The sequence below is a fragment of the Carassius gibelio genome, chromosome B13 (genome assembly GCF_023724105.1).
Source record: "Carassius gibelio isolate Cgi1373 ecotype wild population from Czech Republic chromosome B13, carGib1.2-hapl.c, whole genome shotgun sequence".
NCBI classification, from domain to species: Eukaryota; Metazoa; Chordata; class Actinopteri; order Cypriniformes; family Cyprinidae; genus Carassius; species Carassius gibelio.
Genome location: NC_068408.1, coordinates 10,129,601 through 10,251,496, shown reverse-complemented (window position 1 = coordinate 10,251,496; position 121,896 = coordinate 10,129,601). Strand labels below are relative to the sequence as shown.

General features: G+C 36.7%; 4 protein-coding genes, 1 long non-coding RNA gene and 1 pseudogene across 9 annotated transcripts in view; 4 read left to right on the top strand and 2 right to left on the bottom strand.

The window, feature by feature from the left end:
* The first annotated feature begins 450 nt into the window (after positions 1-450).
* On the top strand, positions 451-2,128 carry LOC127970669 (uncharacterized). The gene is made up of 2 exons (XR_008156657.1): positions 451-1,540; positions 2,038-2,128. It is a non-coding gene; the product is annotated as an uncharacterized LOC127970669 (long non-coding RNA).
* A 2,949-nt stretch (positions 2,129-5,077) lies between these two features.
* LOC127969717 (immunoglobulin superfamily member 10) lies at positions 5,078-23,562 on the bottom strand. 4 transcript variants are annotated; one of them, XM_052571777.1, is made up of 6 exons: positions 23,335-23,562; positions 19,978-20,325; positions 10,282-10,629; positions 9,497-9,772; positions 8,466-8,613; positions 5,078-6,825 (listed from the first exon to the last, which is right to left on the bottom strand). In XM_052571777.1, exons 1-5 carry the CDS (start codon positions 23,372-23,374, stop codon positions 8,489-8,491), a joined length of 1,137 nt encoding a protein of 378 aa, XP_052427737.1. In that variant the 5' UTR covers positions 23,375-23,562; the 3' UTR covers positions 5,078-6,825; positions 8,466-8,488. The 4 variants fall into 4 exon arrangements, with proteins under 4 accessions (XP_052427737.1, XP_052427738.1, XP_052427736.1 ...); XM_052571778.1 differs by having other exon boundaries at positions 5,078-6,712; XM_052571776.1 differs by having other exon boundaries at positions 5,078-8,613.
* Positions 23,563-26,163: 2,601 nt separating this feature from the next.
* Positions 26,164-65,857, top strand: brf1a (BRF1 RNA polymerase III transcription initiation factor subunit a). The gene is made up of 19 exons (XM_052572949.1): positions 26,164-26,416; positions 28,666-28,874; positions 29,905-29,985; positions 32,344-32,517; positions 34,755-34,786; positions 35,739-35,811; positions 41,798-41,947; positions 44,040-44,133; positions 44,339-44,465; positions 44,596-44,635; positions 44,759-44,851; positions 45,841-46,101; positions 52,482-52,543; positions 52,805-52,886; positions 52,997-53,052; positions 53,141-53,403; positions 59,419-59,470; positions 60,768-60,927; positions 64,106-65,857. The coding sequence occupies exons 2-19, from the start codon at positions 28,697-28,699 to the stop codon at positions 64,141-64,143; spliced, it is 2,016 nt and encodes a 671-aa protein (XP_052428909.1). The 5' UTR covers positions 26,164-26,416; positions 28,666-28,696; the 3' UTR covers positions 64,144-65,857.
* On the bottom strand, positions 36,345-40,549 carry btbd6a (BTB (POZ) domain containing 6a). Of its 2 annotated transcripts, XM_052572951.1 has the most exons (5): positions 40,325-40,549; positions 38,837-39,054; positions 38,435-38,525; positions 38,196-38,314; positions 36,345-37,855 (listed from the first exon to the last, which is right to left on the bottom strand). In XM_052572951.1, the coding sequence occupies exons 2-5, from the start codon at positions 39,046-39,048 to the stop codon at positions 36,823-36,825; spliced, it is 1,455 nt and encodes a 484-aa protein (XP_052428911.1). In that variant the 5' UTR covers positions 39,049-39,054; positions 40,325-40,549; the 3' UTR covers positions 36,345-36,822. The 2 variants fall into 2 exon arrangements, with proteins under 2 accessions (XP_052428911.1, XP_052428910.1); XM_052572950.1 differs by lacking the exon at positions 40,325-40,549 and having other exon boundaries at positions 38,837-39,609.
* A 4,373-nt stretch (positions 65,858-70,230) lies between the features above and the next one.
* On the top strand, positions 70,231-77,637 carry LOC127969863 (E3 ubiquitin/ISG15 ligase TRIM25-like; annotated as a pseudogene).
* A 13,037-nt stretch (positions 77,638-90,674) lies between these two features.
* The window catches only part of jag2a (jagged canonical Notch ligand 2a), a 56,333-nt gene continuing 25,111 nt past the window's right edge, over positions 90,675-121,896 (top strand). Inside the window, exons 1-26 of the mRNA XM_052573147.1 lie at positions 90,675-90,931; positions 91,444-91,764; positions 100,469-100,529; positions 105,892-106,146; positions 106,869-106,929; positions 107,981-108,111; positions 109,026-109,145; positions 109,302-109,415; positions 109,535-109,648; positions 111,540-111,653; positions 112,334-112,380; positions 113,156-113,329; positions 113,422-113,572; positions 114,490-114,654; positions 114,761-114,874; positions 115,465-115,578; positions 115,659-115,772; positions 115,854-115,970; positions 116,166-116,193; positions 116,437-116,522; positions 117,071-117,184; positions 117,716-117,831; positions 118,054-118,308; positions 118,428-118,559; positions 120,186-120,339; positions 120,796-121,896. The exon at positions 120,796-121,896 is cut by the window's right edge and continues 3,281 nt beyond it. Coding sequence (XP_052429107.1) covers positions 90,869-90,931; positions 91,444-91,764; positions 100,469-100,529; positions 105,892-106,146; positions 106,869-106,929; positions 107,981-108,111; positions 109,026-109,145; positions 109,302-109,415; positions 109,535-109,648; positions 111,540-111,653; positions 112,334-112,380; positions 113,156-113,329; positions 113,422-113,572; positions 114,490-114,654; positions 114,761-114,874; positions 115,465-115,578; positions 115,659-115,772; positions 115,854-115,970; positions 116,166-116,193; positions 116,437-116,522; positions 117,071-117,184; positions 117,716-117,831; positions 118,054-118,308; positions 118,428-118,559; positions 120,186-120,339; positions 120,796-121,262 — 3,702 coding nt within the window. The 5' untranslated portion in view covers positions 90,675-90,868 and the 3' untranslated portion in view covers positions 121,263-121,896. The remainder of the gene's footprint in view (positions 90,932-91,443; positions 91,765-100,468; positions 100,530-105,891; positions 106,147-106,868; positions 106,930-107,980; positions 108,112-109,025; positions 109,146-109,301; positions 109,416-109,534; positions 109,649-111,539; positions 111,654-112,333; positions 112,381-113,155; positions 113,330-113,421; positions 113,573-114,489; positions 114,655-114,760; positions 114,875-115,464; positions 115,579-115,658; positions 115,773-115,853; positions 115,971-116,165; positions 116,194-116,436; positions 116,523-117,070; positions 117,185-117,715; positions 117,832-118,053; positions 118,309-118,427; positions 118,560-120,185; positions 120,340-120,795) is intronic.

The following is a 121,896-nucleotide window of genomic DNA, read 5'->3' as shown; positions in this document are numbered from 1 at the left end:
GAGAGCGTTTGGAAGCTGTGACACAGATCCAGAGGCTGAAATTTAACAAGAGCAGCATCAGCAGAGGCGGTATGCTATGTGGTATGTACTGAAACTGTATATATTTGCTTAGCGGTTTTGGAAAATGACTAAGTTCCACTTTATGTCGTTTTTTTTTTTTTTTTTTTTTTTTTTTTTTTAAGCTGTACATGTGGAAAGTGCAGTTTGATGACAACATCGCATGTTGTTTACTTGATGTGCTTGTGCGCTGATAGCTAAGTTAACAACACAGAGATATTTGAAGCAGTTTTACTCACCGCATGTGGTTCCAACACACGATCGTGACCCTTTTCCGTTGGGACTGCATTATCCTTAAGAAATAAACGATGTGCAATCCGAAATGCAGGGAACAAACAAAAACACCTGCACAACTCCGTTGATGCTCTGTAAAAATAAACTCCATCCACTGGTCCCTTAACCTCTTGAACTCTGGCCACGCCCTAGGACCCACCGGTGGGTCCGCGGGGAGGTCATAATACTATTTTTTAAAAATCTATAAACTGTGAAGCACAAAACTAGTCATATATGGTATTTTTTGAAAGCGTAGAACCTCTGCTTTCTTGCAAGTCCCATGGTATTTGCATTAATTTTACATAAAAGAAAATAATAAGGTATAAATTCGTTCTTCCACAACCACCCCCCCTTGAGAAAATCAGATGAATAATGTTCATATTTCATATTTATAGCACACAAACTCACCAAACATGGACAAGTCACACATCAAATGAAAGCTCTCACTCTCAGGAATGTCACTGTGTACTTTATTTCACCGATCTTATACATTACAGTGACATAACAAATAATAATTTTCAAAAGAATCACGAAAACTGAAATTACTTATGTGAACAAGCAAACGTATGCGTCATATTTCTGCGCTGATAACTACATCTGTGCTCACATACTAGCCTAAAATCCTATATCAGCTTTTAGATTAGGTTGTTTTCTTCAAAATGAGAGCATTCTCGTGTGTCTGTGAGCATGCATGGCTAAACGGCACTATAATATGTCTCAGATGCGCAGATCAAAACATGCAATGCAGCGTAAAACATGACCAGTATTTGTATTGACTCTCTTTGATTCCTTTCGACTTGCAATGACGTCATCACGCAGTGCGTCCTATGTCATGAAAGCTGACAGCCTCCCCTCTCCATAGACACATCGATCAAGCTTCTAGACCATTCAGAGCCCGAGTTGTTCCTTTCCAAAGTTGAGGAGGTGGGACTAAAGAAAACGACGAAAACGGGCGCAGATGATTATTGATGAGTTGATCGGAAGTTTGTTTTGTGATTTTGGATAGCGTTTTAGCGAATTATTGCGTGCTTTTATTACTGTTAGAGTTATATGTCTCTGAAAAATGACTTCAAGAAAGTTTTTTGTTGGTGTGGAGGCGGCTTTGGAGGAGTTTGATCGGATGTCCGACACTGAAACTTGCAGCGAGGCTAGCTAGCTTTGACTCGGTCAGAGAAGCTGCTTACAAACTGGGAGAAGACCCTGATTTTGAGTAAGTATACGTTGTTTCTATCAAGCATTTGTAAGTTGCATGCTAATATTATTATTGCATTAATTTATTCATCGATTGCATTCATAAGTGTATTGCCTTGTGCAGTTTATGTCTTTCTTGTATACGCGAATTGCATTCATCGGTTGCCTTCGTTAGTTGCATGCTAATTTGTTTTTGCATGAATTTATTTATCAATATTATATATACGTGTACTGCCTTGTGCATTTTTATATCTTATGTATATGTGAATTGCATTCATGTGTTCGTTACATATTTGAATTACACACACGCAACGAACACATGAATGCAATTCACATATACATAAGATATGCAAGGGTTGTTCTCATTTATTTATACATACTCATGGATTTGTGTATGTGTAATCATTATTTTCCTCTTTCTGTTACTTGCATATCTGGATTATTTTTGTGTATGTCATTTTAGCATGTATTTTGGGATTGCAGTGTAAATTTATACATTTTTGTTTTGTTTTGCAGTTGTAGCATCCAGTGGTGAAGAATGGGAGCCAGCAAGTCAGGATACTTATTTTGTGTGTGTGTGTGTGTAAAATAAAATGCAAGAACAGAACTTTGCCTTATTTTGCTTATTCCATGACATGAGTTTTTTGAGGAAACTTGGAGACATAAGACATTCTGTCTCTTCAGGTAAAGCTACAGAGCTTGGAGACTCCAACACCTCCTTTTGGTTAAATCTAAATAACTTTTGCTTAGAAGATGTTATCAACAAAATTATTTTTTTATCTTTTTACTGTCACCTAGTGGAATCAAAAGAAACTTTCTGCAGGGTAATAGACCTAACAGGTCCTAAATAACAGACTCCTAAATAAAAACTTACTTTAAAAAATAATACAAATCTGACTTTGTTTCCGTGTTTATCACAATATAGTAAAAATACAAAAGACAAAATATGCAATATCTTGTGCTTGTGTTAAACTTCCGAGAGTTTTCTGTAAAATAAGACCATTTTTATAAATTTATTCCAAAGTATGTGGTTAGGGCTGTCTTTTAAGTTCAGCTATGCTGGATTCAGTAATCAAAAATGGTGACTGTACACTTGGAGAGTCTAACGCCTCCTTTCGATTAAAGCTAAATAACTTTTGCTTAGAAGATGTTATCAAAAAATTCTTTTTTCTCCTGTTTAATACCACCTTGTAGAATCAAAAGAGATTTTCTGAAGTGACATAGACCAAACAAGTCCTAAATTACAGACTCTTAAATAAAAACGTAATTAAAAAAATTATAAAAATCTGACTTTTTGTTAGTGTTTATCACAGTAATGTAAACATATAAAGTACAAAATATGCAATATTTTACCCATGTTTTAAAATTCAGAGAGTTATCTGTAAAATGAAACCATTTTTATAAATTTATTCCAAAGTATGTGGTTAGGGCTGTCTTTTAAGTTCAGGTATGCTTGCTGGTTTCAGTAATCAAAAATGGTGACTGTAAAAGTACACTTGGAGAGCCTAACGCCTCCTTTCTATTAAAGCTAAATAACTTTTGCTTAGAAGATGTTATCAAAAAAATTCTTTTTTCTCCTGTTTAATGCCACCTAGTGGAATCAAAAGAGATTGTCTGAAGCGACATAGACCAAACAAGTCCTAAATTACAGACTCTTAAATAAAAACTTAATAAAAAATAATAATAAAAATATGACTTTTTGTCAGTGTTTATCACAGTATTGTAAACATATAAAATACAAAATATGCAATATTTTACCCATGTTTTAAAATTCAGAGAGTTTTCTGTCAAATGAGACCATTTGTATCAATTTATTCCAAAGTATGCGAGTAGGGCTCCCTTTTAAATTCTGGTATGCCTAATTCTGTAAAAAATTCAAAATATGCTGCAGAGCTGAAGAGGTTAATGCTGTTTCTCTTTTGGTAATCTGTGCAGGGTTGTCTTGCCCTGGCAACCAAAAACACACTTCTTTTGTGACTTTTCGCGACGCTCTCGCTCTGTGCTCAGCCTCTCAGTGCTCTGCTATACGGGAGCGCGCGCTCCACTTAGGACCCATATAAGGAAATTCCGCTCCATCTAACGTCACACAGAGCCATACTCGAAAAAAACTTTCCGAAACTTTTGGAACAAAAATACTCCTTCAAACGTACAACTTAATTTTTTAAACTTTGTCCATGTTTAGCATGGGAATCCAACTCTTTAACAGTGTAAAAAACTCAGTATGCATGAAATAGCATTTCACCCCCCCTTTAAATACACACAAATATTATTTGCAGTTCATGATATGTTATGCTTAGGCCGTGTACTAGCTATCTTGATGAACAACAGTTCAGTTCATCAAAGCTGTTGCCTATGCTGTTATCACTGCAGTCCCTTCCTTGTTTATTGCCAGTGAATAAGCACCTAGAGAACAGATAATTGTATTGTGTGGTTGCTGTGTCAACACCGATGGCTCAAGGAAAAATCTCTTAATCAGTCAACAGTTAACATTTCTAGAATACTCTAAGTATGACGCTTATTTGTCAAAGGTGTTAAAACAGAGTGCAACGGTTGGTATGTAGGCAGTGATGTTTGGCTTGGATTTGTAATGAATGGATGGAATGGAATTGCACAGTAATTACTCATACAGTTAAGAATCATGTTTATTGCAGTAGTTAAAAGTAAAAAAAAAAAAATGGAATGGAATGGACTCTCAAGGCTCCTGGCCTACAGCGGATTCATAAATGAACACTGAATGCTCCCAGACTGGAGCGGGCTCTTGAGTGAACTCTAAAGGGTCCCGGAATGGAGTGAATTTACATTTGTAAGTAGCTTCGTATAAAAGTGTCTGCTAAATGACTAAAGGTAGGGTAAATGTAATTGACGGCGACTTCAACATGTTACCTGGTTATATACTGTATATATCTTCAAATATATGTAGGCTATTTGATTATCAGCAGATTTGTTTAGTCAAATCCCTGAGTTATACATTATTCAATACAAACACCTCATTCAGTAAAGAATTGTGGAGAATTTGAGAGGTTTTTAAATGGACTAAGCTATTGGTGCATCTTTGCTTCACACACACATATTCAAAGAGTGAGTTCAGTTACCTCAGACTGAACTCACTCTCTGAATGTGTGTTTTTCCGCCCCTTTATTCAAAGCCCAGGTTCATCATTCATATGAACTCAACTGTGACAGTTCCGTTTTCAGACAGAATGTTTTCTAAAACTTGAGGTGATCTGGCTGGGCCAACACAACCAGATCACCTCAGCTAATGCCTGGAGCTCTGCTACTAGACAGAAAGTGGGCTTTTGTTTTTTTACATAAAGAGCAGATGTAAGGCTGAGAAGCCAGTGGTCAATACACTAAAGAACCACCTCCGAAAACAGAACCTTCAGAGACTGGTCTTTCTCAGCTATTGTAAACCCCTTCTTTCACTATAAACTACATTCACAGAAGTATACACTATAGAATGGGGTGAGTGGTAATATTAAAACCTTTCAGAACAAATTACATCTCAGGGGTTTATGAATTAATTCCTATTCTGAAGAATTTGCTGCAGGCACAGTGGGTGCATGAGGTAATGTTTATTATCTTAAGAATAACAGTCCTTTGTATGTCACTGAGAAAAACATTCTTCACATCACCTCAGAAGAAAAGAATGAAAATAAAAATACATATATATATTAACTGGTTTATTTAGCATTATGCCACACTACCAATAACCTGTGACATTATATACCAAAAATATGTAATGTCATAGGTTAACAAACAAAATAAAATGGGAGGTTTTTTTTGTTTACTTGACTTTTAACCAAGACAAAGACCATCTTAAAAAGATGAAACTGAAGGACATAGTAATTTAACACATCATAGTCATTTAACATTTGATGAATAAACAACTATGTAAAATTATTGCTACAATACGTTATATTAATGCATAAGCTAACAGAAGGATGCCGGGTTGTGATTTGTTCTAAATGTAGTGTGTAATTTTCACCAGCTTCAGGTTACTCTGAATGACATTTGAAGCAAGTCATGCATCTAGCAGTATTCATAAACCTTGTTAGTACAGATTTGTTTTGTTACCACCATCATTCAAGTTACAATGTGTCAGTGATTTGACTGCAGAGTAAAAAAAATACAAAAATAAAAGAAAACAAAAACATACAACACATTTTTCCTAGGTCACTTAGTTTTTACAGACTGGACTGAATAAACAATTGATATTTGTGAAATGCATCACTACCACTGTGTGAACGAATTTGAGATTGAATGAATTTCATACATGTCTCTGCAGGGTCTTCAATGTTTTCCCTCCTCAAGAAACATGCTTCAAGCTTGACATCAATATAGTGTTAAATCAATTCCAGTTTAATAATAAATATGGCCCATACAGTGAAAGTCAGGGGTATCCAGTGTTGTTTTGAATGGCATTAACTTTCATTGTGTGGACAAAACAGTTGAAAACTTGAAATATTTTGTGTTTCAGAGAAGACGGTACGTCATGCAGGTTTGAAATGACATTGAAATGACATGTAGATGCATACCTGATGACAGAATATCAGTTTTTTAAGGTGAACTACCAGGATGTAAATGTGGTAATAATCTAATACCCTCATGAAATTCTATACCTGTTTGTCAGTTTTCCCTACAAATATTGTTTTCACTGAGCTGCATTGAAGAGAAAAATAAAGACCATAACCTTTTTACTTATAAATACAATTCATCAAAGCTGTCAATATGGCAGTCCCCTCCCTATATTGATTGCGAAACAAGAGAACAGAGAATTACGATAACACCTATTTCTAAAAAGGTTTACAGACAGAGTGCAATGCTTAAATTGTGTGAAATTATATTTGATCTGGATTTGTAATGTATGCATGCCTAAATTTCCCCACAGTCATATCACCCAGCAGCACAAGACTGGTTGCCCACTCAAGATAAGCAGAATTAAGCCTGGTCAGTCTCTGGATGGGAGACCTCCTGGGAAAACCAAAAAAAAAATGTTGCTGCTGGAAGAGGTATTATTGAGGCCATTAGGGGGTGCTCACCCATGGGTTCTAATGACCCAGTACCCAGATGATAGAAACATATTGTTGGCCCAGTTCCAGCCCACATCTGGCAGCTGTAGAATTATGATCTGGCCCACAGGTAGCATGGAATGAGGGCACTTGTGCAGACTGCTCCTGTTTGCCAAATCTGGGCTGAAAGCAAGCCACAGCAATTCCACGTCAGCCAAGATCAAAGAAATAAATCACATTGAGCCACAAAAACTGAATCCTCTCAGCATGTCTAAGCTTGTTAACAAGCAAAATCACTGAAGGAAAGAAGAGAATAGGAAAAAAAGAGATGAACAGACACACAACAACTGACTGCAGCCACTGCCTTAGATGAAAATCTCTCAGTATCACAGCAGAGGAAGGTTAAACAAATCCACAAACAGCATTACAAGCTTCACTTATTACTAACCAGACTGACTTTATTTCTGTTAGAGTTCTACAGAAGTTGCTGAGAATTAACAGGGGTTTAAATCTAATGTTTGTTAAATTCAAGTCACCATAATGGTGATTGGTGTTTCCATTAGTTGGGTTCTTAAGTCTTATATTCAATATTTTATTTTTATTTTTTGGCTGTTGTGATAGTGTGTTAGACACATTTGCAGTACATGATAGTTTGCTGTTGATGGTTTCACAATTATTGTGTAGTGGCCTGATTTACTGAAGTCAATACTAGCTTCTCTAATCGTGTTGCATTCAAACAATTTTATTTGTTTTTACAATTATTAAAAGCAAAAATAGGCCTCTAACACTAGCATGCTCTATTATTTTTCTATTCTATCTGTTTTCTTTTTATTTACTATATAATAAAACTTGCTATGTGTACTACATTAAGGTAACGGAGACTTTTTTTTTTTTTTTTTGATTTTGATTGTCCTCCTTTGTAAGTTGCTTTGCATAAAAGCGTCTGCAAAATGACCAAATGTACTGTATATGTAATGATTGTAAAGCACTTTGGGTGTACAGCAATACACAATAAAGCGCTTTAAATGCATCATTCATTCATGCATTTACCTGATTGTCTCCATAGTTCTATCACTGCTTAAGATATTTATTACAAACTTAAACATACGCAAATGTTCAGTGTATTACTTATGTCAAGGTATGTACAAGATATAATTTTATCTTGTAAAGTACAGGATTATGTTTTGTAATATTTAAAATCTGAAATATTTCACTGACAATTAAAAGTGTGAGGATAAAAAAACCATAGTGGTACTGTTAGATAGTCGTGGCCTAATGGTTAGAGAGTCGGACTCGCAATCCAAGGGTTGTGAGTTCGAGTCTTGGGCTTGCAGGAATTGTAGGTGAGGGGAGTGCATGTACAGTGCTCTCTCCACCCTCAATACCACGACTGAGGTGCCCTTGAGCAAGGCACTGAACCTCCAACTGCTCCCTGGGTGCTGCAGCATAAATGGCTGCCCACTGCTCTGGGTGTTCACGGTGTGTGTGTGTTCACTGCTGTGTGTGTGTGCACTTTGGATGGGTTAAAAGCAGAGAATGAATTCGGAGTATGGGTCACTATACTTGGATGTATGTCATGTCACTTTTACTTTATATTTAAAATAAATTCCATATAAAATATTATTATATTTTTTAAAACAATGTTATAAAACTGCGCAACTGTCAGTTAATAAATAAGCTGCAAAAAATGTAGAAATTACTGGGTGCACACACCCATATGACTCCTACTTTAACGGTCTCTGACATTCGTTGATGTGTAAATTATTTAAAAAATCCATTCATGCGTAAAATAAGTATATTTTGCAATTATTTTCAGTTAACGCAAGAAAAGTTTGATGAACTTATGCTCTATTTGCATTTTATGAATGCCAGTAATGTTTAGCACAAAAAGTCAAAACATGCACGCATGCAGATCTTTTGGGAACAGCTACATCACCATTCATTAATTCTCACGGTTCATCACAGGGTAGATCTCTGCTTGTTCTGCTTCTGCACTGCTAACCATATGATGCCAATAACCAGAAGAATGCAAACCATTGAGAGGACAGCAAGTACTATGACCATATGGTCTGTGGTGTCCTCATCTGAAACAGAAAAAGATTATTTGGTTTAATGTGTGTCAAATCAATAGTTAAATACAGGTACATATCTAAATCCACAGCATGTAAAAAAGCTACAGCGCTTGCACAAAATCATTAAAACTTATTATTACAGAAATGTCTTGAGCTTTCAAACTCTGTATACTATATACAAGATATATTTTATGTTTATCTCAAATATATTTTTGAATAAACGGAAAGCTTAATTATTAACTATTCATTAAACAAAGCTTAACTATTAACATCACTGATCCTGTTCACATACTGGTGGGGCTAGTTTGAATTTTTTTCGCCTCAAACTCCCACATCCTTTGTTGTGTATAAATGTATGACAGTGTCTTCACTATAATTCAGACAAAACCATCTAAAATTACAGTCAACAGTTGCTAGTAATTACATTCTGGTTTAAAAAAGGGTGTGGCAAAACGAACTAACAATATAACGAACAGTCTCAGTTTCAGTGTGCTGTAGGGAAGATGAAACTGCACCATAAAATAACACCCTAAACGTGTGTTACCAACACCCATGCCTCATTAATACTTAAATACTTAGATGAATATAATTTGCCTTTTGGAGTGTACAAATATGTGCTTCCACCTGTGTTACTCACATCAGCGTTTCATAACAGGAAAAAATCTATCAACTGAATCATTGTCTTATCTTTCAAGAATTATTTGCAGTTGGACAGGTCTAAAATCTTGCCTAAAGCAGACAAAGGAGTTCTTTGTTACTTTTTTTTTTTTAAATTATGGCAACAAATCACTTGCAACAAGTAATACATGCCTTAAATGCATATAGTATTGAATGACATGCCTCCAACTGCCAGTTTCTCACACACTGTTTGCACACAGTAAATAAAGGTATTTACCATAGCTGAGAACCACTGGTCTCTGCAGGTTCTGGTTCAGGAGGGGATTTTTAAGTGTAAATGAGATATTAATCACTGGCTTCTGGGCCTCACAGATGGTCTTTATGAAATAAAGTCCATCTTCTGTCTGTCCGTGGATCTCCAGGTTATAGCTGAGGTTCTGGTCATGTTCCCCCAGCCAGATCACCTCAGGTTTGGGAAAACCTTCTGTCTCAAACTGCACTTTCAAAGCAGAGGAGTTTACGTGGATGCTTAACCTGGGCTCAGAGTAAAGAGCTGAGAAAGACAAACATAATTAGATGTGCTGTGTTAAAATGTACATCTTAAATTAAAAATATATCTATGTAATGGGCATTTTAATTGATCAATAAAATAGGCCTAAAGTCTAAATGATTGATGTTTAAGCATAATTAGAACTTATATTCACAGGAAATCAAAATTTAAAATGTCTTTGAAATTAAAACGTTTTTCATGACCGTGAGAAAGCTGAAATATGATACATAGACTGCTAAATCACACATTTTGCAAATTTGTCAGAATACTTAATCCTCAAATAAAAATAAACTTACAGATAAAATGAAAAAGGAAGATAAATGACTTTTTGTTTACTATTACCTTTATCTGTGTCAAAATGCACTGTGTGTTTCTGATTCAACAAAAAGTACTGACTTGAACTAGCTACTGTTTCACACGTTTATTTTTTGTGACTGAAAATTAAGCTGGGAGCTCCTGGAAAGTGGGAAGTTTGTACAACATATTCTCTCCAGTGTTCATCATATGCTTACCTCCATAGGTCACTTCCATCAAGGCTCTTCCTGTTCCCTTTGTGTTGCTCACTGTGCACAGGTACCAACCTGCATCTTTTGGTCTAACTGCTGCAATCCTTAGAGAGCCATTTCCTTTATGAAGCTCTGAAACATACAATGAGGTCCGAGTGTGGTATTCTGGACTCTGTCTGTCCAATTGGTCCTGTTGATAATAGTAACTGTGGACAACCCGTGCATCTTCCTGTCTTTGCCAGGTAATAACCAAGTTGGAGAGGTCAGGATCAGGTGTGAACTCACAGCCCAGTACAGCTGAACGACCTCGGATTGCTACCAGATGTTTATTAGGGATAGTCACCTCAAACGAGGCTGGAAAGAGACAGTGAGAACGATTTAGAGTTGCTAGAAGAAACACCCCTGGACACATTTTTAAGGAATTGTATCATAAGAAATGGTATTTTCCTTCATAATTTGATGTATTATGAAAACATAAACATTGGACAGCAATGGTACAGCATAAATGTTCACAGTCTTAAGATTTTCTATGGTAAATATCCTGAGCTATGATGTAAAAAAAAGAAAAAAAGCTTAATCTGAAGCTTGCAAGAGTCCTAAAGATTAATCAAGGGATGGAACCCATTTAATAAAACACAGTATATAGAAATTCAGTCAATATTTGAGATATAGTGCAGTCTTTCTTCAGATTCTTTATCTACCCTGTAATTTTTAGGGCAGGGACTGAACACATAAGAGTAAGCCAAACCCAGTAGATATATAGATTTAAAAAAAAAAAAAGGATCAACCACGTTCATCTGTTTTATTTCCAATTTAGCTCTGACAAAATATTTTACTCCATCAGACCCAGGAGAGGAAAGACATAATTTAATCTATGAAACATTTTAAAATGCAATTCAGTTCACTTTTACCTCCCAAGACTAACAGTTTAAAAACAATCCCTTAGTCAAAGAAACTTTTACCATCCCTTCATCATTATGCCAGACCCAGACATTAAATCTTTAACTAAAATGTGAATAAAAAAAGTTAGAGCACCCTTGATTTCCAAGGTATGCATTGCCTATAAGTATGACACATTGAAACAGTTTTATATTATAATGCCTTTCGATTTATTTTCATTAAATGTAAGTCTTACCCACAAGAACATCCACGACGCACAAAAGGAGCCAAAGCATTGTCGCTCAGAGTTCAGACACATGGTTTAAATAATGAAGCAGTTCAGTGCAGCGTTGTTCATCACATGCCAGTTAGAAATAAAACGTAGCCTATTCATAATCCTCTCTAATCTTATTCTTTACGATTTACGTGATCTGTAATAAAGCCATGGTCAGAAGCTAAAGTAACGTGACACGTACAGTATCTGTGTACTCCGCAAGTGAACAAGAACTGTAGGCTACTCGTGTCTTGTGCGTCCCGCTTCCATTCCTTTCAAGTTAAGTAAGGCCACACCTACAAGATACGCTGCCCCACCTAGATCTTTTGAAGAGATTGCTTTAGAGTTGTCAGTCACTATTTATAAGGGCAAGGCTAAAACAGCAGTATTAACAGGAATTTAGTCTTTAGCTTACGTCTTAAGCATAATTAAGTTTAAAAACATTTTTATGCGAATGATGAAGAGACCGACAATTATAAGCCAAATTAGAGACTTCAGACTCTATTTCAGACCCAATTCAGAAATTAAATACATCTCTAAAACACAGAAAAGCAAACTTACACATTTACCTTGATTAACATGCATTCATTTATAGTAGATACTTTTGTTCATGTCTATACACACATATTAATTGAGATATAATTTTTGAAGAATTAATGAAGTATTAATTTATATAGTAGTCTATAAAATTTTTTATTTATTTGTTTTTTTTCTGCATGCGATGGTTACTTTTATAGCAAACGTTTACAGTGTGATCGGAGCGTTTCGGACCATCCATCTAGGGTCGCCACCCGTAACTTAAAATACGGAATCGTCCCGTATTTGAAAATAAAATAGCGCGTTCAATTTTGAATCAATAAAGGAAAGGGTTTGTCCCGTATTTTCGGAGTTGTCTTCAATGCAGCATCCAATGCAAATCATCCCACCGGCATTCTGTGAAGACTCGTCCTATTCTGCCCCTGATGGGGTAATACTCGCTGCCATCGTTGGATTGATTGGTTTGTTTCAGGTTCACGACCAAATCAGAATCAGAGGAGGGCGGGTCTTTTGGAAGAGAGACGATTTGAAAGACTGGCGGAGGCTGCTCAAGATACCCCTTCGCGTCCAACGCTGAAACAAAAGCGGATGCAAAAGTACCGACGAGAGTGGATGGAGTCAATTTAACGCCGTATATATACGCAAAAACTTTGTTTTCGTTTTGCAAACGAAAATAAAGTTTTCAAACAAAAATTAGTATCGAGGAGAATAAATTAGCTTTTTGCAAAAAAAAAAAAAAAGAATTGCAAAACATAAATAGGGCTTGGGCACCGCATTGCGTTCTGGGACTTGGCAGCCATGTTGATAGCCTCGCGAATGTAAACATACAGCAAGTTGAACGAGAAGAAGCAAAGTTGGGAGAAAGAAAAAAGATGTTAAAATCGCGAAAAGGTTGTGGGATTTATAGGGATACCCTAAATAGGGATGCCAGAGACCGGTATGTGGACTACATCGGCACTATTAATGGTTTGGATCCATATGAAATTCCCAACAAATAGTTGTGTACCGACGACCAGGGCCGGCGCTCCGCACAGGCACATCACGCACTGCGCATAGGGCACCAAGTGCTTGGGGGGGCACCAAAAAATGGGTCGTGAAAAAAATCATCACAATAGGCTACTAGTATAAATAACAAATAAAATATTTCTAAAAGCATGTTAATATACAAAAGCAATAAAAAAGTAATATAGGCCTAGACCAAATTAGTCGAGAAAAAGGTGAATCTCTGTGCCAGTCTCCCTCTGGTGCCCCCCCTTCCCCACCTCCCAGTGGTCTGTTCGATTATGGCTCAATCAATGTCAAATTTGGCAGACACCGACCTCAGACATGGCCTCGAAAAGGCACCAAGAGTCGGGGGCGGAAAAAAGAAAAAAGAAGAGACAGCGGGATGATGCTCGCGCGTCGCTTGCAGGTAAGACAATGTTTTAAATAAAAATGTTAGTTTTAAAAGAATGGCGTTAGGTAACAACGTTATTTTTTCAGTAACGCGGTAATCTAACTAATTACTTTTCCCGTCGTTACAACGCCGTTAACGTTACTGAACGTTAAATGCGGTGCGTTACTATGCATTGATTTAATAAACTATGCAATCCGAACACACCCCTGGCTCACACAGCGAGTGAGCAGGTGGGTTAATGACGAGATAAGCGGTTGTGATTGGGTAAGGCAGAGTCATGTGTTTCATGGTAGCCAATCAGAGCCAGTGTTTTTACACACATGCCGGTACCCGCGGCTGCGCCAGCGGCGACAAACACACACAGACACACACACACACACACACACGCAACAGCTACACAGAGATTCGCAGCAGAGATAGCGAGTCAGGAGCAATCCGATGAAAAGTTGCCATTTTCAAGGTGAAGATATAAGCACTACTTCAAATTCATTGTGGTCAAAGGCAAGAATGTGCATGTAATGTGTACATGCAATGTGTGACACGCATCAACAAAGCTAGTGGCCAAAAACACCCTTACAAAGATAATACTTGAAGTGCAGGATAAAACTCTTGCTGTCTGTTGACGTTCAATAAATATTGAAAATTATGTACCTGTCTGTCTGTTCTACTCATTTCAACGGACTTGTGAAAACTGCCAAAAAAAAAAAAAAGGACAAATTCTCTGACATGTAGCAACTTTTTTTTTTTTTTTTTTTTTTTTTTTTTTTACAGTAACGCAAATAGTTACTTTCCCTGGTAACGAGTTACTTTTATTATAGAGTAATTCAGTTACTAACTCAAGTTACTTTTTGGAACAAGTAGTAACTATAACTAATTACTTTTTTAAAGTAACGTTCCCAACACTGCTGATAGCTGATTTTGCAGCTAGGAAATGTAGGCGTGTGCCTCTGTAGGGCCTCTGACAACTGATGGTAGTGAAAATGTTTAATATAATTCTATATAGAATAGCAGAATGGTGCTTAGGGCACCCAAATGGCTAGCGCCGGCCCTGCACATGGACTTTTAACTGTGTTTCAAAAGTGTAGTTAGTAGCTGTCAACCCTCCCGTTTTTTTCGGGGTTCTCACGTATTTGAGCTCTTTTCCAGCTGTCTTCCCATTTTAGTATTTTCCTGTAAAATATCCCGTTAGCCCCTCCATCAGACCTGTCAAGTCTCTGTGCTGTTATCCTGTTGCTACTCCTTGCCATTCCAGCGAAAAGATGTTTTCAAAGCATCGTTTTTCTTACTTGAAAGCAACCTTAGCGTGATGTTGGGCTTTTTAAGATTTGACGCCAATCTGTAAGCAGTCATGTCAGACCTAGTTTCACAAATCGCTTAACGTTAGTTAATGCAGCAGTCTTGTAGTACGAATTTTTTTATGTCAGCAGAGGGAGAGCAACAGAAAGATGAATGTTGAAATCTCCCATATTTTGGATGAGTAGCCCGGGAAATTTCCCTTATTTTCAATGTTGACTTAAGCTATAGAAATGAATATTCAGATGTTATGGTCTCTGTGGTCGCGCCTCCAAGTAGGAAAGCGGTGGAAAGTTAATCCATTCTCATTTTATTTTCCCCATGGCGATTATATGTTGCGCTGTTACACACCACAATACAGCAACGGTTTACCATGGTTGAAATAGATTTTTAATTAATCAAATTAAGACACACGGATGAGAGGGGGTACGTCTAAACACTGCGCAGTAGTCCGAGTAGCAGTAAAAGAGGCCATCAACACGGCGGCCATGCCAAGTAATATTTTCCATGGTCATATCTATTAATTTATTTGCAACCCTGCTTTTATTTTGCGTGTCAGTCTAGTTTGAGCTTGCGATACCATTTTTCCTTTGCGCTTGACTTTTCTGCACGTGTCTCTTTGTGGCACTGTTTTGACGTGGGGGCGGAGTCAAGGGACGGGGGGCGTGTACAACATGCCTCCCTGGAAGTGACATAATCAGCCTGAGCCACATCTCACCGATCCAGGCATAGACAGTAAAAGAAATGGACACATTAAAATGTGTATTGTTTCATTTGGGTAACTGCAAGTGTTTGTTTAAAATCTCTTAACTTGAGGGAGGACGCCAGCGCACAGAAGCGTTCTTTGTTTACATTAGTTCAGAGGAAAACAAAGCCCTGAAGAGTTTTTTAAATAATAGCCTACAAAAGCCCGACATGCCAATAAAGCTTTGATTATGCTATGTGACAGGAATTTATACTGGAAGTGCATTTTAGAGGATGAATTTAACAGTAACTATATAAATATCCTAACCCTATAATAATAAATAATAGAATTATAAATGAATAATTCGCTAGTTTCATTTGTAAATGAAAACACTCATTTATCACAGAATGTTAATTAGGTAAACAATACATGAATTGAAAGGGGAAAATAAGCATAACAATAAATATAAAAATATAGCCCTAATTAATATAATATTATTATCAATTATATATGGTTATATGGTTAGCCTATATGAATGAATTAATATATGAATGATGCATTTATATAGTGCTTTATTGTGTATTGTTGTCCACCCAAAGTGCTATAGAAATCATGTGGGGGTCTCTCCTCAACCACCAGCAGTTTGGAGCATCCACTTGGATATATTATATATACCGTATTTTCCGGACTATTAAGTCACACTTTTTTTCATAGTTTGGCTGGTCCTGCAACTTATAGTCAGGTGCGACTTATTTATCAAAAATTTATTTGACATGAACCAAGAGAAAACATTACCGTCTACAGCCGCGAGAGGGCACTCTATGCTGCTCAGTGCTCCTGTAGTCTACACTGAAGACATAGAGCGCCCTCTCGTGGCTGTAGACGGTAATGTTTTCTCTTGGTTCTTTTAGTTTTTTTACTCGTCATGACATATATTTGGACAGATACGACTTATACTTAGGTGCGACTTATAGTCAGAAAAATACGGTAATGATAAAAATAATAATAACCTTATATGAACATATATTACATAAAAAGAGATAATCAACGGACTGTGGGATGGTTAAAAAAATATTTTATGAATGTCTGATAATCTCAGGTTGCTCTCTTCACCCTGGTTTGTTTATTCATTAATCTCGTGGCCATGACATTATCACGTTTCCAAGAATGAATAGGCTTATATAAAATTAATATTTTTATCTTACAATGACAGTCATTTATTAATTTATGTCAGTAGTTATGTAAATGAAAAACGAATTTGCGATCGATATGAAACTTGAGTCTAGGCCTCTTTAATGATGTAAGTTATAGTTTATGAAGTGAATTGCATTATTTTATATTAAAACTAGCAGTAACTCTGAACTAATGTGAGCAAATAATGCTTCTGTGCGCTGGCGTCCTCCCACAAGTTAAGAGATTTTAAACAAACACTTGCAGTTAAGCAAATGAAACAATACACATTTTAATGCTATAAAATTGTGCACATCGAGAGAAATAAACAGCAGATGTTCATGGTAACAACTTCTTTAACTTAAGCCAATGCTGCTAGACATATACATTTGTTAATAAAATAAATCAAATGAAAACATGAATGTTTTAATGCTACTGAATAAAAAGAAACGATCCAGTCGAAAGTCTGCTCATCAACAGAGAAAAATGAAGTATATTAGAAGCACGGCACTTCCTGGAGGTCGAGCGTACTGCGCAGACTCAAACTGACCTTGATGACGTAGATGTCACGTGAGCAACCTGTAAGTCTTCTAATCGCTGTGCCAAGAGAATTCTGAATCACCCACCGAATCTTCCAGAGAAGGCGAGCGTGAACAGGGGCAAATTTTGGTAAGTATTTTGATTATTTATCTCCCTTGACTATATGCCTCCAAGTCCCCCCGATAGCCTCATAGACAGTAAAAGATTGCCTGTGAGCTTCTCCTCCTGTCCATACTGTAATTTCTCCACTGTGCGACGGAGAGTCACTGGTCACTCTTTTACAAAACTTTATTTTTTTTTTGCGTATATATACGGCGTTAAATTGACTCCATAGGGAGGAATCAAATACTTGGCTGGAATGTGTCAGCGGAAATGAGTATCAAGCCAATTGCACAATTTGTCGGTGAGTGTTTTCTGTTGCGCACGGTGGCTTGTCAGATGTGCGACAGCATGTCTCTGGAGAACAAAATTCCCGCAACACTAGAGATCAAAACACTGTCTCACAGTTCTCCATATCGCAATCATCTCCTGAGGCAGATAGTGTAATGACCGTTTTTTAATCACCTTAATAATTTTCCGATTGATTACATTAGATTTCATAGGCTGCCTATTTGAAATAATGTTAAAAATGTTAATGAATCATGTTATGGTATGATTTATTGGTAACACTTTACAATAAGGTTCATTTATAAGTAATACATTTGTTAAAGTATTTATTAATCTTTTTTAATGTTAGTTAATAGAAATAAATCTGTAAATTGTTTATTTATATTAGTTCACAGTGCATTAACTAATATTAACAAGATTTTAATAAGGTACTATTAAATGTGGAAATTAACATGAACAAAGATGAAAAATTGCTGTATAAGTGCAGTTCATTATTAGTTAATGTTAAATAATGTAGTTAACTAATGAACCCTATGTTACTGATTTGTTTATTATGGTTAAGGTGTACAGTCAGACAAAGCATTATTTTAATAAGAGATAAGAGAGATTTATTTAATAATAAAAATATAGTGCCTATGTGAAGCAAATAAATAACTAATTTAAATTGCATTCTTCAATAGGCTATTGAAAGTTCGCTGGAACCTGACTCGACTCTGGAAAGTTTGCTGGAACCTGACTCGACCCTGGAGAGTTCGCTGGAACCTGACTCGACCCTGGAGAGTTCACTGGAACCTGACTCGACTCTGAAGAGTTCACTGGAACCTGACTCGACTCTGAAGAGTTCACTGGAACCTGACTCGACTCTGAAGAGTTCACTGGAACCTGACTCGACTCTGAAGAGTTCACTGGAACCTGACTCGACTCTGAAGAGTTCACTGGAACCTGACTCGACTCTGAAGAGTTCACTGGAACCTGACTCGACTCTGAAGAGTTCACTGGAACCTGACTCGACTCAGGAAGGTCAACAGGAACTAGCCCTGACTCTGGAGGGTCAACGGTAACTAACCCTGACTCTGGAAGGTCGACGGTGACTAACCCTGACTCTGGAGGGTCCACGAACACCTGACTCGACTCTGGAGGGTCAACCAGAAACTGACTCAACTCTGGAAAGTCAACGGGCACCTGACTTGACTCGGGAAGGTCAACAGGAATCTGACTTGATTCAGGAGGATCAACAGGAACTAGTCCTGATTCCTGGACATCAGCGGCCCGCTCGGGAACGTCCTCAGGGATGGAGTTAAAATAGTCCTTAAGGGCCACATCATTGTAGACCATGCCCTCTGCCAGGGACCAAAACACCAGTGCCATGGCACCCACTTCATTGCCCTCTTGGTGGAAATAGGTCAACTTTAAATATGTATTCCTCCGCTCCACCATGCTGGTTGGGGACACGAAAAGACACGAAAAGACATACCGCTGGATCTTGGCGATGGAGTCCTTCTGTGACTATGTGTGTTTAGGGAAAACACAAGGAGAGGGTAAGATCCAATAGCAAGGATAAGTTTAATTAACGAAAAGGGTAAGTACAAAATAAACAGTCCAGGAAGACAAACAAAACAAACAAAAGAGGGAACCGGATGAAACGGAATGGAACTCGGAGGAACGAGAAGGTAAGGGGAAGCCTCGGGAAACAAGAACATAGTACACAGACGGTAAGGACTCCATACAAACAACAGAGAAGGACAGCTTTATATAAGGAGACTAATGACAAAGGATTGTCAGCACCTGTGCGATTTAATTGGAGTGCAATTACTGTGAAAACAGGACCAGACTAAAGGAATTAAAGTGCCTATGGTGAAGTGCCTAAGGAGAAGTGAGCTCACTAGGGAACACCCAGGAAAACAGAGACTGACAGCGTGACAGTGTCCCCCCAGACGTCCCTTATTTTTCTGTATTGAAGGTGGCAACCCTACATCCATCACAAAAGGGAAAGCTAGGGTTTCCAAGCTATTGAACTTTTGTGTTTTCTAAAATAAATTATTGCTTTATTTATTAACATGACGATGTTGTGTTAACGACATGTTATTTGTGTATTTACTTTAATTTTTTACAATTAGGACAACAGCGTCCCCTAAATAAATGAAAAACCTTACAACGGCTATAGGACCGAGGACAAGGAGGCTGTTGCCGAATGCAGGCATAACTGAAAGACTTTTTACATGCTCTTTGGATCAGACAGGTGAAGCCTGCACTTAGTTATCTTGGTTATCTTACAGATGTTCAAATTACTAAATTTTATCTAAATATATATTTAACCAGCGGGCATTTGCACCGATCAGGGGTGTGTTTCCAAAAAGTATAGTTGCTAACCTGTTAGGTTGTTTGGTTGGCAATGGGAAATTGTATTGCAACCAACAAAGTTGCTAACTTAATTAGCAACTATGGTTTTGGGAAATGCTCCCCAGTGTGGTTATTCAACAGATTTTGTGAGTGACAGTCAGTCCATGACTATCACAAATTGTTCGTCTCCAGTGTGCATACCTTCATAGGTCACTTCCATCAAGTCTTTTCCTGTTCCCTTTGTGTTGCTCACTATGCACATGTATTGGCCTGCATCTTTTGGTCTAACTGCTGCAATCCTTAGAGAGCCATTTCCTTTATGAAGCTCTGAAACATACAATGAGGTCCGAGTGTGGTATTCTGGACTCTGTCGGTCCAATTGGTCCTGTTGATAATAGTAACTGTGGACAACCCGTGCATCTTCCAGTCGTTGCCAGGTAACAACGAGACTGGAGAGGTCAGGATCCGGTGTGAACTCACAGCCCAGTACAGCTGGACGACCTTGAATTGCCAGCAGATGTTTATTAGGGATAGTCACCTCAAACGAGGCTGGAAAGAGACAGTGAGAACGATTTGAGTTGCTTGAAGAAACACCCCTGGGCAATCCAAAAATGTTCACTCCTAAGGTGTCATCATATCATAAGAAATGTTTTTTTTTTCATACTGTACTTTGGTACCATTAAAACACCAACATTGGACATTAGTGGTACCACAAAAATCTGCACAATCACAAGCCCTTCAGTACCAAACAATCCTGTGCTAATGTTAAAGAAAGAACTAAAATAAAACACTTTTAAGAGCCCAAAAAGTAACTGTTCACTGGTTACACATCTATAATATTATGAAATAGTATTTCATCTTTAAATATTGCTTGAAAAAATATTTAAGAATTCTATGTCATAATAATTTTGAATAATGGCATCTCTCAGCAGTGTTGTTTCAACAATGATTTACCAACCACTGGCATGAATTTGAGGTGCTTTCTTGATAATGTTGTATAAAATCCTAATTTAATTTTATAGTATGACTGTAAGTTGTAAAGGAAAAAAGCTGAATTAAAGTTTAAGAGACCTTCTAAAGTTAAATATTTGCCACTGTATAACACCAAGGTTGTATCGAATCAGAAGTGTTTATTTATAATTCTTTGTGGTTTCTTTCCATTAAATATTCTGATTAGTCCTTAACTAAAAAATTATATTATTATGTTAAAACTATGAAAACAAAAAGAAAACGTGAAATATCACAATATTCATTGAATAAATCTGATTTCTGACTTTTTTACATTTCTTTAATTATGTTTAAAATAAAAAATATCCAACGGTTGTAGTGTATTTTGCATTTTCACTGTTTGAGTTAGTGTTTCCTGCTTGATTTCCAGGGCATTCAAGTATGGCACAATGCAAGTGTTGTACAGGTGCATCTCAATAAATGAGAATGTCGTGGAAAAGTTCATTTATTTCAGTAATTCAACTCAAATTGTGAAACTCATATATTCAATTGAATGCTCAAAGACTGAAGTTTAAGTCACTTGTTCTTTTAATTGTGATGATTTTGGTTCATATAACAAAAACCCACCAATTCACGATCTCAACAAATTAGAATATGGTGACATGCCATCAGCTAATTAACTCAAAACACTTGCAAAGGTTTCCTCCTGAGCCTTCAAAATGGTCTCTCAGTTTGGTTCACTAGGCTACACAATCATGTAGAAGTCTGCTGATCTGACTGTTGTCCAGAAGACAATCATTGATACTCTTTACAAGGAGGGTAAGCCATGAACATTCAGAAGAAGAAATGGACTGTTGCCCAGTGGTTCAAAGTCCTATTTTCAGAGGAGAGCAATTATTGTATTTTATTTATGAAATCAAAACTTGGATGTAGGGTTGAGATTCTCATGGCTCAAGTTGCTTGAAGCCCAGTGTTAAGTTTCCACAGTCTATGATGATTTGTGGTGCAATGTCATCTGCTGGTGTTGGTCCATTTGTGTTTTTTGAAAACCAAAGTCACTCCACAAGTTTACCAAGAAATTTTGGAACACTTCATGCTTCCTTCTGCTGACCAGCTTTTTCAAGATGCTGATTTCATTTTCCAGCAGGCTTTGGCACCTGTCAACGCTGTCAAAAGCACCAAAAGTTGGTTAAATGACCATGGTGTTGGTGTGCTTGACTGACCAGCAAACTCCCCAGACCTGAACCCCAGAGAGAATCAGAGAGAAGCAGAGAGATTCGCCCTCGCGCATTATATTAATGTACTTTTGCGCTACAATAATGTGTTCTCGACATTTGACAGGGAAATAATGCCATAAAATAACGCCATATTTTGGAAACAGGAGATGAGCCCCTGGCCCAATGCACCACCTGTCTTGAGAAACCCATTTTTAAAGACTTAACGTTGCTTTTAGTCATTATTTGTTTTGGGTAAAACACATATTCTGAATGCCTTCGGCAGAATTCAAATGAGCCATTTTAATCTAGATTAATTTAGATGAATTCCAAGATTACTGTGAGATTAATTTAGATTAGTGCCCTTGAAGAGTTTGCTAGATGGTGCGACGACAGTCTCCTTGACTTAAATGTGTCAAAGACAAAAGAATTGATATTAGATTTTAGGAAGGTTAGTGAGGAACCAAAACTGAGTGTAATACACAATGAGGGTGTTCAAGTGGTTCAAACATACAAGTATTTGGGCACAGTATTTGACTCAATTTAATTTCAGAGAGAACGCTGATAGCATTATTAAGCGAGCAAACCAAGGAATATGCCTACTAAGGAAGCTGAACTCCTTTGGGGTTTGTAAAAGAATTGTATGTACATTCTATCAGACATTTCATTGAGAGTCTATTAACTATTTCTTTCTTGGGTTGGTTTAATGGTTTAGCTGTTAAAAACAAAAAGAATTTGAGCGACATTGTTAAAGTATGCTCAAAAATTTCTGGTACCCAATTAAATGATCTCTGTTCTCTCTGGAAAAAAAGAGTGGTCACAAAAGCAGATAGAATACTGTGCCAACCAGATAATTTGCTCAGGTATGGATTTGTGCTCATGCAGTCAGGTCAGCGGTATTATGTGCCAATACGGAAAACGAATCGTTATGCAAACTCATTCCTTCCCTCTGCTACAAGATTCTTGAATGAGAACTCATAACTAGGATTCCTTTGCTTTGTTCTGTCACTGGCAGGAGAATCTGTGTGTTATGCTGTATGTGCGTTAGGGTACGATCGTTTGTATACACTTTTTAACTGTATAACCCTTATATTATTGTGTGCTAATAATTCTAATTTAACCCTTATTGGATGGGTTGGCTGTAGAACTGAATTGCCCCTTTGGGGATTAATAAAGATATCTGAATCCGATTTTAAAAAATGAATCTTTGCCCACCACTTATAAAGCCTTAAACTTCTTCAGTCAACGCTTCATTGCATTTATTCAGTTCACGAGTTTCACAATTTGAGATGAATTACTGAAATAAATGATTTTTTTCCACGACATTCTAATTTATTGAGATGCACCTGTATATTATAACGCCATTCAATGTATTTTCATTAAATGTAAGTCTTACCCACAAGAACATCCACGATGCACAAAAGGAGCCAAAGCATTGTCGCTTGGAGTTCAGACACATGGTTTAAATAACGAAGCAGTTCAGTGCAGCGTTGACCATCACATGCCAGTCAGAAATAAAATGTATACATTAATCTTGATTTATCTTATTCTTCATGAATTACGTGATTTGAAAAAAAAAAGCCATGCTCAGAAGTGGCTTCTGTGTGCTCCGTAAGTAAACACGGACTGTTTATTTGTACCCGTACCGCTTCATTCCTTTCAAGTTAGAACAACTCCCTTAAAGAAACGTTGCCCCACCTGATCAAAAGTACAAAGAGCTCAATAAGTAGATGAATGCTTGAGAGTCGTCATGTACAACGGCGAGCTTAAACGGAAATTCTGATAAGAATGAAATCTTAAGCTTTTGTAGAAATAAAATGTTATGCAAATAATGAAGAGACGTATAGCTACTTGACTGACAATTATTGCTCAGAGACTTCAGACTCCAACAATTCAGAATGTAGAATAAAGACATCTGTAAAACACAATCATGGAAATCTGTCTTTTGCACTGATTGACATGTAGGCAATTCATTTTGTAGACAATTTTGTCAAATTACAAATAACGTTAAAAGTAATAAAATCGTACATATGCTATACATTTCACTCAGCAAGTGGACAAAGACCCACTTTTATATCTTAGTACACTATATATATATATTTTAGTGATGAGACAGTTCATCGTCTAAAGATCTCTATGTCAATGCAAACACACAAGCAATTCAATTCATAAAAGACAACGATTCAGCTATGTCTATTACAACCATAGACAGTAAAATAAGATTACAACTGTTTGACATCTCGAGTGTCAGTGGCGCGTGAGAAGCACGTTTTGTCGATGAATCATTCAGGCTGCTGCTGATCCAGAAAGAGCAACACAAAAAGTATTTTCAACCACACATCATTATTTCTGTGTTACAGACATTTAATTAACATAAGTATTGGGATAAAAGTTTATAGTTTGGGTATAAACACTTATTTTAGTAGCGTTAAAAACGAAAGTATCTTAACCCTGTACCTGTATGTATTGCAACGCTCTTCCTCCAGGAGGTGGCGACAACTGCTCGTTTAAAAAAGTATTTGTCATTGAATCATTTGTTCAGGAAATTCCAATAGTGAAACAAGTCTTTAATGAATTGAGATACTTACTCCTTCATTTTTTTTTCTTCAAATTAATATGTTTTTTTAAAAGACTTAAGCAATGAACAACAAAAAGCACAAGTTGATTTCAAAATGCTCCTAGATTTTTTGCATTTTGTGTTTTTCAGCTGAATAACTATTTTCCCATGTAACTATGTCATCATTGAGGATTAAAAAAGTAGATTAAAAATCTTGTCTCGTCCCCATGAACCCAGTCTCATGTCTCTTCTTGTGGGATAAGTGTCTTGTCACACCCTTAATATATATAATTATAAGTCTATACACAAACAATTGCAATTAAAATTATTCAGCACCCTTGACCTGCAATACATTTTGCTGCAGATACATAATTTTATGAAAACAATTGAACACTTTCAGAGAAAGTTTATCAATACACATCTGAGTAATTATAAGAATATAAAGTTTGGCTCTAAACGTTCATGTTCAAAATTATTCAACTCCCAAAAGTCAAAATCCTTGACTTCTGCATCTCTGTACTGCAATCTTGGCCCATTCCTCACCTGAAAAGCTTTCAGATCACTGATAATCTTTGACTTTCACATTGCCACTGTTGTCTTCAAATTCAACATCATATTTTCAATGAGAACTAAATTTGGAGACTTAACAGACCATTCAAGATGATTCTATGACCGATCCCTGAACCAAGCAGAAGTAGATTTGGATGTGTACTTTGAGATGACTGTCTAGCAGGAAAGTCCATTGATCATCATCTGCAGTGTTTGCACCAAAGGCATCACAATTCTTGCCAAAATGGCCTGTTACTTCAAATAATTCACAATGTCCTTAATTCCTCAGTTGCTGTGATCAAACATTTTATGATATTATGCTTTTTTTTTCAACACCATCAAATGTTTTTTTTTCTTTTTTTTTTGTACAATACATTTTAAACTAAGGAACAAGGCTACCCACCTTCTCTACCTGTCTCTAGGTATTTAGCCATTATTTTTTAGACTTTCCAAAGTAATAAAACAATTTCTTCACTTAAGCTGAGAGCTCTGTTATCTTGTCATATTTGCTAGTAAACTTTAGCACATGGGTGAGCTAATTGTACTTTTCCACCTCACAAAATAAGAAACTAACAACAGTAATGTTAAATAGAGGTTGAATAATTATGATAAAGCTGTATTATTAAATAATCTTATAACTCAAAAATATATACATTATATAATGACATTATCACTTTTAATATTGCAGTAAAGTGTTATAGACATATATATTTATTGTTATGAGCAAAGTTTGTATTTGTGAAGTACTGCAGTCCCTGGGGGTTGAATAATTTTGATTACAACTTCATATATCCATCCGATTCCATAGCCATAGTCTTAAATAATACATTTTAGTGTTGTACCATGCACATGATGGATATTTTGCTGACGTATATCGAACACAAAGTTGCTAGCTACGTTTACATGTTACGTCAGTGACCAGTGCGTTTCCGCCCCTGTCATCACACAGGGGAAACTGGTAATAAATTACTACTCTATTGTAACTTTTTGCGTCGTATTCATTTATATTAACATATTTCTGCGTTACAGCTAGTTTTAAAAAGGACGGCAGCGTTTATAATATTGTGTTATTATCTCTTACTGTATATTATAATGCAGGCGAGGAATTGTTCCCCCCCCCCCTCCGCACTCACATTGGTATGAGCCGTTTAGCACGCTGACTGGAAACATGTGGCTGTGTTTTTAACCGGCTTGTCATGTAGAGAACTATATCAAGGCTTTTGATGAATAAACCAGTGATATAGTATGCAAAACGACTGAGAAGCAATAAAACACAGTTGTTGCATCGACAGACGGGAACGGAAAGGCCTTTTACGGGCTTTCTGGATCAGACAGGCGAAGCCTGCGCTCGGTTATCTTCTAACTGTTCGAGGTAACGTTACTACTTCTCTTTAATCTCAATGATTAAACTAGTCGACATCTGCACATATCGGTACAGTTTTTCAACAATTTTTGGGGAATTCAGATTTGCCTGTCAAGTAGACGATTGCCACGTTGCTGATTGCATGACATTGATTATATGAGCTTATCTTACTTTGACTCTCAAGGATGGTGTTCATATTTTAGAGGATCTTATATCTCTGATTTTTGTCCCGGGCGTTAAAATCGGTACCAAGTGTCTCAGAATGCAACGTGGGCCAAATAGGGATCAATAGAGGTGCAGTTCGCTTTGTGTCCTCACAGCGGCGTTGCTTTTAACATTAGGAGATTTTCTTAGACCAGTGATTTCAACTGGGAGCCCACAACACTGATTATTATATTAACATGTGACCCTGGACCACAAAATCAGTGATAATGGTCTTTAAAAAAAAGCATGATAAACAAGCTTTCCACTGATTTATAGGTTGTTAGGATAGGATAATTTATGGCTAAGATACATCTATTTGAAAATGTAATCTGAAAAATTCAGAAAAAAAGAAATCTGAGAAAATTGCCTTTAAAATGATCAAAATTAAGTTCTTAGCATTGCATTTTACTAATCAAAAATTACGTTTTTGTATATTCATGGTAGGAAAATTACAAAATATATTCATGGAGCATGATCTTTACCTAATGTCCTAATAATTTTTGGCATAAAAGAAAAATCGATAATTTTGATCCACACAATCTATTTTTGGCTATTGCTACAAATATACCTGTGTGACTTAAGACTGGTTTTGTGGTCCAGGGTCACACATGTGTTTTCACATTTTTGATACCAAGGACCCCTAGATAGGGCAGTCACTTTCTTAAAAATATGAGACCAAATAGGGTTCAGAATGTGACCAGTCCAAAACAGGAGCCTAGTGGAACTGTTCTCAAGCCGGCAGGAGCATTTTCTGGTTGAAAAATTAACATCTGATTGTTCCTCTTTAGATAACTTTTCATTTGGGAAGGAAGGAAGCCATTCTGCAGTATTCTCTTACACTCCAAAGCATTAATTGATTTTTCACAGTGAAGCAGCTCACCAGTACCAGCAGCTACATACATAATGACGCATCTTGCTCCGTGCTTCACTGTGGTAGAGCTGGATTGATTTTTGTATTTCTCACCAGATCTTCAAAGTCACCGCTCTGGTTCTTATCCCTTTTTATCATGATTCATCACTCAACACAACTTCACTCAGAATCAAACTTCCCATATTCTGCCAAAAATTTAATTCTGTATTTGATGTTTTTCTGAGACACCATTTGCATAATTCTTGCTAATATGTGGTTAAGACCAGCAAAACGAAGTATAGCTGTTTTGGGCTTGGCCCCTTTTTTCCCAGGACTGTGTGTGTGAAGCATATTTAACTTGTAGTAAATTGGCAACATGCCTTTTATTCTACACATTAATAAAGTGAGATGTTCAGACATTTAAAACAATGGTAACTCTTTACAATAAGTTTGGATTTATTATCTTTAGTTAATGCAGTATGATGATATGTACTAACTATAGGCAAAATATTTGTACAGAGTTTATTAACTATTGTTATTTTTAAGAGAACAGTTTTTCATTGTTTGTTCATGGTAGTTCACAGTGCATTTACTAATGTTAACAAAAAAATTATATTAGTAAAAGTAGAAAATGCTGCACAGGTATTGTTCATTGATTGTTCATGTTAACTACTGTAGTCAACTAATATTAAAAAAATAAATCTTATTGTGAAATGTTAATAAAATTATAATAAAAAGGGATTTGGTGTTTATTTTTGTTTAAAGCTATGACTGTCAAACTGAATAAGATAACTGTTATTAAAGGAGTAGTTCACCCAAAAATGAAACATTGCTGGAAATTTACTCACCCTCAGGCTATCCAAGAAATTGATTTGTTTTGAGAAATTTTGAACAGATCTGGAACAATTTTGCATTGCATCACTTGCTCACCAATGGATCTTCTGCATTGAATGGGTGCCATAAGAATGAAAATCCAAACAGCTGATAAACGCATCACAATACACATGATTCTAGTCCATCACGTAAAGCTGCATGTTTGTGATAAACAAATTACATTATTAAGCACTTAGGATGAATCAAATAGGAGTCCTTTATTTATAATAGTGCTTTCTCAGTTTGCCATTGAATCTGTTCACCTTAGATGTACTAACTCTACCTATGATTCATTCTGTGTTCTCTCATGTGTTTTTAAATGCATGTAAAGATAATACCCAGTGTGCTGATTGGTGGTGACCATGAGGAAGTGTAAGAACTGTGGGGGGACGGACATTGATGTGGACCAGGCCCGGGGTGATGCCGTGTGCATGGGCTGCGGCTCGGTGCTGGAAGACAACATCATCGTTTCAGAGGTAACCTTCGTGGAGAACAGTGGAGGAGGATCGTCCGCCGTTGGACAGTTTGTTGCTGGTGACTGTGAGTGATGAATCATCTACTCCAAACAAGGCCAATTTTGCAGTGAATTTAATTTGTTTTAATATATAAATGAAGAAATAATCAATGTGAGAAACTGAATTTGTGTTCTATGTACATAGAATAAGGGGCAGACCAAACAAAAGTTACAGTATATGGTTACGTCTTATATTATTTGTCTGTCTGTTTGTCTCAGTTTGTTTAACACAATGAATTACATATGAAAGTGTTAGAGTTATTGTCTGAAATGTCCAAATGGAGGCCTCAATTAGCAAGGGTTGCTGTTATGAACCTTGACTGGAAACTTTTCCCTTAAGTTGTAAATTATCTTGTGTATTATCTGTAACATTATCTCAGTTGACATTTAGCATGAGAGAGATTTTATGCTATTACAATCTGCTTATACTTTTTTGAAACGTTCAAGAAATTTCTAGTCTTGGACAAAATTTCTACATTTGAATTAATCTTTTCTGAATTTAATAACCATCCTAGATTTCTGATAATTCTGTACATTGCATATTTGTTTAATTTACCTGGTGTGGTAAATCAAATGGGGGGGGGGGGGGGATTTATAATAAAATTAATATCATTGAAAAATACCAACAGATATTTCCTCTCAAAACAAAAATGTAAATGGGATAAGGTTTTTGTTTTGTACAGCAGTACCGTCTTCAAACAGCAGGTGGCTGTCAAGTTTTTAATAAATAATGTCCTGCAATGAAGACATGTATTTGGCTAATATTAGATTTAAACATGGGTGTTGTTTTTACTTTTCTTGTAAGATTATTCATTAGAAGTATTGGGTAAGCTGAAGAGTACTAGACAAGGCAGGTTTATCTGCACAATGGTAATACAAAGTGTATTTAATAACATTAAAATATTAAAAACAAAGAAAACTTTTAATTTAAAAATACATTATGACAAATTAAAAAGGAAGCAACAAGTATACAGCTTCGTTATGTGTGACATTCCTATCTAACTATTCTCATAATATTAGTATTACTAATATATTGTATTTTTTGCTTTGTTGTAGCATCTGGAAATGTGCCATCATTGGGAGGAAACTTCCAAACTGGGGTTGGGAGGGAGTCCCGAGCTGCCACTCTGCAGAATGGTGAGCGTTCATGAACATCAGTGCCATCCATCTAGCCCCTATTTACCCTTTGTGATGGTCAGAAAGTACAGACACTACTATTCAAAAGTTTGGAAAGGTTTTTTATTAGTTTCCCATGCAGACAAAGCATAATTTATTTCATTAGATATACAATAATAACAATTAAAAATATTTGTGATGACAAAGCCAAATATTCACTTGCCAGTTTTCCAGTCTTCAGTGTCAAATGATCCCTCAGAAATCATTTCAATATGCTGATTTGGTGCTCAGAAAACAAGACGACTTCTTATCAATGTTAAAAACAACTGCTTGAAGTTTTTGTGCAAGATGTGAATTTTTTTTAAAGTATTCTTTAGTTAATAGAAAGTTCAGCTGTAGTGTTTATTTAAAATATAAATAATTTGTTAAACAATATAAATGTCTTTTTTCCTAAAAAATTATAGGGATCCCAAATTTCTCAATAGTTCTAACTTTTTTGATTTAGTGACATGCTTAAGGTATCTCTATACCCTTTACATGACTTTCATTCATTTCTCGTAGAGTTTTTTAATCTAAATATTTGAATCGCTTTCTCTCGATTCCTTCATACTGAGCTATAGATGTTAATTTATTCTTTGCCTTTTATCAGTATTATTGTAAAGTCTATGTTGTCCTAATTAATTAAAAGTATAAACTTTTTTTTTTTTGTAATATGCAATTCCTAAGTTTGCCAAATCATTTCGAAACCGATTTCCTGTGAATATGAGACATTACTATAGCCCCTTTCACACTGCCATTCCGGCAAATACAGGGGTAAAGTGTTCCTGTAATTGTTCCCTGGTCGCTAGATTTGGCACTTACACACTGCCAGTGATGACCCGGTATATGTGCGTGCTTTCATACACAACCCCAGAAGATCCCGTAACGACACGTGACATCAGCGCGTGACGTGTAATGTACGAGTCGACAACGCTTGGAACGTTATACTTTAACTGAAGCAAGCAAACGATCTCTGCGTCAGCGCGGAAAGTGAGGAACTAACTGATCTCTGCTTCATTACAGTTTGCACATATGTTTTCGTCGCGAATGTTGATCTTCCTTCAAAACAGCCGGTAAAAGAGTCGCGCGATAACGCGCGTCATCACTTCGATACCGAATTAGATCTGGCTTTTGTTCACACAGCGCTCGTTCCGGATCGATTACCGCAATGTTACTATGTCCCCGAACCGGGTTCGATTCGGTAATCAATTCCGGGACGTGGTTGCTTTCACACAGAAGGCGACCAGGCAATGTTACGGGAATATTGCGGGTCCGACGTGCAGTGTGAAAGGGGCTTATGTGTCACTGACAGTTTACAACTTGTACAGTAATGTTTTTTTTTTTTAATGTTCCATTCCATTAAACAACACCATTGAGCAAGATGGTTAAGCATATGCGTTCTTTGTTTTTAAGAAAGGGGGATTCTTTGTAAACTAGGCTTGTGTAATGTGGTTTCAAGTTAAGTGTGTGAGGTTCATTTCAGCCAGATGGTAATGGTTGTTTTTCATAGAAGCTTATTAAGTCTGAGAAGTCAGAAGGTGTGGTGCATTTATGTGCTTTTGTGAAGTAACCGATGAATCAGTTGGTCAGACAACCGTATGGTCTGTGTGTGTCCTGGGAGGCAATTGCAGAGGCCACTTTATTTGTGTGTGTGTGTGGGAATGTACACGTGGGATTAATGGCCTCATGTCTGCATCCAGATTTATACTATCTGTGTGTGGTGAGAGAACAAAAGATGCTCTGTGAGATCTTGAGTCTGTATAAACAGACCTGCTTTCAGATTGAAGATGTTCTCCTCCCACTCTAAAAGACTCGTATCTGTTCTCAAACAGCACATCCACAGCAGGTGCTCATACAGAATCAGAATTAACCTATCTTTTGCAGTAATTTTGTTGAAGCAAGCATAATTGCTGTAAGTATTTAGATTATGGTTAAACTATTAGTTTTTGGTGTTAACTTTAAAAATAGTAGAGGCACCTTATTTTTTTTATACCTTTATATTAAAAATGTCATAACTGGGCCTTTCGGTTCAAACGATAGACCTCTCTGGTGATGTATGGAGTAATTTAATCTTCAGTAATTTATTTTGCATAAAGCAAAGCACTACAAGCAAAACTGTGTCCCCCGTCTGGTTAAATAATTAATTCAGAAGTGCTTCAGTTGTTCTTGTTTGTTAAGATTTAAACACAACATGAACTGGTAACCCAAAGATTCTTGTTCAGTCCCCATAAAGGCTTTTGCTATTGTTTGTTTCATCTATTAACTTCTAAAGTAACTAAACCTGCTGTAAGTATGCTGTCAAAAACCCTGACTGTGATCTTTTGCTTGTGTTTTATTCAGCTAAGCGACAGATAAACCATCTTGGGCATCAGCTTCAAATGAATCAGCACTGTCTGGACACTGCCTTCAACTTTTACAAGATGGCCCTCTGCAAGCATCTGACCAGAGGACGCAGATCATCCCATGTCATCGCCGCCTGTCTCTACCTCGTCTGCCGAACTGAGGGAACACCTCGTATCCTTTTGGCCGTGAGGTGATGGAAGCTTTTAGAGAGAAGGGAAATTGTCTGCCATTGAGGGTGAATGGTGGTATATATGATTAAATATTCAAATAATGTGATTCATCAGATTTTCACAGCTCCTACTTTACATAATTTTGATGTATATATCTGCAAATGTATATAAGCAGAGACTGCAGAAGAATAGAATAAGAAGAAATAAAGTGACTCAGATTGCGTATCACAGAAAGAAAGTGAAGCAGGTTGGAAGAAGGGAGGTTGAGCAAGAGGGGCCCACCGTGGGAGCTAATAGTCAATAGTGTTAGTCAGTCATCTTGATTTGTTCTCCTCACGTACGTCTGTCTGCATTCCACACCGCACACAAACTCTCACAGCGTCTGATGCTTAGTCATATAGCCTTGGTTCCCCTGTATCTGAACACTCATGATTATTTTTGCAATATTCATCCTACACTCTCACTCTGACTCACTAAGTCTGAGTTTGACACAGGTTGTTATCTTTAGTGTGTTGTGTATAAAATAATCAGCTTCCTGTTTATCCTACACTGCATCAAGTCCTCATCTGGTGTCCGAGATGGGATCTCGCTTGTATTAGAGTTGGCTTTTTCAGGTTGTTTATGTGTGTTCAAAGTGAGGCAGGAAATAAGCCAGGGTGTGTCTCTCCGGAGACTGCATTAGGACTGCATTTTACACACACACACACACACACACACACACACTAAACCTTGACTGGAACAGCCTGCTTTAGTTTATTATAGTTTGTTTGAGTTAGTTTTAATAATCTTGTAGGAATCGGAGACAAAGCCTGGCAGTACCGTAAGTGCATATCCTCCAGCAATTTGTGGTGCAAGTTCAAATCAGAATCATTTCCGGTCAATAGAAATAAGCCAATAGATCTAACTAAAAACTTTATGGATTAATTTTACTTTTAATGTGAAGTGGGAATAAATATGTTGTCTTTCTTTTGGTAACCTACTCAAAATGTTCAGTCCACCGGCATGAGGTGCAAATTGTGCAATCAATAATGTTGACATGTTTACGGATGGATGGATGCACCAATTGCACCATTTTAAACTCTACATGTCAAAACATGAGGTGATTTTATTACGCTTTCATATGCCTTCTGCAGTCTAAAAGTGGCACTTACATGTGTGCGCATTTGTTTTTCAGGGATGATGCTGCTCACTTTCACTTGTCCAAAAATGCTTAAAAGAGGCAACAGAAGCTGACAGTGTGTATATTTTTGTCTCTCTGAGATTACGTAACGTACGTGTTCAGTCAGACGTCTGGTAGGGTTACATAAGAACTCATGAGAGAGCTTTCGCTTTCTACCCAGGAGGATGAGATGGGGGGGGGGGTGATTGTGTTTGAGAGCGAGAGAGAGAGTATTGTTGGTCTTAATCTCCATTGGAAAGGGTAAATTTAGTCAAACAACTAGAATTATTTTCCAAATGTCAGCCTTCAAAATGGTTTCTTGCTCTAAGAAGGTCTGCTTTAAAACACCAATCCGACTGAGTTTCTTTTTTTATTATTGTAGCTGTTTTCCCATTTTATCCTTAACTAATGTTTTTTATACTTGACTTATTTTTATATGATTTTGTATTATTCTACAGTATCTGTAATTTTATGTTGACACCTAAACACTCAATTCTGTAAAATGTTATCTGTAAAGTGATTCGAGAAAACAGTTGGTTTAAGCTAATTTTGCTTGGTGTGAGATTTCTCCCTGGAAGTGTCAAATCCTAAAAAAAAAATGATCATGAATTTGACAGGGCCATCCATAATCCCGCAATTTAGGATTATCTCTTATTGCTGCCATGGTGACTGAAAATCCCACAAAGACTTTTTTTAATGGGATGTTTTTTAATACACTTTGTCTTGATTGGACAGGTGTGGTGGTCTCCATGGACACAGACTACTCGGTTGCTGGGAGACGGGGAATTCCAGGGTTCACGGGGTGGTGGTTCAGTGGAGCTTAACTCCGTGAGGGAAAATGTCAAGCAAAGAGACCAAATCTGACCAAAATTCCTCTGTTTGTTTCCTGCCTATATATAACCTTCTCTTATGTTATTCTTGCACAAAACCTAAAGTATAAGACTAAATAATAAAGGTCAAGTTTTAGGTGAAAATACATGCATTTGAAAACTATACATCTTGAATGCACTGTAAGGGCCTTTCTATAAAACTGTCTCTCAAACTCCATTCTGTATAATATCTTTAATGCACTTTCTCAGACATGCTGCTGGACTTGAGTGACCTCCTGCAAGTAAGTACTGCATTTATATTTTTAGATATATATATATATATATATATATAAGTACTAATAAACAGCCAATATGCCATAGGCATGATAATAAACAAGTAGTAATTACAGCTTTTTAAAATGTATTAAAAAAGTATTAAAAAATAACAATGCAAAGTAGATGCATTTTCACTTGCAATCCTAGATGTTTGAACCCAGTTAGTCTGCGAAAGCCATTTTCCTCCAGCTGGTGTGTCCGTTTTTATATTTTTACCCTCCCAGCTGTCCTATTAAACCCCCTCCCTGTCCCACAAGCTAACACGCAGATCCTGTCCACTGCGGTATTTGTGTCATTAGGGAATTTTACCAGAGAAAGGACCCATAAATTCCTTTGCTCTCCCCAAGACAGAGGAGCTCTTTTGAGGCATAAGGCTGTCGCCGCCCCTCTCAGGTCAGGAGTGTGTGAGGGCCATCCTACTTTTCAGTGGTCATGACCTCTGACATCAACCAAAAAAGATTCCTCTTTAATGTCAGGGGGCCCAGATGGAAGAAATAGGGTGTCTGTGTTTGAGCATGTGCGTCATTCTTCATAGATAGCTTTTTTTTTCCCAATAATTATTAAGGTGGTCCATGAAGATAAGTACTGAGTTATATGTTGTTTAAAGCATATTTAATGAAATATTTTTGTTATTGTAGTTCATCTTTTAAGGATAAGACACAGATATAGTTTGTGAGAAAGTGAAGACTCTGTGATGATGCTGGTACGGATCCAAACCCCACAGCTATGAACTTTGCAACCTTCAGCATCTGTTAAAATACACTCTGTTATGTCCCGTTATCTTATATCTCTGACTGTCAATGTTTGTTAAATTTTCCCATGGTCTCTTTCTGTGTTTGTAGTCAATTTGTAGTCAAAATTTTTTCTGTCCACAAATTTGTGTCCATTTCTGACTCTTTCTTTATCTTTTGCCCCTAGGTGAATGTGTATGTTTTGGGAAAAACTTTCCTTGTTTTAGCCAGAGAGCTGTGTATCAACGCACCAGCTATTGGTAAGCATCACATAAGTGACATTGTAGTTTCCCCATGATGCTTTGCTGCTCATCCAAATTGTACTGTGTAGTGCTGCTATTAATGCCCAGAGGCTGCTGTGCAACTGTAAGCTTGCATTGTAAATATTTGAACCTAAATTGAACACTTGATTGTCCAGTTGCTTTGCTCAATCAACAATACAAAGCAAAATTCTGACATAATTTTTGCCCTCATGTAATTTAAAACTAATTTGCCTTTCTTTTGTTTCTGGATTTAAAAAAAACAATTGTTTAATTTGATTTTTATTAATACAATGAAAGTCAGTGGGTTTCAATGTTGTTTTGAACACTTTGCTTTCATTATATGGGCAAAACAGCTGAAACAGTCTTCAAAATATTTCATTTGTGTTTTAAGAACTGAGTCAGTCAATAAACTTTGGAAGGACATAAGGATGATTAAATGATGACAAGAATTTTCATTTGAAAAGTTTTGAAAGGTCTTATTTTCCCCAGAGTGAAATCGTATGTGCCGTATGACTGTGCATTAGACAAAGGAAAACAAAATACTGTTTAATTAATAAAAACAACCATTTTATGATTTTGCAGGCTCTTGAAACCCTTTTTAGGTTATTCAGCATCAAGCTGTCAACAAATAACCATTAAATAACAAGACCGGAAAAGTTGCCTGGTTTCAAGTGCAAACTGCTCACGTTTCACTCTACACAGACAGATTATGAATAATTAGAAATAAAATGTGCTTAAATTAAAGTACATGTTTTAAAACAGTATGTTTAAAGAAATAAATAAGTTTGGGCAGCATTCCATTATATGCCAGATGTAAAAAAAATCAAATCAGAGGGGATAGTCTCCTCTTCTAGAAGTGTCTTGCAGCAATGTTGTGAGGAAAGGCATTTTTCGAGAGGAAAAATCTCCCTGCTGTCTCTTCATTAATGGATCAGTCCAAGTTGTTATGAATCTGTTTTTGTCACTTAATTTATTTTCCGATAGTCGGTGCAAAACCGATAAGTGGTTTCATGCATAAAACATCAGCTCTGGAATCTGTCCCCCCTGCACCCCTGTCCCGTTAGTGCTGTCAGAGGAACACTGAAACTGAAAGGTGACTTTCCCACACTGCACTTCTGTCATTCCTTCCTGTCCAAAATAACTCAGCTCGCTCCCATCTAGAACAGCGCTAACTGTGTAGAATGCGTCCTGCTCTACTTGTACTGGGTGCTCGAACCACACGGGGAATGTTGAGTTGGAACCGTCAGACACAAATTTTGTCAAGTTTTGTGCAAGAAGCACTCCCTGTCTCTTTAGTTCAATTCTGACGCTGTATTCCGCCTTCCCTCCACTGGAGCCATAAAGACCAAGTCCGGCGATAAACACACGCTTGTCCACAGCGAACTGGATACTGTCGCAGCGTCCGCGATACCGCCACTGGTTGCTTCGGTACGCAGACGATTGGAAACGGTGACATCGTTGCGGCGTCAGCCCCTTTCTGGGCTCAACCGGGAATCCCAGTGCAGGTTTCGTAGCAGCGGTGTACCAGAGAAAGATACTGTGCGTTTCCTCAAGGGTTAAAATGTTCGACTGCGCAGCTCCATCTGCAAATTCCTGCAGTGTCATTGAAGGCAGACGCACAAGGTGCAAAGCCTTCCCCAGCATGGAGCGCTGGTTCTGTGAAGTGGGGCTAAGGCCTTGTCTCCGACATTCTGCGTCGGCCCATTCCAGAATGGCCTGGAAAACCACCGCCTCCTTCACGTTCAGAGTTTCCCTTTGTAAAATGTGTTCTAGTGTGGGCAAGTCAATCTCAGTGAAACCTTCCGAGCACAGCGCAAGCTCTGCCTGGGCGTCGATCACTTCCCAACACCTCTGAGTGAGCTCCGGCTCCTCAAACAGCCGACTTTGAGATAGCAACACGCACGCATTTCGCGCCTCTAGGCTTGTCTCGAGGAAGCCCACACATGCGCGAGCCAGAGCAGACACCAGGTATTTTTTGGCAGCATAAAGCGTAGCCAGTACTGTGTCGGCCGCCAGCTCTATCTCATCACTGTACATGTATCTGATAAAGTGAAGAGGGAGATAGAGAGGTTAAGGTCAATTGCAAGTTCCCCATAGTAAAAGAATAAAATGCTAAATAAAAAGCTGATCTGTTTGACATTCTCTTTTTTTTATTGCATCACTACTGCTTTAAATAGTGACTTCCAACTTTCTCAGGGAAAAAAGTACATAATTCTCATTCGCAATCCAATAAACGATCTCTAATAGCTCTGAAATAAGAGGGTGACTCCTAAATCAAGACATCACTGTCGGGGCCTCTGTGAACCCATCTGTGCGGCTTGGCATGAAAGCCGAGTCACCCTGTTATTAATGCCCGGATGTGATTAGTGAGTGAGTCTTACTTGAGCAGAATGAGAAAAGCAGCGGGTTCCACATCTGGAATATGGATATCAGAGTCCCCTTCTGCGAGATCCCCGTAAAACATGGCACAGAAAACAGAGCTCCCCACTGCCAGCACATACTGAGAGAGGGGGAAGAGACAATCCGTCAGTGTTTCATCTAGTTTCAAAGCGTTTCCTTTTTCTGACACCTATTTCAGATCCACTGATGTGTTTGATTCAGGAGAGGTGTGTGGGCTCACCTTGTGTGCCGGGACCCTTTCTGATTCACCAGGGGGACCAACAATGAAATGAACGTCTGCCATGTGTTCATTATTGAACATTAGTGCATTTCTGCGTAAAGTAAAAATTAATTAATTTAGTCTTGGTATTGCAATGAATAAATACAATAATAAAAATATATGTAATATAATATTATTTAAGAAATGTTCAGATGTTAAGTATCTTTTAATGTTAATTATGATTTAAAAAATTTTGTACTGTAGTGACAATTATATCCGAATAAGTTATTTTAAGTGTGTGTGTGTGTGTGTGTGTGTGTGTGTGTGTGTGTGTGTGTGTGTGTGTGTGAAATAAATACATAATGTTTAACATATTTAATATATAATTTTCATCATTATATATCACTTGATTTAATGCCTTGCCTTTCGCGTAAAGTCGGGTGCGTGGAATGCCAGCTGGGAATCTCCACGTTGTTATTGTTGATGTTTTGCTCTGTGGTCGGTGTGGTGGCGATGGACGCGGTGGACTGCTCAACCGGCTCCACGCTCCTCTTCTTCTCTGGCAGACTGAGCATCACAGTCCCGTTCTTCTGCACTGTGGCGTGATCGTTGACGGGGTACAGTTCCGCTGCCATCCTTTTCTTCAGGGAAAGAGTTAAGATGTTATAGCACAGAGACAGCCTGCCGGGGTGCTTGCTTGCTCGTTTCAACTTCTTTAACGTTTCAGGGAGCAAAAGTAAAAAAGTAACACATTTCATGATCCGGCCATGATGGGACAGCTTGCATTCCGGCGCAGCGGGCATCAGAACCAAAAAAAAGTTTGCCAAAATATGTGTAGAAAAAATAATGATCCGCTACGACCGTGGTCTGTGGTATTCCTAAATATTGTGTGGCGTTGTTTCCGTGTAAAAATAAAAACTGCTCCACTATCGGTCAAATAAATATTCGGATTTCAGCAAATATTTCATAGATATGCCATCCTTTTTTCCTCACATCCTCTCCAACCCCACACCGAAAACGCCAAAACGAATCGTTTTAAAACCCACTCTAAAACCTCTCAACAAATATTGACAAAAACAGGGTCTCTGTAGTCTTATAACGACCAAGCAGATCTTTCCTCTGCTTTGGCCAACACACCGAATGATTTTGAAGTTTGAGTTTATTTTGAGGTCTCTCTCGGGCTCTCTCTCTCTCGTCTGACGTCAAGAGTGGAGGGTTGTCTCTCTCGGAGCTCTTTATCCCTCTTGTACATTCTGTGTTGCCATGTCTGCTTTTTATAAGAGCTAATTACATTTTATTATGTACTGTTTATTATTATTATTATTCACATTATGTATTTGTGAGTGTATACCTAGAATTTACTTAACCAATGCATACTATTTTATCTATAAAGGATTTATATCCGAAAATATCCATTACCCTAAATCAGATTGCCTGTTTTTCACGCGGGATCTGGCAACATTGCGACAATAGAACCATTATGAATCTCTCTGTGGATTATGCAGTGATGAGGGTTTTTATTTCCTCATATACATATATATACGTGCATGTTATAAATCTTAATAATACCAACGTCTCCTGGCATGATCCGAATCAAATAAATGATCTTTGTGGGGGAATGTTTGTTCAGTAAATGCCAAGTTCGTCCGTACACGTCGTTTGTTTCGTATATGTTTCTACTAAACTAAAGGCGTAACTATTATTTATATGCAATATCAGGCAAATGTTTTATTAAAATTGATTTAAAGCAATGAGGTGGAAATGTTTCGCGTGTAACAACGATCTCTAATTCCAATCCGCGCGCTGAAAATTGTTACAAAGCATCTTGCGTTCTGAATATGTACCGTTTACCTCACACGTCAACGGTTCTGTAAGTGCAAACAATACGAGAAATATCGTGCGTGTTCTTACCTCAGATTCTCTATTTTATGCACTAGTTTGTTGTCATCACACAGCTGAGGCAGTGCGCTCGATTCAAAGCGATGTCAAAAGTTTTATTGCTCCGGTTCACGGTCGGTCGTTTGGAGTCTGAAACCGGACGAGGGCTGGACTTGTGGAAAATACTGTAGTGCGCACGACTGCTCTCCGTTTTCCCAGTAAAGTCGTGAGGCAGCTTCTCTCTCTCTCCCCCGGTCTCTTCTTTTTCTGACAGCACAGACGGCTCTAAGCGGCTTATAGTGAACATATGTAGTGGGGATTAGATCAGTGTTTCCTAACCTTTCTTGAGTTGTGTACCCCCACAGTCTCATCAGTTAGGCTCAAGCTTAGTCAAAATTAAACCAAAAATGTATTGATTTTGTTGTGCTGAATATACTGGAACATTATTAATCTAGCTGCTTTTACACTATAAGAAAAAGAAAAAAGCTTTACTGACACAAATGAGATGATGTTGCACATGCACAAACAAAAAAAATACACATTAGATTAAGTGTTTTTTTTTTCACATTGGTTTTGAGCCACCTTTTATATCAGATACATGTCTGATGTCTGGACATATGACCTACATCTAAAAATGTATATCCAATTTCCAATGGCATAGGAGGACACATTTTCTTAACATGCATTTAGATTGATAATGATAATAAAGTTTGATTGATTGACTGAGGAATTTGATGGGAAGACTCTAGGAAAAAAAAAAAAGAATGAGTTGAGTAAAATCTCTCTCTCTCTCTCTCCAGTCTAATTACCAATAAAATATGAGATTATATTTATTTATATATTAATAAAAGACAATTTTACAGCCCTAATAATTATGATGTCATCGTTTATTTGTTATATAATGTTATATATATTGTTTTTAACAACTCAAAATCACCCCCATGAAGCCCGTTTCAGTACCCACTGGGCTACACATATCTCTGATTGGGAATCATTGGATAAGATGGAAGATAATGCTTTGTAGAGCAGAAAACTTCTCAGTTTTTCACACAGTGCCATCACCTTTTGAAAATATTTTTTGGAAACTGTCAAAAAATGTTGCTCCCTCTGTAATGTTTCTTTTACCATTAAAATGTTTATAGTTCGAGAGTCCAGCAGTTTGCTAAAACCTTAATAATGGAGTTTATCTGTATGTAGTATTTAATGAGAATTGTAAGCATAACGTTAATATTTGTTGCGTTGTCATAACTACTTGCATTTTGACTGAACACTCATCAGTGGTCATGAGCCAGTGTTAGCATTTTAAACTTGTAGACAAGGGTGTGATATCATGCCCAATAAAGCATATCTTCCACTAATCCTCTCATAGACTCATTAGCAGCTTTAAACTTTAGATTTGACACTGATAGGCTGAACGTTTTTGAACTGAAAATGCAACCGTGTGTTTAAAAAGGTCTAAATCTACTCTGTCTAGCTTTGTAGTTCTAAGAGTTTTGTTTCTTACAGATCCATGTCTATATATCCCGCGCTTTGCACAAATGCTGGAATTCGGAGAGAAGAGCCATGAGGTTTCAATGACGGCACTGCGTCTCCTGCAGAGGATGAAGAGAGACTGGATGCACACGGGACGAAGACCTTCAGGCCTCTGTGGAGCAGGTAACCATGGCAACCCTCCCCTAACGGTGCAACCTCTTTAATGATGTGAGCTAGTGAAGGGTTGCTTTGTTAGATGCGCAAAAGCACATACACCATCGCTGAAACATCCACAGTTGGAATGCATGCTCCAGAAACCAGAATGTAAAGTTTAGGGGTGCTCCGATCACGATCAGCCGATCGATATGCGCATCTCGTCAGTAAAGCTGGTTTTCTAATCAGCGGTTAATTCCATCAGGTGCGCGATTTCACACAGAGCAGCTGTTACTACACAGAGCCGTTGTTAACTGAGAAGATGCGCCAATAAACGGTGAAAATTAACGTGATTTGCGCATCTTCTCTATTAACAACGGCTCTGTGTAGTAACAGGTGCTCTATGTGAAATCACGCACCTGATGGAATTAACCGCTGATTAGAAAACCGGCTTTACTGACGAGATGCGCATAACGATCGGCCGATCGTGATCGGAGCACCCCTAGTAAAGTTTTGTGTCTGTTGTAGGAAACATTTTAAGATGCAGTATATCTGTCATAATATGTAATTAAATCAGCTCGTGCATTTGAAGTGGTTTGAGAATCATCAATCTTGATGAAAGAAAATGATTCCTGAAAGTGTTAGTTTTCTCGCACTCACTGAGGCCTTTCTTGGTACTGTGAATTACCTCAGAAATCCAGTGCAGCTAATTTCTAATGCATTTTAATCAATATCGGTTTTACTTTCTCTTACTTTGAGTCTTGTCTAAACTTGACAGTCTGTTAAGACTGAGTTCCTGTAATTAAGTTTTTAGAATAACTGACGACTCCTGACTCTCAGCGTGAGTTTCTCTGCCCCCCCCCCCTCCAACACAACCACTGCATAACTTGAATAATTAATCTCCCATTAATCTTTTAGAAGTAGTGCTGAGAAAAGAGGAAGCATGAGCCTAAAGAGTTTGTTTAGCAGTGAGAGATCAGAGACTTGAGAATGAAAGGCAGGCCAACAGAGAGAATGAAAGAATGTGATGCAGGGAGAGCTGCTGAGCTTGATGAAGGCCTCGAGCTTATTGAATAGTCCTCATGTAGTAGCTGGAACCCAGATTGGGTTTGATATCCTGCAGAGTTAACAGCAGAGGAGGAAACGGCTGTTTCTTTATCACACCACATGAACTTGAGCACAGGATCGCACTGGGCTAGACGTAGCTGATAACCCTGAACATGTAGAGGAGAGCAGGGTAAAATGTGTCACCACATTAATCATATATATTATAAATAAGTTTTTTTTTTTTTCATTTTTATATAAAAAATATTGTGAAAAAAGTCTTCACCAAAGCTGAATTTATTTGATCCAAAATACAGTTAAAAGTGTAATATCCTGAAATATTGTTACTATTTCAAATTGTTTCAATTTAAAATGTTAATTTATTCTTGTGATGGAAAAGCTGGATTTTCAGCAAGCCATTACTTCAGTATCACATAATGCTATATATATATTTATTTTCTCATTTATGTCCAAATTTGTATTTAAATTTAAATAGTGTTTTTGCTTCTCCACTTTTTTTGGAGAGGTTAACCTTGCGTTATTGTTTTTAATCTCATCTCTCCTTTCAGGACAATCTAAATCAGAAGTTGCACACCTTACCCTTTTTTCCATTAAAATGATGTGAGTTTAAGCTGTTGTTGGCAGTCTAATAAAAAACAAAAAGTCAACCTCAAAGACAACCTCAATGTCATAGTTCTAATTAGTTAATCTTTGAGAAATCATTAAGTTCTAAAAATCTTCAGTATCTTTTACGTGCTTGCATGCTTTGTGGTGTTGGACATTGTTCAGATTGTCAGGTAACTCAGAAGTGCATCTGGCTCTTCATGTTTCTTTAATGAATCAGAGTGAAACGGGCATCAGGGGTTCTGCGGTATTGCAGGTACATTTAATGTCTGTTTGTTCTGCCTGAGGTGAGTCAGTAGGGGGGCAGGTACAGCGAATGCACTTTTCTGAAGCCCTATCAATGTTTCATATTTGACTCTGCGTCCGCTCCCCTTTCCTTTTCTCTCATCCTCTCTTTTTCTCTTACCACTGGCTGTATGTTGTCCCTACAGTTGTGTATTTGTGTTCCCTGTAGCGCTCTTGGTTGCTGCCCGTATGCACGAGTTCCGTCGCACAACTAAGGAAGTGATCAGTGTGGTGAAAGTCTGTGAAGCCACACTTAGGAAAAGGTGTGTTTTGTCTTAAAATAATAATCGCAGTATGAATACAATCTGTGCTCAGTTAATACTTTTATTGAAATCTGTAGCAATATCATTTATATTATTGTATATTATTGGTGCCATTTCTGTATTTTGGTGTTGCACACTGTTTGAATTTAGGGTCCATTCTGCTGTTCAATTGTGTGTCTTGACCCCCAGTGTGTTTAATTGACAGGTTGAATGAATTTGAGGAGACGCCAACCAGTGAGCTGACAATTGAAGAGTTCATGCGGGTGGATCTGGAGCAGGAGTGCGACCCGCCCTCTTACACAGCTGGACTCAAGAAGCAAAAGCTAAAACAGGTTATACATCACATGACACTTAAAGTTAGAGATTTTAACATTTAGAGGAGCCATTCTTGCAAGATGTGCGATATTGAATCTGTTAAATGTATCCATCTATTTTTTCTTCTCCTCCCGAATCCTTCCACAGATTGAGCAAGAGCTTGCAAAGAAAGTTGATGATATTGAAGGTACTTAGAAACATTTCAACATGAGTTTATGCTTTAACTAACATCATGGGTCTTTGAACAAACCTAATACGTTGTGTTGTTGATGTGTTGCTCTGTGTGTACATGTTTGTATGTGCTCTGCAGGTGAAATCTGTGGATATCAGGATGAGATTGAAGTTGAGCTGGAGAGCTGTAGGCCCAAAGCCAGGGGGATTTATGCATCCCGTTCCAAAGATGGTACAGTGTACACACACAATCCCACAGAAAACTACACTAATATTCCAAAGTTTGTGCTTTATTAAGACTTTTTAATGTTCAAGTGTCTTTTGCTCACCAAAGCTACATTTATGTGATAAAAAATACAGTAAAAAGTTAAACAGTAAATATTATTACAATTATAACAAAGCTGGAAAAAAATAAAGCAAAATTTTCAAGTTCTCAAATGGTTGCACATATTAAGAAAAAATAAAAGCAAAATAATTCCTTTTGTAAAGAGTGTTTGAATGGCTGTTGTGTGGAGAGTTTTAAATCAAGATTGTTTGAGCATGTATTTTGCCAATTACTAACTGCAGGCACACAGTCCTTCTTTGAGGATATTCCAGATTTCTTATTAGAATATTGGTAAGAAATGGGTAATCAATGTGTGTATGAATACCGAAAAAGTGAGAACCAAATTTATTGGTGAATGACCATACCCCAACCCCCCCCCCCCCCCCCCCCCAAAAAAAAAAGATTATCTTGTTGTCAGAATCGTTTGGCGAGAACTGCCGTTTTCTTCAGGAAATGGTGTGTTACTTCCCTTGTGCAGAAATTCTGTTTATGTTGCTGTCCAATTAGCCTCCTTGTTCAGCAGATCAGAGATCCAATGCTTCCCCATGTGTGTTATCTTTCTCTCTTTAATGTAGTGATTACAGGAGGGAACTAATTAAGGCTGCGAGTGTGGGAGTGTTTGTATGCATGTTTAAGTGTCTTTGTTCATGCATGTGTGTTCACTTTATGGTAGTGTGTGTGCAATGTGTTACTGTGGTCAACTGTGTGTCCCCTTCTCAGCTGAACCATAGTGAAGTTCAGTATCAAAGGGTGAATGCATCTAGCTTTGTTTTAACTAGCTAAATAATTTAAATACAAAAATAAATTCACTGTGTTTACATGTAGTTTTTTATTATACTCTTTTATTTTATTTCAATGATTCATTTGTGATGTATGCATATTTTCTTTTATTCCAGATGATGCGATTTCCTTGGCATCATCCAGCATCCTTGCTGGTGATGAGGAAGAAGAGGATGAAGAGCTGAGGGCAGCAGCATCTCACCTGTGCAGTACTATATGTGGAGAGGATGGAGATGGCAATAAGCAGGATGGAGATGGAGAGAAAGTTTCTCCAAATAAACGACCCTCTTTAGCATTACTGCTTGGAGCGCTTCCCACTGCGGCCAGTTTGGGCCTGCCAGAGTCCATCACCAAAATGAGAGAGGAAAAGGAGAATGGTAGGAGTGTGCTTGTATTTTCAAACTGCATAAATGCTTAAACCACTTTAATTCCACTGTCCCTTTTAATTATCACAATTTTTTGCTATCAAAACAATGAAAAGGTACAAGCAGAGGAGAAGTAGTGGCACTGGAATGATACCTTAGTGAAACATTAACATTAATAACTTTAATTTAATCCACTTTCTTTCCATATTCATTCCAAATTTGCTCCTCAAACATTTAAACTTTTTTTTTTTTCTGTTTTGTATTGAGTTTAAGCAAAGGAATGGAAATTGTCTGACTCCTTTTCTAAACACTCACATGAATCCACTTTCATTTAATCCGCTTTCATTTCACATTCATAGTTCATAGAGTGTAAGTGGAGCGACTTCTATTCTAAACTCACATTTATCCACTTTGATTCCAAATTCAACCTTCATTCCCACATTTGTGCTGTTATACCATAATAGATGATGTGGATTGTAACTGGAGTAACTCCTTTTCTAGATATTCACATTAATTTGTTTTAATTCACTTTCATTCTAGATTCACACTTCATTCACACATTTGTAATGTTATGCCATAAATAGAGGAAGAGGAGTGGAACTGGAGTTACTTCTCTTAAGCATTCCCATTAATCCATTTTTTGTTCTAGATTCACCCTTCATTCACACAATTGTGCTGTTATGATGACAAATACAGTATATGACATGAAGTGTAACTGGAGTGACTCCTTTTGTAGACATTGACATTTAATCCATTTTTAGTTCACTTTCATTCTAGATTCACCCTTCATTCATACATTTGTGATATCCCATAAATAGAGGAAGAGGTGTGAAACTAGAGTGGCTAATTCTTCTAAACTTTTGATCTATACCACATCTACACAATACACATCTAGCAAGAGTTATCGAGCCTCTGCATAACAGAACTCAAGGGTGATTTATTTTTCTGAAATGATTGCGTTATCTTTTGTGGTTGTTGCGTTTACACTATGTGAGAGCATTTGAGAGAGAGAATAAGACTTTGTTGATCACAAGCAGAGAAGCTGCAGCTGGTAAACTCCTGGGGATAGTGTGCTGGCAGGTTGTCAGATTGTGTGATTGGCTGCGCGAGCAGGTTGTCATGTTTTCGATTGGTTGTGGTGATTGTGGATGATTTGTATGGGGCGGAGGAAGGGGAAGCCCCCCTCCACTCTTTGAAGCACTAATTGAACACAGCACATTGTCATTAACACACTGTCTTTCATCCACCCACTACGGGTGGCTGTGTGCGAGTTTGTTTGCCCGTGAGACCCACTCGAACAGTGCGTGTGTATATTTTGGTTTGGTTTTTGAGTGGGGTTCAGGAAAAATCATGACTCAGAGAAGAGGTATTTTTAGTGCTTTTGTTTTGCCCAGCTTCTATGTAAACTCCAGTGAATGCCTTGTAAATTGGCAGCAATATGTCATTTATTTCCCTCAATTTGCTTATTTCATCTTCGTGATTTTATATGGACACTGACAATATGGCTCTCTGTGTGTGTGCACTTCTGTCTTGGTTCTGTCTGCTTCAGCTTTTTCTGTCTATTCTCTGTTTATTTTTAGGTAGGCTCATTGTTCCATTCCAGACAATAAGAGGCTTGTTAGAGTGTTCTAGTTCTTTTGTGTGAGAATGAGAAGTGAGAAGGATGTTCTTATTTAAAAATGCAACAATGTTTGTGTGATGAGCCAGTATACAGTACGTTGCGTCAGAGAGAGATAGAAAAGTTCAATATCACCATTATTGGCACCATTAGTCTTGTACTTCATAATATTCCTTAAAGGGATAGTTCACTCAAAATGGAAATTGTTGTCATTCACTAACTCTCATGTCATTCCAAACTTGTTTGATTTTTTTTCTTTTCCACAAGAAAACACAAAATATGGTATTTTTTGTGTTGAATACCAAAAACTTTTTGTGACCATTGATTTCCATTGTGTGGACAAAAAACACTGAGACATTTGTCAAGATATTTTATTCACAAAAAAAAGAAGGCACACAGGTTTGCATTGAAATGTGGTTAATAAATGATTACAGAATTGCCATTTTTGAGTGAACTATGTTTGTCAGTATAAACATACGGTTTTTGCCATGCCAGTAAAGGATACTCAAGTGGTATACTGCCGTTTGAAGGTCTCCATCCTCTCCTCATCCTGTCTTTCTTTTTTTGTACCTATTCTTTTTGACTTTTCCTGTTTTCCTAAGGTCAGTTCTCTTCTGTGAGGATGTCAGAAGGGTTTCCCTTTGTGTGTGTGTGGAGAGAAAAATCCGGTGCTGCTGTGTAATGCAGTGTAATTCTCTGAGGGGGCGGAGGACCTTTGATCTTAACAATGCCGCAGTGATTGTTAGTCTCCAGATGGTCACTCACTGTCCTCTCCGGCCCCCTTGCTGACCACACAGTAGGAGATGCCAGAATATCCAGTTTTACTGTGCTTCTGTGCTTGTTTTTCCTTTTTGTTAATTGACCAGTCAGTCCATTAAGTTTATTTTTGTCTAATTTCTAGTCCCTTTCCATAGTACAGTTTGCCTGTAACATAAAAAAGTAGATAGATCCTGCCCTCCTCTTCCCATCTGTCAGAGTCTCCCTGGATCGTCAGAGTAGGAGGAGAGAAAAGACTTGTTCATTTACACTAGGAAAGAGGGATAAAGTGGGAGGGGAGGGAGAGGTGCTTTTCAAAGGAGAATGAAAGACAAAGTGTGTGAGTGACATTTATTCTTCTTGTTCGCTTTGAACACAACCTCAGGACAGCTGTTAGGGGTTTGTAAAGGACAGATGGGCCAAAAGTGATGGTAATTTACATTCATAAGGCCTTTATAATGCACACAGATGTGCCTTTCTTAGTCTTTATAATGATGTCCATAAACAAAATGTTCAGAATAATGTCACAGGTCACATGCTTTTGAGGTGCTGTGTCCAGTTGTAGGTCTTATGGTTAATACTAGGTCTTGGTGATATAGCTAAAAAAAAGGGTCTTTTTCACCCTTTTGAAAAATTTTATATTTATGTAGTTAACATGTATCATTAAATTAATCTCCAAGCCATAGTCTCAACTTTCAGCTTTTATGCTTTTAAAGCTATGACACACATATGATTTATAATGTTTACATTCCTTTATTTTTCCTGCCATTTGATTTATCTTTGTGTTAATTATTGTCACTCATGTATTGCTTTGTTTTCTCCTAATTAAATGCACTGTGAAGCACTGACAGTGATCTGATGTCATCCGACAGGGACGCTGCTATCTGTATGAAATATGACATCATAAACGTGTGACTGACTGACAGACGTGTGGAGAGGGAAAAAAACAAATGACTGTGGGAGGCCCGATCCATGTGATAGACACGTTCACTGTTCCGTTAACATGCACTGACAGAAAAATCTGTGTGCGGACCCCCGTGAGGCTGTTTTCCTGTCTAGATTTAACACCTGAAGAGCAACCGAACATGTGGGAATGGGAAATCTCATGAATAAAGTCTGTTCAAATTTTTTTTCTCTCTGCTGTTAGATTTCCATTTTATTGTATAAAAATATGCCCAACCCTCCCCCTTTTTTGCACTGTGGATGTACAGTAGAGTGTGAAAAAGCACATGCATATATTTTCTCTTGACATTTTCTCTCTAATGTTCTCTCTTTCTAGCCTTTGGGCGATATAGACAGTTGTAGCAGGTGTGTGAGTGGGCGAGGGGTTTCCCTGGGGAAGTCACAGGGGTAAGAAGGGTCAGTTTTTAATGGGCCTGTCTGCCCTCTTCGCCTCTAGAAGAAACCCCCCTTCCTCTCTCATTCCATATCTCTGCATCTCCATTGTGCGTCTTTTCCTTTCCCTGGGCTTCAGCACTTGTTCTTCTGACCCGGCAGTCAGTTTGAGTGACGTTATCAGATGATTACGTCTGGTGAGCTTCTGCTTGTGCTGAAGAGAGTTACAATTGTCCAGGGAGAGAAAGAAAGGATGTGTCCGTCTAGTGATATCTAGAAATATCAGTACGTCTTTAGTCAGACACCGTGCTTGACGCTGAACAGGTGTTGGTGTCAGTGAAACCTCTGGAGATGAAGGGGGGCCTTTGAACTCTTTCTGAAGGCACGAGGAAACGCTAATGTCTAGGTGGATAACATCATTCAGAAATTTAGCCTCAGGATGGAGACGTTTTTAGATTTGAACAGGGGAATAGATGAAGAAGGAGAATGATTAGTGTTTGGTGGAGTCTGTCATTTGTTGTTTCTCTTCTCTGTAATTTTGTTGAACTTGGCTCCTTTTTTCTCCTTCTCATGTTTTTTTTTTTATTGCCTCTGTGATTTTCAGGTGAGGTTAACGTGACGGTTCACTCAGAAATTAATTTTTTTATTGTTTACTTATCCAAGACTTTATTTCTTCTGTGCAACACAAAATTATTCATTTTGAAGATTATATTCAGACTTTGTGTTTGTCTCAGACTATCTAACTTGAAAAAGCTCCTTAAAAGCAACCAATGCAACGATTCATTCACAAATTGGACTGATCCAGTTGTAGAATTAATGCTGACTACTGTCATAATGAAATTGAATTGAACAATTTTGTTTTTATTGAATTTTACAGTGTTTATTCAAATAAATAGAGTACATTATTTTTTAGCTTTTATAAACTTCATGTGCTTTTAGCTCATGACCCAATCCATCAACCCAGTCACTTTTGACTGACAAAAACAAGACTCACCCTGCTTTTTTTTCTCGTTAGAGAAGCCATTTCACTCAGAAATGCATTACAATAACAAAGAAAAGTCGATCGCAATTTTGGTTTCATGCTGGCTTAAAATCCAGCATCATATTACTATTAATATCATTGTTACTTGAAGACTTGAAATATAGTGCACAAGTTATAAAGACTATATTTATGGTGCTTGTGCATCCTTTTTGAAGTTTGAATCCTTAAGTCTTCATTAATTGTTATTGCAAGCAAAAGACACTAAAGAAAACCAGTACTGTTTTTGGATTAACATGAAGGTGAGTAAATGAGGACAGAAGTGAAATGTTTGGGTGGACTATCTGTTTAAATTGCAGTACTCATTACCAAGTCGATATTGAACAAGAAGTAACACTAACAGTTTTCTACAGGTATATTATGCAGTGTAAGTTCCTGTCTGACTGACTGACAAGCAGCTGCTGTCAAACACTCATGCATATGCATATGTCTTCAGGTAGTGCGGCTGCGCATGTGGACACTTTAAATGCTATTTTTGGTCAAAATGCTTTTCCTTGCAAGCTACACGCAGTTGGTTATGTCCTAAGTAAAAGAAAACAGACGGGACAAAAAACAACATTTGAACACAAAGTTAGTCCTAATGGGAGAGAGAGAGACTGTACTGCTGGTTTTATCACAGTTTGGCCCTCTTTATTAATCTTCTCTTTTCTTGAATCCAGCTGCACCTGGTAGTTTCTCTCTGGTGTGGTTTTATTTCGCCTGTTGTAACTAATCTCTGCTATTCACGCTCTCACCACATCACACACATGTGACTCATGGCACAGTGTGTTTTGATGTGCGGTATTGGAGGACTCTGTGTGTGTTGGTTTAAATGTGTCTTGTCTGTACTTGTTCAGATGTGAGCGGTAAGAGGAGGTCAGGTTTCTTGACTAACGGGATCTGCTGGCATTGAGGCCCCCCGTTCAGAAGCGAGAAAACCAGAATATCCCTCTTTTTCTGTGCTTTTCCCCCTAACCCTTTTCCCAATACAACAAATGAGAGAGAGAGAGAGAGAGAGGGATGCTCTATAAAGCAAACTTCTGAAGCGTTGCCAGCAATCTCAAGGCAGAAAGAAAAGAGTAAAGATGGGGGAAGGGAGGAACTGGACCTGGAAAAGAGAAAAAAAGACGGAAGGCAGAGGCAGAATAACCCTGGAAGTTGCTACTGTAGAGCCACTGTTATAATGATGCCAGCAGCCCAGTGGACTATCCAGTAAGAATTGCTACAGGGCAGTAACCACATAAAAACACACATGTATTCAAGTTTATTTTTCCACGTGGTTTTGCTGAGGGACATTTTGTGTGAAGGTTTTAAGGTTGGACTGCAGTGGGATTTTCTGTATATATCCACTAACCTAATTGAACAACTGGCTCAGAGAACTGTTTTCTGAATGGCAGCAAAAATATAAAAGCTATAATGCATAATCATCATGCATTTCTCCTTAGTAATGTGAAACATTGAATAGACTATTTATGTGGAGAAAACACAAGACAAGACTCTCTTTGTTTTTTTCTTTTGCCAAAGCAGTATGAATGTGATTCACAACACAAATATTTTATTTTTATTTATTTTATTTTATTTTGTAGTTTTTTTTTTTTTTTTTTTTTTTATGTCTGCAAATAAAATCTTAAATATTTAGGAACAGTCTTTGATTTTCTCAATCAGATGTGGAGGAAGAAAATGGTGAGCTAGATCTGAGCGGTATCGACGAGGATGAGATCGATCGGGTGAGTTTTGACCTCACTATGGTAACGACATGGTAATTTGTTACGTAAGTTACATGAGCTCATGTTTGAAGTCTTGCCATTGAGAAAATCAGCATCATTGTGGTGCTATAAAGCTGAAATATGAGATAGGATTTCACATCCAAAACTGAATAATGGGATTGCATTAGAATAGAGTTGAATTGGATATGTTGTGATTTACTGTCTCTTTAGCTCATCCACCATGTAAAGGATTATATATTGTTTCTCTTTTTTTCCTCTTAGTATATCCTAAATGAGAAGGAAGTTAAGGTAAAGACTGAACTGTGGATGCTCCAAAATGCAGACTACCTCAAAGAACAGAAAGGTGGAAGAGACTGAAATTTCCAATTTGTTAATTTTAACCTTGACAGATTCGTTTACATTTATTTTGGAACACTTTTGTTAAAAAAAAACAACTATATTGTTTTTCTTCAGAAAAGGAGGAGAGAATAGCAAAGGAAAAGGAGGAGGGTACATATAAAGAGCGGAAGGTAAAAAGGCACTATATAAATTTAGGTGCAGTTTTCAGGGTCTCGAATGTTTATGTGTTTATCTTCTTATTTTTATGTTGTCTCAAAGCCTAGAAAAAAGACACAGAGGCGTGAGCCCATAAGTGCCAGCACTGCAGACGAAGCCATTGAAAAGATGTTGGAGCAGAAACGCATCTCCACTAAAATAAACTACGATGTTCTTAAAGACTTGAACAAATCCAGCCCAAAAAGTCCCACTCGCCAGACTGATGAAGCTTCAGCTGAAGCCAAAAGAACCCCCACGGCACGCCAACGGAAACCCCAACTGACTTCACCCAATATTGGCAAAATGATCAGCAGCTTTGGCAAGAGGTATGGTATGGAACTGTAGGAGAACTGTTTTCTTGTCTCAGTTTATTTCTGTTTCTTCTTTTGGAATATTTTTATTTTTTGCCCACACACCTTACACATTCTGTTTTAAAAAAGTCCTTTATACTACATAACTCACTATCTGTCCTAGAAAATTCCCCCCGTCATAGTCTATAACCCCACATCCTATCCAAGAATGATGCAAAAAATCTTTCATGTAAAAAGTTTTTATTCTAAGCAGCCCCAACTGCAGTGAGTGACTAGACATTATTTTTGGTTTCCATTACTTTTTTGTGTTAACCTGGGCTTGCCCCCACCCCCACAGAGAAATCTTTATTTTCCAAAAATACAGTCCAGTATATTCTGATTGGCTGTTATAGTGTTGCATTTTGCATCATTGAGACCGACAGAAAACTTGGAATGGGGAGATTATTTGTTAACAATGTTCTCTCATCTACCAATCCTGTGTCTGTGAGTTTTGATGTGGACAGTCTAAAAACTGATCATCCCTATTGATACGACCTGATTTTTATAAGTTTGCCTATACCCCTTTTGTCAACTCTTTTCTATAACGAACTCAGCTCTTTTTCTTCTTTATGCAAACTATAGTTCTATGTATACACAATAGCAGGGTACAATACTGTAAACGCACTTATATCTTTATATCATTTCAAATTAAAACATTTAGTTTTTTCGCCATTTTGCAATGTTTGAGCAATGTGCATCTGCTAGACAGAGTCTGCATTTCATAAATCATTGAAATAGTTGGGTTAAAGAAAAAATTTAGCTTTATTTCAGCTTAGTAACAGCAAGCAGTCTAATAAAATTAGCCTATTATGCTATAATGCTTTCTGCTTTGATCTTTTGCATGCTGCATTAGTCAAGCATGTCATGCAGATCACATGTTTTTGTGGTTATACTGGTGAATCTGTCCTGTTGATGCTGGTTTCTGTCACTAATATAGCAACTTATGACCACAAATAATATTATGGTATTACCATGGTTTTTGGTGCAAAAAAGATATATTCATAATGTTGCTCTCCATTTTTTTCAGACCTTTGCTGCTGTGATGGTAATACCGTGGTATTTTTGAAGTACCATGTAAAAACTGTGTTTGAACCGTTTAATGTTTCAGGACCTCAGTACATATCTAAGTACCTTTGCATTGTCATCTGATGAAGCAAGACTTTTCATAATAGTATAATCTGCTCGATAAGAGAAAAAATCTTCATCAAAACTGTAAATCCCAATATATGTGAATTTTTAATGCAGAGTTGTTTTCTTGGGAAAGCTAACTAGGATCTAACTCATTGAAAATGGAAAGATTGTAAGTCCCTAGAGCTTTGTGGATGAGGCTGCAAGAGTGAAAGGTTCTTATGTTCGTTTCTCGCTCCTTTTTTTTTTTTTTTTTTTTTTTTTACATCCTTTACCCTTTTCTGCCCTCGAGTACAGGGCAGGTCTGTTTAGAATAGCCCAGTCTGGGCTAAATTAACTGTGGGTGTGTGTGTGAGAGAGAGAAAGTCCCATGCATATGGTCAGTCAGAATAGCCCCGTTCTGCTCTATATTTAGTCTCTTAATGCTGGTATGGACCACATTAAAGTTTAGAGCACATATTTAAAGTGAGGCCCCACTGCGACCCACTCCCTGGTACCCTCCTTTTTGGAGAAAATGTGTGCGTTGTACTACTGCGTACTCATTTCCATTCATGCTGTTAGTCTTTGGCTGAGTGCTCTTCTAGGTTGTCATTAGTCATGGATATATTCTCTCTTTAAGGAGAGGCTCTTGGTGGCCCTACACAGAAAATGTGCTCCACCTTCAGTTTGTCTCTGACACAGTGAGGCCAATATCATGGAACAATGAGCAGCTCTCTCTTTGAGTGGCCAGTTTTATCTGTGTAGTGTTTTTATCGTTGAATGAATTCTTGAAGTGAACAGGATAGATCTGTTGAATGATTCATTCTGAAAGTAGCTTTTATGTTTTTTTTTTTTTTCTGAATGAAAACGTGAGCAACCTGAACATCCTTTTAAAAGCCATTACACTGTTACCATGCCAGTCTCACGCTCTCTTTCTCAGTTTTTCTCACTCATAACAGCCTACAGTCTTTACTGAATGGAGTCTACCTAAACTTGAGTGTCTGTATTATTTATTGACTTTCTGTTTACTGCTCAAAGATGACCTTTCCTTCCCATTTCATTTTTTATTCATTCATTTATAGACTCATTCTGCAGGTGAGCAATATAGCTTAAAAAAAAAGTGATCTTGGTTTTATGTATTGAACAATATTTAACACATAAAAGATATACTGAATATATTCTTCTGAAAGATATAATAGATATTTAATGTATAAAGAATGTAGTTAATGTTTTTCTGAAAAACATCTGGAAGGTGTGTGTGTGTGTGTGTGTTTAATTTTATGCAGCAATGTTACAATACATAAATAGTAAAAAATAAAAAATTTACACGTGTTTTTATAATCATTTAATAAATGAAACATCACACAGAGGCTTTCTTGAACATTTTTGACAATCTAATAATTGGATTAGAGTTCACTGAAATGGACAGTTTAATTTACAAACCTCTGATTAGGAAACATAATGGCTTAACCACATTTTAATCATATTTTTGTAGTGCCAGTGAAGTCAATGAAAATACACTGACTATTCAGTATATTTCACAACACTCAGTTTTTTTTCAAGCTCTCTTAAGAGGTTTGCAAGTGCTATTTCAGCTGAACTTGAACTTATCACAGAAACTCAAATTAGTGTAGTTCACTGTGTGCGTGTGTGCGTATAATGTTCTGCTGACAGTAAAGCCATTGTATTCCGTTCAGTCCACCCTCTGTGACACACTGAGGTATTGTCTAGTGTTATACACGGACACACACAGACATGCAGCCTCCCTTTTCTGCCTCTCTGCTGTTTTTTAGAACATATTCCCGACAATCCCGCAATTACCTGAACATCTACCCATCTGCTGGTCTGTTTGTCCCTCCGTGTGTCTGAACCTTAAATTTAATAAGTCTCTCACTTTCTCTCACTCTGTCGTCCAGAAATAGCCTGTATAATTGCCCCCTGCTGTTTTAACCCGCTCTCCTCCCACCTTTTCTGGTCATTTTCTTGTCCTCTCAAATACCCACAGCTCAGCATTTATATGGCACCATGGAGATTACAAAAAGTGTTCGTGTTTGTGTGAGACTGTTCATTTTTTGGGGGGCTGAAATGTAAAGCTTTTCATTAGAGTTGGAGGTAAGGCTTTGTGAGAACTTGAGATGGATTATGCTCATTTTTGCAGTCTCCTGCTCCTTTGTTCTTCCAACACTTCCTCTGTATCCATACACGAGACCATCTCATGTTAGACATTCACACCTGGAGTGCCAGAAATCGCCATCTCACACCATCACACATCTGGTAATTAAACAGTCTCCCCTCTCGTTGTCTCAGACAGCTGTTACAGACTCTCTTCCCATTTTTTCCCTTTCTTTCTCTTGCCTCCGTCAAACTTCCTATGAGAATCGTTCTGCTGTCGGCTCAAAGTTTCTTTCTTAATCAGCTTACTTGCAGAAAACCTGCATCTCTAGAGAGGGAGAGAGATGGAGAGGTGAGCTGTCTGCGAGATCAAAGAAAGTTGGGTTTTTCTCAAGGCTGAATTGACCCAAATACGAGAGGAAGTTTTCGTCATCCTTGAGGAAAAGAGAAACCCTTATCTTTGCCTGGAACCAAAGCAGCCGTCTGAGATGAAGACACCTACTTCTTAGGCAGTGTTGGCTCATGCTTTCATGCACTCAGTGGTAATAGTGTCAGCATGGTGTCATACACCTTCAGCTCAATAAAATAAATGCCCCTGTTGACACCAGCCATTTAGTCAGAAGGTCAGAGTAAATGCTGAACAGTTTATAATGTTCTGTGAGGAAGCAACGGAGTCATCACAACCACAAACCAGAGACTGTGGAATGAGGTCATGCGCACATCATTACTAATGATGAGAGGAAAAAATAGATATGAAGCAGTATTACAATCTCACAGTGTTATTGGAACTATTGAAGGAACATACTCTTAAGGTTATATTAGCGCCAATGTTTTTCAGTAGAAAATTGAGTAGCGGTATATATATCACAGTTTTGAGTCGCTGTCACAAAGAAGCACAATATTATTGTATTGTGACCCAGATACCAATATACCGCATTAGCAGGTCCCCGATTCCCACCCCTAATCATTATTGTTGTGCTCTGTGTTTGAATAATTGACCCACTCAGTGGTGTGAACCGTTTATCAGCCCCTGACGCACATATGAATCTGTGTGTGTGTGTGTGTGTGTGTGTGTGTTTGTGTGTGGAACAGATTGTTTCTCAGGAATAGAATGTTGTCGCTGTGTTTTGGCTCTAACTGCTTGTTTTCATGCCAAATACCGCACCGCTCCCCATCCCAGAATGCACTGTAGCATCAATAGGACACTCTCATGCTGGGCTGTGAAGGACTGTCAGCCATGCATGCCTTCCTGAGAATCTGAAGGAATCTATCCATCCATCATTCTATCATTCTGTTTATCATTGTGTTTAACATTCTATCACTCTATCCTTCTGACTATGGATCTATTGTTTTATCTTTCTATCAATCTTTCTATCTTTTCATTGTTCTATCGTTTTATCCTTCTTTCTTTCATTCTATCATTCTGCCCATCTTTCTTTCCGTTATCCATATTTTTTAAAACCTTGTTTTTTTCTAACCTTCTTTCTATCATTCTATCATCTTTCCATTATACAGTTCACCATCTTTCTGTCATTCTATCCTTCTTTCTTTCCTTATTTTTTCCTTTCCTGTTGTTCAATCCATTTTTGATCATCTTCTTTCTATCCATCTTTCAACACTTCTTTTCCTGTATCTTTCTTTCTTTAATTCATTGTCATTTCTATCATTCTATTCATCTTTCTATCCACCTTTCTGTCCTTCTATCATCTTTCATTTGTTTCATTTGTTCCATTGCATTCATTTGTTTCAATCCATTTGTATCCTCCTTTCTATCATTCTGTCCTTTCTGTTGTTCTATCCAGTTTTCTGTCCTCCTTTTTGTTTCCCTTCCTATTGTTCAATCCATTTTTATCCTTCTTTCTCTCCTTTTTGTCATCTTTCTGTCTGTTTGTGAGAGAGATGTTTGAGTTGAGTTCATTATGTGTGCTTTAGTAGATTTGAGACGGCTTGTGGTTATATAATGAGAACTGCTCCCACAAGAGCTGAATCTCTTCTGCATATTCAATGTTTTATCATGAGAATCATATGATTCTGATTAGCATTTGCAGGTTTAGTGCATCATATCCATACCTCATTAACATATCTTGCATTCGTTGGAATAATGAGTAAACTCATTATTCGACCTGTGCCACTGCACTTTGACTTGCAAATACTAAGATTGTAACTGTGTCTCTGGATTGTTCTGTGCTTGTCCTGCCCCCTCTTTCTCTGTCTGTCTCTCGATCTCCCCCTCCTGTTGTCACTCGAGCTGCCATGTTTATTCCACTGGGAGTTTTACAGTGAGAGATTTGAGGTAGACTGCAATTCAAGACGGGACTTGTCCATGTCTGCCACCACCTATGAAAATGTGCTAGATTCACAAATCCTGTTGTTCTTCATACATTTTGGTTTTGAAATACACCGTGAATACATTTTAATTAAATATACAGAGTGACATTTCATTGTGAAGCGTGGCATGTTAAGAGTCTCTCTGGGTCTGTATGCTTTTCTGGGTTCATAGAATTTAAATTACGTACATTTAGGGAATTAATTTAAATAATGTGTCAAGATTTGCATTATAATAAGTCAGTGATTTAAGCAGTGTAGTGAATTGAAAAGAGTAGAGCTGAGATAACTTGAGTCTATAGGACTGAATAGTACGTAATTTTTGACCTTTTGTATCTGTGTATAAAATTTTGATTAAGAAAAAAAAATCCCTGAGCAGCTTGTTCTCTTAATGATCTTTTCTATATGTCTTTTCCCTGTCTCTCTTTCTGTCTTGCTGTCTCCAAGGTTACAGCCCCTAGTGTGTGCGCAGCCCTCTAAGAAGCTGGCCCTCGATCAGGTGAGTAAATTTAAATCACCGTCCTTCCTACTAACACATCCTTGGCAGGTCTCTGAATATATTAAACCACTTTTCCTTAACCCTCAAATGGCCCTCTGGCCCAGAGCTTCACTTAGTTTTTCTCTGGCGCAGGAAAACTGCATTAAGTTGACCTAGAAACAGGTTTTTTCTTTTCATGTCTAAATTAAGAGAATTATTTTGATCCACCGAGCTGCTTCTAGATCAGCAGTCTAACTCAAAGGTGGCATATCTTAAGCTAATGTTCTGCCTTGGACTGCAGGGGAAAGTGGGCCGCTGACATCTTGACTCTGAGGAGGTCTTGATGACACACAGTCTTTTCTTTTCGCTGTCGTTCTGGGCCGTAAAGCTGAAGCTCTTGAGTTGCCGTCACTCCCTCCGGCTGTATCTTCCATGATGCATCATTTTTCTGTATGTCAGAGTCCTTGATCTTTTCTCCTCTCTCTTGTTTTTCTCTGTTATTAAGTCAGTCTGTCTGTCTTATCTTGGTCTCTGGTTTTTCCATCTACTACTTATAAACATCTGTGTATGTGAGAATACATAATCAATGCTTTTTTTGAACCGATGGCAAAAAAAAAAAACTACCTCCAGGGGTCAATACTTGGGTAACTAGACAACTTCTTGCCATCACTTGGAAATTAAAAGAAGCTTTGTGATTGATTGGTATTCCCTTGGTACCCAAGTAAACCATTTATAAGTTCATTAACAAGTTAACTATTGCTAAATCTTAAGCTAACTTGTGATGAGAAGTGTTAGCAGACAGTCAGAGTTAGCAAAGGGCGTTTTGAGAGTTATTTGATTTTGAAGTCACCTAATCCAAGTTGTGTTGACCCTATTGACTTTATTAATAAACAGCTTTTATCGTATTGTGTGCAATTCATTGATGCTCGATATCCAAAAAGGTAAACGTATTCGTTAAAGTTCAGTCACTTAAATATCTTGCTCTTAAGGCATCTTTAATTTATGAAGATGTGTACCTTATACAGTACAGATTGTTTCAAAGCAACTTCATGGTAATAAAGAGCCTCAGTAAGAAATTACTCTGTAATTGCTCTTCCTCTGAAAAGAAATTCCTTTTTGACTGACTTCTTTAATTCTTATTTTTCAAACCCTCCCCAGCTAACCACTTTGTCTTTTCACTATCCAGTCAGTCAGCTCCACACAGCGTTTTTACCGCTCACTGAATATCCTGTTTTAACTGGAAACACGTTGGATGATGGACACGATGAGCAGTGAATGCCATCTCATGTTGACTTTGTCTTTCCTTCTCTGCCTTCAGAAAGGGTTTGGCGCCCCAGTGGCCATTCCTGCTGCCCCGTCCCAGAATGCTGTAGTTGTGGAGAGCGGACCGGTGGCGTACGAAGAGCCTGCAGAAGAAGAAGAGGAGGATGAGGAGGAAGAACACTGTGTCAGTGCCATGCAGTTAATGGGCGGCACTGGTAAGGATACATTTTTAACATTTAATTTAGGTGTATTCATTTTAGTATTATTTTTTTTTTTTTTTACATATTTATAGTTTTTAAATAATATTTTTCTTAATTGCCAATTAAAATTTTTAAATGTAAAATATTTCAGTTTTAATTTAAATGTTATCATTAAAAATTTTGTGCCGTCATTTTTGTTGTTTTTACTTAAAATGCGTAGTTTCTTTCGGTTAGTTATCAACGCGGCGTCTCAATTTTTTTTTGTATTTTTTGGGGCTGAAACTGATTTTAACAAACACTTATTGTCTGATACTGATATTTGTCACTCTCTCTCTTATTTGAAAGTTTGCCATCAAAATAGATAGTATTTTGATCATGTTATAAATCAACAAAGTTCAAAAACACCTGCATTAAATTATACTAGCAGTTTTACTGCTGCTTCATCAAATAATTTCTAATGAACATGAATTAGATCCATGTAACATTTAGCAGGCCTACAGAAATATAACAGAACAAAGTTACATATTCAATAAACGGTGCTTTTTAGCCTTTTAGGTTTAACCGTTTTCAGGTACAGAAATAAACAAATATAAAATAACACTTCACTGTATAAATTAAATACATATTCTTTATTGTAACAGACTTTATTATGATTAATCTTCTAATTTGTTTTTGTATACATTCGATTATTTTTTTGTACATTTAAATATGTATGAGATCTTCTTTACTCAGGCGGGACTCTTATTTTGATGGGCTTTCTAGTCTACGGAGCTATATGGGCAATGAAAGTTCTTCATATTTAAAGTTTGTCCGTTTATTAGGCACCCCCCGAAAAGGCATGAAATCGGTTTATATTTGTTTACTGTTAGTAGTAATAAGTGTTTTGTGTAATTCACTGTATGTTGAGGATAATGCAACTGAGAGAGAGATTAATGTGCACTTCTCATGCTGTGCTTTGTTTACCTAACAAAGGTAATAAAACCTCAGTTTTGCTATACTTACGTCAGTTAAAAAAATTGTTCAGTCAAGAATAGTGTGCTATCTTTTGCTTTTTGTTATTAGATTATTTAGATTATTTGCAAACAGCAGCGCTAGGATTATGCAACAGACATTATACAGCTCAGTGCCATAAACCATTGGTTTCTTATATTGCCCACTTTCCTTATATAGCCGATATGCAGATGGTTGTAAATTGAGGAAAAATCTGCCGATACATCGGTGCATCCCTACTTGTTTTCATTTAAGTTATCTAATATTTATATTTTATTTCAGCTTTATTCTAATTAACAAAAATAGTTTTAATTAAAAACAACAACATTGCTTTAGAGGCTTTCATCCTTTTCTGAACCAATAGTCTTTCAATATAAAAAAGCTAGATGCTCTGTATAACACTTTGTATTAATGTTGTTTTTCATTAAGAACATTAACTTTACTATCCCACATTCTTAACAGATCATTAGCTAATTTTTATTCAAAAACGTTACATTTTGAATATTTACTAACATTTTTATATATAATCCTCTCAGATTCCTGGTTGAAAACATTTGTTTCTTTTTACAAAAACATCTTTATTTTATGCTCTTTGTCTGAGTTTCTATAGTTCAGAAAAGAGTGTTAAAGGGTTAGTTCGCCCAAAAATGAAAATTATGTCATTAATAACTCACCCTTATGCTGTTCCAAACATGTAAGACCTCCTTTTATCTTCGGAACACAGTTTAAGATATTTTAGATTTAGTCCGAGAGCTCTGTGCCTCCATTTAAGCTGTGTGTACGGTATACTGTCCATGTCCAGAAAGGTTAGAAAAACATCATCAAAGTAGTCCATGTGACATCAGAGGGTCCATTGGAATTTTTTGAAGCATCGAAAACACATTTTGGTCCAAAAATAGCAAAAACGACGACTTTATTCAGCATTGTCTTCTCTTCCGTGTCTGTTGTGAGAGTTCAAATCAAAACAGTCTGGATATCCGGTTCGCGAACGAATCATTCAGTTCACCAAATCGAACTGAATCGTTTTAAACGGTTCGCATCTCTAATGCGCATTAATCCACAAATGACTTGTTAACTTTTTTTTAAATGTGGCTGACACTCCCTCTGAGTTCAAACAAACCAATATCCCGGAGTAATGCATGCACTCAAACAGTACACCGACTGAACTGCTGTGAAGATGAACACCGAGCCGAGCCAGATAACGAACAATAGACTGACTTGTTCACGAGTGAAGAACCGGTTGCATCGGTGTTCGGATCAGCAGTAGTTCTTTCGGACAGTTCGATTCAATAAACCGGTCGAAGAAAACGGTTCACCGGTTCTTTTGCGCTCGATGTAATGGTGTCATTGGCGATAATTTCCCTTGATTCAACCCTTCGGTTTTACCCGCGCTCATAACATTAGCACAGAATCAGCTCAGAATCAATCACCAAAAGAATCAGTTCAGTTCAGACGCTCTGTGTGTCGGTCTGCTTCACGCTGAATCACACGTGCGCAGTATCATCAGCTCCTCGGTTCACGAATCGGACGCGTCTGACAGAAACGGTTCTTGACTCGTGAACGAGTCAATGTTTTGTTCGTTATCTGGCTCGGCTCGGTGTTCATCTTCAGCTCTCTCTTCACAGCAGTTCAGTCAATGTACTGTTTGAGTACATGAACTCCGGGATATTGGTTTGTTTGAACTTAAGAGGGAGTGTCAGCCACATTAAAAAAAGTTAACAGCTTAATTCATTTGTGGATTAATGCGCATTAGAGACGCGAACCGTTTAAAACAATTCAGTTCGATTTGGTGAACTGAATGATTCGTTCGTGAACCGGATATCCAGACTGCTTTGATTTGAACTCTCTCGCACACAGACACGGAAGAGAAGACAATGCTGAATAAAGTCGTCGTTTTTGCTATTTTTGGTCCAAAATGTATTTCCAACGGACCCTCTGATGTCACATGGACTACTTTGATGATGTTTTTCTTACCTTTCTGGACATGGACAGTATACCGTACACACAGCTTCAATGGAGGCACTGAGAGCTCTCGGACTAAATCTAAAATATCTTAAACTGTGTTCCGAAGATAAAAGGAGGTCTTACATGTTTGGAACAGCATAAGGGTGAGTTATTAATGACATAATTTTCATTTTTGGGCGAACTAACCCTTTAAGATTTGTTCCAACCTTTCTGCATTCCTCTTCTTTCCTGTCTACAGATTATGGCTGTGAAGTGGATGATGATGATGGCTTCTGAATCCAGAGTGGCTTTGGGAGCACCAGTGGAGAGGACTCTTAACTCTTAACCTGCTGCTTATACTGACCCCAAAACACGCATACAACCTCCATCTCATTACCTCTAGTGTCCGTGCATGTTTGCAAGATGAGAAAAAAAGTGAACTTTACACACTACAGAGGATGGAATACTACAGCTAAACAAGATCAAAGATCCCACATTCTTGCTTTTTCATAGGTGTGTGTTCTGAGCTCGTATGCACAAAGTAACTTAAACACCATTTAAAATCACAGCACACAAACAAGAAAATGAGTAAATGGATGTGTGTGTGGTGATTGAGAGTGATGATTCTCTCTCTGGAGTGTGTAAGCCTGCTAGCTAACTGCATTACTGTGTGTTTTAGGCTAATGATGACATATGATCTTGCGCATCTAAAGCGATTAGCCCACACGAGGCTCAGGACTCTGTGCGGACAAATGTGTGCATGTACACGTGCCTTTAAATATTGCAGTATACAGCCCTAAAAATTGTGTTATGATTTTCAGAGCCAAAGTGTTATTCTTTAAACCAAATGCAGCTTTATGTGTTCAGTATTCAGTTAGAATAGATTAGAAGTGTAAAATATGATTAGTAACAGTGTTAAATTTTGTTTTGCTGCTTGGCTGGCTTTATAGTGCCTTTTTTATTATTATTATTATTATTATTATTATTATTATAAAATTATCTACTGGTCTGGTGGATTTTCCAGTTGGGCTATTTTTTTTTTCTTCTTTTTTTTTTCTCAGTATAATGTTTAAATGGTAAAGTACTCTAATTAGAATATAATTATTTTTACATTTGATGGTTGCTGTTTTCCTTGTTTAATATGGAGACGTGGATATCAAACCAAATGAAAATACTTGAAAAATTTGCTCCAGATAAATGCTGTAAAAGTGTCATTGGCTTGATCATATTATTACTGTTAAATATTTTTAACATTTACAAAAATGCTTTATATAGTTTTTTTTTTTTTTAAGAAAAATGTTTACAGTGTTTGATTGTTTTGAAATAGATTGATCGTTTAATATTGGTCTGTTAATGAGGAAGAAAACAGTGTTATAATTGTACTACTTCTTAATTCTCAGTATGGTTAGTGCTCTTTGAGAACATTTCACTTAATTTATAGTTTGTTCTCTCCCAGACCAAAAGATATGAGTGAACTATTTTTTTTTTCCTTATTTAAAGTATTTAAAAGGGTCTCTTCTATCAGTCATGCCACGACACACACAACAGATATTACTGATGCAAAACCAAATCATTCCAAATCTGATCAATAAAAGTACAGGTTACAGGGTAACCATCTATAAATGTAAAAAATATAAAGTATAAAAATACTGACTTTAGCTGGGATTGTTTAGATCAAGCTGAACCGCAACCTTGATCTGTTCTGATTAAAACATAAACCAAACCTCTGTATTGGCATCGACACTTGAAAAATACTTGATGTCTTGGTGAATTCTTGCATGTATAATACAAATCTTTAGTATGCAATTCATCAGGATTTTAAAAACTGGAAAAATGTATAGTTTTATTTTGGTCTTAAAATTTAATCGTCTTGTTTTTATACCATTAGAGCTAGTTTCATTAGAGTCGATTGATTTGGTCTTGAAACAGTAATAGTGACAATAAAACACTCAAATTGTTTTCTGTAAACCTAAACAGTATTATGGGCAAAGAAATAAAGAATAATAATGCATGACATCTTCTGTCTTTATTTTTCAGTGTGATCACTGTATATTTATATTTTGTCTGTCGGTTAATATCTGTCTGCTGTCTGAGTCCCTCGACACTATGACCTAAGACAGGCTATCTTCACTGCCTGTGGGCAAAGCTTTCTGGGAAATAAGGCAATGAGAGGGTTGAGCATCTGTTTTTAGGTTCATGAGCTCAAGGCTGTTATGTTTTGGTTGGCATAGAAACATGAGCAGTAGTAATTGTATGATCCCACTGGATGAAACCCTAGACGTGACCTCACTCTCATCTCTGCAGGGCAAGGGCTGCTGGGAGTTGAAGTTCTTAAGGTCATGTGTATTTACTGGATGTGATGGCTGATATTTGCTAGCCTTCAAGGCAAGTAAAAGCTCTCAGAGGAAGGGGACTCTAAAAACAGCAACTACAAAACTTTATATATTTATTTATATATTCTCTTTTGTTTTACATGATGGATACAGAGAATACACAGTTTGTCTGTGTATTTAAATATTTAGCGTGTTATACTAATTGTATATGATGGTTTGCATCCTTTGGGAGGAAATCTGTAGGAAGCTTTGATCAATAACCCCACAGACCCTGAGTGAAATGAACACGGTCCACTCACCTCTTCACACCTATGTCTTTCTCGTCAGCTCTTTTTCACTGCTCTGGAACCTATTACTCTGATCTTTCACTGTCGCACGTGAGAAAACTGCGCAGATCTGCGATAGGGTCTGATACTGCGTTAATCTACTGAAGCATTTGGGAGAAACAGGATTTCCCGAGATCGTGAGAAAGGTGAGAATATGATCTGAGAGAGGGAATATTGACTGCTTTCGCTAATGGGATTATTTTTGCCAGGCTGTTTAGAAATGCACCTATAATGGTGAATATCCATATTCAACATTATAGGCTACTCAGGTGGGATGACTATCAGTTTAAAATTAGGAAACAGAGCAAACCAAACTGTAAGTCACCTGTTCCGCAAAATTCTCGTTCTGAATATTGTTAAAAGAATTATGTATTTAGTATGTGTGTGTTTATTCATTTATTTCTTCGGGAATGTGGAAGGAGTTTGGAATTAGAGTACAAAACAATTTATACACAAACGATCGCGCAAGAGGGCGCTGTTGTGCCGCGTGTATTTCCACAGTTTTTAATGATCTGAACTTTTCTTTTAGGCGCAATATCTGCCCACCTCTACAGTTGATTTCCTGGTGTATTTTTAATCTTTGTACGGGCAGATTTTATAATTAACTTATGTATCTGTGTTGTTGTTTATGTAAAATACAGAAATGTTTTAATTATACTGGGTTACCAATCAAGGGTTAGGGTTAGGGTTAAACTTAACTCATAATCTTAACAGAAACGGTAATGTTTGTTCATTTTGGAGGCATTTCTATGGAGCCAAAAGAGTCTCAATAAAGATAAATGCACACACTACAGTCACATATGCACACATAGGATTCATACATGCACACACATAATTCATAAATACACACACAGGATACACAAATGCGCACAAAATTCACAAATGCGCACACAGAATTTAAAAAGCACAGAAGATTCACAAATGCTTACAAAATTCAAAAATGCACACAAAATTCAGAAATGCACACACAATTCAGAAATGCAAACAACATTTACAAATGCACTCAAGATTCACAAATGCACAGGACAAGATTCAGAAATGTATTTCTGATGCACACACACATATATCTTGATTTACAAACTGCTTGCGGTCTGTGAACTTCCCTGCATTTGTGTGTGAATTTTGAGACTCCTCTGACTTGGCGCGACACACAAATGCCTTTTTTTAAACAGGGAATGATCTGCAACCAATCAGATGTCTCCCTTCTTTTAGCCAATCACAAGAACGCACTCCACGTGGGGGATTGTTCACTTATAAGCCAATCAGCGAACGACTCACTTTCCTCAGCGAACAACTCACTTTCCTCAATCAGCGAACGACTCACATTCCTCAGCGAACGATTCACTTTCCTCACGCAGCGAACGACTCGCTTTCCTTAGCGAACGACTCACTTACCTCACGCAGCCGGCGACTCACTTTGCGCAGCAGGAGACTCACTTTCCGCAGCCGGAGAGTCACTTTCCTCTCGCAGCGAACGACTCACTTTCCTCACGAGTCACTCAGCGAACGACTCACTTTCCTCAGGAGTCACGCAGCGAGCGACTCACTTTCATCAGCGAACGATTCACTTTCCTCATCCAGCGAAGTTGAGCGAACGATTCCCTTTCCTCACGCAGCGGTGACTCACTTTGCGCAGCCAGAGAGTCACTTTCCTCTCTCAGCGGACCACTGACTCTCTCTTCATGTAGGGACCGAATATTATAATTAAAGTGACTTCTATATTGCATCCAAAAGAATATTTAGACATATTTAAAATATTCAAAAAGGTGTAAAAATTTTTGTTTTACTTTCATTAAAATATTTCAATAAAATGAAATAATTGCCTATTACAAATTTATGAATCCATGGTTAACTTTTTTTCTGCAGTCACAGTCTGGGCTATATGTATTGAGACATTTTTAAATTTATATTTTGTAAAAAATAATAAAAAATAAACCTGAATTGTAATCTAAACATCTGTATTTCCATACAATGTCATAAATAAGTAGGCTATAATATGTGGCACCACAGGCATATCGCGCTGTGTGAACGCGTTCATGTGATTGGCTTATAAGTAAACAACCACGTGGAGTGTGTTCTTGTGATTGGCTAAAAGAAGGGAGACATCTGATTGGTTGCAGATCATTCCCTGTTTAAAAAAAAGGCATTTGTGTGTGGAGCCAAGTCAGAGGAGTCTCAAAATTCACACACAAATGCAGTGAAGTTCACAGACCGCAAGCAGTTTGTAAATCAAGATATATGTGTGTGTGCATCAGAAATACATTTCTGAATCTTGTCCTGTGCATTTGTGAATCTTGAGTACATTTGTAAATGTTGTTTGCATTTCTGAATTGTGTGTTTATTTCTGAATTTTGTGTGCATTTCTGAATTTCGTATGCATTTGTGAATCTTCTGTGCTTTTTAAATTTTGTGTGTGCATTTGTAAATTTTGTGCACATTTGTGTATCCTGTGTGTGTATTTATGAATCATGTGTGTGCATGTATGAATCCTGTATGTGCATATGTGAATGTAGTGTGTGCATTTATCTTTATTGAGACTCTTTTGGCTCCATACATTTCTGCCCCTGGGACTTTGAATATGTTAAATAAAAAATAAAATATAAATCTTAAATATAAGTATAATATTATAAAATAATATTGGGACTTTGAACATGTTAAGAATATAATATTAGTTTATTATACCAAAGTTCTAAGCGGCCACACGTTATAATTTTTTTCCTTCTTGTTTTCTCATTAAAACGACTTTATTTTCTCATTAGCTCGACATAACGAAAGTCGTTTTCTCGTTATCTCGACATAACGAAAGTTTGTTTTCTCGTTCAAGTTTGACAGGTATCTGAAGGACAACCATGCAGGTGCTCTTACTGTAGCCTATATCCAGGGGCGTATCTAGAGCATTTTCACTGGGGGGGCCATGCTGGGGCACCAGGGGGGCAGGGTTTCGTATTTTTTGAAGCACCCCCGGGGGCCGCCATTGGCTAGCGGACCCCCACCTGCTGTTAGCATTCCATTGACTCCCATTCATTTTGGCGTCACTTTGACAGCGAATAACTTTACATCTGAGGCATTTAAAGACTCCATTTGTCCATTAATTATTTCTAAAGAAACACGAAAATGTATAAAAGGCTCCATTACCTTATTTCTTACGTTATGGTCCTATAGAAGCAGTTTTTGTAAAAAAAAAAAAAAATAGGCTAACGATTGCGTCATAACCAGCGACTCTCTGTCGCACAGTAGAGAAATTACCGTATGGACAGGAGGAGAAGCTCGCAGTTAATCTTTTAACCTTTTCACGCTCGCCTTCTCTGCAAGATTCGGTGGGCGATTCAGATTTCTCTTGGCACAGCGATTAGAAGACTGCTAAATTCTACAGTATATTACGTAAATCCTATTGATTTTATTATTAATTATTTAGTATTATTTTATTAACTTAAAGTTACTTGTAAACAAATGTAGTAATAAAGCACATTTTTTATTAATTTAGTTAATTTGTCATCCCTGTTTATATCCATTAAGTTCAATTTGAGAGCCAGTTTTTAGTGTTTTCATAAAACTAACAAGTTTATTAAATAAAAGCAATTTTAATTATGATCAGTTTTAAAAACCCAGAAGCAGTAACAATGTCAATTCTGTTCTTTTAATAAGTAGTTTGGCCATTACAATATACAGTAGTTTTATTCACCGGCCCCCCCAGAAATTCGATTGGCCACCCCAGTTGCCCCCCCCCCCCCCCATAAGATGTCTTGTGATTGGTGCATTTTGCTGATCAGTTTATAGACTCTACTGAAAAATCCTCTAGACACTTTATGGAGAGTACATGCATTGCATGCATTGTGATACTCTTCATAATAGCGGAGATTGGGATGAGGAGAAGAAGATTGTTGAATAAATAGTTTTCTTTTCTTTGTGTACAAAAAGTATTCTTGTATCATCATAAAATTACGGTTGTACCACTGATGTCACATGGACTATTTTAATGATGTCCTTACCTTTCTGGTCCTGAGAACATTTTACTCTCTTAGGAGGGTCAGAAAGCTCTCGGATTCATCTAATTATCATAATTTGTGTTCCGAAGATGAACGAGAGATTTAAAACGATTGCTTGCTATGATGTATTGGGTTAACTTACAGGATAGAGATAAGAATCATTGTACACAGAGTTTTAAATGATTTTTGAAAATATAAAAATGGAGAAAATAATTTTGAATGGAAATATACAGTATACAGAGGGTCAAGGATTGTCTGGAGAATAAAGTAATCTGTCCTAACATGACATTAAATTATGTATCAGCATGGAATATTCCTAAACCTATTGTTGAAATTAGATTTTTGAAGGCAGGAAAAGCAGAAGATGGATAAAGTAAAAGTTATGACCTTTTTTTATGATAATTTTTCATTATTTTATACAGATTGTTACAGATGGATCTAAAGATCTATTCAAAAAAAAAAAGTAGGCATAGGAGTATACGTTCTAAGATTTTAGACAAAAATAAGTTTAAGAGTAAGTGACAAATTGTCAGTTTACTCTACAGAATGAGCTGCAATGTTTTGAACAGCAATGGTTTGCAATTGCAGTAATTTGAACAGATTAAGTCAAATGGGATTGTAATTTGCTCAGATTCCTTTACAAAATGGCACATATCGGGATAGTATGAAACGACAAGTTAGCAAAAGAAGCATTAAAGAAAAACATGGTGGATATTAAGGTACCGGGAACAAGTAAGATAAAATCAGTGATTAACAGGAAAATAATAAGATTGTGGCAACAAGTTGTGAAAATAGTAGCACTATTATAATATTGGAAAACGAATTGGAAAAAGAGCAGTTTTATGAAGGCACAGAAAGGAAGAGGTATTGATTTCTAGATTAAGGATGGGGCACAGGACTAAATTTAACACTTGTTTTAATAGAGAAGCATGGAAATGTGTATTGAATGTGATGTTTTAGAAACAGTAGAACATGTGCTTTTTAAATGTACTGTAGTAAAATATGATGATCAGTGTATAATAAGTCTTTTTAGCAATATAAAGAATAGGTCAGTGAGTGTCTTGGACATTTTGGTAAAGGGTTTGAGTGATAATCAGATATATATGGCGGTTTTAACATTTTTAGAACGTCTAGACAACAGGATTTAGGACTAGTGTATGATGATCATGGATCATGATGCTTTTGCCCATCTCAGAGGTTGAGGAGCAAAAGCTGGAGAAGCTGAACATACAGCACCAGCTGAAGCATGCACTCTGATCCTCTGAGTGGGTGGGGCATTTAAAATGTATTAAATTGCATTTAAATTAAAGGTGCTGTATGAAAGTTTTTGACTCTACTAGCATAAAAATACCATAATATGTTTGCAGATATTTAAGTAAGATGCTAAGTTAACATACTTATTTATCTGAAAAACGTTTTTCTTTTGAAAACGTGTGTTCTGGGCCAGAATGTCTGTAGTTGTTTTGGTTTGTGAAACCCGCGTACTGCCAGTTTACCCGTAATTTGAAACATGGGTTGCCAGTTGGTGGAAAACACTGCGTATTTCATTTCATTCATCGTCAAGTGTGCCCATTACTGTTTATGTGTCAATTTGGCAATCTGTACCAAGTCTGAAGAGGTGGGACCGGGTTCAACCACTTGGTGTAATTAATTAATTTTAAAAAAGCAACACGATTCATCACCCATGGGAGTAAGTTATAGGCTAATACTCAGGAGCGAACGGCCACTGACGAAGGAGATGAACGAAGGTCGCGTGGGTTTGGAACAGCATAAGGGTGAGTAATTAATGACAGAATTTTCATTTTTGAGTGAACTGTCCCATTAAGGCTTTGTTATTCATGCACGAATCCATAGCTCTTGATTGGTTCATGATTAGCTCATGTCTTCAATAATCATGAGCTCACGTTTCATTAATTAATTACATAGACAGTAAACGAAATGGACACAGCGCCCCCATTGGAACGCAACTGAGACAATTTAAGCCCATTTTTAGCGTTTTTTAGCACTTCCGTTTCTGATGCACAGACTCAAATGAAGCTTGACGACGTCAGCAACCTGTCTGACAGATGTAAATCTTCTAGTAGCTGTGTGTGCAAACTGCCATCGTTAATCTTGCAGAGACGGCGAGCTTAAGCGGGGAGTTCTTTGGCATGAGTGAGCAGGAGTAAGTATTCTGATTAATTATTTTGTATAGTATTTTAAAATGTAACGCCAGTGCGCCATATTAAGTTAGTTGCCTGCGAGCTTCTCCTCCTGTCTGTACGGTAATGCGACAGAGAGCCGAGAGGTTATGACGCAATCGTTAGCCTATTTTTTACAAAAACTTTCTACGGGGCCATAATGTAACATAGAAGGTAATGGAGCCCTTTAAAAATTGTCGTGTATCTTTAGAATTAAATAATGGACAAACGGAGTTTTTAAATGCCTCAGATGTAAAGTTATTCGCTGTCAAAGTGACGCGAAAATGAATGGGGGTCAATGGGAATGCTAACGCAAGTGAAGTTCTGCTAAAAGATGGCAGCACGCAGCCGATTTCAACTTCCGGTCGACTTCCTTGCCGCCTGATTAATTATTGGGAAATCTTGTTTAGCAACTTTCCTATGTATGACGCATTCATTTCAAAATACGAAGGAAATGTTTTGGCGCTCTTGTTGCCTCTCGTCGACTCACTTCTCAAGTATTGTGAGTAACTGTTACAGAGATTCACGTGCACATAGACATGTTTAATGAGAGTAGATCGTTGTGAAACCGAAGTTTGACCTGAAGTTTATTAACGTTACTAACGTTAGTTAAATATTAAACAAGATTTTTATAGGTCGTGTAAACATGAGATGTGCCCTCGCTGCCATGTCGTTTCGTTAGGGAAATTGTAGAAAGAGAAACGCGGTGTGTTTGATAAAAAAAAAAAAAAAAAAAAAAGAGGCAATTAAACAAATAATTTCATCACATGTACTAGATTATGTTAATCATTTGTTTAATCAAGTGTAGTTGGAAGCAAAACGCTGCATTTCTGAAATAGTTTAATATAGTATTTTGTTACATTTCTTGAATTTAAGAATGCACTAATTCACTTTACATTAAAACGTTTTAGTCCTAAAGAAAGGAATAGTACTTTTGAAAAAGATTTATGCCAGTGCCAGTTTATGCCAACATTCACTCATTGCAACATGACTGAGCTCACTTTTATGGGGAGATAACCAAGATACAGTGACGATACGGAGTAATCCATAAATGACAATGATATATTTAAGTATTTTTGTAAGTTGCTAAGTGAGATTTGTCTTTTCAGTACATCACTTACAGTTTTTCCTACTGTTTTCACAGCAGCAAAATGGCAGAATCTTCTGGTGATCAGAATCTCTTTGACTGTCCGATCTGTCTTCATCTTCTGAAGAATCCAGTAACTACAACTTGTGGTCACAGTTTCTGTACAATCTGTCTTAATGAATTCTGGGATCGAAATGATCAGAAGGGCATTTACAGCTGTCCTCAGTGCAGGCAGACATTCAGCCCAAGACCAGCTCTCAACAGAAACACTGTGCTGGCTGAAGCTGTAGAGAAAATGAATAGAGAAGCACCAGAAGCAGGAACAGCCTCTCCTGTCCTGAGTTTTGCTGTGTCTGGAGACGTGGAGTGTGACATCTGCACAGAGACCAAACTAAAAGCCATCAAGTCTTGTCTGGCATGTTTGGCTTCTTACTGTGAATCTCACATTCAAACTCATTATACATCTCCTGCTTTAAAATGGCACAAACTGGTCAATGCCTCACCACATCTACTGGACCAGATCTGCTCCCACCATCATAAGCTGTTAGAGCTGTACTGTTGCAAAGATCAGCAGCTGATATGTATGCAGTGCGCTTTGATCAACCACCAGAACCATAGCATGACTTCACCTGCAGCAGAAAGACAAAAAATACAGGTAAAGTGACTGATTCGTCTGTGTGATACTTTGTATCAGTAAATAAACTGATGCAAAATTTGTCAGTCAAATACATTAAACAGAAAACTTGTCTTTGACATAGATTAAAAAATCTTTCTGAACCGTTATTGCAAACAATATTAGACTAATTATCATAATCGTATTATAATATTGCCAAAAAAAGCACATTAGCCCAAAATACCTTTAATTAAAATTCAAAAAAATTAAGGTTGTTTTCACAGCCAGTGTGTCACACACTCTGCTGTTCACTTGGGAACAGGGAAAAGCTTTGTGCATCGTTTCCATAACAGTGCATAGATACATCCGTAGATGTGCTGGGACACAATCATCAGTGATGTTTACTGTGATCATTGGGTGTTTCAGGTCTTTCAATATCAGACAGGCAACCCAGCTGGGGTTTATCAGGGCCCAACTTGTGTCCCAGCATATTATGGAAGTGATATTGAACTATTGCAAATTCAATCATTTGAAAAAAAATCAGGATGGCCTACAAAAGGAAATGTGTAAGCGAGAGATGAAGGTCCAAGAATTAAGACAAGCTGTGGACTCCCATAAGGTAAGCTGATTGTAACTTGTAGGTAATCATTTTACCACTGTGCAATTTCATTAGTTCCTCAGATTGATGTGCATATGCAGTTGATCTGGACTGTAGACAGCTGTATGATTGTGCTTTTTAGAATAGTACTGTATAGTTATATTATAGTACAATAATGTACAATTATTACTAAGTTTAAGTGAATTATACTCCATTATAGTTTTCTAATTAATGTGTCCTTAAACTGATTTGAGAAAAGTAAAAATTTTCATCTAACAGTGCTCTGCAGAGGCAGCAGTGGAGCACAATGAGAAGATGTTTACGGAGCTGATCAGGTAAATGGAGAAAATACGAGCTGATATAACAAAGATGATCAGGATTCAGGAGAAAGCAGAAGTAAGCAGAGTTGAGGAGCTCATACTTGCACTGGAGAAGGAGATCAGTGACCTGAGAAACAGACATGATGAACTGGGGCAGCTTTCACTGATAGAGGATGACATCTATGTCATTCAGGTAACTGATTATCTATTTAAGTTTGTTCTGACTCTTTGGTTTGTTTGCTGGGTCTGAAATCGACTTTCATCCTACCCCACCTTCTCTGCCCCATAAACTCTCTTCACATTGTGTATTTGATTTTGAACCAATACACATCTATGTGAGCACCATTGTGAGTAGCTGGTTACATATGCATGACAGTAATGCTTTGGGAGTGGGAGTGTTTAGTATCAGAGGCATTGAAGTGTTACTATTCAAGTTTTAATTGAAAAATAAATATATACACTATACTCCTATTTACATTCAGTGAACATTGATGGGTTCTAATTCTTGGTTTGCACTTTATTCAAACAGGATGTATGCCTGACAGTTGCTCATTAAAAAAGAAAAAGTTTGTACCGTAATCGTTGTTGTGGTTAAATGATTTTGTTATTTGGCAGACAGAGTGGTAATGTTTTGAATCCTGTAGGGAAATGAATCTTATTAATCTACAGCCTTGGTCTAAGACATCATTAAAATCTATGAACAGCTGTAGTTACAACCCTGTGCTAACAAACTATATTAATGGGTCATTCAAGGGCTTGGCAATCAATCACGATGAGAAGATGCCAGATTTAGAGATTCAGTCACCGTTTAGTTCATTTGCAATCTAACGGATGAAATCTAATCTATATATATTTTTTTTTTCCCCAGAATTTCTCCTCTCTTTCCCACTACCAGTATTCAGACTTGTGCAACACTTCTGTCAGCCAACGACTGACATTTGAGGAAATAGAAAAAGTCATCAGTGAGCTAAAAAGCCAAATGGATGATCTCTGTGAACAAGACATTGTGAGGATATCAGAGAAAGGTGAGAGATCTCGAAGATGTTCGTTTGTGTATTGTTTTTTTTTTTGTTGTTTTTTTTACCTTTTTATTATTTTTTTCTTGGCTTTGACCATAAACTTTGAAGCCAAAATTGTAAATCATCATTTAAAATTTATACCAAAAGGTATACAATATGCAGGCAGATTGTAAAAAATCATGTTTATCTTTTCAGTTTCCACTGTCCATGTAATGGTGAATAAAAAGAACATCAAAAATTGTAAGTCAACATTCTTTTTCTTTTTTTTTTCTTTTCTCACATGACAAACAAAAACACTATACTTGTGTGTGTATATATACAAGAATATATATACGTAATGTTTTGTTTTTGTTTAGATTTGCCATCTCAACCCAAGACCAGAGAGGAGTTCCTTGTATGTAAGTTGCTTTGCAATTGTGGATAAATGTGTGCAGAATGCATATGCACAATTATAAGTGGATTCCAATCCTGGAGAGGCTTTTGTTAAACCATAATTACAAAAAAAAACACTCAAATCCAATTAATTGACAGATTAATCCGAGATCTGCATGAGGGGAAAACAAATGTGTGTAATACAGTTTTCTTTTTATCAACAGATTCCGTTGATCTGAATCTGAGACCTCCAGCCTCCTCTTCGCTCTCTGTGAAGCACAACAAATCTGTGCTAAAGTGTAATAATGATTGCTTGGGTTATGAGAAATATTATCAGGTTTTGTGTAAAGAGAAACTATCTGGCCGCTGTTATTTTGAAGTTAAGTGGGAAGGAGCATGTTGCTCTATTGCATTCTCATATGACATCAGTCCTACAAGTTTTGTCTTTGGATCTAACAAAAGATCTTGGAAATGTGACTTTCCACTATCTAATCTTCGTGTGCAGCACAATAGCCAGCAGGCTGACATTCCCTTGGTCTCCAAAATTGGAGTGTTTCTTGATCAAGCGGCAGGAACTGTGTCTTTTTACAATGTCTCTGATGAAATGACTCTCCTGCACAGAATGAAGACCACATTCACTGCCCCCCTCTACCCAGGGTTTTCTTTTCATAATTAAAAAAATGACTCGTCAGTGACAATTTGTGATCTTTTAAAGCTAAACAAGTAAGTCTAATTTGCGCTGACGGTGACAATTAGTGAATGGACACATATTTCTGCTGCTAATTGTCAAATTATGTGTTCTCATACAGTATTGGTAAATTCTTTAATTATGGAGTTAATTTTAGGAAATTGGAAAGATTGATTTTTTTTTTTTTTGTAACTTTTGTTTTGTACTCTACCCAGTTTTTAGATCTGTATTACAAAATAACAATTAAAGATATTTAACCATTCTCAAAACTTTCTAACTTGATTTTGCAGAGCACATTGGAATATATTCATTTTGCAGATGGCTTTATCTCGGGTGACATGCAAATCAGGAATATTATGAGAACCAGCAAGTGATTATAAGAGGACAGTAAGATTTGAAGCCTTAAGTTACAGAGAATAATGTTAAATGGCAGTGGCAGGTGCTGTTTGACCTTTTTAACCTCTACTTGCATTATGCATGTGGGGTTTTCTATTTCAAAAGACCAAGGCCAAAACTTGTGTGTGTGTGTCGGTCAAAGTTTAAGAATGCCTGGATTACTGAGGCATCCAGATACAAAGGGAAAAGCTCGATAAAGACATTTAAACCTGCTTTCTTCTAAACAGCACATCTCTCCCACCCCCCACACGCACAGACACTGGTTGTGGTCTGCTTCATTTAGAGTATGTAATAAGTGTGGCAGAGGTCAGCAGGGGTCATACTAAACCTCCTTTATGCAGTCAGCTTTCTTATTTTAGCTCTAAAATGCTAAATGTGGACATTGAGACATTTATGTATCACAGGTGCAGGTCATATAATTAGAATATCATCAAAAAGTTTATTTCACTAATTCCATTCAAAAAGTGAAACTTGTATATTGTATTCATTCATTACCCACAGACAGATATATTTCAAATGTTTATTTCTTCTAATTTTGATGATTATAACTGACAACTAAGGAAAATCCCAAATTCAGTATTGCAGAAAATTAGAATATTGTAAAATGTTTCAATTTTGAAGCCACCTGCCACACTCTAATCAGCTAATTAACTCAAAAGACCTGCAAATCCTTTAAAGGGTCTCTCAGTCTAGTTCTGTAGGCTACACAATCATGGGGAAGACTGCTGACTTGACAGTTGTCCAAAAGACGACCATTGACACCCTGCACAAGGAGGGCAAGACACAAAAGGTCTTTGCAAAAGAGACTGGCTGTTCACAGAGCTCTGTGTCCAAGCGCATTAATAGGTGGTGAAGGGGAAGGAAAAGATGTGATAGAAAAAAGTGTACAAGCAATAGGGATAACCACACCCTGGAGAGGATTGTGAAACCAAACCCATTCAAAAATGTGGGGAAGATTCACAAAGAGTGGACTGGAGCTGGAGTCAGTGCTTCAAGAACCACTACACACAGACATCTTGCTAGCCACTCTTGAACAACAGACAACATCAGAAGCATCTCAAGACAAAAAGCACTGGACTGCTGCTGAGTGGTCCACAGTTATGTTTTCTGATGAAAGTAAATTTTGCATTTCCTTTGGATATCAGGGTCCCAGAGTCTGGAGGAAGAGGAGAGGCACACAATCCACGTTGCTTGAGGTCCAGTGTAAAGTTTCCACAGTCAGTGATGGTTTGCGGTGCCATGTCATCTGCTGGTGTTGGTCCACTGTGTTTTCTGAGGTCCAAGGTTAAAGCAGCCGTATACCATGAAGTTTTAGAGCACTTCATGCTTCCTGCTGCTGACCAACTTTATGGAGATGCAGATTTCATTTTCCAGCAGGACTTCGCACCTGCACTCAGTACCAAAACTACCAGTACCTGCTTTAAGGACCACGGTATCCCTGTTCTTAATTGGCCAGCAAACTCGCCTGACCTTAACCCCATAGAAAATCGATGGGGTATTATGAAGAGGAAGATGCGATATGCCAGACCCAACAATGCAGAAGAGCTGAAGGCCACTATCAGAGCAACCTGGGCTCTCATAACACCTGAGCAGTGCCACAGACTGATCGACTCCATGCCATGCCGCATCGCTGCAGAAAATTGAGGCAAAAGGGGCCCCAACTACGTATTGAGTGCTATACATGCTCATACTTTTCATGTTCATACTTTTCAGTTGGCCAAGATTTCTAAAAATCCTTTCTTTGTATTGGTCTTAAGTAATATTCTAATTATCTGAGATACTGAATTTGGGATTTTACTTAGTTGTCAATTATAATCATCAAAATTAAAATAATAAAGCATTTGAAATATATCAGTTTGTGTGTAATGAATGAATATAATGTACAAGTTTCACTTTTTGAATGGAATTAGTGAAATAAATCAACTTTTTGATGATATTCTAATTATATGACCAGCACCTGTATAAACAATAATCATGGCTTTCTGTAAAGCTTCTTTGAAACAATGTGTGTTATGAAAAGTACTATGCAAATACAATTTAATTGACAAACTGTAAAACACATTGACATAAAGTGAATTGTTGCGGCACTACTTTTTTACAACAGCAAGAACTATAAACAAAACCTATATATTTTTTAAGGATTATACATGTAATATTATACTATAAAAGAAAAATCCCAAGTATACATACGTGGCAAATTGAGACGAAAAGTAAACCTGTGTGTTAGTGTACAGCTACACCTGCTGGTCAAATGAGAGATTAGATTCCCTCTATGTGGCTCACTCTCTTCTTTGTCTCACACACTGTTTTGAACGAGATCACCAGTTAAGGCTTTTGTGAGATTCTCTCCATTTCTCAAAAGAGCCTGGGGTTGTACAAATATGCATAAATTATAATCTTTTCATATTCAAATAAGGCCCGGTGGTCATTAAACCCATGAAGGGTTAATGATGAGAGAAAACTCATTAAGGCCAGGCCAATTAAACTGCACAAGAGTCCCTGCAGAAGAGCTCTGTGTAAAGGAGGGCAATTAAAGACTAATTAGGAAGAATGTTCTTAATTAATTCCAAAAGGGCACAAGATTGTGAGACCTCCCATATGATTGTGACTGTTATAAAATAATAATAATACTGTGTATCTATGTAGAACACATGTATAGTACATCTTCATTTCCTTTGCCCAGTTCTCAGAAAATGGGTCACCATCAAAGAGTAACTGGAAAATAGACACATCATGAAATATTTCTGCTCAGAGGCCATTAGAATTAACCACCAGGGATTTTTACTTTATAGCAGCTGTCCTGACATGCTGTACAGACTGATATACTGCATGATTTTAATAAGATGATTATAGGATGAGATATCAAGCGTGATCTCACAGCTCCCAGTTTGATAAATTAATTTGAAAACAGATCTGACTGAGACACTTCTTCATTACATGAATTAGAAGATCTTCCATAACTAGCTACTGTTTTACCCTGTTTGAAATTTACGATTTGAAATCAGTATATTCCCAGATAAACTGCTTTTGACTAACAAAATGTAAGAATGACTTAATATCCTGCTGACAATGAACTACTAAAGGCATCTAAGCACCACATAAGAATGTATTCTGTGTTTACAAGTTTGGTTGAAATATGTAAAAATCTAAAACGTGAGAAGTTTACATTAGAGATAAAATCTCGATTTTTCAACAATGATGCTACTTATACCCTTTAAAAAAAAAGTATTAAACGCATCTGTTTTTACTTAAAAAAATAATAATAATTCAACAAACTAATGATATGCCCTCTCAAGTGGTTATGAAGGGTATTACTGAGATACATAGTTTGAGCACATCAGAACTTGTATATAAAATAAGAGCGAAATCTGGGACGTGAATTATTTCAGTGTAATTCATTTCGTTTTTACTTTGCATCTTTTGTGGTCATGAAAGCTCTAAATTAGGATTATCTATAAAATGCTAAAATCGCAATGTTGTGGATTTACATTTATTTAACATTATCTTTGTGGTAGATATATAAAATATGCCATTATTTTTGAGTTTGACATATATAATTTTTGTTATCTCAGTGACACAGTTCAATGTGACATATTTGTGCTGGAATCATGAAATTATTTATCGTAAAGACAGTAATTTACATCGTAACACTGCATGATTATGTGGGCAGGTAATAATTGGCTTTTGCGTAAAAGACTGACCGTAATACTGCATTTTGAAGCCAGACAATTTAAAATCCTACTTAAAAGACACTTCTATGTTCACACACACTATTAAGTTAATCCATATACAGACGTGCAGACACACACATTCTGAAGTCAAAACAGCTGCTCTATTATTGCAGGACCCACCTTCACAGATCTCTCTAAGCACAGAGAGACGCTGCGTCTGTAATGGTGAGGTTTTAATGAATGATACTGTACTTCAGTGGATGTATGGTGAGTGTGTGGGTCTTTGATGCAGTGTTGGAGACATTATGTCTAGCAGTGTTTAAAGCAGTAATGCTTAGGTGAAGGTTGAATCAGTGTGATCCACCTGTCCTGTGTGGGCTTGTCATCTATAAGCCTAAAAGAAAAGCAAATGATCCCCTGCAAAGCCATGGACAATAATAAAAAAAAACATATTGGTTTATATCAGTAGTTAGTTTCCGCAGCGTTGTTCTGATAGATGGGCAACTGGAGTAAAACAATACTAAATGCAAAAATAAAATGACAGTAAGCATAATGCTTGTTTACAATGACAAAATAATTGTATCATCTTAAAAAAAAAACAGAAAACACTATTTCATATTGATGTTTACTTCAAATGATGTGCTTTGAATCAAATTACAGTATAATTTAGTTTATATATATATATATATATATATATATATATATATATATATATATATATATATATATATATATATATATATAAATGCATTTTATAAGACGATTCTTCTATTCGATGATGTTAAACGGGTTTTTTGGCCAACACTTTAAATGATTGTAAATTAAATATTATTGGAGTAGATTTTGTTTTACAAAACAAACAAACAAACAAATAATTTTCCATGTTCAATTCAGTATACTATTTTTTGTGTGTGTTTTTTATTATTATTTGTGAAATTTACTAGCAATTTCTCATTAAAAATAGGTAAATCGTACAAATTAAATAATAATAATAATACAAATAGAAAAAAATTTGAACAGAAAAAAACACTTTTTAAAAAAAGTGTGAATACAGCAAGGAACATCATATTATATCTTCTGGATGAATGGTGAATTATATCAAAACATCAATATGTTTTCCAGTATACACTAAATGAAAGTGTATGGACTACTTACACCACACCCATTTGTGCATACTGAACATTTTTATTCAAAACCATCATCCTGAAACCATCATTTTGCTGCTATAACAGCTTCCTCACTTCTGGGAAGGCTTTTCGCTGCATGTCAGAACGCAGCTGTGGGTTTGCTACAATTCAAACACAAGCGCATCCGTGAGATTAGGTGGTGATGTTGGGTGATGAGTCCTGGTTCACACTATTCACAGGGATTCAGGTCAAAGCTTTAAAAGGTTCTTCCATGCCAGATTCTTTAAATAAAGTCTTTATGGATCATGCTTGGAGCACTGAAGATATTAACCCTCCATGATGAGTTCGCAAGGTAACAGGATATCTCTACCATGACATCAGAGCGTTCTTTTGACATGATGCCACTAAGCTGCCACATTATCAGTTCATATGAGAATCTGAAAATGATCAATCACAGACCGGCATGTTTATCTTCCGAGAGACAAGATGCTCACAGGAGCTTCTGAAACACAAACCACCGTGAATCTGAGCTGCGCCAAAGATCTGAGGCATCAAAGACAAACAGATCAGGCTCTGTCAACAAAGTTGACTCCATTTAGAACCGATTCCAGAACTTGGAGTTGTGATGTCACAAAGAGCTCTCGGAGAACTCTGGAGTGTTCTGTGCTTACAGTAAACAAAGATAAGAGCCATTCTCCTCTCCTCTTGTTTGACTAGAGTTTTTCTCTCTTCTGTTCTTCTTTGATTGATAAGATCTGCCCAGGCATTACTTTTGGCATTAGATGTGAGTGTGCACTTTGTAGTCTTCTTGACATGTAGGGACCAGGCTTTCCTCTTTTTTGACGCTCTCGCTCTTCTTTTCCAGGGAAATTAATACTAGGATCATGCAGATGAAAGGATTATTGCCCCACATATAAAGATATGCCCTCCAACATCATGTCAAGGTTCAGGAATTTGTATCATTCATGCAAAACTTGGAATGTGATTTGGCATGGGATTGTACAGGCTGAGATTTACCATGGAAGAGGGAGAGTGATATGACCTTGACTCTGTGTGTGTTTTCCTGTGCTGCTAAACTAAGCTGTGAAGTGTTTGGAACAGAATGGAATGTCTGTGGAATTCCCCTCGATTCGTGTAGTAGGCCTACCTTTGACAGATTTGCTACAGTGAGTTTTTTCTCTCATTCTCTTCTATCGCAGGAAATGTTACCTCATACAAAAAAAATACCTCAATGTGTGAAACACAATTGCACAGGATCTTTCCCTGCCCGAGAACATTTCTAAAAGTTCTCTTGTTCCTGTTCGAAAAAACATGAGAACCCGAGAGGAGTGTGCTAGAAGTCATTAAAGAAAATCTTAACATGTCTTAACAAGAGAGAAAAACATGTTCAAGCATCAGGTAATAAGTGAAAGTAGATGCCTTTGAATAGCACGGTATGGCTAAAGAGGGACTTCATTCAGTATAAGGTTTTCTGGAAAAAAATCGTTTTTATTAAGATTAGTTAAGCTATTTAATATGAGTAAGACCAAAATCATTGAAATTGGAACCAACAGCAACATTTAAAATATGATATTGCAACTCAGTCTCCTGTCATTTCGTAATACTTGTCAGCTTACTGGTATTACTGGAGTTCATTCAGTCTCATTCATAGCTACTTTTTTGTACAACCTGACAATTAGGTTTAGGAGTGGACCATCGTGCTCCTACACTTTTTCAAAAAATCTTGTTTTCCTTAGGGACCGCATTGTACACATGCACATGTAATCATAAATTAGATTAATTTGGATGTACTTTGTCTATTTTCAAAAGAAACCAAAGCAGAATTGGCGTCAAGAGCAGCATGTTTATTTTATGCTATAGCATAAAGAATGAGTCAGCATTTTAAACTAATCATTTGAGTGAATAATTTAATCACTCAATCAACAGCCACTTTGTTCTTTACTAAATAAATCTAGCTGCATCTAAAATCAAAAGCAGTAGGTAATTAATCCGGGTATCGACTGCTGTTTTTTTTCAAACACCATGAATTCAGAGTATGTTCTTTTTTTTCGCATGGGCTAATATATAGTATGGAAGTAGGCATATCTGAACACAGCATCTGTGTTTTCTCCTAAATTCCTTGATTGAATAATTTAATATCTTGTTTCATAATTGAATTAATCAGTATTTTGAACGAATGCATTAAATAATTGATTCAAGGATTTAATTAATGTGTTCTTAGCATTTAAATTCAGATATAAGTTATATTATTTTAACACGTTGATAATAATTTATTAATTTAAATATAATTCATTCTTCCGACCCTCTTGGAAGTTTGATGAGTCCCCTAGTGGATGAAATCTTCACCACTAATGCACAGACCTTCTGTTTTGTATTTGCAAACACAGACTGGCAGAGCGATAAAAACAGTGAAAAGTCCTGGTCAAATTGAAGGAATGCTTATATATATATATATATATATATATATATATATATATATATATATATATATATATATATATATATATATATATATATATATATATATATATATAAAACAAACACACATTAGAGAATATTCTCATGTGTAGAAGGTCACAGTCACACACAAGGGGTCCTTAGGGATTTCTCTGAGAAACACATAATCCATGCTAAACCAGCCCTGCCTGTCTCCTTCTATTCAGCACTGTATATAAGCAACACAATGTCTCATTGTGCGTGCGTGTCTGTGTGTGTGTGTGTGCACTCCTCCCTCTATTACAGCACACTAATGCAATGAATGATTGGCACAGCTGACTGCGCTGATAACAGCTCCATCCTCTACATACCCACCCTCTGCTAGGCACGCACATACCCGCCTGAGGTTAACCCTCATGGGCTGCAGACCTATACTCTTCCATGGCATCTTTTCCCAGAAGACTGGATCAAAACCACAGCTGGGCTTCAAAAACTGGCCTATGTGCCATGGTGGGGTCACATAGCTATCTAATTACCAGTGGTTAACAGTCTCAGGGTGGATATGTAAAAAAAAAAAAAACTACTGTGGTCCTGGACTACCTGTTTGTTCCAACAAATATGCTGTGTTTTTTTTTTTTGTGCAATGGTGCCAGTAGTCGCAGAAATAACCATCAAAATAAAATGAGGCTAATATGCTTGCAAGCTATATCAAAGATTAGTGGATTGTTTGAAATCCGGTAAAGATATACATTATTGATACTTCCATAATGATCCTTAAGCTCTTTTTTAAAAAGATATTTTGACTTTCTTTCTTCAGTTGAATACAAAATGTGGAACAAAGTTCCATACAAGTGGTTGGGGACAAGGGGCTGTCAAGCTCCAAAAGGGATTTTTAAAAAGTACTGTACCAAAAAAGTTCTATAAAGCCTGTACGTGATATTTCCATTCATTTTATTTAGTTTTGTATTGTTTAAACCGCTCTTCATGCTGTTTTCTTTTCTCTGTTGTTTTGTTACTGACATTGATAAGCTGCACTGTGTGCCCACTGCCAATTAAAGTTGTGCTTATTTTAACTTTATAATCTGTTATAAGTGAGTTCATCTGAAAAAGCTGCACAGTGGAACCCAAAAATGCTGTATTTGTGAACCAGCCATGTATGGTTTTGAAAGACATGACAAATATTTTCTGTGAGTGTGTACATGTAGGATAAAGTGAGAGTAACAGGGATCTACAAAGTTGCAGTCACCCTTTTTAGGAACTAAAATCAATTTTCAGATATCAGTCAGAAAAGGGCAAGCTGAGGTGAGCTATAAACTGGTTCTTCTGAAGATGACATATTCAAGTCAACTCCTTGACATGTCGCACCCTTTCAGTGACCCTAAAAGAGGTGTAGAGTGCACACACTGAGGGAATCTGCATTAGCTGTAATTGAAGTCTGACTTGAAGTCAGAGGTTAAGCACTCTCACACTCCATCACTGACATTTATAAACCTGGGACAGAATTTCACACCTTCCAATGACACACCTGCTCGTTGCACTTCAGTTCCTCTTTGCTTCTTCAAGTAGAAGGAGAGAGAATAAGATGAAGGCAGAGTGAATGCATTTACCGTGGCCATAGATATGGGCACCCAAATAGTTCACCCAAAAATGAAAATTTTATGTTTATCTGCTTACCCCCAGGGCATTAACTCAAACTGTTGCAGTATGTCGGTCATATAATGTAAGTGGAAGGGAATACAAAATACACACACAAACAAAACCAAATTAAAACATGTGGCTTGAGACGATACATTGACGTGCAAAGACACTAAACGATCGTTCTGTGCAAGAAACTGAAAAGTATTTATATTGGGTTTTTATTACCTCTGATTCATGCAATATCTAAACTGTCCTGAGTGCATTTGCGTCTTCATCTTCAGTCAGCATGTGACGCGTCTTCTTCTTTTTTTCCTTCACAGACTTATAAGTGCATTACTGATACCTATCTCTCAGATGGTTAAATGACACTCTATTTACAATCTCAGTTAGGATTGTCAATGGTCAATGTCAAGGAGTGTTAATTTGGTTTTGTTTGTGTATGTTTTTTGACTCTCAAAGCCACGATTCCCATACACTTACATTATATGACTGACAGACTAAAACGGTTTGAGTTAAAAAATCTTTATTTGTTTACTACTGAAGAAAAAAAGTCATCTATGTACATCTTTGCTGCACTGGGGGTAAGAAGATAATAAATACATTTTCATTTTTTGGTGAACTATTCTTTAAGATATACTTGAAACATCCTAAATCCTAAAAAGTTATGTAAATTATGTACATTGTATCACCTTTGAATCAAATTACTTCTCTCTCTCTCTCTCTTTATATTTATTTATTTATTTAAGTCTCGAAAACACTATTGTGGAGTTTTTATTTTGCTGTTTGAGCAAATGGGAATGCAAAAAATATTTTTGTGGTACTGTCCCATTCACTGCTCTCGATGTTTACAATGATGGCTTCCACTATCTAGAAACCCGGATATATTCTACACACTGCAAGGGGTGCCCAAACTTTCGATCCCCACTGTATATATTTATATATATATATATATATATATATATATATATATATATATATATATATATATATATATATACATATATATATATATACAGTGGGGATCGAAAGTTTGGGCACCCCTTGCAGAATCTGTGAAAATATGAGTCATTTTCAAAAAATAAGAGAGATCATACTAAATGCATGTTATTTTTTATTTAGTACTGTCCTGAGTAAGATATTGTACATAAAAGATATTAACATTTAGTCCACAAGACAAAAAAATTGCTGAAATTATTAAAATAACCCCACTCAAAAGTTTGGGAACCCTTGGTTCTTAATACTGTGTGCTGTTACCTGGTGATCCTTGAATGTCTTTCTGTTTTGTGATGGTTGTGCATGAGTCCCTTGTTTGTTCTGAACAGTTAAACTGAGCAGCGTTCTTCAGAAAAATCTTTAAGGTCCTGCAGATTCTTCAGTTTTCCAGCATCTTTGCATATTTGAACCCTTTCCAGCAGTGACTTTATGATTTTGAGATACATCTTTTCAGACTGAGGACATTTGAGGGACTCGAACACAACTATTTAAAAAGATTCAAACATTCACTGATGCTCCAGAAGGAAACAAGATGCATTAAGAGCTGGGGGGTGAAAACTTTAGGAATTTGAAGATCAAGGTAAATTGTACTTAATTTGTGTACCGGGAAACATACAAGTATCTTCTGTTGCTTACGAAGGGCAGAACTAAATGGAAAAAAATTATATTTCAACAAAATAAGAAAAATTTGGCCATCTTCATCGTGTTCAAAAGTTTTCACCCCCCAGCTCTTAATGCATCTTGTTTCCTTCTGGAGCATCAGTGAATGTTTGAATCTTTTTAAATAGTTGTCCCTCAAATGTCCTCAGTCTGAAAAGATGCATCTCAAAATCATAAAGTCACTGCTGGAAAGGGTTCAATTATGCAAAGATGCTGGAAAACTGAAGAATCTGCAGGACTTTAAAGATATTTCTGAAGAACGCTGCTCAGTTTAACTGTTCAGAACAAACAAGGGACTCATGCACAACCATCACAAAACAGAAAGACAGCTGTGGATCATCAGGTAACAGAACACAGTACAAAGAACCATGGGTTCCCAAACTTTTGAGTGGGGTTATTTTAATAATTTCGGCATTTATTTTGTCTTGTGGACTAAATGTTAATATCTTTTATGTACAATATCTTACTCAGGACAGTACTAAATAAAATATAACATGCATTTAGTATGATCTCTCTTATTTTTTGAAAATTACTCGCATTTTCACAGAACCTGCAAAGGGTGCCCAAACTTTCGATCCCCACTGTATATATATATATATATATATATATATATATATATATATATATATATATATATATATATATATATACATTTTAGGAATGATATAAGGCCATTTACTTACTAAAAAAGTATAAACTGTCAATTCGATTGCAGAAGACATAGTAAAGTGTGTACAATGGGTTTCTCAGCATTTTATCATGTAAATTCAAGAAATTTTAAATAAGATACTAAGCTTTTTAGGGTCACTGCATGTATAAATGTTATTTCATATGTGAGTTCATCTCTTATGTCAACAGACATAATCTGAAAGTTATTCTGTTATTCTGAAAGCTGTAATCTTTTATCTTATCCTTCAACCACACAAATCAATCAACAACACTGTATCAAAACTACAGTTGTATTTTTGACTGCAGGCCAAACCTCAGCTATTACAGTGGTACAATGGCAACAATGGCAACAGTTAGTCATACCCTTAGACCCAAGTAATGTGTGCTTCTGTGGTGTAGATATTATTCCATGAGCAAAATATTTCCAAGTTTCCAACCCCCTCTCTAATCTGTACATGTTGTATGATCTGAACAGACTGCAGGTGCCTTTCTTTCTATCACAGCCTCAGTGTGTCACATCCTCAGAGTTCAGCGAGCATTGTTAACATCTAATTCATCTGCATGCAGCTCTCAGGCTGACTTCCTCTCTTTATTCTGGCAATGTACAGGCACTAGAGGAACGCAGGATGGAGTCTAACGACTAGATTAGGACTATATCGTCACCCATTTCCTAATGAGAGCGAGAGTAGAGACAGACGAAGAAAGACATTAACAAAAAGCAGGACGTGACACAGCTGGTTTAGTCTATTATTAACAACTCTTTTAGTTCTACCTCTACTAAAGAGCAAAAGTTCAGGTCTGGTATCATAGCTGAGGGGTGGGAAACCTCTGACCACAGGAAAAAAAAAGTTTTTAAAACCTTCCCACGCTGTCTTACCAGGCACAATAATGACTTCAAATAATAAAGAGACGTGAGAGTGATATGGACAAGTGCTTAATGTAAACATACAAACAGACATGTTTGGTTTTTTATTATATTCATGAGAACATCTTAAAAACATGATTAGTATGTTTTATGACGATTTCAAATTGTGATGATCAATTCAAAAGTCTTTGCCAGTTGTTGTTTAGCATGTAACCTATTTGTCAGGGAATTTTCAAAAACAAAAATAAATGTTTGGATTATGATGAAGTAAAAACGTCAACAACTGAAAAAAAAACAGACAACAAAAAAAATAAAAAAATAAATAAAAGCATAAAACAGCCAGGACTAGACGACTAGTCTTTTTATTTAAGTCTTCAGGAGGAAACCTAATGTAGTAGTCTACCTTTCATCAAATACGCCAGGTATCGATCACTAGAGGGCGCTCTGTATCTGTTACCCACAATCATTCACCCCTTGCTTTGACATGAGTGTAGATTTTGATTGTGAAAGAGTTGCAAACAGGGCAAAATGCTTAATTAATAAATAAAAAACTTGTGTAATAATCGTTCTACTTAACTACTTCTACCAGTAATAATAAAACCATTAAATTGTCAAATTTTTTAGAATCGAACCTTTTTTCTTTTGTGAAATATTCCTATTATTAAATAATAACAGTTATTGTTTTCGTTTTAATATTTTTCCTACACACTACTAAGTCAATAAGCCTGTAAGATCTATAATTTATAGGAAGACCCGCCCACTGACTATGCGATTGGCTGACGCAGAAGTTCTGTTACAACTGATGGCTGGCCAATGGTTTATTGAACTGTCAATCAAGCCCGTTCAGACGCAGTAGCTAGTAGTTGACTGATATAGTGAGAGCAGCGCGCTGGAGGAGCGAGTGGATGTATGTGTGTGACTTTCATCTCATCTTCTGGACGTCTTGCGGAGAAAGGAATCACTTTGAATGGCTGGATTTTTGTGGATAATGATGCATATACGTGTTTTCTTTTTTTAATCATGTCGTATTAACTTCATAGGAGTCATGCATAACTATTTTGGAACTTGTTTCTCAGTAGTGTTCTTAATTTTGACGTTTTGGACTGAGGTGAGTTAAAGTTCCTTATGCCTTTTTAAGTCCATCGTTTTCTTCACTAGTTGTACAGTCATAGATGAAAAAAAAACCCAATTTACATTAAAACTCAAACTCATAATTTTTTGTCAAATTAGATTTGGGGATTCTTGTCCTAATAGAATTATCCTGCTGTCAGTGGAATCATGTGATCCTTAAACTTTAAAGGCGTTTTAAACCCAGTCCGCGTGCACTGTAATGCATTTACATCGAAACTTGAAGAATTGCACATTTCATTATTGCAAAAACATTTTTATTCATATTTGCTGCGAGTGCATTTGACTGGTAGGCCTATGTTTGCGATACCTGTATAATCATGAGATCACGCCTTTAACACAAATGTAAGTCAGTGCAGCTGTATCCGCTATATTGTTTTCTGTTGCATGTTCTGTCTTGTATTTTAATGGGAGCAAGACAAATTATTCCGTGCATACTTACAAAGTCAAACTGTTTGCATTACATATTTTAACTGCTGTTTGTTATTTTAGGTGAGCCAGTCGTCGGGTTATTTGGAGCTTCAGTTGATCAGCGTGGAGAATGACAGGGGTGAGCTCGCGAGTGGAAACTGCTGTGACGGCGCACGGAGCGCGCAAAACGGCTTGTGCGACCAGGACGAATGTGACACGTACTTGAGAGTGTGTCTAAAGGAGTACCAAGTGGAGGTCACCACATCTGGCTTTTGTACTTACGGCACTGGAAGCTCGAGCGTGATCGGAGGGAATACGTTTCAGTTGAAAGGATTCAATGGAAACCCAAACAAGGCCAATGACCTCGGGACCGTTATCATCCCCTTTCAGTTCGCCTGGCCGGTAGGTGTTCACCGATACCTCTTTCATCTACTCTTCAACTACAAACACACTCTTTTTGTGAGCATTTTCTATTTAGTTATCTTTATCTGGGCTACATTGTGAAAAAAAAATATCTGTTTGATTTTATGAGTTTGAACTCGAATTTTATTAAGGATGTAACACTGCTAGTTGTAACTTTGATTTTACTTAAACAAATAATAATAATAAGAAGAAAGCAAGTAAGCTAAACTTAAGGTTGTATATTTTGTACAGTATAAGTGTGTTTATCGTAACCATATAGCTTTTCCTATACTAGCTTTACAATTGAAAACGTATTAGATATGTACGTTTCTGGTCTAAGATTATTATTAAGTATAAAGCTAAAGTCCAAACTGGTTGATATTTCTACTTTAAGCCTGCCTGGCCACCTTAAGATTGGCGTGTTGTCGTTCCAAGATGGTCTGCTAGCTTGTACCAGCTACTTACTGGCCAGTTTAGACCAGCCAGAAACCACCTTGATCCAAACCTTGTTTGCAGCAGATGGTCAAGACTCACAGCTTAACAACAGCAACTGGTAGCCTACGTTTTAAACACTCATTGCAAAGCAAATGTTTGACTCGCTGGAATGGAGCTCGGTGTTACGGTGGTCACTGGCGTTAATCGTAGAGACGATGAGTAGAGCAGGTCCGGTTACGGCGCGCGTTTGACTGCGCGAGCTGCGGCTGGTGCGTGTCTCTCGCGCGCAGCGAAGTGTACAGTTACACGATTAACTGATGGTGTCGTATTTATAGGACGTAGTGTGTTTTACTTCATGGCATGCGGACTGAGCTGCAAGAACTCCATGTTTTGCGGAGTTTAGAAGGAAGACAATAGATATTCATCTATCTCAAAATTGAAAAGCCTTATAAAGTTTTTTAATAGCTCTTTTATAGTATTGGCATTAGAAGCTGACATGGTGTTAAAACAACCAACCAACATATGTATCCATCCATTCTATCAATGTAGTTTCTTGTTTTCAGCAGCGAGTCTACATTTACAACAAAATAGCTGCTACAGTTGATGTTACTGTATTAAGGAGTCATTAATGAATATGTCACTTTCTCAGCAAATCAACTCTGAGCATGTTAGCAAATTTTTCTTGGTGACAGAATCTTAATATATGGTCATTAGTTAAGGGCAGCAGTCGCAAGAGCTAACAGGAATGCTGTTTTGGGCAAAAATGAGATGCTGTTTTTTTTGTTTTGTTTTTTTAAAGAAAGGCAGAATTTACACAAGACAGAGTTTTTGACTAGAGATGGCATACTCATGGAGAGATATCACAAGCATAGAGATAGAGAAGAGAAAGAGAGAGGCAGTGGGAGTTGTCTACACGATCATGTTTCAGATAGCAGCATTGTCGCTAAATAGACCAGTTCAGATAGTTTGTAAGATAACTTAAGGTACATTTTCTGTGGGTAAAACATTTACTCAAACCACACTGCGCTTACCTCAGTGTGAGATTGTTGTTGTTTTCCTAAACTTGGTAAATATGTTTTGTAAGTAGTGAAAAACGCTGAATCACTGCATTTGAGTCTTGTTTGCTTCCAGATTTTGGCCGTGGTGATAACAGTAGCGTTGTGGTGAGAGCTGCCTGTGTTCTTTTGTTATGTACACTTCTTTTAAAGTGGCTTTGTTTATTAAAGCCACAGTAATTGCTCCATTTAAGATAAAAATCATGTACACAGTAATGAGACGCTTTGGGACTGTGCATGATTATTTCTATATCTCAGAGATGGTTCTATGGTGTTTTTGTTTGGAATGTTGATCTTGGAAGAATCTAACCAAGACTGAACTTGAGACGGATTGTTTAATTAAGAGTTGTTTTCAAGGGATCAAATCAAGATAATTTCCAAAATTAATGTTAAATATTATTTTTCTGGGCTCTATCTATCTATCTATCTATCTATCTATCTATCTATCTATCTATCTATCTATCTATCTATCACACCCATGGTTGTTGATTTGCTTGCATTTCTGTTATGCATAAGAATATCTGTGTTTTTACATGCACCGTAAAACATGGTTTCCCTGTTCAAAATAGGAATTGTTCACATGTGGAAATTCTACTTTTAAAGTTTAGTTAGGTCTAGACTGTGTCTCAGAACCGTTATCTGTTCACCTGCCTGCGAATAGATTCATAAATGGTGTTGAAACAGCTTTGCAGATGAGTCATTTGAAATCCTGGTTTCACATTCAGCTGGTGAACTTCTGAAGATTCTCCCCTGCTGTAACTTTGTTGAAGTCTGAAGTGAGAGATATTTGCAGTCTTGTGTTAATACTGGTGAAGACAGCCCACAATCGGAAGGAAATCCTCCTGCTGTGATGTTTAATAGTTATTTTTGGAACAGGCAAACCACAAAAACAAACACTTGCTAATGGGAATAATCCTCCCATAATGTTCTCTGCAGAATGTGTATGTTTAATGAATGGAAATTATGTTACACAATATACTGTTGGATAAACAATTGCTTGCATCATTGGACTCGGTGCATCATTAGTGTTATTTAGCTGAACATCAGCTTATCTGAATTCTGCCAAGACACTTACATCTGCTGTTATCCATAGTTTCTTAGCGAATCGGGTGTGCCAGGGGAGGAACGCAGTTTACGGAAGGTGATGTTTATGAGCCTTATAAGTCCTGCTGTGCCTGACGTCCTACAGCTGTGAGATCTTTGATACTCTTCCAGCATACCATCCTTTGTTTTTGGATAAAAATCCCATCTCCCTGAACTTACACACACACCACAATAATTTTTTATTTTTTTTTATTTAGGCTTTTCCAAGTAAGAGCTCAACAAGTCCATGTTGTTCTGTTTCACGATAAGTTCTCAGACTTAATCTAAACTCTGAATACACAGTTAAGAAAATATATCCTTCTACAAACCAGACAGAAATATACAATAGCAATGTATCTTTACCAAAGATAACGCTAGCTCTTTCTAAAGCAGTCTGTGTATCCGGCTGTTTTGAGATATGACACTTAAATGACTGTGTCTTTGCTCTGTCATTTCTGTCTCTGTTTTAAATCACATATACGTAGACTTGCCAAGATGCAAGGGAGATTGATTTGCATTAAAAGTTTTACTAAAAGAGAGAGGGATGCTAGTGACAGACAAACCTGACTCCTTCATTCTTTACAACGGAAACAGTTATTCAAACTTTGTTTGATCTGCTCTACTCTTTCCATTTATTTCCTTATTTTCAGTTCTTTCCTTTCCTCCTTTCACCCCATCCTGCTTTCTTTAAATCTTGGATGAGTATTGGGTCTCTTGTTTCACAACTGTTTCTCTCAACTCTTTTCTGTACTTCTGTACTTTACTTATTCTTGTTCTGTTATTTAGCAGAAATATTGCTTGTTATGATTATTAAATAAATATGAAATATTTTGACTTAACATAGGGTTTTCTGTCATAATGCTGTTGTTACAAAATACAGTTTTGTTAGCCACTCAATACCATTTATTACATTGAAATTAAGGGTCTGCTAGTATTTACTAACCATAATGCCATTCCAAAACCCAAATTACGTTTTTTTTTTTTTTTTTTACACTTTCAAGCTCCAATATGAGCGAAAAACACAATTAAAGTAACTTAAAATTAGTCCATATGATTTGAGGATGGTTTTCTTGATAGCTTTATGGAACAGACTGTTTTAATTAATGAATTAAATAATCTGTTAGTCAATTAATCAATTCATTCATTCTAATTCCCATTCTCATTTTATTTTGTTTTAAAATTTTGTCATAAAATTGATAATATCACTAGAGGAGAAAATTACAAGTTATAAGAATAATTACTTAGTTTTGTCCCCACATAAAATCATATTATGCCTTCAGGTAATTTATAATATACTTTTTTGTCCATTTTAAAAGCCCTGTATACCTTTCACACTTTCATTTTTCTAGATATTTAAATATCACAATTATTTTCTTCCTGGTACAAACATTTTAACACTCACACAGATGCAGACCAGCAGATGATGACAGCAGAAATCTGGTGTCTCAAGGCAGATTTGACACTTTTAACAAGATGTTGGACACTCAGGGAGACACCTATTGCATGTCTGCACAGGGAAAACAATAATAAAAAAAAAAAATGATAGAACAAAAATGCAGTGACACTTTTGGTGCAATATTCTTCTATAATCATATCTTTCTATAACAAGACTCATAAATCATTTTATAAAAATTACAGTGTTAATGTTTGTTTTTCATGAACAGCCTTCAGTCTCCACCACTGTTCATTCTGGCATTCATATTTAATGTTTTCATAAGAGGTTTTTCAAATTTACATATCTGTTGTAGTCTGTCAGCATACACAGATATCTAAATGTCAATGAAATGTCGGTGAATGTCATTTTGGCATTTGACAGTGCAGATGTTTTTGTGAATTTTTTTTTTTTTTAAAGCTTTAAATTTATAACACACCTTATTCCACCGCCTCTTTCACTAAAAAACGGCACACAATAGAATTACATTGTTAATTCTGTGCCACAGAAACCCAAGCACATGGGGTATGAAGAGGCATACACAGGTGTGTTACCAGCCTGCACATATCACATTCAGCTTTTAGTTAGAACAGTTCCTGTGTAAGTGTGTTACTGTGCATTTGACCTGAATCCTTAGGAGCCAGTATATTAAAATCTGGACCGAGTGTATATGATAATAAAAGGCACATTCCGGCTTCCTTCTTGCAGTATACGTCCTCCTCAGGGCCCTCTGGGGTGTAAAAACTGTGGCACTGCCTGCTCAGTGTCACTTAGGAGGTGAAATTTACTCATTTGCCAGTGTGTGCATGTTCTTGTGTGTCCGCTGGCATGTGTATATATGCATGTGGGTGTCTTATTTCCTTCTAACTAAGGAAAGATAAAATCTTCCCTGCTCCTGCTCCTCCCTGGACTGTTGGTTGGTGTCTGATGACTGTCTTTGGAGATTAGTAACTTTGTCTTATGCCACTGCACTGCCCAGGTGTTTACATCAGTTATGCTCATGCTGCAAACGTATGCTACATAAAGCCTTTCATTAGTTTGCTGACACTGATTCCTCAACATCCTGACACGTTGAATGGGTTTAGATGTTATTCTTGATGTTATAAAGAAGTAGGCAACCTCTAGGTGGTCTATGGGGGAGCTGCAGGTGGGTTGAGTTTCCCTTTATTATTGTATAGTACTGCATATGTGCTGATCATTTTATTTTGTAAGCTAATTAGGTTTTTATGGGAACAGTAAAAAATATAAAACAATAAAAAATATAGAAAATTGTTGCATTTTACAGTATTACCGTTATACTGTATTTTTCTTCAAATAAATTATCTTAGTGAGAATAAATTGATTTAAAAAAAAAAGTCTTACCAAAATCCCCTCATTTTTCATTACTCATGCCCAAATGAGAGGAAATCATAAAAAGTAATAATCAATAAATCAAGAAGTCTGTCTTTGATAATTAGAGTTTGTTTGAAGTTTTCAAAAGGATGTCATGGATACAAAGAGCTCCAGGCTTAATTGCATGAACTTTGAAATATTTTAGTGAAACTAATATCACTTGTTTGTTTTTTTTTTCAGTTTCATGACGCATACGATTTGGCTCAATAGTTTGCTTATGCCTTGCCAATTTTTTTTTTTTAAATCAATTTTTTATTGATATTTTCTTCTCTTTTAAACATACAGAAACACATAGACAAACAAATCAGCCATACAACAGCAAGTAATAGACACAACAGCAGTAATAAATACAAAATAATTACACAGACATGTAAATAAAACCCTAAATAAATAATAATACAAATTATATATAAAAATAAAATAAAAAATAAAGTACGCTTGTCAGTTACACACAAAATTGGATGACAGAAAATTCAAAAACAACCAAATGATACATATGCAGAAAAATATACAAAATTAAGCAAATATTAATACACATATTTAACCAAATACTGATATATAAACATCTAATGCTAGGTCATGTATGTCCATACGCTTCACATGAAGAATCAATATTATAAGTGACAAATAAACCCTTGGCATTTAAAGTAAAACCGCTGAATGAATAAATGAGAATGATAAAAAGAAAACAAGGACAAGACGAACCAAGCCAAAAGGCCAAGTCAGCTTTTTCCCAAGTCTAGTCAATAAAACTCTAAGCTTCCCAAAAGTTAGGGCCTGAAATCTAATGGTGCATTCTCTTGCATCATTAACTTAAATGGTGGACAATTCAAGGTACACCATGTCTATAATGCCTTGCCCGTTTTAAAAGCATAGCCTGTACACCTTTCACATTGTTGTGATTCATTTTCACATTTCTCTGAGAGTCAGTAATTATCTTGCTGGCTACTGTTATTCACACAGCATTCACTTACACTGATGAAGAGCAGCAGAATTTAATAGAAAGATGGTTTTTCAAGGCAGATTTGACACTTGTGGCAACAAGAAGCTGGATAAACACCTAGTGCAAAGGACTTGTGGATAGAATGGCAGAACCCAAAAAGAAAACAAATGTGACTACATTTCTGATGCAATATTACTGCCGCATTTTTAAGTTCAATTATAATTTTATATTTGGATGGTGCTAGTATTTTGTAGTTGTCCAGCAGTCGTCTATCAGTTTTAATTTTTGTTTGTTCATGTACATCCTTCTACCACCTGACATTCATGTAAAATATTTTCTGAAGGGTTTTGCATACTTTACACATCTGTTGTAGCCTGTCTGTGTACATACAAAAATGTACATCTATAAATGTCAGTGAAATAAAAAAAAAATGGTTAGGACCATTATTTTTGTCTGAGGTTTAGTGAAAGGTTTAAAGCCATGCCTGTATCAGGAGTCTTTCCTTTCTACCATTTACTGCATGCACCTACAAGTTAGAGTGGTTTGGCTTCACTGATGTTAGCGTGCTGATTCATGCTTCCAGAGAAAAGATGTGTGAGTGTCAGCACACGAAATCCATGGGCATGTTTCTCATCCCATGCTTCCACAGTTAACCTGATCTCTGCCCAAACCAAAAAATACAACCTTTCAGCCAAACACTGACCTGCTAAAATCACCTCTACAGCAATGTCCTCTGTTTTCCACAGTGTTTTTGTTTTGTGTGTGAAGCTTTATATCATACATCAAATAAAGCTGTTCCGTTGTATTTCCTGTGCCAAAGTATTGGAAATGAATGGTGGTGTGATTTTTAACCATTTTCATTTATATACAGACTTAAGCTGAAGGAAAAAACTCTTAACTGCACAGAATCTTAGTACACTCTGTTGTGTGCTATCCTGTCCTAGAGATTTCTTCCTGATGTTTCAGACATTTCCTGAATGTTCATCCAGCATAATGTTTGTAATCCAAAAGCACTCAGGTTCTGTCAGATTAAAGAGAAGAAACGTTACTACCCCTCATTTGAGTGAAAAAACATGACCTCTCCCATCTGACAGTCAGTTCACCTCACTCACTGTGAAGTATTGCTGGTTCAGAAACCTTTTGAACCTTTTGAAGTCATTCTGCCCATGCTGTTATTTGACTTGACTTAGCAAACCATTTTCCCATGAAATAAATGAACTAAAGAACACTGTTGAAGCACATGTCGGTGTGAAAAAAAGTGCATGCATAAGCATCACGCAATCATTTATGAATTGTTGACTGCAGAAGTGACCTGATACACGCTCCTACAAAAATCCTTGCACCATCTCATTATTCATCTGGCTTATAACCCAGCTAATCAGTCACCAGTCCGTGGGAACCAGGTTATTCACATTGCTGTTATGACTTGCATCCTGTTAAAAAGGCACGCACACATATACACACGGTATCAATATGAGGACATTAAATAGATTTCCGTTGGTTAATAATAGCAACACAATAACCCAACCCAAGTAACTGAAAAAAAAAACATTCTTAGATATTATACTTCATGAATACGTTTTTTTTTTTTCTTTTCTTCAAGGATGTCCCCGGATGGTTTTGTGACATTAATGTGAAAAACTCTTTCAGAAAGGAAGTTTGGTTGTTTAATTTGAAACGCACAAGTTCCATATAGCCAGAATACCAGTGTTATACTTGTATTCTCCTAAATATATTGTCTCAATATAACACTACTGTTCAAAAGGTTTGGGTCAGTAAGATTTTCTTCAATATATTTTTATTACTTGTTGTCAGCAAGATTGCATTAAATTGATCAAATTGACAGTATAATGTAAAAAAAATAAAATAAAATCAACTTCAAATAAATATTATTTTGACCTTTCTATTCACAGTTTCCACTTATTAAGCAGTGTTGTTTTCAACATCGATAATTTTTAGAAATGCTTCTTGAGCAGCAAATCAGCATATTAGAATGATTTCTAAAGGATCATTCGACTCTGAGGACTGGAGAAATGACTGCTGTAATTAGTACATTAGAAAGCCATTATTCAAATAAAAAGGCCTTTATTTTAAATTGTAACAATATTTCTGTTTTTACAATATTTTAAGCTTTAGTGAGCATAAGAGACTTCCTTCATAAATATGAGAGAAATCTGATTGACCCCAAACTTTTAAACATTATGTAATAAGAGTCTTTCTTTTGTTTTGATTATGTCTTGTGCCATTGTTTTTTTGTGTGGTGTTTTATTGATATTTTGTGTTTGTCTTCAGCATAGACTTTGACTGTGGAAACCTATATGTCTGTGTACATTAGCTAATCAGCTCTTTCTCTCTATCTCCTAGCGAGCGTACACTCTGATCGTGGAGGCTTGGGATTGGGACAACCAAACGATCCCAGACAGCAGTGAGTAATGATTTCTCAACACCTTGACACACACCACCATGCACTACTGTGAATGCTTTCTCATCGGTACCGACAATCTCTCTCTTGAGCAAGTTCACATCTACAAGTGACAAAGAAAGTCAGTTTTGACATTCGACCTTTTAATTTATGAGAAACATACGAGAATTTGTCTGAAAGAAGACAGTCATATACTGTAAACATAGGATGGCTTAGGTGTGAGTGAATCATTTTCATCTTTTGAGTGAACTACTCCTTTAAATTCTCTGTCTTTCTTAGACAGATTCCTCCTCGTTTTGTATCAAAGTGAGGCTACTTCCTTCAAGTTTCCACTCAGACAGTTGCTGTTACTTTTAGTACAATAAACAAAGCAAGTGGCCGATCAGAGCATAAAGACAGAGCTGGATGCCTGTGGTCTGACGTGTCTATGAGCCACAAAGGGTTACCGACAGGACCATGAAGAATTTGCCTGCACAGAACTTAGCAGAAAATTACACCGATTTCTGCAGAATTTTATACATCCTCCCTTACATGCTTGTGTTTAAATATTTTGGCTAAATTGTTTACCTTTCCAAAAAATACTTAGTAAAGCATATAGGGTTAAAGCTAATACAATGTAATCTTAAAATGTCATACATAAATGAACTGTAGTTTTGAAAAAAATGCTTACTATAAACACTGTCCAGATAAAAACTGCATTTCTTTAATGCCAACAGTATCTGGAAATGTTTCAATGCATGTCAACCAGTGTAAATCTTTAAATATTTCTGAGTGCATCTTCTTGGTTTTCAACACTGCAGAAAACTTTCTTGATCAGAAACCACTGTTGCTCCACTCTAATGTTATGGAAACCCAGTGTGCATGACATGTTAACTCACTGTGTGAATGTTGATATGTGTGTGAATGTGTTGCCTTATCCAGATGTGTCCTGTTTTCCTCTTCTCCTCCTGTGGTTCTCCATTGCTCCATAATAGATGATGACTTTGACAGGAAGTACCATTAATGAAGGAATTCAAGTTCTGGGAGTTAGCTGATCATTAATAATGGACACCCTAAGAAGCTGAATTAATTCAGAGAATTCCAAGTAATTAATTACCTTGAAGAAATTAAGATTCAGTTTGCCATCACGGGGAATGAATTAAATTTTTAAATAGATTTAATTAGAAAAGTTATTTAAAATGTTAATAATATTTCACAATATTATTGTATTTTTGATCAAATAAATGCAGCCTTGGTAACTTCTTTTTCTTACACCAAACTTTGTATGGGTAGTTTAAACATAATAAATAAGCCAAATTCACCTAATGTGGTCTTCACAATGAGAAGAAAAGTAAATGTTACACTAGTGAAGTAGCTGCAAGTGTACTTACAATTAAAATGGTTTGTTTCACTGTTATCATGCCTAAACAAAACTGTATTGGAACCTACAATTTTTTAATATCAACTTCAAATTTGGAACACAACTTGTTTAGACATGTTCATGGACCTAAATGAGAAAAAGTAGAAAAAAAAAAAACAGAAAGTTAAACAGTATTTCACATACAATGAAAATAGAAATGATAGCTCACCTTTGATATGATATTGATACCTGAATGATAGCTCAAACTCATTTTGTTACAAGGTAGTAAATCACCAACATAACAACATATACCCAAGAAATATATTTATTTTGGGTCTCTACAGTTGCCTTGAAATAACAAACAATTTTTGTCAAATTGACCTGTGAATATCAAAATCGTAACAAATTTCAGTGTATCCTCACTTTGCATGCATGTTCATGGCCCTAAATCAGCAAAAGTCACAAAATAGCAAGATTAAACTCACAAGTTAACTGGTATTTCCGACAGCTAAAAAATCTAATTGGGGTCAAAATGACCCAGAACATAATACAAGGGTTAATGGGGCATGAATGTTGTTTAAGCATGCAAATGGAAACTGTAGCTGCTCGTTATTTTCCACACAAGTCTGTGAGCTAATTATTGTCTGAGCAACTGTAAAGCTACTATTCTTCACTATACAAACACATACAAACAAATATACTCCTGCCAATTAATCGTAAAGCAAAGGGCTACTGACAGACCTGGCATGAATATACTCTCTCACAGATACACACAACATTAACAACGCACTGATATTTTCACAGACACAAGAGTCGGACGGTTGTCATGTGACTTTTTGAAGTTCAGTACAGAACATTCATTTGTTTCAAATGGAGACTAGATCTCAGACAGACAGAACATGAGTAAGATCTAGGCTGACTTTTTTTGAGATGATCCCCCAGATGACATGATGTTGATGTTGAGACATCAACAGGTGAAGAGACAGTGAGAGGCTGTGAATGTTCCTGTTGCATTATGGGTGGAATGGTGCCAATAATTAATAGGTATATTATTTTATTAATACATAATAATAATTTAAAACCTAATTTTTAGTATTCCATTTATATATATATATATATATATATATATATATATATATATATATATATATATAAACATATATATAATGCATAGTGCTGTGAAACGATTAATCGTGATTAATCGCATACAAAATCAAATAAAACACACATACAGTATATAGATTGAAAAATGTACATGTATTTACACGTTTATATTTATAGTTATGATTTATATCCTAAATGAACATATTTAATATATAAATATAACATATTTTACTGTAATATATACATGCATGTGTGTGAATTTATATATACATAATAAATATACACAGCATACATACATATACTGTGTAAACAAAAACTTTTATTTTGGATGCGATTAATATATATTTTTCTTGATTTTCTAAATAATTTTTAATATACATGTAAAAAATTTTTATATCATAATTCTTATTATTAAGTACACAACTTCAGTTCTTGCACGCTAATGTTGTTATCATTTTGGATAGTTATAAATAATAACTAAGTACTTTTATAGAAATCATCATTACAGCGGCTGGTTTTTGTGTTTGTATTTGTGCATTTTTTTGTTGCCTTGACACCACAGACATCCAGTATCCGCTGTCAGCGGAGATGAGTTCATCATCAGGGTGTCATACCTGCCTCACGGTTTCATTTTTTTTACAGGTGTTTTTTCCAAGTCTACTTTCTAGAATTAGCTAACAGATGTTGTTCAGTAGCCTTGAAGAAATAAAAAAGAAATCTGAATTTAGATGCAAGTAGCTGGGCATCAGGTAGCACGGTCTCTTGGAGGAGAGGGTCCCGTGGGGCTGTTTACCTTTGAGGAAGTCCGTCTCTCCAGCTCTACGTTTGGACTCTAAACAACTCTTTCTGGCCAACAGGTCAACTGCATTGTTCACATATCGTCAAGGGGAAGACAGGGGTGTTATTGTGTTTCACTTGTGCTAGCTGCTAGATCGCTAGATGGTAATAAAGTGGATAAGTGGAAAAAATGCAAAAAGGGAAGTCAAGAAAGGTGCGGTACATTAACACGAAGGAAAACGTTAAAAAAATGGGTGAGTGAATTATTTGGCCTTGTCTGACTCTTTGGTCTATTGTTTGTGATCTGTTATCGCAGTGGCGATGGGGGCCGAATCGCACCCATTGTGATGGGGGCAGTGAAACAGAGCAAACTGGAGACAGACTGATGGAGAGATGTGAATGAGACAGAAATAAAATAAGAGGAAAGAAAAGAAACTAAGAAAAGATGTTTTGTTTTTAAGGCTAACCGGTAACCACAGTTATTTTTCTAAAGCTGTTGTTATGAGTTAAAGAGAGCCTCTTAGATCAAGGCTGAAGTTCTAGTGTTCTAGTAATGGCTGATTACTGTACGTTTCCGACTCGGTTAGAGCTATTCATTTGCTTACCTGTTCATAGTTTGTGCTCTTATCCGTGTGTGACTGTGTTCTTTAGCTGGCTTATCATCAGGGTCTCTCTCTCTCTCTCTTCCACACACACACACACACACACACACACACACAAACGCTACTGTGACTCTACCCAGTAACAGTCTCCAAGTGTCTCCTTCGGCTCATAGAGAGGGAGTGATTGGTGTGTATTTTTGTAACTAATTGCTGTAGATGAATTAGGAGATGAGTACTAGATTTTTTATATTTATAAGTGGGGGGAGAGTGAGGGGGGAAGAGAGGACAGTGAAAAGGGGGGAGGGCACATTTGATATGAAAGAGCGTGTCGAATTCCTTTTTTTAGTCGGAAAGTAGGAAAGTATGTCAAAGCTTTTGTTCCACTTCTGGAATCGTGTGTCCATTTAAGGAAGAGAGCAAGTGGACTGAGATGGGGTGAGCGGGGTGATTTCGGCTGGGGGAAGGATTTGTGAGAGATGCACAAGGGCGATTTATGGAGCACCTTGGCTAGCGGTCAAACATAACAACCTGTCAGAAATACCACTGCCATATCTTTAAAACATCCTCAAATTGGCTATCTGACCTTTTTTTTTAATTATAGTTTTTTAATATATTTTCTGCATTCAAATGGAAGTTTATGGGAGTTTATGTTTATGTTTATGTATGTATGTATTGCTTAATTAAATGTGATAATTTAATATAACTAATATAATGACTATTTTTATTTTAATGTATTACTGCTTAAAACTTTTATCAATTTTTGCAGCAATATAAAAAGTAGTCACTAAATATTTGGATCACTACAAACAGTGATAGAACAGTGATATATATATATATATATATATATATATATATATATATATATACACACACACACACACACACACACACACACACACACACACACACACACACACTGTACTGTATGTATGTGTGTGTGTGTGTGTGTGTGTCCATATTTATGTATCCATTCACATAATTTATTGAACAGTTAAAATGTACAGTTTAATGCCTAAATTAACTTTAGCATTTAAGTGATTTATTTTTATTGTTGTAGACAAATGAGTGTAAATGATACTGCTCATTTTGGTTAATATGCAAATGGCCTCAGTGATTGGGCCTCAGATGATCATGTCACCCCCTCATTCAGCCATATCCCTATCATATCCCTAGAGGATGATTTTGCTAATTTAAAAAGGTGTGAATTTCTTTTTGGGAATGGAAAGTGCTGCAATGTGAGAATCTCAAGCCAACACCCACCTTCATGAACGGCACAGATTAGATATGAATCATTGTTGATGTTGTGTTCTCTCGCACTTGGGGGTGGGGGGGGGGTTGTTCTTCCTGGTCTGTTCCTGATTGTATTATTTCCTCACTGGCTCCCAAGTAGTCTGAGACAAGTGTGTGTTCCACTGAAGCAGGAAGACATGCCAAGCTTCATAACACACACACACACACACACACACACACACACACACACACACACACACAAACTATATATATATATATATATATGAATGAATGTTTTTTGTCTCTCTCATAGGTGATGATCTGTTGATTGAGAGGAGTGTTAATCGTGGAGAAATGAACCCCGGAGAGGAGCGACAGCTCATTCAGCAGAAGGGCCGAACAGCCAGCATCCAGTACAGTGTGCGTGTGCGCTGTGACCGCCATTACTACGGCAACAAGTGCAACAAACAGTGTCGCCCCCGAGATGATTACTTTGGCCATTACACATGCGACCAGTTCGGCAATCAGCAGTGCATGGAGGGCTGGACTGGGCAAGACTGCAAAAAAGGTATGCAAGTTTGCTAACCCTCACATGAGATTGCAGCAATAAGCAAATTACAATGATCCAACGATCCAATCAAGTCCCACCCTACATTTTTTTCTAGGTTAAAAACCCATTTTACTTGGCTATACAGGGAAGAAAAGATAATCACAAAGGGAAGAAAAGATAATGACATCTTCCGTTTCATGCGAGTTATAAGTTATAAGTTGTTTTATGTTATGCTTTACATAAACTTTTGTCTGCAAAAACTACAGATTCTTTATCTGTTAAAATGACATCTAATGGTGTGGGCAATACATTTAATTCTTGATTAATGCTGTTACAATAAAGTTGTAGTGAAATATTGCAATTATTGATCTATATTTGATTAATTATTGATGACTGCAGCAAAAAACTAATACTAGCCTAATAATATAAGTACAAATTTCCGAAGCAACATAATCTTTTTATGTATGTTTAAACACAGTATCCATGACACAAACATTTATAGCAAAATCTCTATCTGTGGGGAGGAAATCGATTCACATATGAATCGTGATTCAGTCTTCTAGCGATTTGTATCGATTCACAAATTTCAAAAATCTATTTCTAGTTAATGTAATAATAATAACATGTTGTCGCAACAGAGCAGCAACAGAAATTTAGGAGGAAAATATAATGTACATGTTTAAATCAAAGGACAGCAAAGGAATATAATAAAGCTCATTCATAATTTCTTTGTCTTTCAGCTATCTGTAAGCAAGGCTGCAGTGAGCTTCACGGAAGCTGTGACACTCCAGGAGAATGTGTGTAAGTGTTAGTTGATATCTCTCTCTCCCTCTATTCTCAGGTCATACATCCCAATGAGATGAATGAGTCTGTTCGTTAGAGTAAAATTGTTTCGCACACACATTTTCTGGCATGCACAGCAGCTTTAAATAGTCTTGAATGAGCTGAGCAGACAACTGACGGATTATTTGATAACATTAGCTCCGCCTCCCTCATGAATGTCTATTTTCAGAATGGAATACTTGTTTATTACTGAATACTCTGCAGTATATATATACTGGATATTCTTTTTAAATATAGAAAAATGAAAGCATTAAACATTTCACAAGTCTATGATACTGTTTCTAATTAAAGACATATGACCTCACATGATATCTTCACATTTGCTTGTTTAATTTGGCCAGTTATCAACTTCAAATCAAAATTTAAAAAAAATTTATTAGACACATTTTTAAATGATCACTTGGGTGTTTAATCAGTAAAGAAATAGATGTTTGAAATGGTAAAAGTAAAAGTGTACTTTTTGATATAGTTAACATTGTAAAGTGGCCATCTGGGTAATACGGTACATGGATACTGAAAGTTTGCATTGTCACTTCCTGTTTTGTGTGCCTGAGTCATGTTTCTTTTCCTCTGTGCTAATTCAACCATCTTTTAAAGTATGTGAGGTGGAAGTGACCTTTGACCACCAGTCTGTCTGGAATTCATCGCTGTCTAGGATTAGAAAAGAGACAGGGGTCATGACCCGTGTCTGCTACTGAAAAGAAGTTTACACTCCTGTCTCTGTGATACTCAGACTTCCCTCTCTTATTCTTAAAGTTACTGGTGTAATGTACATGTGCAATGTGTGACACTATCAGAATTGCTAATACGTCTGTGTGAATGGAAAACTTTTCAAATGTGTAAATAAAAGGAAAATAGAAAAACATGCTAAGCTGACATGATGTAATAGGTGTAACTGCTGTTTGATAAATGTGTTCAGTGGTATAGATTCAGCTCAGGGAGGCTTGTGCAGAACACACACACACACACACACACACACTCCAGCTCATGCTCTGTTTGGGTTTTGTAGGTGTAAGTACGGCTGGCAGGGCCTCCTCTGCGATGAGTGTTTGCCATACCCGGGCTGTGTGCATGGCACCTGCATGAAACCCTGGACCTGCACCTGTGAGAAGAACTGGGGAGGACTTCTGTGTGACAAAGGTTGGTTGAATTGCCTTCTTTTAAATAATAACATTTTCATTAACATTGTTTTTTTTGTTTTTTTGCTTTTTTTGCATTTAGTTAGGTTACTGATGTGTATGCCAGCTCAAAAATGGTGAAAAGAAACACGCAGTTAGTTTGTTATAGGATGTTTCTACATAGATAGCAATTTAAATAAGACCATCTCCAAGCCATATACAGTATGGGGACATATATGGGATCCAACGTGTTTTAAACAACCACTGAGGAATTGTTACTAAAATGTGTTTTAGACATTTCATGAATGCACTAAAAATTGTAGAAACTTGTGGAAAATGGGCATCCAATGTTCACAATAACAACAAGTATAGATGCATTTTACGTAGAATATTGTGTAATTAAATTTATAAAAAATGTAAGAGTTATAAGAACATAAAAAAGATAATCTGTAGTAATGCACATATGCTGTTCACAATGTAGTAAAAAAATATAATCTATAAAAATAGCTTTACCGTGACAGGAATAAAATACATTTGAAATGTATTAAAATTAAAATAAATTATTTTCGATTGTAATGATATTTCACAATATTCTGTTTTTTACTTTATATTTGATCAAATAAAGGCAACATTGATTTGCATAAATCTTACTCAACCCAAATTTTGAACAGCAGTTTATCCAAACAAAAAAGGACCCTTTTGTAGGAGATTCCTTGTGTTATGAACTGAAAAGTTTTACTTAGCTCAAAAATGTTTTGTTAAGATAGTAAATGAATTCAGTTCTGTCTTGCAGGTCTGTTCCCTCTCACTTTAAGCATTCATTGACATCCACACACATTTTTCTGCTCTTAGTGGAGTGTTGCTGCTTTTTCTGCAGTATTCTTTCATGCTGGAAAAGATTGATTGTGTATTGTTTATGTATGTGTTTCTTTACAGATTTAAATTACTGCGGCACACACAAGCCCTGTGTAAATGGAGGCACGTGTCTGAATACAGAGCCAGATGAATATTTCTGCTCCTGCCCTGAGGGTTACTCCGGCAAAAACTGTCATATCGGTAAGAAAGCTTAATAAAACTTTGAGAAAGTGGCATATAATTCTCAAAACGAATAGTTTTAATATACAAGTGTAGGAATGGCAAAAATAATATATAGGTAAGAAATGAGTTTAACAAGGTATACCAAATGTGTGTGTGTGTGTTTGTACCTTACAGCCGAGCATGCATGCATGTCAAACCCATGTGCAAATGGTGGGACATGTCATGAGCTGGCTTCAGGGTTTGAGTGCCAATGTCCCCCAGGGTGGGACGGCCCAACTTGTGCTAAAGGTCAGAAGTCATTCACTTTTTATTGACTCTAGATGACACAAACCACACTAGAAATTGACATATTAGGCATACTTATTTGAATTTTCTTTATGTTTTTCATTTGTGTGTGCACATTTCAGACAAAGATGAGTGCTCGTCAAACCCGTGCGCTCATGATGGGACCTGCATCGATCAGGAGAACGGCTTCGAATGTTTATGCCTCCCACAGTGGACCGGCAACACCTGTCAGATAGGTGAGATCTAGTGTGTGCATGAATTGATATGATTGATTTAATGCTCAAATCTATTGGGGGCCACAAAGCAATACCACACACATAACTGGATCGTAAATGGGGGGTCAGATGGCACCTCTTAAATATCAGCAGTTCTCTAAGTGTGCAATGCACCGTGCTTGTTTAATGTAATGAATTGTGTAACTGAATGTACTGAATCCACCACAAATTACTCTCAGTTGATTGTGTTACAGTGCAAGTGTGCATTTTGACTGTTTTTTGCAAGTGCATGAATATGCGATATGCCTGCAACTATGTATATATTTTGGCATTGCGTGCTTGTATGTTTATTTAACCTGAGTTTGTGGGTATGTACTGTATGTGTGTGATATGGAATTTCGTCCAAGGCTGTGTGGTCATGGCAGATAGCTGAATATTATCTGTAACCGGACCTAGGTGATTTAAGAAAAGCTATATATATCATCAGGCCTGGCAACTGCCAAGACGCGGGCTAAATTTATCTTTTTGCACGACTATATTAGAGTGAACATGGGGTGGAGAAAGAACTCAAAAGAGGTGTGGTGTAAGTATTTTACTCCACTGCTGCGAGTGCGACAGGAAATGCTTTATAACCTGTAAACAAGCACAGTGTGGAATTGTAGCCGTGGTGTCTGGTTATGGGGGCGGGTTGGGTTTCCCAGGTTGCACTCTGTTCTCAGGTGTGGAGCGGACAGGGTTACCTATGCAGGATTAAGAAGAGAGTTCGATTTCATCCGTGGTACAACATCAGTTCCAAATAGCTACAAAGCCACACACAACTTTTATTCACTTTTTATAGTCATCTATACACATTAAATATGTTATTATACATTAAACATACTGGCTGGGTTTACCAAATGGAGGTTTGCAAGGGACCTGCACATGGTTCATGAGTTGTTGAAAAAGCTAATCATTAATAATATTGAATGTAAAATATAAATACTGTTAATAAATGGGGTATAGATGTTCTGCATATTTCAGAGTTATAATGCAAACTTCAATTTTCAGCAGTAATATACTGCTGTCTTTATTTCTATGATTAAGTTAAAACATACTAAACTACTAGTAATATCCATTGATATTATATTATAAAATATATATTGTCATATGAATCTATACAATTATTATTATTATTAAACCCCCCCCCCCCCCCCCCGTAAAGATGAACGATTTGTATATATTTTAAAAAATAATATTTTATATATTTTACTCACAATATCTACTCAGTAAAGTATATAAGAGCTTGGCATAAATACGAAAATATACATTTATTATTAAGATAGACATAAAATATGTAATACATGTTTTTATAACGTTATGACTAATATACATTTATTATAAAAATAGACATAAAATATTTAAAAAAAAAAAATCTAACTTTATGACTTTTCCATCTAAAATACCACTTTTAAAATAAGGCTTCTTCATAAATCAACTTTTTCCAAGAACCCTGGTTTGTAAATAAAAAATGAAATAAATAAATAAATAAAAATAAGACAACTAAATATTTATGCTTATTATGCCTTATATGAAATCATTATAAATCATTTTGAGGCTCCTTTGGAAGTCTCCCTTGTTGCTTCCTACTGCGTTATGGTGTCTCAGTGCTTTTAGAGAACATGAATATTTTAGTAGAGTTTTACCTCCTTTTTATGAGCATCTGGAGGTGTGATATCACTGATACTGTATAGAAACAACACATACAGGGGAAAATGTAAAGCTGTTTACAGAGGATGTGAATATGCCACGGTGCATTATGGGAATCTGAGTTTTTTATGTGGTTTGACATATCCGAGATCTTGTGCTTGGTGGTGGGGCTTAAACTTCCATGCTCTCTTTAGCTCCTCTCATCCTCCTCTTCTCTCTCAAACAGATGTGAATGAGTGTACGAGGAGACCTTGTCTAAATGCTTATGCTTGTAAAAATCTAATTGGTGGATATCATTGCAACTGCTACCCGGGCTGGGCGGGACCGAACTGTAATATCAGTCAGTATACAAACTCTATAAAGTCAACAAAAATCTTTATCTTATACTTTTTCACTCTTTTTCAGCAAAGCAGCAACTTTTGCTCTTCCTTCTCTTCTTTAATGCTGATTAAAGCTGCTTTGTTATTTGTCTCGAAGAAGAAACAGCTTTAAAGCAATAGTGCACCCCAAAATTCCTAATTTTGATCCAAAAGCAGAACATTTTATTTTCCATCAAAGGCTGAAATGTAAGTCATTATTTATTCAAAATAAATCAATTTATTCTTAGAAAATATCTGACTCAAATAAATGATTCGTTCACAAATAAGCATTCTGGTCTGTTACATTTTATCATATGTTATCATATAGTTATCATATAGCTTCAGAAGCCCACTTTTATGATGTATTTATTGTACTTTTTTTTAAATCCTTTTTGAAGCTTACAAGCTTATTTTTAATTACATAAAAAAGAGTGACCACCACAGTCTTTGCAATTAATGTATATAACAGAAATTTGGTCATTTTTGAGAAAGCAGTGTCTTTAATGAATCTGTATTGCTTTGTCTCTTGCAACGAGTTTTCTCCTTATTGTGCATGTGTTCTGTTAATCTGCCTGCTCTAGCATGTCTAAAATCTCGTTTTCAAATTTGACTAATTATGGACCAGAATGATGTGCTGATTGTGCTGATGATTATTTTACAGATGTCAACAGCTGTTACGGTCAGTGTCAGAATGGAGGAACCTGTCAGGTGGGCATATGCCTGTTTTATTTGTCATGTCTGTTTAGACATTCTGGGTTGAATCAGTTGTACTGCATCCACCAACACTCAGAACAGTGCACATTTACTGTTCTGATTTTCATAATACAATTAGGTGAAAAACAGTGCATGCAAATACATAAAGCAATTCAACGTCAGATTCATTACTAAATGTATCGAAGACATTAGTGAATTATTCCCTTTATGGTTTTTCTAACATTTCTTTGATTGTTATTGCCTTTGATGGTGCTACTGTAAGAATTTGTTTTTTCAGAATAGCAGAATTAAGTGAAATAAACCATGAACAGCCTAAACTCAAATCATATATTTTGCAGCTTCTTATGGCAAAATGTGCAAGGAATTAATGATGTTGGCACAGGTGTGAGCATGCAAATGGTAAAGATAAAAATTAACTAAATAGGTGTTGGCTGCTTAGATAATCAATATATTTAGGCAATATTCTTAAAGGGATAGTTACCTGTGTGTGACGTTGAGAAATGTTTCTTTCAAGTGTTTTTTATCCATACAATGGAGGTCAAAATGGTTTGATTATCAGTATCCTTTTTTTTGTATTGCTCAGACAAAAGTAACTAGATTCTTTGTTCAGTTTTGGGTAAACTATCCCTTTAAAAAATATCATGTAATGGAATTTATATTGGCGTAGGTTATCATTTCTTTTTTATTTGCTCCCTAACTTTTACAAGCTTACTTGGGCTTCTGTCCCGCACACCTGCAAAACATCTCCACCTCTGTGTGTTTTTGTTAGGATGATCGTCATGGTTATGTGTGCCAGTGCCAGCCGGGCTTCATGGGAAGGCACTGTGAGGTGCAGCAAAGCAGTTGTGCTAGCTCCCCTTGCCAGAATAGTGGACGCTGCCGCTCGCTAGCCACGGGTTATTTGTGTGAATGTCTGTATGGATACACTGGAACCAATTGTGAGGTGAGGCCAATAACTGCATAAAGTATGCACACAAAGAACTTTTTCTTTCTCAGTCACTCATTTCCTTTCTTGTTCTCTCACTCACTCTGTAGGCGCAGGTGGATCTGTGCAGTCCAAACCCATGTCAGAATAAAGGCCAGTGTCATCCTATACAAGGAGATTTTTACTGTGCCTGCGCAGATGAATATGAAGGGAAAACATGTAGTCAGCTACGAGACCACTGCAAAACCAGCACCTGCCAAGGTAGACAAATGACCTCACTGTAGGCCTCATAAAATTTATGATGTTCCTGTAGCTCAATTAGCAGTGCACAGCGCTATTTAATTCCCAGCGAATGCATTAGATCAAAGTTGCGTATTAATATATATAAGCTAACTACTATTTCTAATTTATTTATTTTTTCCATACATTTATTAAGACAGTGGCTGTTTGCACTAAGTGTAAAAAGCAATAGATTAAGTGAAAATAGCATATTTTCAATAGCGATAGATGCTATTTATAATAAGTGCAAATAGCAATGGATTCTATATACACTAAGTGAAAATAGATGTATTTTCTTAGCAATATGCTATTTACACTTTTATTCTATTTACACTATGTAAATTCTATTAACACTATTTTTCTGTTTACACTATGTAAAAATAGCAGTATTTTCTGCTATTTATACTGCTTATTGCTAATAGTGGTAGTACATTATAAAACAGTATGCAATAATAATTTATTGAGTGTAAATTACCATTTTTATTAGAATTATTAAATAGATGCTGCCATATAGGGACAATAAAGCCCCTTCTACACCAACCCTAACCCTACCCAATACTTTTCATTTTTATTGAAATATATATATTTTTTGATGTGATAAGAACGAGTTCGGCAAAAGGAGGTTTCGAACTCAGGTCACTTGCATCATAAAGACTGCATTAAGTGCTTCATCACCTACACCACTGAAGCCATTAATAGATGGCCATCTTTTGTAATGTTGTCCAGTCCAACCACACGTTGGTGGGTTGAGTTAGTGCAAGTAGCCTCTGCCAACGAGGTGGGCTTTTTTGAACTTGGTGTAAATAGCCAAATTTTTTCCCCTTTTGTATGTCCCCTCCTAACATTAATGCCAATGTTTGGCTAATTTTGTTTTGGATGATGTTCTTTTTCCTCATTAGTGATTGACAGCTGTACTGTTGCCTTGAAAACCAATGGCACAGCAACAGTGGTTCGGCACATCTTATCAAATGTGTGTGGTCCTCACGGGCGCTGCATCAGTCAGTCAGGAGGAAACTTCACTTGTGCATGCCAACCAGGATTCACTGGGACATATTGTCATGAGAGTAAGTATTACACACATCTAAACACACACCCTTATTACAGCTTTATAGCAGTATTTACAGTACACACACCAATTAATGGGGGTAACTTTTCTGCTTTCTCTCTCAGATGTAAATGACTGTGCATCATCTCCTTGTCACAGCGGAGGAACATGCATTGATGACATCGACTCCTTTCGCTGTGTCTGTCCTGATGGCTTTAATGGGCAACTCTGTGAGCTGGGTAAAAATATCAGCTCTACATGCTTAACTTAACTGTTGTCTCTTTTAGTAGTGGAGCTCTAAACACATTTAGTACATAGAGATTTATTTAGACAAATATGTAAGCTGTACAACTATTTTTCTCATTGATAATAATAATATTGTCTCTTTAGCACCAAAACAGCATATTAGAATGATTTTGATGGATCATGTGACACTGAAGACTGAAGTAATGGCTGCTGAATATTTAGCTTTAGCTTTTTTGTTTTATTCCATCACAGGAATAAATTATATTTTATAATATATTAATTTTCTTTTCTTTTTTTTGTATTTTACATTTGAATAATATTTCAAAGTATTACTGTTTTAAACAAAAAAATGCAATCTTGTTAAAAGTAATATTTTTTTACCAACCTTAAGCTTCTTTCCACAAACCAGGTTGCTTGCTGTTCTAGCAAGATCAGACAATGCTAATCTGAGTCTGTTTTAGTACAGGATCTATCATATTTTAGATTAGAATTAGAATAATAGAATTAAAGTAATTTACAGGAGCAAACCGCTGCTGATGATGCATTATGTTTTTTATAATAGTGATTATAATCTTCTCTTTAGAGGTGAATGAGTGTAGCGGCGATCCTTGTCTAAATGGAGGTATGTGCATTGATCTCCTGAATGATTTCTTCTGTCGCTGCACTGAGAACTGGAAAGGAAAGACGTGTAACTCACGTAAGTGAATGTATGTTTTAGTTTCCATTTTAGGCATTTTACTTTATACACTTGTACTTAAAGTAGAGCTAACGTTACAGGAGACAGTCAGTGTGATTCCAGTACATGCGCCAACGGAGGCACATGCTATGATCATGGAGACTCATTCCGATGTGCGTGTCCCTCTGGATGGGGTGGCAGTACCTGTAACACAGGTGAGATAGAAACTAGAGTGCCTCCATGTTGACCTCATTTAATCTATATTTTTCAGACTATCTCTGTCTATCTCTCTATAGCCATGAACAGCTCGTGTGTATCTGGTCCGTGTCTAAATGGCGGGACATGTATTGGAGGGGGCAACTTCTACACCTGTATCTGTAAGGATGGATGGGAGGGGCCTACCTGTGCACAAGGTAAGGCCACGCCCACTTACCAAACTCCCCCAACTCTTTCTCTTTTCCCTAAATATCCACTAACTAAACCTTGAGCATGTGTAAATGTGATTTACTCCCACGTGTGTGGCAGGCTGGGATTTGCCCTGACAGGTCTAGTTCTGATCTATCATCTGGTAGTTCTCCGTTTATGAGATGTTTTCATTCTGTTTTCAGATGTTGATGACTGCAACCCTCATCCATGGTAAGTGATGCAAAAGATAACGTAAGTGAAGAAAAGTACAGAAAAGAGAACAAAACAATCACTCCTGTAAACATGTCACTCACAAAACTTTGTTTGAACTTTTGAATCTGAATATAGAATATAAATGTCTCTAAACCCATACAAAGGAAGGAAGTTACTAGTTAATGCACCTGTAGCATCTTTCTCTTGCTAAGATGGTAAGATATGCTCAGATGCTGTGTCTCTGTCCCTCTCTTTCTGTAGTTATAATGGGGGACAGTGTGTGGATGGGGTCAACTGGTTTCGCTGTGAGTGTGCACATGGGTTTGCAGGACCTGACTGTCGAATCAGTGAGTAAATAAACATACAGATATCTCTAAATAGGACTATGAATATTCATGAGATGACATTTTATTATTAAAATATTTAAGAAATTAAATACTTAACATAATACTATTATTTAAATTAATATAAAATATTCATAGTTAATATTAATTCACAAGTGAAAAGTTTGAAAAACCAGTTTGAACATAGACATTGTTTTTTGCATTTCCATTTAGTGATGCTACTAGTAATGCAAAAATTACTCACTTCATACACTGTGAACAATTTATCTATGTATGTGTTTAATTGAAAAAATGTAACTAATAATTCAATCAAATATTAGTCTTTTTGTGAAATGACTTCTATCTAGTGACATATGTTGCTTTCTTACAATTCACTGCAAGCTTGCATTCATATCCAGTCAAACCCAAATTATTTGAAGTCCAGTTCTTTCTTTCTCGATGAGACTTTTCACTCAGGTTTATGTCAGAATAAGAAGGAAAGATCTAGAAAGATGCTACTTTCGATACATTCAGACTAACACTCTCTACTTCTGTCACTCACTCGATCTCAGACATAGATGAGTGCCAGTCCTCTCCCTGTTCATATGGAGCCACATGTGTGGATGAGATTAATGGATATCGCTGTCTTTGCCCCATGGGACGAGCTGGACCGCGCTGCCAGGAGTGTGAGTTCCCACTGACAGACCACCCTACTTGTTTGCATTATGAGAAATGAAGTGTTGAAAATATTTGCTGTCTACTCATGTCGTATGAGCCCATCTTAACTTCAGCCAAACAAAACTGGACTAGACTAAATTGCCTGTTTCAGCGGCTTTCAACAGGGGTCTGTGGTGGTTCTGCACAGGCTTCTCCAACCTATGTGTGGAAACAAAACATTTTAATACGGTTAAATGCATTTCAGCTAAATGTTTCATTGTCCCTTAAGAATTTAAATGCATTTTTCTTTATTGAAATGATGGGATGGCAAATTTATTATTTGATGCATATTATAATAGGACAGTAAAATTTGTAATAACTTTTTTTCTATTTTAATATATTTTGTCTTTACTGTCACTTTTAATCATGTTAATGTACCCCTGTTGAATAGAAGTACTAATTCAAATAATTTTTCTTACTCCAAACTTAAACTACTATAATGTTTAAGATCTGATCTCTGTTTTTTCTCTGTGTTCCTCACCATCTCTCTTCATCTGTAGTTATTGGTGTAGGAAAGGCATGCGATCGCTCCGGGGTGCAGGCTACTCACGGTGATCGCTGGGAGGATGGGTGCAACAGCTGTCAGTGCATGAACGGAAACATCAGGTGCACTAAAGTGAGTCAAAAAGCTACCTCACACTGTGTTACTGTACCAAACAAATACCAATTGCAGTCGCATTCTGTGTAAAATGTTATCGTCAGGTGGAGTTAAAAAGGTGAAAATGCATTAAGGACATAATTTCATTTTATCATTTATTCTTTTATATTTATTTCTATTTATTTTTATTTTATGTAGATATAGATACTTCATTTAGATTTTTTTTTATTGTGACCACAGGTGCATTGTGGTCATCAGCCCTGCTTGTTGCAGTCAGACTCTGGTGAGTCACGGCGCCCCCTGTGTCCACTAGGACAGGAGTGTGTAGAGCATCATTTCCTGTCTTGCCTTCGTCCACCATGCAGTCATCTGGGTATATGCGCCCCTCGTGAAGGTCTACAGCCCATCGACACTCGGTGCTTACCCAACAACGGCTACCTAGATGATAACTGTGCTCATGTTACACTTGTTTTTGACTCTGACAGCGTCCCGGAGGTAAGAGTTTTTCATTTGGTAAATGCTAAAAGTACTGAAAGTCAGATGAAATATACACAGCTCTTTATCTCAGACACACTTGATTTTTCCATTCAAAATATGTTGGGTTTGTTTAACAGGGCACTACTGCTGAAGGAGTCTGCTCAGAGCTAACTTATCTGCCAATCACACGAACTCTGGCCAAAGACCACACCCTTTCCATTCTTTGCGACCAATCACCTTCCAGCCAAAATGCAGTGAAGGTTGCTATGGTGAGCTCACTCTCTTTAATCATCCGTCGTTAATCCTATAAAATTACCTCATCTGCTGTAAACAGTCCCTGTCTGCTTGGTCTCAGATCTTATGTAAAAACACTTTTAAAAAGACTGAACATAAAAGAAGGTTAATGATGAAGATTTAACTGTTTCTTGTTACTGTACCTCAAGTTGTCAGTTCTTTATTTATTAGAAGCTGTTTTCAAATAACAACAAATACAAACTTTTTACTAAAAAAGTGGGCCTTGAAGAAATTTCCAAGTTTCCTGCTCCTAAACACAACTGTGGCGACATTTATATGTGCTTATCTCGTAAAAGCAATTACTCTAACATAACTTGAAGGCAGCGTAAAACAGTGTGCATCAAAATGCAGATTTTTTTTTCATTCAGTAACACGCTCTTCCTGTTTTATCCTGAAACCATCACATCTGTTTTCCTTCACTTCGAAGTGTTTATTTCCTTCTTTCCATCTCGTCTGTCCTTTAAAACATTTCCCTGTCTTTCTTCCAGTTTGCACTTCTTTAAAAAAAAAGCCCTTTGAATCAGAGTCAAACGGCTTCCAAAGAGAGCTTGTAAAATTTGATTCGTTTTCTGATCTTTTTGTGAGTTCTTTTGTGACTTATTTTCTTTCAGTTCTCTCATCTCAATGTTCTGGACCTCCTCGTCTTTCTTTTTTTTTATCTCCTTCACTCACTCCATTGCTGTAGTAATGCAGACTCTTGGGGAAAGGTCTGGCCCTCTATTTTAAGCCCTTAATAGCCAGAATCTTAGTTCTACTCTTTATGTGATGTTGTAATGCTAAAAAGATTCATGTTGTAACATTGAAAGTTTTCCGGAAAAGGAGTGGTAACCTTTTATGGTGTGAGCCCTCATAAGGCTTTGCTTTGTGCTGATGTTATAAGCTCAGCATTGGGACGTCCCCCACGAACTCCACCATGGTTGTACCCTGACTATTAACACAGACAAATTACATGTGGCTGTCCATGAAATTTAAGGGAAAGGTGAATAACTTGCCCAGTCAGGTCTAACTTCTTTCATTTCTGATCTTGCTATTCTTTTTTTCTTCTTCACTCTAAATTCCTTTCCTTCTATTTTACGCTGTCTTTCTATCTCTGTCATTCCACTATGCCTCTATCATTCCTCCTTCCCTTTTTTCTGACTGTACTTTTTCTTTCTCTTTTTAGTTTCAATTTTAGTATGTGTTCGTATTAAATCAAAGGGGAATAAGAAGAAATATTATTACATCACAATTTTATTTCCAGACTCAAATGAGATTTTCCGTTATTAGTATTAACAGGACAGGGACTTTTCTAATTGCTTGCTACATAATCAGATGTTTTATTTTGTGGTTAAACCTTTTCTGGAAGTAAATTTTTTTTATTGTGTCTGGCGGTTTCATTAGTGAGATTGTGTTTCTCTACTAATTTGGCACTTGAGTAAAAATTTTATTTTACTGTTACAGATATTCTACCATTGTGTACTGTCAAACAGAATTACATTGACTCTGTTGTTGTTGTTTTGGAGTTTCCCAACAAGTGGTGTAATTATGTGAATGCAAGTAAACATCAGGACGATGGCTTGGGACTTGAGTCTTTTTCATTCTCTCTGTTTTGATCTCCACAGTCATATGAGCAAAACACGTTTGTTGATGGACGAGCTCAGATACAGGATGTTGTCCGCTCCATCATTGATGTTCTGTCCAAACCTCACAACAGCACGTTGCTGTTGGCTTTGAAAGAGGTCAGAGTTGACACTCAGGATCCAGGTCCCCAAGTCGGTGAGTCAGATGCATCTCTTTTAGACATCATTACATAAATCTATTATTTTAATATATATTTTTAAATAATTATGATTTAATTTATAATTTAATTAGAGTTTATAAAAAAAATTTTAATGCATATATTATAATAACAGTAATAATAATTCCAAGTTTTGTGTGGTTAAGATGTTTTCTGATTCAGTATATATTAAAATGTAATTTATTCCCATGAAAGCTTTTAAATTTTTAAACATACTCCATGCATCAGTGTCACATGATCCTTCATAAATCATTGTAATATGATGATTTGATGCTCAAGAAACATGTTTAATCATATTGAAAACAGTTTATAACATTATGTATGTCTTTGCTGTCACTTTTGATCCATTTATTTTGATAAAGTACTAATTTCTTTAAAAAAAAACCTGAATGGTAGTAAATATGTTTAATGTCATTTTTTGTCTCTTTCTTCAGGTTACCTCATTCCGTTGCTGTGTGTGCTGTTTGTGGTATTATGGATCTCATGTTTCATCGTCTGCGTGTGGTGGTTCAGGAGACGCAGGAAAGCGAGACAAAGAGAGGACACGCAGATGGAGGAGAGCATCAACAACCAGCGCGGGACACTGTTGAGTACTCGCACACCTCGCAAAGATAACACAGACCCGCTGCAGGAGAACAAGAACCTGCTCTACCCTCTGGATCGGGTTGGAGACGGAGCCGAGCGAGAGGAAGAGGAGGAAGAAGGAGACGAAGAGAGAGACAGAGGGCTTGTTCTGCATAAGTGCTCATCTCTTGCGTTCACTAAAGGGGATGCAGTGTACACTATTCCCACTACAGCCCAAAGTCAGCCAAACAGGACACACTACAGCAGCAAAGACAACCGCTGCAAGAACAATGTGAACGAGAGATTAGGCGAGCACATGAAAGATCATTACGTATGAAAGAACCAGACAAACTGGACAAAAATATAAGTGTTTTTTGCTGATCTGAAAACTTTTGGTCTTGTGTGATTGGTGTTTTGGTGTCATCCTTTTTTTCATCATTGGATAGTCAAATGAAACAGGGATCTGACATTCACAGAATGGTTCCCAAAATCCTTTTGTTTTGTTTACACTTCACTCTTTTTCATTAAAAAGAAGGACATTTTACACAAAGCTTAACTTTGAGAATATGTCTGTGAACTGTACCGCGACCTTTGACCCCAAGGAGGAATCAGCGATAGGCAGCTTTAAAGTGTTTTTGATTATGTCCAGACCTGCCCAAAGTCAAGTGTTAGAAGCCGTTAAATCTTCCAGTGATATATATGCACAACTGTCTCATTGAACCTTCACGATAGCGCTTACCTTTTATATACATTTTGCCTAATAATACACATATGTTGGTTCTTGTATTGACACACTTAAATGAGTAGTTCGCCCAAAGGAAGATTCAGTCATCATTTACTCACCCTCATGTCATTCCAAACCTATATGACTTTTTTCTTCTGTATAACAAAAGTTAAATAAGAGCGTTGGAAGAACTGGAGCTGGAAAGTGATGCAAAAGCACCATAAAATAAAATATAAATGGATATGTT

Coding starts and splice junctions, on each gene's coding strand:
- brf1a (XM_052572949.1), top strand. CDS start 28,697: ATGAGGAAGTGTAAGAACTGTGGGGGGACGGACATTGATGTGGACCAG. Junction 44,134..44,338: donor GAAGCCACACTTAGGAAAAG/GTGTGTTTTGTC, acceptor TTTAATTGACAG/GTTGAATGAATTTGAGGAGA. Junction 52,544..52,804: donor ACGAGGATGAGATCGATCGG/GTGAGTTTTGAC, acceptor TTTTCCTCTTAG/TATATCCTAAATGAGAAGGA.
- btbd6a (XM_052572950.1), bottom strand. CDS start 39,216: ATGCCCGCTGCGCCGGAATGCAAGCTGTCCCATCATGGCCGGATCATG. Junction 38,526..38,836: donor CACCCGACTTTACGCGAAAG/GCAAGGCATTAA, acceptor TACTTTACGCAG/AAATGCACTAATGTTCAATA. Junction 37,856..38,195: donor GCTTTTCTCATTCTGCTCAA/GTAAGACTCACT, acceptor TCACTTTATCAG/ATACATGTACAGTGATGAGA.
- LOC127969717 (XM_052571776.1), bottom strand. CDS start 23,374: ATGCTTTGGCTCCTTTTGTGCATCGTGGATGTTCTTGTGG. Junction 10,630..19,977: donor GATGGAAGTGACCTATGAAG/GTATGCACACTG, acceptor GTCTCTTTCCAG/CCTCGTTTGAGGTGACTATC. Junction 8,614..9,496: donor ACCAGTGGTTCTCAGCTATG/GTAAATACCTTT, acceptor TTTCTGTTTCAG/ATGAGGACACCACAGACCAT.